At 43.4% G+C, this 137,326-nt stretch overlaps 13 protein-coding genes across 41 annotated transcripts; 3 read left to right on the top strand and 10 right to left on the bottom strand.

The window, feature by feature from the left end:
• Positions 1 to 1,452: 1,452 nt before the first annotated feature.
• Positions 1,453 to 4,632, bottom strand: LOC114861689 (C-type lectin domain family 4 member M-like). The gene is made up of 7 exons (XM_055511011.1): positions 4,477 to 4,632; positions 4,242 to 4,376; positions 3,625 to 3,723; positions 2,767 to 3,537; positions 2,459 to 2,601; positions 2,201 to 2,310; positions 1,453 to 2,107 (listed from the first exon to the last, which is right to left on the bottom strand). Exons 2-7 carry the CDS (start codon positions 4,345 to 4,347, stop codon positions 1,957 to 1,959), a joined length of 1,380 nt encoding a protein of 459 aa, XP_055366986.1. The 5' UTR covers positions 4,348 to 4,376; positions 4,477 to 4,632; the 3' UTR covers positions 1,453 to 1,956.
• Positions 4,633 to 16,004: 11,372 nt separating this feature from the next.
• On the bottom strand, positions 16,005 to 20,685 carry rtn4rl2a (reticulon 4 receptor-like 2 a). Its single transcript, XM_029158602.3, has 4 exons — positions 20,460 to 20,685; positions 19,680 to 19,906; positions 19,324 to 19,557; positions 16,005 to 19,203 (listed from the first exon to the last, which is right to left on the bottom strand). The coding sequence occupies exons 1-4, from the start codon at positions 20,515 to 20,517 to the stop codon at positions 18,343 to 18,345; spliced, it is 1,380 nt and encodes a 459-aa protein (XP_029014435.1). The 5' UTR covers positions 20,518 to 20,685; the 3' UTR covers positions 16,005 to 18,342.
• A 13,223-nt stretch (positions 20,686 to 33,908) lies between these two features.
• On the bottom strand, positions 33,909 to 37,279 carry crybb1l2 (crystallin, beta B1, like 2). The gene is made up of 6 exons (XM_041072331.2): positions 37,169 to 37,279; positions 36,520 to 36,620; positions 36,028 to 36,146; positions 35,552 to 35,684; positions 35,320 to 35,462; positions 33,909 to 34,602 (listed from the first exon to the last, which is right to left on the bottom strand). Exons 2-6 carry the CDS (start codon positions 36,613 to 36,615, stop codon positions 34,431 to 34,433), a joined length of 663 nt encoding a protein of 220 aa, XP_040928265.1. The 5' UTR covers positions 36,616 to 36,620; positions 37,169 to 37,279; the 3' UTR covers positions 33,909 to 34,430.
• A 3,037-nt stretch (positions 37,280 to 40,316) lies between these two features.
• Positions 40,317 to 44,877, top strand: cryba1l2 (crystallin, beta A1, like 2). The gene is made up of 6 exons (XM_029163836.3): positions 40,317 to 40,397; positions 40,574 to 40,650; positions 40,734 to 40,852; positions 42,995 to 43,136; positions 43,322 to 43,464; positions 44,504 to 44,877. The coding sequence occupies exons 2-6, from the start codon at positions 40,576 to 40,578 to the stop codon at positions 44,649 to 44,651; spliced, it is 627 nt and encodes a 208-aa protein (XP_029019669.1). The 5' UTR covers positions 40,317 to 40,397; positions 40,574 to 40,575; the 3' UTR covers positions 44,652 to 44,877.
• Positions 44,878 to 45,001: 124 nt separating this feature from the next.
• Positions 45,002 to 51,547, bottom strand: unc93b1 (unc-93 homolog B1, TLR signaling regulator). Of its 2 annotated transcripts, XM_029162918.3 has the most exons (13): positions 51,390 to 51,546; positions 50,384 to 50,470; positions 50,127 to 50,268; positions 49,897 to 50,050; positions 49,599 to 49,760; positions 48,985 to 49,114; positions 48,786 to 48,879; positions 48,483 to 48,607; positions 47,699 to 47,881; positions 47,327 to 47,600; positions 47,129 to 47,250; positions 46,927 to 47,049; positions 45,002 to 46,402 (listed from the first exon to the last, which is right to left on the bottom strand). In XM_029162918.3, exons 2-13 carry the CDS (start codon positions 50,468 to 50,470, stop codon positions 46,181 to 46,183), a joined length of 1,818 nt encoding a protein of 605 aa, XP_029018751.1. In that variant the 5' UTR covers positions 51,390 to 51,546; the 3' UTR covers positions 45,002 to 46,180. The 2 variants fall into 2 exon arrangements, with proteins under 2 accessions (XP_029018751.1, XP_029018760.1); XM_029162927.3 differs by lacking the exon at positions 47,129 to 47,250 and having other exon boundaries at positions 46,216 to 46,402; positions 51,390 to 51,547.
• Positions 51,548 to 51,655: 108 nt separating this feature from the next.
• timm10 (translocase of inner mitochondrial membrane 10 homolog (yeast)) lies at positions 51,656 to 55,617 on the bottom strand. Of its 2 annotated transcripts, XM_041072546.2 has the most exons (3): positions 55,220 to 55,611; positions 53,950 to 54,717; positions 51,656 to 52,571 (listed from the first exon to the last, which is right to left on the bottom strand). In XM_041072546.2, the coding sequence occupies exons 2-3, from the start codon at positions 54,018 to 54,020 to the stop codon at positions 52,376 to 52,378; spliced, it is 267 nt and encodes an 88-aa protein (XP_040928480.1). In that variant the 5' UTR covers positions 54,021 to 54,717; positions 55,220 to 55,611; the 3' UTR covers positions 51,656 to 52,375. The 2 variants fall into 2 exon arrangements, with proteins under 2 accessions (XP_040928480.1, XP_055370375.1); XM_055514400.1 differs by lacking the exon at positions 51,656 to 52,571 and having other exon boundaries at positions 54,016 to 54,717; positions 55,220 to 55,617.
• Positions 55,618 to 55,804: 187 nt separating this feature from the next.
• LOC114862494 (translocase of inner mitochondrial membrane 10 homolog (yeast)) lies at positions 55,805 to 59,472 on the bottom strand. 2 transcript variants are annotated; one of them, XM_029162885.3, is made up of 7 exons: positions 59,279 to 59,472; positions 58,566 to 58,681; positions 57,563 to 58,482; positions 57,397 to 57,492; positions 56,662 to 57,109; positions 56,138 to 56,340; positions 55,805 to 56,049 (listed from the first exon to the last, which is right to left on the bottom strand). In XM_029162885.3, exons 1-7 carry the CDS (start codon positions 59,326 to 59,328, stop codon positions 55,954 to 55,956), a joined length of 1,929 nt encoding a protein of 642 aa, XP_029018718.1. In that variant the 5' UTR covers positions 59,329 to 59,472; the 3' UTR covers positions 55,805 to 55,953. The 2 variants fall into 2 exon arrangements, with proteins under 2 accessions (XP_029018718.1, XP_029018728.1); XM_029162895.3 differs by having other exon boundaries at positions 56,147 to 56,340.
• A 58-nt stretch (positions 59,473 to 59,530) lies between these two features.
• Positions 59,531 to 79,361, bottom strand: ctnnd1 (catenin (cadherin-associated protein), delta 1). 10 transcript variants are annotated; one of them, XM_029162776.3, is made up of 23 exons: positions 79,235 to 79,361; positions 73,340 to 73,487; positions 71,277 to 71,351; positions 71,045 to 71,170; positions 70,636 to 70,928; positions 70,450 to 70,540; positions 70,134 to 70,321; positions 69,714 to 69,969; positions 68,909 to 68,980; positions 68,200 to 68,350; positions 67,746 to 67,941; positions 65,943 to 66,060; positions 65,646 to 65,802; positions 64,850 to 64,867; positions 64,604 to 64,669; positions 64,297 to 64,424; positions 63,760 to 63,910; positions 63,428 to 63,620; positions 63,128 to 63,321; positions 62,865 to 62,912; positions 62,695 to 62,777; positions 61,805 to 61,859; positions 59,531 to 61,421 (listed from the first exon to the last, which is right to left on the bottom strand). In XM_029162776.3, the coding sequence occupies exons 2-23, from the start codon at positions 73,478 to 73,480 to the stop codon at positions 61,363 to 61,365; spliced, it is 2,859 nt and encodes a 952-aa protein (XP_029018609.1). In that variant the 5' UTR covers positions 73,481 to 73,487; positions 79,235 to 79,361; the 3' UTR covers positions 59,531 to 61,362. The 10 variants fall into 10 exon arrangements, with proteins under 10 accessions (XP_029018609.1, XP_029018625.1, XP_029018602.1 ...); XM_029162792.3 differs by having other exon boundaries at positions 61,765 to 61,859; positions 78,939 to 79,243; XM_029162769.3 differs by having other exon boundaries at positions 78,939 to 79,243.
• slc43a3a (solute carrier family 43 member 3a) lies at positions 79,277 to 93,660 on the top strand. The gene is made up of 27 exons (XM_029163011.3): positions 79,277 to 79,418; positions 80,838 to 80,891; positions 81,355 to 81,573; positions 81,671 to 81,800; positions 82,093 to 82,139; positions 83,461 to 83,537; positions 83,649 to 83,741; positions 84,471 to 84,610; positions 84,703 to 84,845; positions 85,020 to 85,163; positions 85,258 to 85,365; positions 85,442 to 85,628; positions 85,731 to 85,854; positions 87,387 to 88,567; positions 88,700 to 88,824; positions 89,536 to 89,816; positions 90,062 to 90,191; positions 90,871 to 90,917; positions 91,297 to 91,373; positions 91,489 to 91,581; positions 91,845 to 91,984; positions 92,082 to 92,218; positions 92,404 to 92,547; positions 92,626 to 92,733; positions 92,810 to 92,996; positions 93,133 to 93,256; positions 93,382 to 93,660. The coding sequence occupies exons 3-14, from the start codon at positions 81,396 to 81,398 to the stop codon at positions 87,534 to 87,536; spliced, it is 1,521 nt and encodes a 506-aa protein (XP_029018844.2). The 5' UTR covers positions 79,277 to 79,418; positions 80,838 to 80,891; positions 81,355 to 81,395; the 3' UTR covers positions 87,537 to 88,567; positions 88,700 to 88,824; positions 89,536 to 89,816; positions 90,062 to 90,191; positions 90,871 to 90,917; positions 91,297 to 91,373; positions 91,489 to 91,581; positions 91,845 to 91,984; positions 92,082 to 92,218; positions 92,404 to 92,547; positions 92,626 to 92,733; positions 92,810 to 92,996; positions 93,133 to 93,256; positions 93,382 to 93,660.
• Positions 93,661 to 93,972: 312 nt separating this feature from the next.
• On the bottom strand, positions 93,973 to 101,042 carry LOC114862522 (uncharacterized). Of its 5 annotated transcripts, none has more exons than XM_029162950.2 (6): positions 100,781 to 101,042; positions 98,074 to 98,399; positions 97,883 to 97,947; positions 97,481 to 97,712; positions 95,750 to 97,191; positions 93,973 to 95,289 (listed from the first exon to the last, which is right to left on the bottom strand). In XM_029162950.2, exons 4-5 carry the CDS (start codon positions 97,486 to 97,488, stop codon positions 96,219 to 96,221), a joined length of 981 nt encoding a protein of 326 aa, XP_029018783.1. In that variant the 5' UTR covers positions 97,489 to 97,712; positions 97,883 to 97,947; positions 98,074 to 98,399; positions 100,781 to 101,042; the 3' UTR covers positions 93,973 to 95,289; positions 95,750 to 96,218. The 5 variants fall into 3 exon arrangements, with proteins under 5 accessions (XP_029018783.1, XP_029018812.1, XP_029018774.1 ...); XM_029162941.2 differs by having other exon boundaries at positions 97,481 to 97,631; XM_041072548.1 differs by having other exon boundaries at positions 97,481 to 97,947.
• A 777-nt stretch (positions 101,043 to 101,819) lies between these two features.
• Positions 101,820 to 110,718, top strand: LOC114862797 (nocturnin-like). 3 transcript variants are annotated; one of them, XM_029163500.3, is made up of 6 exons: positions 101,820 to 101,955; positions 105,052 to 105,296; positions 108,882 to 109,024; positions 109,111 to 109,276; positions 109,458 to 109,789; positions 109,866 to 110,718. In XM_029163500.3, exons 3-6 carry the CDS (start codon positions 108,890 to 108,892, stop codon positions 110,385 to 110,387), a joined length of 1,155 nt encoding a protein of 384 aa, XP_029019333.1. In that variant the 5' UTR covers positions 101,820 to 101,955; positions 105,052 to 105,296; positions 108,882 to 108,889; the 3' UTR covers positions 110,388 to 110,718. The 3 variants fall into 3 exon arrangements, 2 of the variants coding, with proteins under 2 accessions (XP_029019333.1, XP_029019324.1); XM_029163491.3 differs by lacking the exons at positions 101,820 to 101,955; positions 105,052 to 105,296 and adding an exon at positions 105,350 to 107,309; XR_003787062.3 differs by lacking the exons at positions 101,820 to 101,955; positions 108,882 to 109,024; positions 109,111 to 109,276; positions 109,458 to 109,789; positions 109,866 to 110,718 and adding an exon at positions 101,964 to 104,946 and having other exon boundaries at positions 105,052 to 105,295.
• Positions 110,719 to 111,319: 601 nt separating this feature from the next.
• Positions 111,320 to 125,366, bottom strand: elf2b (E74-like factor 2b (ets domain transcription factor)). Of its 9 annotated transcripts, none has more exons than XM_029163512.3 (11): positions 125,070 to 125,365; positions 120,338 to 120,445; positions 119,758 to 119,932; positions 119,374 to 119,629; positions 115,201 to 115,314; positions 114,694 to 114,885; positions 114,420 to 114,506; positions 114,117 to 114,312; positions 113,609 to 114,019; positions 113,340 to 113,517; positions 111,320 to 113,225 (listed from the first exon to the last, which is right to left on the bottom strand). In XM_029163512.3, the coding sequence occupies exons 3-11, from the start codon at positions 119,830 to 119,832 to the stop codon at positions 112,632 to 112,634; spliced, it is 2,103 nt and encodes a 700-aa protein (XP_029019345.1). In that variant the 5' UTR covers positions 119,833 to 119,932; positions 120,338 to 120,445; positions 125,070 to 125,365; the 3' UTR covers positions 111,320 to 112,631. The 9 variants fall into 9 exon arrangements, with proteins under 9 accessions (XP_029019345.1, XP_055366564.1, XP_040928479.1 ...); XM_055510589.1 differs by having other exon boundaries at positions 120,338 to 120,425; XM_041072545.1 differs by having other exon boundaries at positions 125,232 to 125,354.
• A 314-nt stretch (positions 125,367 to 125,680) lies between these two features.
• mgarpb (mitochondria localized glutamic acid rich protein b) lies at positions 125,681 to 136,968 on the bottom strand. 3 transcript variants are annotated; one of them, XM_029163580.3, is made up of 8 exons: positions 136,521 to 136,653; positions 133,332 to 133,485; positions 131,905 to 132,002; positions 131,394 to 131,466; positions 130,247 to 130,537; positions 127,612 to 128,403; positions 126,704 to 126,778; positions 125,681 to 126,390 (listed from the first exon to the last, which is right to left on the bottom strand). In XM_029163580.3, exons 2-7 carry the CDS (start codon positions 133,402 to 133,404, stop codon positions 126,732 to 126,734), a joined length of 1,374 nt encoding a protein of 457 aa, XP_029019413.1. In that variant the 5' UTR covers positions 133,405 to 133,485; positions 136,521 to 136,653; the 3' UTR covers positions 125,681 to 126,390; positions 126,704 to 126,731. The 3 variants fall into 3 exon arrangements, with proteins under 3 accessions (XP_029019413.1, XP_029019423.1, XP_055366565.1); XM_029163590.3 differs by lacking the exon at positions 126,704 to 126,778; XM_055510590.1 differs by lacking the exons at positions 125,681 to 126,390; positions 126,704 to 126,778; positions 127,612 to 128,403; ... (2 more) ...; positions 131,905 to 132,002; positions 133,332 to 133,485 and adding exons at positions 134,582 to 135,389; positions 135,463 to 135,641 and having other exon boundaries at positions 136,521 to 136,968.
• Between the last annotated feature and the right edge of the window lie 358 nt (positions 136,969 to 137,326).

Below are 137,326 nucleotides of genomic sequence, written 5' to 3'. Positions count from 1 at the left end.
AATTTAGCTATTACAGTTTCACTTACCCTAACAGCTTGAAATCCTGCAAGAGGCTGGCCTTACCATCAAAGCAAACTGGAGCTCTGTTTGTGTTACACTTGGAGTAAATATGTGGAGGAGGAGGAAGGGATCGAACCATTACTGTGAGTGCATTCATTTCAATGGAAAATGAAAAGAAGACAGGCACTAACAGACAAGTGGCTCACACATTCGTTGGCTATTTTCTAAATCTGTGTTGGACTAGCATCAGTGCTGCACAATTGGAAGTTAAAAGCCTAGTTGTTAACAAGTTATGTTTGTTTGTAGTTTACTGTATTTGTTGACATATTAATTATTTTCCAACACATTTTGTGGAACAATTCTTGAATTACATTTACTGGGCTCCAAGGCCCAAACACTTTGGTCGCATTAAAGTCTCCTTTAGACTCATACAGTAAGTTCAGAGCTTGTATCACCAAAGGCCGAGGGCCCAGTATCCTCAAGGATAAAATGTCTCGCCCTGCTTAGCTATAGCTTAATGTTATACTGTCATCCTGCAGTATAGGATGCATGTACAAACAAAGTTCATGCAGAAGTGAGCAGGTGGTTCACTGATGGTGTGGTGGAAGGAGGAAAGGATAGAAAGAATGCAAAGACTGTTCCTATCTTTCCCATCATTATAGTATCATTCCTATCAGAATGACTATAAATGGCAAACAAATTAACAGTGAAAAGCAAATGTAAATGTTTGAATGCCTCTTCAAAGGGTATTTAATTGCTTACTTGTCTCAAACAAGCAAGCTATCGTACTCTTGGTGGTTGAAGGATTGTATTTGTACAAGTTCTCGTTGTGTACTTGATGTAAACGTGTTGGTCTAACCCTGGCTAATCTGCAGCTTCCCCCCGATCCCCAGAGTGGATGCCACAAATAGAGCACAGCAGATGGGGCTCAAGCACTAGCAAACCACAGGCACGTGCTGTATGGAACGACAGACAGCTGAAAAAGAACGGCACTGAGCAACAGATCCATCTTTCACTAAACTTTCTCAAAACAAGTGATTAGATGATCACACACATACTGTAGACCTAGTTTAAGGATGTTTGGGACTCTATTAGTAGAAAAATATAAAATGTTCTTAAGCAACATGGCTTGCCTGCAAAAAGAGTGACCTGCGAAAAAAGGGAAAGTATAAGTCACAGAGAGAAAGATGAGAACAATCCCCACCATTATCAAATTCCACTCATCTCATTTACCTTGTGAGGCCAAAGAGTGCAAAGCTTTCATGACAGCAAGGCGGGTGATTACAGGTGATTACTTGTGAATATTTTAGAACTAACTGATCAGTCTAATGACATACTGTATGACCAAGCATCAATAAATTGATCAGCTGTGGGGCTGCGCTGGCTGTTGCTAACTGAACGTGAGATGGTTTGGACAAGTTCTCATGGCTCAGTAATCAACTTCAAATGAAATATATACCATCTATATTTATTAAATATACATTTCAGTGGGACAGGTAGATACAATTTCTTCAATAAACACTCAAATGTTTGATACTCAGATTGTATTCATCGCAATGGGATGCAAGTCATGCGGATGCCACTAAGCTTTAAAAAAACAATGAGCCAAAGCAAATATTGCAAATAAGTAACATGCAAAACCAAAATCACATTTGCTCCTTCATGATTTAAAAAAAATTAAAATACAAGAAAAAAGAAAAAATTATTTACTTACAATGAATGAAAGAAATGGAGTACGCAATCACATAATATTATTATTACACAACAATAATATCTATGGACATCCATGCTCATCTCAGTGACCTCTGAAACAGTCCCCCAATACTATTGCTTAGTAATAATCAACATTTACTCTATCATCATTCTCAGTAATTGAGTAGTTGAAAGGCTAGCTCTGTAGCACATGAGCCCCAACCTTAAGACTCACTCAATCACCAGCATCAAGCATAAGTAGGATTAAGACGCAGTGGGCTTCTGACAGATAAAATTCTGTTCTATATCACAATGCTCGTCGTTCCATTCACCCTTCCCATTCGAACGGTGCCAGAACTCCACACAGTCCTGCTGCCTCCCGTTGTAGCTGTTGGGTTGGTTTTTGGCCCAGTACCTGCAGGGCAAAAGAGGTGCATCCAGATTCTGCTGCTCCTGTCTCCAGTCATACAGTAAATGATTTTTTTTTATATATTAACTTGTGACTTACGCTGTGGACAGCTGTGTTCCATCCACCCATTTCCACTGCCCTTCAACTCCACCATCTGTCAGTCCAATCCAGACTTCTTTTTCACTGGTATACAAACCATTTATATAGTTCTAGAAGAGACAAAAGAGACAAAAACATCTACTGTATCAAGCTAATGAAAACATTCATCATCTGTATATAAACAGTACATTTTTGTGAGGTCATATCTGTAAACAACTCCATGCACTCTTTTTGTGCATTGCACAAAGACCAACATACCATTTCCTCTCTGGTTTTCACTATTGCCAGGTCTGCTCCATTGCCTTGACAGAATTCTCTGGCCTTGTTCCATGTCTTCTTGGTCACAGCTGTAAAGTAGCAGCTGGACTGAAACTCCTGCCAATCACGAGGGCAGTTCTTACCTACAAACGATTTATCAAACAATAATTGTGGATCATTGAGACAAAAATGTTTACAATTGCTCAGCAAAAAAAATTAGAGTGATATTTTAGAGAAGTACTGTATTTTGAAATATTCATGATGACATGTTTGCTGTTGCACTTCCATGCCCATTTCCTTCTGCTTACTTGTCAGTTTGTCAACTTCCTCTTTTTGGGATGTCAGGTTGTTCATTTGTGCCAACAGGTGGTCTCGCTCCATGGTCACATTCCTGCAAGTGCCTTCAAGGGCATGTTTTTCCTGAACCAAAGACGAGTAAGAAGCCTTCAATTTCTCTGTCGCTTCTACCAGTACGTCATAGGTGGCCTGCAGAGTCTCTTTGGCTATCGTCAGGTTTTGGTGGCTGCTCTCTAGCCTGTCTTTCTCATTGGAAGAAAAGTTGTATTTGTCCTGCAAATGCTCTACTTTATAAATGAGGTCATTGTAATTCTGTTGCAGCTGCTCTTTTGATCGGGTTGCATTGTTGAATTGGTTCAGGAGGTTATCTCTTTCTATGGTCACCGAGGCAACACTGGCCTGTAACTCATTTTTAAGTTTTAACAATGAATCACACTTACTTTGTAGCAAATCTTTGGCTTTGGACAAGGCATTGTTATTACTCTGCAGCACATCTGTACTCTCTTTTAGCTTTTTCATGTTGTTGTTTAACTCATTATTAGCGGTCTGTAACTCGTTTTCACTAGCTTTAAGTTTGTTGTTTTCCGCAGTCAGTAAGTTGTTATTGGTCTGTATTTGGTCTTTTCGCCTAGATAAGTAATTGTTATTGTCCTGTAACTGTCTGACGGTGCGTTCGTAAGAGCTTTTGGTAGTTTGTAATTTTTTCAGGTCGTCCTGTATGTCCTCCTTCTGTTTGCGCAGGGCTTTAACATTGTCCTGATGGTCTTGCTCTACTCTTTGGTCTGCCGAAGAAGAGACACAACATGCAGTGACTTTACTGTGATATCAGGCAACATGTAATTGTGAAAAAGAAAATAAAGGAGACTCACAGTGAATTTTCTGGCCTATGATACCTGCCACCAGGAGAAGACACAGGAGGCTGAGACAAATGGTGGCCATCCGGTAAGGGTTAGCTCTTATCGCACACACTAAAAAACAGCGACCAAAGAAAACGCACAAGCGTAAAACAGCCAAACTAATTTATTTGTGCTTCATCTGATTCATTTGCTACATATGAACTAAAAATTAAAAGATCATTAGTTCATTTTATAACTACATGAATTATAGCAAAGGAGACTTTTTTACTAGTATATTGTAAAAAGCTTGTTTGATTTTGTGGCTTGTTGAATAGAGGTAGAATAAAGGCTGCACTACTGCATACGTCAAACTTCTAATTGTCTCCTGTTTTTGCTGTAGATAGGTAGGTATACAAATGCTGATGCTGCTTTTCAATCTTGTCAAAGTAATAAATTTGTGATAGTACATGCAAATTCATTAACTTTTAACCCATCAAAAATGAAATACGTACATAAGTCGGGAATAAAGCAGGAATATTTGATTTCTATTCTGATCACACTAAAGTGGACTAACTGTAATAATGTTGTGGGCCATTAAATCAAAATATTTCACCAATCCTGTATAAATAACTGTTATTGTATTTAATTACCTGAATAGCTGAGCTTGCTGTTGCTTTCACAAAACTGCTTGTAGCCAATTTTACTGTCTTGCATGTCCATGTTTGTCACTTTAGATCCACTGTACTCAACAGACATCTTTGCATCTATATGTACTGAAGGTGCTCCTGCAAAAAAAAAGAAAGTCTAAATAAATGTGCAGCTCAAAGTGACATAGTGTCACACATTCCAACCAAGTATGTCTCTACAATGTACAATGAAACTTACCTGTGTTTATAGAGATGAGAACAACAGCTGTGAAATATAATAAGTGGAGACAAAACTCTGGTCTCCTGTAAAGATTTAGAGAATAAAGTTGAATTTCATGTAATCGATGCAAAGGTGCCGTGACTAAACCAGTTTCACATTTTATAGTAAATGGGCAAGAAGGAGGAAGAACAGATTTAAAAAAACACACAAATGCTGACAATGCAGATGACAAAGAAAAAGTGTCAAGAAAAGCCTGAATCAGGATGATTACGCAAGATTAGTTCCACCATCTCGTTCCAGAATGTGCAGATGTCAAAAGGATCCGGAAAATTTTGTGTTAAGCGTTAAGTGTTTTCTTGTTTAACTGTTCTTTTCTCGCCTTGCCTCCAGGGTCACGCATTTGGGTCCCTCTTTTTCCTTTTTGTCAGTCGATTTGACCTCTGTTCTCAAGTAAAGGTTCAAAATCTTAGCCATAGCAGATGCTTTTTTAGTGTGTGCTTCGATTTATGACAACTAGTTTCAGTGGAAACTGTATTTTAAAACAAACAAATCATCATTCTCCACATGATTCACCGTGATTCATTCCTTCCTAACACACAATTTCTAGGCTGTATTTTACAAGAGCAGCAGTCACTTCCTATTGCAGCTCTAAAACCCTGCAAACTCATTCATATTCAATTTATTTTCTGACAAAATTTAATAAAAATGTATATGGGAAAAAATCACCATTTTGATTTCTTTGCACACGTGTAATTCCTGGTAAAAGCAGGTGTAGTTGTGTAGTGATTGCATCCTTTACAGGAAAAGCTTGACAAGCTGGGCAGTATTACCAAGTGTTTTAAATTTACAGTACATCTCATTTAGGCCAGGAAGGCTGTGGTGATCCATATTCATTCACTTTTTATAATGATGTGTTTCTAGCTTCAGGGAAAACACCTCTCAGGAAAAAATACTATATTTAGCTGCAGCATATCATTCAATTCTAGCTCATTGACCCATAGCTACTGTACAGCGTAGTAAAACAGAAAGTGTATTATGTATGTACCATATCTTGTTTAAAACAAACTGTTTCATTTGAATGTGCCACTGGATACATAAAGAATAACAAAGGGATCCAAGGAAGACTTAGCCTCAAACCTTTCAGCACCTACACCCAGTTGTAATACTGTAGGACAAAACAGATATTCTGCACAATGCAGTGATAACTATACTATTGTTAACCAATACAGGTTCCCACCTTCACTAACATCCTACTTAGTCCTACGAACCTAAATGAATACACCTCATAATAGCATCAATAAGTCACCACAGCTCAAGAATCCCAACAGAGTCATACAGTACTTACACCCTGATACTGTATATGTTAGTCAAGCAACACTTAATTTCCAGAGCATTTAAAATCAAAAAGCTTGCGTTCACAATTAAGCTTACAGTAGGGAGGATCACAAATTTTGAGAATGAACGTCACCCACCAAAGGAGGTGTCCTTTGGTGGGTGACCAAAAGTACACTGTAGTAAGTTTCTAAACTGTGCATTGGGACCATTCCGTAAAAGACACAGATGACAAATCACACTGCTCTGTTAGATCTGCAGACCTCAGGCAGATTTCAGAAATATAATTGGATAAAAACGCTACCATAATATAAAACACTGGAAGCAGCACAACCAAGTGGGTATAATATGACATGCAGAGAACAGAATATGGAAAATTATTTTATTTACATATTTGCTAAAACAAAATTTAAATGTACTTTTCTGGCCCTGACTCTTGTTGTGGAAAAAATCATGACTCAATAAAGAGAATCAACAAACTATTTAAAACGTTTGACAGGTGCATGCAAACACCAACAACGACACCCATAGTTCGAGAGACAGGTCAATGCGCACACAAGGACTCCGAATTGCCCCAAGTATTTATACACACACTTACAGTACGCACATTCTAGCTTCTTTAACAAGCAACTCCTAATATAGTTGCATCTAGCTGAGCTGCTGACATTTCCAGTTAAGCTCAAGCTATGTTTTTAGGAGCAAACAGGAACCTAGTGGTGTACATTAAGGTACATGGTTCAACAGAAGGTCGCCCTGCTCCTCATTCCAGACTGTTAAAGTCTATGTGCGAGGACAACAGGAAACAGAAGCAGAGCTGGGCCTGAGTCTGTCAAAGTGACAATCAATCAATCATACGCATGAAGGGGTAAGGGAGCTAATATACGTAACAAAAAATACATGAACTTACTGAATTTATTGAACAAGTGGGTTCCCAGTGCCAAACTTGTGCAGAATGGCTTAAAGGAGTTTTCAGTGGACTCTGTCGAAAGCTTATTCTGCATCTAAAGAGACGATGATGATCGTCTCTTTAGATGACGATCAACAATAAGTTGATCAATCCGTTCATATTGTTTGTTAACTGTCTACCTATAATGAAGTGTGTTTGGTCAGAGTGAATTATAATTGGAGTAATTTTACACCAATTAGATCAACAATTAGACCATGGTTACGCTCAGGTGACACAACCTAAATCCTATCATGATTCCCCTCTATCAATCAGTAATGAGAGCCTTTAGGTGTCATGAAACTGTAGAGTAGACAATATGTTTCAATTTGATGTGACTTTGAAATCTGTACAATGACTTTTCATGAAGTTAAAGGTTTCCAGATTCATCACATTCCTTGTTGCCTTGCTTAAAAGGTTGAAATAAAGTTGTTGTGTTTTCCTGTTAATTCTGTATGCCATGCATGTATTCTCATGTTTTCAGGTAAAGATCCGTAAACCTTCCTTATTCCTTTTGATTAATTAGAAAGTCAATTCAAGCGACGCAAACTAAACTGAGATTTTAATCTCTCTTAATTTCATTGAGAACACTGGTGTTTCCTCATAGAGTTGTGGTTTGTTCTTCCTTTAACCTTGGCAGTTCTAGTTTATTTAGAAACATTTAGATGGATCTATTTGTGACATACATAACTTGGTAAAAGGTTCCCCTTCTTATTAATTATTCACTCTGTGATATTAAGCCATGTTTGTAATTGCCCAGCACTGATGCTGAGCTGCCTCTAGGAAATCTGAACTTGATCACCAATGGTTTGGGTACATCTCAATCCACCAGTTAGCTCAAGAATTACACAGAGCAATGACAGCATGAGTAATTAAGAGTACACACAAACAACAACTGTTTCCTTATTGGTTCAAGGCTTAGATTGATCCACAAAAGATACAGTTCATTCACGAGCACAGCAGTACAAGGGATGCAGCTAAATACAGTGCAGTCATTTTATCATAATGTCCACAGAATGAAAATAGACCAGTGTGGTGACGGCAGAAGGCGAGGGGCAGGGGGGAGGCAGGGGGGAGGCAGGAGGGAAACTGGCGAGGGGTGACTCACTTGTAGTCTCTGTAGAACTCTCTAGAGGTTCTGTTGAGATCAAAAGCAATCCATGTACATCACACAAGACCAAGCATGCCAAATATGACATGAGGGTGGGATCAGTCAAATTCTATATTTAACTGCAATGACGCTTTTCAGTTGTGATGCATTGGAGATGATACTGATACAAATGTTGGGGAGGAGGAAAGCATGAATGGAAGGAAAACTTCTCACACCAGGTTGATAACAGGAGCATTTCTCATTATGTCTCTTTTTGTCTTACAGCACATTTGTGATTACTTAGTGCATGTGAAGAAACTCTGCCTACTGTGATTAGCTGGAAACTCTCAACAATACAAGCAGAATTAATAAACATGAGGCACCATTTCTCAGTAATGAAAAACTGGAGCGGACTAATGGGGAGAAACCTTGATTAGTTTTTAAAACGTTTGTTCAACAATACAGAACCACCCACACACACTCTCCCTTTATTTTCTCTCTCATTACTGTTTTCCAGTATACGTACTATGAGCACATCTTGCCTCCCACTCACTAATGCTCACTTTCTTGTGATATGATAAGATGAGCAACATCTCAGTTATTTTGACACATATAAACCTTGTATGCTGCACTCTCCATCATGCTAACGCTACAGTGTGATGAAAATAACCTGCAATACAAGGAACTACATATGTTACAGTACATTGTGAAACATATTAATTATCCTGTGATTTAGTCCTTTATTGTAATATGTTCTGCTAACACTTTAAGTGCCTGAAAATGCTTTGAGAGCTAGCAAAGTATTTTAGGATAGCTTGTCATTTTGGGAAAATCATGCATTTGCCACCTTGTTGACAGATACAGTATGTGAAAGTGAATGAAAAACAGAGTGTAGAATGAGAGGAGAAAATCAGCCAGGATGCACGAACAGACAGCATGGCCACGATCTGTGGTGGGGTAGCAGACAACCTGACATTGAAGTGGTGGAAACATGTCCTTAAATACCTGGCTGAGGCCCAGAGGAAACAGGTGGACGTGATGCAACGGAAATCCATATGAGTTGTGTGGTTGTGGGATTATAGTGAAGGGAATGAAACATGTTGGCTTTGAGGATATAAACATAAGAGGTGTTCTGGTGATTGGTGGCAAGGGGAGGCTATGGTGCTTTATTTTCATTCTACTGCGTTAGCTAGCAGGATTTGAGGAGGGTTGGGTTTGGGACAGCTAGTGACCGGACCATTATCCATCATGCACGTTGCAGTATGATCTCATCATGAGTCCATGAGGCCGGGCTGTTACAATAGACATCCTGCAGCTTCTGATGACCTTGGTTTCTTTAAAATAGTAGTGATCCAGTTTAAAACTGTCTTAATAAAATTCTACCGCCTGGTTCTAGAGTACATGTATCTCCGGGTTAGTGGCACAGCTATAGAAATGCATTTATTTTTAATTTATTATTATAGAATGTTCTATAATAACCCTACATTTTTAAACTTCACTGAAAGCGGATGGCATTCAAACACAGTGCTGCTTCTTGATGCAGCCTGTGTCTCAATCTAAATTTAACCTGACACAAGCTGTCGCACCTGAGATTCTCAGAGAGTTGTCTGTCAGTTAGTCGTTGCGTCATCTTTTAGTCCTTGTCAGAGAAAATATTTGGTGTTTTTCATCATCTGCGTCTGCCGTTCCAAGGTCATGGCTGCCTAAAGACTTCTGAGAGTCAGGAGAGTTCCTGTCAGCCTGTGATGTCATTTAAGCCTCCGACTGATTGGTTACACCTTGATCCTCCACACTTAGCGATCCCCCAGACGCTGAGATATTTTTTCTAATTTGTTTATCCTGGTGTTGCAGTGGCAGAGTGATTGCTCGTTTTTTCAACCTAATTTAGACGGTGACTCAGTGAACTCAAAAGACACCCACAGCTAGAGCCACTATAGGAGACACATTTCCTTTGTGCAGTAAAATCTGAACCATGCAAACCGTGTGTGGCCATCCATAAAATCCCTCCCCACAGTGGACGTAAATACACTGTGGACAGAATCTGACAGGCCCACGCCTTTGAAAGACACCATGAAATGGTTTGAGGACTGTTTGCTAAATGTCAATTAGTTCATTTTTATATATTTGTAACTGAAAGTGGTCCACACATGTATTAAAGCAATTCACCCAATATTGTTAAAACCAGATTTCACAACAAATACATCTTGTACTTCACTAAGCTTTTTTTAATTCTCTAATTTCTTTCAAATTGAGTCAAAGCCAGGAACAAAGATTGTTCAGAGCTGCAGCAGTTCTTCTATTTTCACTGTAGTGAAACAAGGGTCCATTTGTCCTTGTTACCATATGTCTGATAGCGAACGCTTGACTGAGTCAAATCCCCATGTGGCCATGAGTGTTTGTGGTGAGTGGGCTACTGTGTGGAGGTCTCTCTCCTGGTCCAAGCCTCTGGTAAAGTTGCTTCTGCGAACTAGTGGACATTTTTAACTATTTGCAATGCCATTATGTGATATTTTTATATCTCCAGTTAGAATAATAATAAGTTAACAGTTCATATACAATATACTGTACTGTGACCATAACCGAGCTTCTTGAGGCAACAGATGACATTTTGCAAAATTTGAGTGGAGGTTAAATATGTTTTATGATTTTCTTAAATATTAGGGGCCATAAAGCATATTTATTAAGAAATCAATCAATTAGTTTCATTTCTAGGGCAAATACTCACCACTAACTTAAGCTCACTGGTTTGTTTGATGTTCATATGGGACATTGTAGAGGTTCACACATGGAGCTGAACATGCACTGAAAGGTTCATGATTCCAGTGCATCAGAAATCTAATGATTCATCATCATCATCACTAAAAGATGCCTGATATTTATTATAATTTAAGGACGGCTCATGCTTCAGAAGCTGTGCAGCAAAGCTCCACCAGTTATTTAAAGCTGTTCATATACACAACTCAGAAGCCTGAAGATGTGTGGAAAACGTGATGGAACAGCAGTGAAGGATGAGCAGAAATGACTGTTGACTGAGGCGACACCGTTGACACGGCCAGTCATCGGCGGTGGAACAGAACAGAGCGTTCCAGTAGCTGATGCACAAGAAAAGAGGAGGGAGACTGGTGTGCGATGAGGGCCTGAAGAGAGAGAGAGAGGGAGACAAAGAGAGAAACAAAGGTAGGAAGGTGCTGGGAGGAAGTTTCATTCTGTGCAGGACGCAGGGATGTGACTGTGGACACGCAGGCGCCATGTGAGCCAGAGAAAACGTGGACCGAAGGCTGAAAGGAAGAAGGCGGCAGTGATTTAAAGAGAGCTGACTTTATGGTTTTGCTTGAAGCCTGTGATGTAGTTAGTCTGTGACAGTTTTAATCGTTGAAGCACAGGGAAATAGGACACACAGGAGTGGGAAGGAGTGGGAGGGCAAATTTATTGGTAGAGAGATAGAGAGATCAGACATGCCCACCCCCCAGTTTCCGGAAATATTTTCTCTGAGATTTTTAGCCCCTGGCAGTTATAAACACGGATGTCACCGTGGGACAAACACGTGAATCGACACGATCACTATAAAATGTTTAGCTCCAAGGATATGTTTTTTCTTTACATTCACAGAGAAAGCCTTTAAGTTAAAACCTTCTTGTAACACTTACACCTGTTACACTTACAGTAATATTGTTTTAAAGCCCTTCTATTTAACTCTTTTCAACAGCAATCATCTGCAGTGGTTTGATTTACTTACAAGTAAAGTCAATCAATTTAGTAGTTTTACAAATTTCTTGTAATTACTGGGATCTGCACAATTACTGCAGATCTTCTGTTACCAGGTAGATTAGCGTTGATGTCAGACTTGTAGGCGCTGAATCACATCTACGTGACCACACCACGCTCTCCGCAGGGGTTCTCTGACTCCGAGCTCAGCGTGAGGCCATGAAAAGGATTCTGTGTGGTGTGAAGCGAGTTTTCCAATGAGAAGTGAAGAAAGGTCACGCTCATCAGGTGATAACTACCTCTTTGGTAGTGGTACAAACCACCACTCATGGCTGTGGCTGCTGCAGCTTGACCCATAATAACAGTTGAGGGATTCAGTCCACGTTGGTCCCTTTAATTCTGCCGTGGGACCCTCACACACCTACAGCAGCTGCCCACCAGTCTTTGTTCTCCTCTTGGGCTCTTCTCTACATGTACCTCCTCCTCTATTGTTGCTCTCTTTCTCTCTCCCTCATCCTGTTGCTTTGTTCTCAATTCTCTGACTTCAAATGACAGTGAGAGTCACCCCTGTATGGATTTAAATAAACAATCAATATATATATACACAGTATATATATTTTAATTGGGCTTAATTTGTATTTGCAAGACAGCATGGTTCATGACGTAATCACCATTAAACAGAAACAAAGGATACACTTTGCTTATGCTTTGAAAACATGAGATATTTCGGGGCCACCTGCTTAGAGGAGTGTGGCAAGACATGTAGTTTGGGCACGTAAGTGTGTGTGTGTGCATGTGTGTGTGTGCTTGTGTGTGTGGGCTTGCATGTGTGTGTGCGTGCGTGTGTGTGTGGGCTTGCATGTGTGTGTGCGTGCGTGTGTGTGTGGGCTTGCATGTGCGTGGATCCCACTTAAGTGATGCTATGAGGAACGTCTGTCTCCCAGTGGGCCTCTCTCAAGCCGTACCAACGCGGAGCGCTGCCAGCGAGGGTGCGTTCGCACGTGTTTGTGCGTGCACACTTAAGCCTTCCAAATGTTCTCGGCGGTGAAGAGCTCCAAGTACATGACTCAAACGTCACACCTCTTCTGCTGCTATCTTTCGGTCTCCCTCTCTTTCACGCGATTTCTCATTTTCGTCTCTGTCAATAGCAAGTTTCCTGCCCCATATTGGCGTCAGAGACTTTTCACCTTTTCAAGTCTTTTTTGGCAACACGCACACACACACACGCACACACACACACACACACACACACACACTGAATGTCAGCCTCATGGGCTCATCCATGTTTTTCTGATTTGGCCATGCATATGTATTAGTTGCATAATAACATTAAAACCTCAGTTATTACCATAAATTATACTAAACTGAACATTGTTACCTGAATTATAATCTTTTTGCATGCATATATTCATATCCATTGCGCAAATGTTGCTTCAAATGTCCGTTTATTGACATTTTCTTAGCATGACATCACTTTATGTTGTTCATGCTATACACTGGACCAGCAACTGCAGCAGCGCCTAATGGCTGCACACCAGTGCACAGGTCTTCCCATAATTGCATGTCGCAGCAGCTGGCTCCTGTTCCCGTCTCTTTGATGTGGAATTCTCAAGCTGTGACAAAAAGCAATAAGAACTTTCACATACCGGGGACTGGCAACACAATAATGTAAAGCGAGATTAAGAAGGTGGATGGAAACAGATTCCAGCAGAGCATATGTGGCATATTTCTTGAATCTGTGAGTCTGTGGCGTTCATGTTGAATGAAACGAGAAAGACAAAAGTGAAGAGATGACGTCAGGGACAAAAGGAGGAATGTGTGAAGGCAAGATTTAAAGACGGATGAGTGTAAGATATGTTATAAAGCAGTCCGAGATGTTGCCTGAACTCATCTGAGCTCACGGAAAAGGTGTAAAACATGCAAATTGCGTCTGTGCACGGAAAAGTGAGAAACTACTTCTCTGCTTCTGAATATGTCTGTGTGTGTGTGTGTGCGTGTGAGGGAGGAGAGCGAGTGATAAGGGCTCAGCAGGTGGAAGCAAGTTGTGACAAAGTAGTGACGCACTTAAACAAGCGCGCACTAACCAGCCTCCTCTCCGTGCCTGCGTTGCTCTCTCTCCTTCACATGTATAAACTGGGAGTCATTAATATTCATCTATTCACCATACTGTAGCATCCACAGGCACGTTCACATCCTGCCTTCCCACCTCGCTCACACTGGGTCCAATTATTTCTGGGGTTTGATTGACACGGACGGCGTCCAATCGAACCCACACAGTCTTTATGCAGTCATGCGTCAGGACATTTTTCCGCCACACAAAAGCACTGGGACCAATGGGAACATGAAGGATGCGCTGTCTGATGTGTTTGTTTCATCCTTATATAGACATGGAAAGCAGCTCTTCCACCGAGCGAGCTTCCTGCCACGGTGTGTGTGTGTGTGTGTGTGTGTGTGTGTGTGTGTGTGTGTGTGTGTGTGTGTGTGTGTGTGTGTGTGTGTGTGTGTGTGTGTGTGTGTGAGCATCTGTCTTTAACATACGCACACGTTAAGTATAGTTCCCATTAGACTATTTTATTATCAAACTGTGAGGCTGAGCAGACAGTTGGTTTGAAAGTCATTTTTTCATTAATAATCATAAATAAAATAAATTAGTGAATAGAATTTCAGTGACACTACTTTGTGCTGCATAAATGCTGTAACCTTGAACATCCACCTGCTGAGTCACCCGGCGTGTTTGTGTGTGTTTGAACATTAACCAGACTTACAGCAGAAAATAGTTTTATACAGAGACAGGTCAGCACCATTCACAGAAAAGGAGACGATGCTCTATACAACTGGAAAGAGATAGAAGTGTCATCAAGACGCTAGGGATCGTGAATGCTGAACGCTTGTACGGCTAAATGTTTCCACCTTTTGTGTTGCAGATCCTCTCTCCTGCTCATGAGGCCCGGACAGCCCTTCGGCCACGCATTCAACTCTCCTCAAATCATTCATTATCTACAGATATCTACCACTGCCCTGTTAGTGATCAACGTTTTAGAAAGTGAAGAGTCAAACTCAGTGTGAAGAATTCCAATATGAGTCAACCCCCTTTGATTCTTCAGCCGTTTTGTCTGACCTGCTGATCCTGACAATTTCTGCATTCATCTTAAAAAAAACAAAATTCCTCATATGTTTCTTGACATTTTCACTACTGTAGCGCTGCATATCACCAAGCAGTTAAGGCCGGTGGTGTGGTGGTCAGCACTGTTGCCTGAACACAATTCAGAAATCAGAGAATCCCAATTCTGGGCTGGTCTGATGTTCATTATGGTGTTTGCATGTTGTCACTGTGTCTGCGGGGGTTAGTTTGTTTCATCCTGTCACTCAGGTGTTTCTTTGTTACAGGGTTAGCTAGTTTACCTACGTGTGCACTGATCCTTCTAACATTTTGTGTTCACAGCTACAGTGCGATTTCTAGATGGTTGGTGTTTTTTTTTTGCTCCCTGTTCAGTTCCTGCTTGTTTTGTCTCGTTTGTATCCTTGTTTAGCCTTATTAAGTCACTTATTTTGTAGATGTTTAGTGGGTCGTGCGTTTGAGGTCCTCCCCTCGTTAAAACAGTCTCAGAGGACGACTAGAAAGTATGCATTAAGTCTTGGTCAACAAAAATGTATCTTCAACAATTTACTGAAAGAAACATGTATTTGTTGCCATCTTGGCTAAGAGCTTAGAGTGTATAAAAACACCACCACCTGCTTCATTTCACTAATTCTCACTCCAAAAGACTCATATTAGGTTAACTGAAAACAAAAAGTGCAATGAAGAGGAACTTGAATAGACACGACATTGAAAGGAGCTCTCTGAGCGCTCATTCTACAAAGGTGTTTATTAAAAGCCCTTTATTGTACATTGTGGTCACTGCATATTGAGTTTAAGGTGATGCATCTGTGAATTATGTTATTACCCTCGTGTTCATGGTCAGTACCACATGCGGTGCTTTGATGTATCCACAGCATTGCTGAGCCTCTGATATAATGCATTTTCTCACTATAATCAGATTGCTGCAGGTGATTCACATCATTGTCTGTTAGACAGACACTTCTATCTTGTTTATTTTGTTCTTGAATCATATTGAAAGAGCAAGTGTTGGAGTCAGTCTTGCTGGAGATGTCTGTAAGGATTCTGCTGCCTTTGCTTGTTTTCATCTTCACTCTTCCTGTTCTCTGTCTTTCTCAGTCGAATAGTTGCACAATTGAGAAAGCTGGACATCTGCCTGGAATACTTACACAATGGCAACTGTGTGTCCACGTGTGTGTGTGTGTGTGTGTGTGTGTGTGTGTGTGTGTGTGTGTGTGTGTGTGTGTGTGTGTGTGTGTGTGTGTGTGTGTGTGTGTGTGTGTGTGTGTGTGTGTGTGCGCACGCTCTGATTTGCTTCGGGTGTTTGACTGGGCAGTAGCCAAGACATACAATGAAACGCCCCCACACAAAGAAAAACCTTTTGTTAAAACAAGTATGAATTTATTATTAATTTATGCTGCATCTTTCAAGAACATCTTTTGTCTCTTACAGTAAAAATAAATGACAATTAAGCCCGTCTGTCAAGTAGAATTCATGATTCTTTCTCTGATACAAAACACAGAACATGCACACTGAGGGACTAAACAGTGAATCAGAGGGGAATGGTGTAACTGGCACTTTGGTCGTCTGACAGTGACCTCACAGTCATGGCCACTGAAGAGCACCCCGGCTCAGTCTGACCTCAGAGAGAAAAGATGATACTGAATATTTCCCAAGATCGTGTAGTAAATGCTCATTGACAGCATCGGCCTCTAGGACTCTCAAGAAAAAAAAAGGCCGTGTGAGATTGTTCCTGCTGAATCAAGGCTAACCGCCTTTGCTATTGCACCTCACCAACATCACCTCCCACTCTCTCACTCCTACTATAGGTCGGCCTTGCCCCCCGTCACCTCTGCTGGAGCTGTACCTTCTCCTACTATCATTCCTCTGCCCATGTGCACACCTACAGTGTCTCGCTTCCAATAAGGCATTGCTTTAAAGAAGGAGGGATAAAAACACTACAACGTGTATATGCCCATATTTGGCCATTTCCTCCCCCTCCATTTTTTGGACTTCCGCTGCTCACATTTCTTCGTCCTTTTGCAGCCTCAGCATTAATGATAATTTCGACTTTGCTGCAACCCAGACTATCCCACCCCAGCACGCTACATCTTGTCCAATAATCTGTCCGCATGTGAGTGTTCAGTCCCACTTTGTCTCCAGCTCCAGACTCTCTCATTGCTCTCTTGGCGTATTTACTAATCAGCCAGTTTGCACCTCGTTTGTCCATCTGGCTTCGTCCAATGATGAATCAGTGAAGTGACAAACCTACTGACGTATTTGCCTTTTGTAGCGCCGCCAGCCTGACGAGCCATTCATGCTCTTTCATCCACACACATAGACAGATGTCCACCAAAGCCAGAGCCATTCTGGGAGGCCTCCAGTGACATCACGTTTATGCGACATCAGATCATCACAGCTCAGTCTGCTTCTCTTTGATTCCTTCTAGTTTGTACCCCGCCTTCCTCACAGCGCCTCAAATTTAACTCTGATTCAGTTCCAGAAATGTTGTCGCAAAGAAAAGCCGTGTGATTCAGGAAATATTCAGTGTATCTTTTATATCAAGAGCTTCTGCATTCAAAGTCAACAATCTTCACATGTAATATCAATATGTCACAGAAAGACATTCAAAAACCAAAATCTCTGGCTTCCTGACAGGAAGCATTCGACCCCTGTGGTTGTCGCAGGTGACACCATATTTACAGCAAATGGTGAATGGCATAATGGATAGAACGACTACTGATCAGTGGATGTATTACTCGTCTCCCGCAGGTTGCTGCTTCTACTGCCAGCACTGTCCTTGGTAGCGTCTCACTGCTTCTTTTCTTATTGCTGCGTGAACACTGTCCCTCTCTGACGATACCTTCAGACGTACCCTCCTCGTCTTCTCCTCCCTCTTATTTAGCTTCCCTGTATTCTCATCTCCTTCTCTCTTTCTATTCCCTCCCTCACAGCTTCACAGTATATCTCCTCTCTCTCTCTCTCTCTCTCTCTCTCTCTCTCTCTCTCTCTCTCTCTCTCTCTCTCTCTCTCTCTCTCTCTCTCTCTCGCTCTCGCTCGCCCTCTCAGATAGCTCCCTGCGTCCCTGCGCATTGTGCTCTGTCCTGTAGAAGCACAAGCCTTCACAGTTTTCCTGGATCAAGATGAAGGTGACTTTGCTGGACCACAGATATCAGTTTGAACACTCACAGAACACACCCCTATTTACATGACACTTTAAGTGGTTACAGTATTGTCATTACTGTGCACTGACTATAACAGTAATCGTAGCATTTGTAGCAACCAGTCAACTGGATGCACTAATAGCACTAGTAGTCCTAACTTGAGTCGAGGTGACAAAATTGGCAACGTTATTCACAACTGCTATCAAATCAAATAGACTTCTGAGATGGACTCAGCCCTCGTAGCCCTGATTGCAGGGAATCCTAACATAACATCATACAGGTGAGACACAGAAAGCCACACCTATAGAATACTGGTAATATATAATAATATATATATATATTAGCTGAATGACTCTTAGCAGCCCTGAAATGTGTTAAGCCCTGTGGATGGTAGATTTAGAATCTAACCGTCCCCCTATCTCCCTGGCTGTGCCTTGAGGTTTGGCTTACAGCAAAGCGGGCAAAGGGGGTATAGAAAGTCTAACAGGGATTCTCACAGCCTTTAAAACAGGCTGTAAGGAGCGGGGGTGCGGTGCTACTGTGAGAGTCCAATTCAGCTGGATAGCAGGCGGCGGTTGGCAAAGTGGGCTAAAAGAGAGAGGGCTAGTAGTGAGAGAAACGAGGGCGAGCGGGATGAAGGAGAGGAAGAAGATGGAGGCAAGTCGAACTCAGGTGGACATTCGAGCTCGAAGCACCGCAGGGTGACACCTGAGTCCTCGTTGCCGTAGTTTGCCCAGTATTCTTCTGGGTCAAGCTTGGGCAGCGCCAGCTCATCCTCCCCCAGCTCGTACTTGACGACCGAGGTGGTTGTGGATGGGCCTTTCCCATACAAACCGGCCTTGACAGTCTCTGAGGACTTTTCAAAGATGCCTTTTGTGGACGACTGGGGCTTGTTCTTGTGGAACCACCAGCGGGTTTTGGTGCTGAAGGTGGTGGTGGTGGAGCCGGCGATGGAGCCGGGGTCGGGCAGGGGGCAGAGGGCGAAGTCCATCTCGCGGAGGAAGCGAAGGTCCTGGCCACGGCGGTTGGAGGGGGAGGCGCACATCACCTCGGACGAAGAGACGCGGGCCTCGCGGAACCACTCCCACAGGGCGCGGGCCTCGCAGCCACAGGACCAGGGGTTGGCATTGAGCCGCAGGAACTCGATGCCCTGCGTGTCCCTCAGGGTCTGACTGGGCAGCTCAGCCAGGGAGTTGTTGAAGAGAAAGAGCATGGTGAGGCGGCCGAGGTCGCGGAAGGCGCGGCGGTTCACCTGTCGGATGCGGTTGTCGTGAAGCAGGAGGCGGTCGAGGTTGACCAGACCACGGAACACGTTCTCCGACAAGGTGCGGATGCGGTTGCCATGCAGGAAAAGCTGGCTCAGGTTGATGAGATCAGAAAAGATGTCGTCCTGCAGGAAGTGGAGGTTATTCTCCTGAAGAAGAAAAAAAACAAACATCACATTTAATATGTTAGGAGAAAAACTCAAGGCTTTGCCATCTGTATAACTGCGTGCCGGTGTTCATTGAGTGCATTTGTGGGCTTGCGCCCCTACCTGCAGATAGAGGAACTGCAGGCTGTACAGCTTGTGGAAGATGTCGTGGGGCAGGGCAGTGAGTCGGCAGCGGTGCATGTGGAGGCTCTGGAGTTTCTCAAGTCCGCGGAAAGCGCCCCCCTCCAGCCTGTGGAGGTTCGGGTTGTCCCCAAGGTCCAACTCCTCCAAGTCCCTCATCTCACTGAAGGCCCCTGCCTCGATCCACGTGATGTTGTTCGAGAACAGCCACAGAACCTGAGAACGAGGAGAACAGTGAGAAAGAGCTGTTAGTTACAATGTGGAAATATGTTTAGAAATTTGCTAAAATATTTTTGTATTATATTATTCCGCCCGCTTCTCTTCGCACTGTTTCTCACCTGAGTTCCGAAGCCAAACGAGCCAACTCTGAGCTCCACGATCCGGTTGTTCTGGAGGAACACACGCTGCGACTCATAGGGCACTCCGACGGGCACGGCGGTGAAGTTCTGCGCCTGGCAGCTCACGGTCATCGGCGTCGGGTAGCACACGCAGTGATGCGGGCACGCCGAAGCCGGACCTGGCTTGCCTAGGACCAGCCACACCACCAACCAGAGGGAGAGACCGCCTGGAGGACAGCGGAGAGAGGGAGAGGTGGCGCGGTGAGCGGGAGCTGTCCGTGGTGATGAAATCCTCCGTCCCGAACACAGCGACGGCGCACGGAGCCCAAACGGGTCAATACATATGTCTTGTCACGTCATAAATGTTTGATGCTACATAAACAAACAGCCATTCTGGTTCAAACTGAATCTTAGAGCGTTATCAGCGGCTCAGCCCCGCTTTCGCACGAGGCATTACGCACAGCATTACCACAGCAATGTCCCTTCAAATCCTAACAACAACTTCTCAGAGTAAACGCAAAGTCCTTATTATGATCCATGCACGTCCTGCACACGCAAGATGCGCGCACAAAGTCGTAAAACAAGCGTAGATCCGTTAAATTTCGAGGTTCCAATCATGAATCCATTTTTGTAAATGTTATTCGTGTGTCCTTTTAAATAATGAAGGTCTATAGTTCTCATTTAGCGTTTGTTTCACAACTAAAACGCGGAGTTACGGTCGTTTTATCTGCAGAATCCATCCAGAGCTTTCAAAAGCAAAGGAGACAGAGAGAAACTTACTTTTGCAGGTGCGCATGATGGAGCATCGCCGGCTCCGAGAAGTAGTCGAGGTTTCCATCCTGAACCAAAGCCCAAAGCGAGTTAGCCTAAAAGGGCGAAGTAAAGCCTGCTATCTCCGCTGATGCCCTGGTTCCCGAGTCGGAGCGACTGAGAGTGTGACGGCTGATGGCTACCAGGGCCCCATATATACTCAAGCGTGCCGTTATTGCCTACGGCAGTGGGTACCGTGGATTCTCCTACGTCATCAATCAGGGGTCATGAATGAGTGAGGGCGGTAAGAAACGGAAAGGGGAGGGACGGGCCATTGGGGATTCTCTTGGAGAGCTCGTACGCGCGTAAAGGCTGGTTGGAGACGTGCGCTCATACACGGAGAGGCGGAGACTTTCTCGACGCACATAGGAAAGAGTGGAAGGGAGGGTGAGAGTAAACGCAGGGAGGGGAGGAGGGAAGGGGGAGGGCGAGCGAGCCAAGGCACGGTGCCTGGTAATGATGACTGGGCTCTGGAGAAGAGGAGGACGGGTAGGAGAGGCGCGCGCAGCCCGTTTCCTGGCCGGCTACGGCAGAGACCGTTATGGTCCGCTTCCGGCGCGCGGCAACCAGACAGATAGACGGAGAAAAGCGCCTAGATGCTTCTGTATTAGGAAGAGAGAGGATGCCCCCGAATTATGATTCAGCTTCAGAGCTTGGTGCCAGAGGAGAGTCACTCAAAACAACTGTGATTGAGTAGTTTTTGTGGAGGTTAATTACGACATGCTCCAGTCATACTGTTTCTACATTAATTATAGCTTCTGGCAATTATTCTGATGATGTAGATATGAAATGGCTTTAGCTGGCACAACAAGCAAGCGTGGTCAGAGAGAAATGCTATTTACGGAGATTAAAATGTTTTTTTCCACTCGTTTATCTTAATAAACCAATATCAATTAAACCAATATGGCTGATTTCTGTGTTTTCACTGCACTTCTTCCCACATCCCCCATTAGTTTGATTAATGGAGTCGCTAATAAATCCATAAAACAGAAGACACCAAAAACGCAACAGATGTCTTACTATGCGTGTGTGCGTGCGTGCGTGCGTGCATGTGTGTGTGCGTGTGTGCGTGCATGTGTGTGCGTGTGTGTGTGTGTGTGTGAGTGTGTGTGTGTTTGTGTGTGTGTGTGTGTGTGTGTGTGTGTGTGTGTGTGTGTGTGTGTGTGCTTGTGCGTGCTTGTGCGTGGTTGTACTCGCACGTCAAGCTGTCGCTGCCTGTGCTTGACCACCATTTTTAAAGGAGTAACAGCATCCGTTGACACAGACAAAGCCAACACATCGATAGCGACATCAAGTCTCAAAACACATAATTCGCATCATTTGCCAGCTGCTGATTGACTGAACACCTGATAAAGGGGATCAGCAGGACGGTGGACCATTATTGCCCAACCCCTGCATCAGACATCATGCTCTGTGTAGTGAATAGGAAAGGAAGGAGAGAATAAGCTCTGAGACATGAGACGCCGGGTGACATGGGGTTTTCAAACTCTTTGTTTTCTGGTTGTTCTCTTGCTTCTTTCTCTTTGCTTAGTAAATGACTCAGCATGACGGGTTGGTGAGCGCTGCTGAAAGCTCACTAAAAGCTTGTACTGTACAACAACAACAGGCGCTTAAAAAGTGTTTTATTTATTTAACACCAGATAATAAAACATTTGTAAATATGAAAATCACCTTCGCAACTTTATTGACAAGGTTCGAGCTGTGTTAAGAGCACAAGTCAGAACCAACCTTGGAGCATAATGTCAGCTTTTTTTTTATTAGTGTATATGACATTAAGATTGATAGAGTGACGAGGAGGCTGACAACAGAAGCCAACTCATTCATAGAAACACACAGGCGGCTCAACAGATGAATGTATGAGGGAAGAAATAGTCACACGTAAGGGCGTATGCATGGACACGCGCATACAATACAGTGCACACACACATACACACACACACACACACACACACACACACACACACACACACACACACACACACACACACAGCCAACTGAGCTGATAAACAAATGAGTAATGGAGGGGATCCATTACACGGTGTGTGTTGTTATCGCTTCACACCTCCTTTCTTGTCCTTATCTGGACTTGTGAACACGTATAGGTTCTGGAGCCCACTGTCCATCCGGGACCAACACCTCGCAGGCTTCCCCTTCGCACACCCCCACTATTCTAGCTGAGCCGCTGTGTCTGTGTGTGTCATTGTTGTGCGTGCGCGCGTTCCTTTCCGCTCAGCTTTGTCCAAATGCCACCGCGGAGTGTCAGTCAAGCCGTGTTGTGCCAGTCACCCCCACAACGAGTTCGCAGCGTCGCGTAGGCGCCGTCTACTCCATGAGCGTGGCGATCGCATGCACTGCGTTTGTGTGAGCTCCACACAGAGAGGAAGCGAGGCGCTTCCAGCACATCTGCCGGCCCGTGTCTCTGTCCCGTCCCTCTGTCTGCGAGTTTTCTTCTTCTGTGGTGTGAGACAGCCTGAAAATAAAGGGAGTTGATGTTTTCAGGCAGCTGGACTCTGTTCAGCTTTGTCCTCTGCGACATCACCTCTGTCAAACTGGTCTGAATGGAGATGGGTTCTAGGTTTTGGGATACTGTGGTAGAGGTGTGTCTGTTGCCAAGGTAACAACACATGTTCCCACATCTCTATTTTTCAGGAATGTTATGCATATCTAATACAGGTAACATTTACCTGCTATTGACCCACAGTTTCCGTCTGCAAAATCCATTCTTGGTTAGACAGACTTAATTTTCCTCAGTCTGCAGAGGTATTGATGAAATGAGGGCCCTCAGAGAAGCGTGGACGACTTCTACTTCATCTTATTAGTGGATTTACTTAATAATCATTGCATGCACAACTTGTCCGGGTTGTCGTTGTGTCCCAGCGGGATGCTAATGAGGAGGCACACACACACACACACACACACACACACACACACACACGCACACACACACACACACACACACACACACACACACGTCCTCCGTCGGCCATGACAGACGCCGCAGACGCTGACGTCTCAGACAGTCACGCCACACGAACGGCGTGGTGGTGCACGAACATAAACAGCCACACAAAGAAAGGCGGCACATGTGCTTCTGGAAGGTGACTCAACGCCTCCGATTGTTCTCTAGCTAACTATCTAACGCCTTGCTCACTGGCACGTCCGCCCGGCACACACACACACACACACACACACACACACACACGGGCGCGCTCACAGAGGCAGCAGCGTCTACTGTCCTCGTGCTCCGCATGCTGCACACCTCCCGTCTCCCACAGCGCTTTGTGGCTTGTCTTTTGCGCGTCCAGTGCTCCCTCCCTCTTCTCGCTGTTGTCTCCCATTTGTTCTGTCCCCCGGCGTCACCGCTTCCGCTTCACCATATACTGCCGCGTTCTTTTCACTGAGGCACACACTCTGCAGCACAATGGATCCAGTAGCGTGTAATTACTTTCTTCTTCTTATAAGGCAACTAGTTTTGAGTTTATTAAATGCTGGACTCACATTTAGGGAAAACGTCATCACCATTGTGTTGATTTTCAGCATTTAGGTTCAGAATGTTTGACCTAATGACTTCACCACATTTCCTCAAATTGAGCAAACATATACTGTAATACTGCTGGTGACTTTGTAAGTGCAGTATGTTTTATTGTAACTGGTGTCAGACATGAACTGTGAACATTGTACAGTAGAGCAATAACCTGCTGTGGAGCTGGAGGCAGGAAGGATCTTCACCTGTTATAGAGAAAAGCTCCAAATAGCAACGTTTCAAAACGTCTTGCACCTTCACTTCGTCGGAATGCATGAGTGAAGAAAAGCCTGCTGCCTCCCATCAATGGCTTCTACACATGCATTCAGCTACATGAGAGTACTAATACTGTGTCTGCATTTGCTCTACACTATATATTGTGATAATGTATAGTCTCATAAATATTGACTGAAACAATATATATACTGTATAAGTTAACAGTCTGAGCCAGGATCCATTTACAAGGCATGACTCTAAGACTAGTGTTAGATTCAGCCGTAGTTAGTCATTGCAGTCGTTTATTTAGCAAAACGCCATATGTGCATCTGTGTGTGTTTGAAAATGTGATCACTGCTGCTGTTTTCATGAGGTGACGTTTAAATATTTTCATTTGAACACTGTGGGAGGCAAAAGGGCTCATTTATTTTCATGCAGTGCATTGTTGTTGCGGGTTAGTGTTAGTGTAAAGCTGTTTTATCATACAAATAGAACTCTAACTGATTTTGATTTGGTTTTATTTTCCCTGATGTTACAGACAGTTTTGTAACCAAAGCATTTATGTTAAGACTCACACATGCAAAACAACCATAATTAATAATTACTGGTCTCGTTCCCAATTTGTGCAGATGACTCAGAGATTAATGTGTGTGGACTCTTTCTTTTAGTCAGTCCAACTTCCTGTCTCCTTCTTTGTATCTTCAGCAAAGCAATTGTATAACACTCAGCCATATGTTTGCATGTGTTCTGATCAATATTGGCCTGCATTCCTCCACCTCCATCCCTCACTCACTCACTCGCTCGCTCACTCGCTCGCTCACTCGTGCTACATTTGTCTTTGGAGCTATCCATCCATCCATCCATCCATCCATCCATCCATCCATCCATCCATCCATCCATCCATCCATCCATCCATCCATCCATCCATCCATCCATCCATCCATCCATCCATCCATCCATCCATCCATCCATTCCTTCCATCCATCCCTGAATTTAGTTATATAATTTAATACTGAGTGGGAAAAATGATCTCCATCTTTGCAAGTTTGCACAAAATGGCTGCAAAGCACAATCTCACAGTTCCCACTCTTATTGTCTCCTTTGAAATAGCAGCAGATGCACCTGTTAGACCGTTGCTGATGTTGTGTGAACACTTGGTGACGTTCTTCTCACTGGTAATTGCACACTGTATAGGATGTGCTGTAGCGCTGATGAGATGTCTCCTTTAACAGTGCTATAAAAGGGCAACACCGCATCGCCTTAAGGTCTGAAATGCAATTTCAGTCAGTAACTGCGTCTCATACCTGTCTTTGCACATGACGTCTGTTTTTACTTTTCTTTCTCTCTGACCATGAAGTACATGTATACATTTATAAACATGCTATTCATATGAATCATATTTAAACAGCAATGAATAAACTATCAACTATAGTAGACTGACATTTTTACGCCTGTAAATTCACATCTAACTAAATGCATCAAGTTGGCTTTAGTACTGTACATTAGGATGTCGAATTCCAAAACATTTAAAAACAAAAACATTCAGAAACTGTGACTTTTTTGACAAATAAAAGGCGTAGCTGTGGATTTTGTAATCAACCCACTCAAGAAAAAGTGAAACTACTAAAAGCTATATTCAGTAAAGTGAATGGAGAATTTTCATGGTTGGCTTCCAAAAAAACCTGCTTGTCTCAGTCTGATGTGATATAAAGACTATTCCCAAAAAACAACTTTTTCCATGTTACAATTTTGGTTCAGCTGATATTATATTAAGATATTAAGTCAAATTAAGCCTTTTAGCTCAACTGTAAATGTCTCTTGCACAGTTGTTTGCTAAAAGCTGTACTTTTGTCTTTGCTGCTACATTATTTTGTATCGTGGTTCCCATTACCTCCCATTATCTAATCACATATTTGAAACGTGGGAACTCGTTAATGGTCTTAATAAGAAGTTAGGAAACGTGGCTGAGCACTATTGAGGATGGCTCATCTCATCTGATCGCACACTGCTGCTGTTCCCTGAGAAATCCTTCCTTTCTTTTTAACAACCACCAGCTTGATGGGAAGAGTCTGATACCATTAGCAGGAAGGAGTCTCTTATTATAGTTCAGTGCCTGATATGGCAGACGTGTTATTGTAATGCAAACAGTCTGTCCACACGATCAATACGAGCTCAGTTGTCCCAGTGTTTGTTTTGACCGAACCCTTCACAGAGTTTCAGTCCATCTCCCCGCTCGCCAGGAATCATTTTAATACAGTCACTACGTAACAGATGACGTAGCGTATGAAACAGCAAGTAAAAAACATGAAACAGAATGTCTAACTCATGGTGAGTTAGTTACAGCGCAGCAGTTGACCCCTCAGTCAATATGCTCTCAAACAATCATTCCGACCACTCAGAGGAAATTCACACATTGCTCTTTGAATTTTCATCTGAGTCGTTTCAGCAGGGAGACATATTGTTGCACAGTGGTAGATCTATTCCCTGTCTGGCAGTGGCCATATACACACTTCCTTCACAGAGATTTGTAAATAGTTTCTGTCTGAGAGTTTTTTTTTATCTTACTACATGATTGAATTAGTTTACTTTGGTGATGATAGATGATCCCCTCATTGGGAAGCAGCACATACAGTACATGATGCTGCTTCTACAGATATTTGCTCTGTTCATTTGCTGTAAATGCTAATATACAAGTTCACAGATTCATTCTATTTTTCACACCAACTTTCTGTATCTTCGCCCGAAAGCTCATCTGTTCTTACACCTGTGCGTCTGCGTCCGTAAGCACACTTTCCTTCCAACGCTCCTCGTCGTGTGTGATGTCTTTTCCAGGGCTTTGTTAAGATTTTTCCTCTACTTCTCTATGAAGGTTTTTTCGTTACACGTCTTTCAGGCGCATTTAATTAAACCAGCCTGACAGTTCCATGATGATATTGATAAATCAATTCACAACTGCTCGTCGTGTGTAAAAGCACAGGCAAGGCTACAAAGGGGAGGAAAGGAAATCATCAGTTGGAGCAGAATGAGCAAGTGTGAATGAAAGAATGAATAAATGCACAAGTAGTGAGGTGTGGCCTTCAAATGCTTCACACCAAAGGACAAACTAAAGCGAGCAGAGCAGTGCACAAAAGCACAAAATAAGGTCTAGGACTGTGAAAAGAATGAAAACACATGGTCATGCAATTTTCCTAAAAACATCCTTTCTAATAATACAGATCCTAAGGCTTTAATAGGGGCAGTGCGAAATCAGAACAGCAGTGCAAAACGCAAAGAAAAGGCCGGAAGACAACAGGCAGACACACACACAAACAGACAGCAAAAGCTCAGTCCAAATGTGGAGAGCATGTAGTGGGTATCAAGCTAGATGCAGGCAGACGTCAGTGAAGTGATGCTCAGAGAGCAACATGCGCCTCAGCTGGGTTGAATTTCATATTTGTGGAGTGTGTGAGGTGAATCTCTGCAGAAGCTCCTTCAGAAGTTTTGCAGATAGTTCGTCCTATTAACCATTTTTCAGCCCAGTAATGGACTGGTGACCTGTGCAGGATGAACCTGGCCTCTAACACACCCACAACCCTCACACAGCTAGGGAGATGAGTCAGTAATTATATTGCTCTTACATGTATAATAGTCTTGATGCCTTTATTTGAAGGTTCAACCACATGGGCACAAGCTTACATACATGTGGTATTAGAAGCTTTAGCTTATTTACTCACAGTAATGTTTCAAAAGAAATACTTTAATACAAAAATCCTAAATGTTCTGGTTTAAGCAGCCGACCTCCAGCTGGAGATACTGATAAATGACGCAAACATTATTTGTTGTGGCTGTGTGCAGCTGCAGACAAATTTTAATATAACTAATATGATACTCACTGTTAAAAAGGAAACATTGGATTTGTTTTGTTTGGGTTTGGATGAAAAAATTATGTTGCATGAGAAGAGTCAAGATGAGAAGAGAACATCAGATCTGTGTCGTCTTAAAGGACAATGCTGTGACTTTCACTAATTTGCATATATCAGTTTATCTCAATCCTTCTATTCATCCACTGTAACAAGTAGAAATGTGTGCTTATGAAACACACCTGCCATGTACCTGCCAAACCAGAGGCCGCTATTTGTAATGTTAACCTGAAAACATCAACATGAAACCATGTTTCTACAGTCTAAGAGCTGGATCCAGAGCTCGTTGCAGAGCTTGTTTATAGTCCTGTAGCGTTGCCTTAAAGGAATCTGTGTGTCAACACATGCAGTATTTACTTCGATTTGTCCTCACATGTTGCACATGATTTAATTTGATGTTAACGTGAGGGGCATTGCAAAGACAGTGATATCAATAATGATGAAAAGAGTGCATCTGTTGCCTCTTTGCTCAAAAAAGGGAAAATAAAATACAAAGCTCCTGAGTTGCACAACTTGCGTAACTTTTTCATCATCTCCAGACATGATGGTCTTAACTCTAATGTTGACCTATAATCTCAAGGAACATCTCCAGGTTTATACCTGATTCTCAGACTAAGCTCAACATCCACCAACAGCGATTTAATGAAGCTTAAGAACGTTTTTGATTAATGAACTGCAACTCGCATTTACCATTAAAACATCCGTTTGAATTGAATTTGACACAGCTGAAGATTGAAAAGCAGTCTACGTTTACAGGATGTGCACCTCACATTTTGTTTTTCTGGCTATTGTGGGTACTCTACAGTATCTCCGATCCCTAACACTTTTATAAAAACCTGCCTGACACAAAGCATTCAGCCCCTGTGACGCCTCCGTGCCACTGCATTTGGCACAGGTAATGAACCCAACTATTAATGGGTGGATTTTATACATTGCTTCTGCCGGCTAATGTTTGTTAGACTAGTTTTCCCTCCTCCTTTTCCTCCTCTATCCTCCACATCTTCGCCCCTCTCCTCGCATCCGTCTGTTTCCCTTTCATCTTTTATTTTTAACCCTCAGGCATGCCTCATGCGTGACGCAGATGGGCACGTAATGCAGTAAACTAAAGAGGGAGAAGGCCTGGGCTGCAGACAGAGAGACAGAGAGCGCGAGATGGAGGCTAGGGAGGAAAACAGGCACACACAGGGGGTCTTATTAGCGATTGTGGAAGAAAGACTCGGTTAAAGGTGCCGGAGACAGACACGCTGTGGTTTGTCAGATTACACGTGGCTCACAGTGAAACAGGTAGCTGTCCCATAACTTGTCGCCTGTCGCGCATGCCTTAAACACCTGCCACAAAAGCACTTCAGCCCCCGCGTGAGAGGTGAAAATACGAGTTCTCCCAACTCCTTGCCCTTCCCTCTCGCTCCCATCTATCTGGCTGAAGTCTTAGCACGCCCACTCGTTTGTCTGAGCTGGAGAGGGAGGAGCTACATATCAATCTTACATCACTCAACAGTCAGCGCAAGACTTTTCATAGAGGCCCTGAATGAGCAGCAACACTCCGTGACGCACACCAGCTGTCAGGGTAAAGTATGTATGCGCTTGTGTGCGTTTGCGTGCACGCGTGCGTGCGCGAGTGCAAATATGTGCAAATATATTTATGCTTGGTTAATTTGTCTGGCTGGAGAGCAAACCTAGAAAAAGAGCAGCTTCTTGAAGCCGTGCATCATAGTGGAGGGAGAAAGTTTTCCTCCATATGGCTTGACACTTTACCCCCTTCCTCCAACTTACAGTGGAATAATGAGTTAACATTACTCAGATTTGGACAATGAGTCCACTCCTACTCAACATACGTGTGCAAGCTGCTTCCAAACTTATACATCACAGCCCCTGCGTGTAACAAAGGCAGCGCTCAAGTTGCAGTGATTAATAAAGCCGCATGTAGGACTGTATTATTCAAATATCACATTTTCAAAATTAGTTCAGATGACACATTCGATTGATGCCAAAAATATTTGACTCTGGTAGCAATAAACAATACAAAAAATCATCTGCTGTGGTTTCATTTCATCTGCCTGTAACTCTGACTAAACTCGTTAAGCCTCTGCTGAGAAACCGTTACAGTGCACTCAGAGAGAACCAAGATGATGACTTCACTCTGTATGGAGGCCCAGACATGACTTACACGCAGTTACCAATGAAATATGTAAATGGATAAATGAATACATGGATAAAAAAAGATAATATTATCATAACCACCCATCCAGCCTTTTTTTATTATTTATGTAGAAGCTTAGGACTTTGATTGTCTATCAAAGCGCCCACTGAAACAGTAAAATTTAAAAGAATAATAACCTTCTAACCAGTGGCCAATTAGGAATTATTAGTTCAGTCCTGCAAAACGTCTAAAGTCATCAGGAAAATGTCATATTTACAGCTTTGATTTGTAGTAGGAGTGAAACCAACAGTAGGCAGAGCCAGTTAAGCAGCTGAATCTATTTTATTGGTATAGGTTGTTAAAGTTGTGGGTATTTTCTTTTAAAATGCAAATAATAAGTGAAAAATAATCTTGGGAGAAAATTGATTGTTTAGTGTTGTGTGTGTTTTAAAGTAGGGAGCGTACAGTTGTTCTGGGGAAGTAATTCATTCTCATTTGCAAAATGCAACAGTGACAGTTGTGCTCCATAAAGCAGCTGTCTGCAATCTGCAGAGATTGTAGTTCTGTTAATCCTGTTAAATCTCACTTGCCAAACCTACAAACTGCAGAAATGCTCCTCACATTACTTCTAATTACGTTAACATCCCTGCAGGCTGCCACTCAATGAGCTGTTGTGCGTCTTCTTTTCCAGAGACGTGGAAAATTACATTCCTGTAAAACCAATTTCATCCGTATCCGCCCAGATAAGTACCTAATGGACCTCACGGCTTTGACAGAAGGAATGTCGCCGTGAACATACGTTCACAAACAGGATGCGAGCTGATTGGCTGCTCAGATGGCTAAATCTCCAGGTGGAGTGAGAAAGCAGGTGCAGGAAGTGCAGAGGACGGGTGGGCGTGTACCAAAGTTGTGTAAGCGTGTGTGTTCATCCCTCGCTACCGTTCTCCAGCTTTTGATATCACCACTCATTATTTACCACTATTGTACCGCGAGGAGTCATTACGCTCTTATAAGGTATCCCACAATGCTCTGCTGCTGAGACGGTCCCAATTCACAGAGTGACATCAGAAGCAGAGCTTGAAATAGGAGAAGCTGTATGTATGTGTGTCTCTGTGCTCCTCTGTACAGTGTGTGTGTGTGTGTGTGTGTGTGTGTGTGTGTGTGTGTGTGTGTGTGTGTGTGTGTGTGTGTGTGTGTGTGTGTGTGTGTGTGTGTGTGCTGAGGTCTCCTCACATGTGAACCTCCGTGTGTGTTATTTGCATGTGTGTGTGTGTGTGTGTCAGTCTGACGTCAATACTCCTCCAATCCATATTTAACTCTATAGTGAGGAAGGCTCACAGCACCTTGTAGGTGTCTTATCTGAATGTATTTATAGACTGAGCTAAACTGGGTGCGTGTGACAGGTGAAGGGTGCCTATCCCTCTATAGTTCCATCAAAAAGGCGAGAGAGGGAATTGAGGGAGAGTTTATTTTTGGTTTTCCAAATGCTTGGGATTTCATTCTGTTTATGACATATGTTTTATTTATTTCAGACATGAATGGGATTTAAAACAGTTTGAAAAGCAAGTCTGGGGGAAGATGGTTGAAAAAGGAAAGTGCTAAAATAATGCATGTAGAGTAAAAATAAGCTTTGCTAAAGTTGCATAAACTTAGGTTTTTGGCTTGATAAGTAGCTAAAAATATGAAGAGATGCCATCAACGGATTCTTTGTGTGCTAAATATAAATGAGGAAGAAGCCTAAAGGCACAAAAACTAAAATGACTGAAACAAAGAAGACCATGTCCTGTTGTTTTTATTTCAGATTCCTTTCCCCACCTACACGTTTGTGTGGAGACAAGTGTGCTGCAGCTGTTTCTACTATGTCTATTGTGGAATATTTATTCATTCACTTGTAATAACAGACAGCTTCCTCCACTTGCTGTCAATCAATTACATGCAAATATTTAAAGCTTGCATCCTTGTTATGGAGCATCAGTTACCTGTTATTAAATGATAAAAGGTTTCATTAAGTTTCATAAGCAGGAATTTGCATTCATTTCTTAGAGGAACTGCACATATTCTATTGTCTATTGGCTTCGTCAGTGTCTGTGTCAGAACTTTTGTTGCTGGTTCTAGGGCAGAACACCGCATGCTGGCAAGTTCTTCAAACACTGACCCAGAAAGAGATCGAACGGATTTAAAATGCAAAATCTATTACTTATTAATGGAGTCTCAGGATCTGAACTCAAACCTCTGCTTTAAGGAGTCCGCCCCTCAGCCAGGCTGCATGGAGTGCATTTAAATCAGCTGGAATTCACCAGTCAGGCTCAGTGTTTGCAAGATGACAATGGGCCGTTTTCACTGAACACTGAAGCCTGGAGTTTTATGTTGAATTGCGATAGATTGTGCTGGAGTTCTCCTCTATTTTTCTTTTTCGTTAGAACTTCAGTTCAGTTAAATGAGGCTCTTTCAATATTCTTCAAACAAGACAAAGTCATTCAAGAACAAACAAAGTTGTTTTATAACCTCTGTGATGATTTAAGTGATTCACTGGATATTGTGAGGCCGTGTAATGATGAATCTCCCTGATTGCATCCCTGATTACAGACCTGAAACGGATTTAAAACAATGGGAATAAGCATGTTCTGTTTTGTTGACCTCATCCCAATAATCCTTTGCTGTGCTTCAGAGTAGAGTGTGTGGATTGGAGAGGCTAAAGAGAAAATAGTGAATGATATTTATCTGGGCGGCTGTATCCAGCCTTTGTAGGCTAACAATGATTGAAATGCTCTAATGCAGTGTCCTAAAACTTGCCTCATTATTTTTGCAACGCATTTGTAACTCTGTCCTATAAAAGTAATCCTCAATGACGTCGATGGTGTATAAATGTGCAGATTACATTATGAATGATGTAGTTTGGTGTTTTTGCATATTTGATCAGCCTTAGGGGAGCAGGTAAGCTTTTTATAACCGTGTTTTATAAAAAGCAAAGCAGAAATGCTAAAAGGTGGTCAAATCCATTTGGGTTCTGACGTTCATAGACCACACCGAGCATCAATATTCTCTTTGGTGAAAAGGATAAATAATAAATGAAATCATTAAAACTAGAAAGCTTGAGTACGTAATGTGCTGTTTGAGGGAGCGCTTTAGCAGAGGGATGGACGCTTTCTTCTTTCATAGATTAACACTGTTGGGCCAAATTGTCCTGCAGCAGGCATTAATCTGACTGATTACGCTGTGAGTGGACTGGGCGTAGAAATTGCAAATTACCCAACGATGTGCTCCAACAATAACAGAGTCTGCAAAGAAATCAATTCTCCAAGTCATATGAAGCGTGTGTGAAGGAGCCAAGAAAACAGAATGCTGTTGTGTGAAGTTCCACGGCCAAATATCGTCCTCAAGTGACACAATTTCAATTTTGGGAAATCTGGGATATGCACCACTGTTTGTAACACATTTTAGTAACATATTATACTAATATTAGTAATTTAAATGAATTTGAACTTCACCAAGCTAGTTAATATTGGATGAGTCACTGAGAGTTTGGTTCCTCCTCTCTATTGAGAGGACTGGTTGTGTGATGATAATTATGTTCACGTTGACTGACTGTAAACCAGATAAGAGCAGATCTGCTAAATAAGAGGCCAGTTGTTCGAGCAGAGCAGGATGTGAGATGCTTTATTTGGTTCAAGGTCAAAGCAGCTTCAGGATCTGAGGGGACAGACCGTCGTCCCGCTTTGGCTCGCCACAGAAACACACACAAACCCATAGTGGTGCCCCCCTCGGTGGAGCTCTGGGTCGGGTGGGATGTGAAAAAGAGGTGTGTGAGGGTGAGAGGGGGAGGCAGGGGAGGGGAGAGGAAAGTGGCGGGCAGGGAGCTGACAAACTGAGATGCTAAGAGAGAGAATTAAAGTAGAGAAAGCATTTATTATGGGATATGGTCCCGGGGTAATTCCTCTTTGAATAACCTTTCATTGGTCACTAGATCACCATGTTCCAACAGCTATAAATAGCCCTTCACTTCCCCTCCATCCCATCATCCTGGTGATTTGGGGAAACCATTACACCCTCTCCCTCCTCCTCTCCTTCTTTGCCCTCTCTCCTCCGCTGCTCTCTCCATCTCCTCGCCCACACCTGGCCTCCGGCTCCCCTCCGAAGCCTCTCTTCCTCGCCCTCGCCGCGCTTCACTTGGACGACGTGGTGTAGCAGCCGTGCGGGTGCCACTGCATGTCGCGGATGCGCCTGATGGACTGCATCTGGGGACAGCGGGCGCCGAACTCGTTGAAGTGCCTGTAGTCGCCCTTCTCCAGCAGGTACTGGCTGCCGCGGTAGCCGGGGAACTGGTAGCCCACCCAGCTGGGGAGGACACGGACCAGGAAGTACAGTTTGAAAGTGTTTCGGGAGAAATCACAGTAGAGAAAATAACCGATTGGAAAGAAGCACGTCTGAACCTTCAGAAAATCGAATAGTAATTTCTCTAATGGAAAGAAAACACACGGCTCTTTTACAGCGTGTAAAAGATGAGGGAACGGAATATGTGGACAAGTCGCAGAGAACACATGTTTTTTATATTCGTCTCTCTGCTCAACCAGAGGTCGGTCGGCTCTGGTCCGTTTGTTTCAGGCAACGGAGCCTGACAGCACCTCTGACAGCGCAGACACAGAGAGAGAGACGCGGCGCTGCTGACGTTCATCACACCCCTGGTTGATGAAAACACTGCTCCCCAACCCCTCCCTTAGAGGTCTGAGAGCCGGTTGGAGAATGACGTCACGGATACGGAGACTGTCTGACACGAGCGAAATTACGCGGAGCCGGTCTCTACTTGACGCAGAGTGCAGTGTTTGCGGCCAACGCTGTTGAAATATGCATGCCGGAAAGCTGCAGGAAGAGAAAAGGTTTCAGACAGCCGGGTTTCTGATCTGTGGCCAGAGAGAAAACAGGAGCGGTACATCTGTTTAAAGGAGCCGTCCCGGGAAGCTTTTACTTTGCTGATTAGAGGTATTAGAGGTTGTGACTAAGTGAAGATGGGAGACTTTTATCTCCTAGCCTGGCGCTCATGTGCTTGTAACTCACGTTCCACAGCTGACACAGATGCTGCCCACTCTGTCCGTGAACCCGTAAGAAAACAGGCTGGGGACGTCGTCGTCCATGATCTCCATCTTGCGACCCTTGTACTCTCCGACCTCATACAGGCAGATCTTGTGCTTCTCAGGGTCCTGGATGGAGAAAGACGAGGCAGAGCGATTAGTGAGTGATACGGCGGGATGCGGTGTTCAGCGCGGGTGGGTTTCACCTCAGGCCTTACCATGCGGACGGGCCTGAAGGACAGCAGGTAGTCGTTTCTCTGGCAGTTGCTCCAGGAGTCCCAGCGCGGGTACTCGCCCTTCTCCAGGATGAACATCTCCCCACAGAAGTTCATCTGCTCAAAACCCACAAAGCTGGGGAAGAAAGGGAAGACGATGAGCTCCACGTCCATTATTCATTATTGGTCATTATTAAATGTCTTAATGTTAACCAATGCGACATGTTCCTTTGTTGTTACTGGAGTTGTTACGCTGCTGCACTTTGGGTAAAAGCCTCAGATGTGAAGAGTGAAAATGTCGCGTAATGGTGAACTACAGCAGTAAAAGTACCTCCTCTGCGCTGTGAGAAGTGTGTGTGTGTGTGTGTGTGTGTGTGTGTGTGTGTGTGTGTGTGTGTGTGTGTGTGTGTGTGTGTGTGTGTGTGTGTGTGTGTGTGTGTGTGTGTGCGTGTGTGTGTGTGTGTGCGTGGGCTACTTACGGTCCACACTCAACGCGCAGGGAGCGCACCTTATCCATCCCCATGTCGCACACGTTCACGCACTCGCTGGTGATCTCGATGCAGCGGCCCTGGAAGTTCTCCTGGTTGAACACCCACATCTGGGTCGAGAGTGGGCGCGAGAACAGGGCTGGTTAATCACCGTTTTTTGCTTCCCCACCCCAACATGAAGAGAACTGAACTAGGATCAGCACGCGGCCGGAAGGGGAGCGGTCCGAGCAGCAGGCGGGAGAGGGCAGCGTGCTGATATCACAGCCACCTCAGCAGACATACGGCATGTTTCTGTCAGCTTTAGTTGTCGACCAGCCCCCTCACAGCTACAGGGACCAGCGGGTCGTGATAATAGACGTCAACCCAGAAGCTCGACTGCTGCTGCGAAGCCAGCCGCTTCACACTGTTAAAAATACTGGATGTGTAGATGTTTGGGCATCTGTGTGTGTGATGTGTGACACACTGCGTCTGTTTATACTGTACCCTGTAGGACATCATGCCGATGTCAGACATCTTGGTCTGAGCCGCCTTCCCGTCAGTCTGGGAAGCAGACTTGGATTTCTCTCCTCCGGCCGACATGACGACTGAGGAGAAACACAGAAAGTTGCATAAAACCAGATTGGAAGTCATTTTTTAGTCTCAGTTCGGGTTAAACCTTTTAGTTGTGATTAAAACTTTATCACACCCCTTAAATTATTAGTAATGGTTGTATATTTAACAGATCATAACTCTTAAATAGAAAATGTTTCCCACAGGCACCAAGTCACACACTAAGCAATAGCAAAAAACAAAGGCATCCTGTTGATCATAAAATAATGTTTCCATAGCGTTAAACCATAAGACACGCCATGAAACTAATGCAAATTAGTCTCAAACATTTTAATCAATCCCTAATATTAATTACTTTTCCTTAAGTAATATTAAAGCAACAGAGCCATAATAAATCCAGAACCGACCTTGAGAATAAACCATATTGTGTATTCTAAGGAGGAAATTCACCTTCCACCATCAAAGCCTGACTTTCTTTACCCGGGTCTGTAACTGTCAGTGTTCTTGTCATTACCCGGCATTACATCAGGCCGCTCCTACGCTCTCAGCTCCGTTTCTTTATGATGTTTGTCCACTGTCTTACCTGTGGCAGTGTGTGCGTGAAGGAGTAGCCTCTGGGCTGCGACTGGCGCTCTGTGTGAGCGTGCACTGGGCCCCCCGCTGCTTTTATATGCTGGCACTCAGCGAGAGGGGATTATAGGCACAGAAACAAACTCGCTGAGCTCACAGCCCCCACAGAATAGAAATCCCCCCATCATCAAAGAGAGAGAGTGACACAGAGAGACGGTGGGGCAGAGCAGGAGGCGGTGGAAAAGAGGAAAATGTGACAGTTGGAAAATTAATATGTGTTTGACCATAGTGGAAAATTAACTTTATAAAAAAGTTACTTGTTAATGACTTGTATCTAATATTAATTCTTTACTGCTATGTACTGTACAAAGGCTTTTCTAAGGCCTAGCCCCAAAAAGCAGTGTGAATAGTCCTGCTGACCATTTATGACCTGGTCCCAAAATTATTCACTTATACTCCTTTCAGTATTGTAATCAAGAGGTACTGGGACAAACAATAACAGCAAAAGCAATAAGCTGTGAGAAGCAATAACCTTGTAGTTCTACCTCTGGGCAAGCGAAGAGGTTCCGAGTGTGCACGGACAATAATCTGACTGTCTACCTTCATCGCAGGGGAGGAAGGCAATTAAATGAAAGCCTTCTGCTGTTTCTCCGTGCGTGGGGGGTGAAATACTGCAGTGGGCGTCGGGTGCAAAAGGGAAAGTTCATAAGATACTTAGTCCAAATTGTACACGAGGGGGTCGATAAAGCCAGTCAGCTCCATGTGCCCAGGTGAGGGCACGAGCGGGTGAGAGGGTGAGAGCAGGAAGTAAACACGGTCTGCGGAGCAAGACCGGATCCCCCCGATGCTGCGAAGTAACACTCGTCACCTCGAGAATCTACACATGCAACTCATATACAAACGGAACACATCACGCACAAGTGAACATCAGGCGAAGCGCTGTGGAGGATGGAGTGAAGGGGTGAATCACCCGCATCCCACTCAGTGGCTGTTTGACTTCCTCAGAGTCACACACGCACACACACACACACACACACACACACACACACACACACACACACACACACACACACACACGCAAAGCGGAATGAATGCAAGAGGAAGCTAAGTGTGCGTCTGGGGCACAGATCGCATGTGCACATCCTAATATGACGTCCTCCAGTTAAGGACCAATGTGCCAAACAGCGTTCAAGATGGAAAAGCGAAGCAGAGCAAAGGGAGCAAGAACACACAAGTGCCCCCTTTATTAGCAGGCGTTTTTTAGTATTTTGACTATTGCATAAAATTGTTAGCATGAGAACACAGTTAATATACTTTGTCTTGAAAACTTTTAAAAAAGTTTAAATCAATTCTTTAATTATTTAAGAATTTAAAGAAGTTAATTTAAAATGATTTTATTTGTAAATATATTAGTGTTTTTCTTTAGTGTTTTGTTTAGCATTTGTTTTGCTATTTTACGGGTTAAAGATTAGGAACTAGTTTGCATAAGTATTACTGGTACATGGGGTGTAGAGCAAAGAGGCAAGAAAACACCTTCACAATAAAGTAGAGAAGCTTTGTGCTTTTGATACAACTTACACATTCACACACTCGCTGTTAATCTCAATGCAGAAGCTGTGAATGTTCGCCCACATCTGGATAGTCAGGGGACAAAAAGGCACAGTGGGAAGTGAGGACAGAGGTGGTTTTCAGAGTTATCACATAACTACTGGAACTAAACTGGGTTTAAAGGGGAGCGTCCGAGCAGCAGGCGGGAGAGGGCAGCGTGTTGATATCACAGCCACCTCAGCAGACATACGGCATGTTTCTGTCAGCTTTAGTTGTCGACCAGCCCCCTCACAGCTACAGGAACCAGCGGGTCGTGATAATAGACGTCAACCCAGAAGCTCGACTGCTGCCGCGAAGCCAGCTGCTTCACACTGTTAAAAATACTGGATGTGTAGATGTTTGGGCATCGGTGTGTGTGTGTGTGACACACTGTTTACACTGTACCCTGTAGGCTTCATGGGAGTCCTACAGTCAAACTGCTGTATTGGAAGTCGTTAGCGTTTACTGAATGAATGTGATTCGGATGTGACGACACCCGATGTTCAGGATAAATCGGTGTCACGTTAAAGCAGCCGAACAGCAAAAACAAAGCGATCTGTATCAGGAGGATGAAGCCTTGGTGGCTGATTGGTTTGAACAGGAGAACTTAAACCAAAGGCTCAGAAGAGGTTGGATGGGTTCCGATTGTGTTGTCATGGCAACCATGACACAAGTAGTCATCTCTTGATTTGAGGTTTTGGTTTATTTGCTTGTTTTACTAACAAACATTATTATATTGCGATTCTTAATAATTTAAGGCTATTACTTGCCTAACTGACTTGCTTCACTCCTTTTTTGGAGCAGTGCTCAAACGTCCTGCCCTGATGGCTCTTCAAATCCTTTTCATTCTGTGCCTATAGCCCCGGCCATTGTTGCTCTATACGATGGCACTGCTGACCTATACGAATAGAGCAACAACAGCGGCGCATTCACCGCCCGCACCTCTGCGGCCGCTGTATATGATCTGCTGAGTCGACAGGCCGCGCGTGCTCACAAAGAGAGGGAGGGAGCGGAGAGCAGCCGCGCGGTGCGCCAGGTCGCGTGCGCGCACAAGGGGCCTGGCCCAGGTTTGAGCGCAAAGGGGCGCACGAGCCTTTGATACATCCGCATCAAAGCAGCGACAGCGGGGCGAAAACAGGAAACGGTCCTTTCTTCCTTTCACAATTAAAGAGGTATTTAAGTTTGTTAAGCAAACCCTCCTGTTTGCGAAGATGTAACCAAAGCATTTGATAGTATGAAAATTAATTTTACTAAGAAAATAGAAGTGAGTTTACTTACTTTAGTTTACTTTACTTTACTTTACAAGAGATATAAGAATAATCAATGATAAATATCCCATTTCAATACATGCTCACAGGTTATGTTTGTTTTCCTGTAACACTATCAGATCAATATTAAGTAAGATGGATATATAATTGACACACTTTAAATAAGGTACAGGTCACTAGACCTTAAGTTTGAAGAACCTCACCGGAAGTACCATGAATGCAGATCAGCTTCACACTCACCCGTTTGGAAAACCAACGGGCACCACGCGCCCTCGCGCGAGCACGGAAGGCGCGCGTGGACAGTGGTATAAAACAGATGCGCCAGATGCATCAAAAAGTCTATGTAAGAAGGATTTGGAGCGTGAGGAGTGCGAGGACACCGTACAGGTAAGAGAACCTTAGTAACACTGGACTTTCTTACGGGATTAAGCGGTGAAGTGTGAGTTAAATTAACATATATTAGACGTATTAAATCCTATAAGTTGACGTGTTTGCAATGAACTTAAATTTGAACCTAAATGTAAAATTTTGCTGTTATTCATGGTTTTTTATTTATTTTCTAGACATGAATAGAGTCACGAAAACCCATATGAACTCAGCTATGTACTTCCCTAACATGGGCATAGCTCCTTTCTTCAAGGTAAACGCAAATAAACACACATTGTGTGTTTGCTGCAGTAGGCTGGACCCCCTCACGGCTCCCCTGTGCTCCTCTGCGTGCAGGTCACGGTGTTTGAACAGGAACATTTCCAGGGCAAGTTCCTGGAGTTCACCTGCGAGTGCTGCAACATCCACGACTGCGGCCTGGACAACATCCGCTCCATCCGAGTGGAGAGTGGAGCGTGAGTCACAGCCTGTACGCCTGCGTGTCTCTGTGGACAGCTGACTGATGTGTGTGTGCGTGTGTCTGTTTATGTAAGTGTGTGTGTGTGTGTGTGTGTGTGTGTGTGTGTGTGTGTGTGTGTGTGTGTGTGTGTGTGTGTGTCTGTGAATGGAGGTTGATATAGAAAGAGGAAATAGTGTCCAGGCTCCCACTACAAAGCTGTCACCTCTGAGGTCACACCATCCTACATGCAGGGTGCCGCTGGATCGCATGTAATAGTGAGAACTGTTTAGTAGTCATGACGAGCTCGCTGCGTTTTTGTGCCGCTCTTAAAGCCGTTTGAACTGCAGAATGGTCCGCGTGAGCCTCATTCAGAGCCTCACCTGTGGTCAGCGCTTAGTGTTGGTCAGCACCAGCATGTGAGTGAGCTCATGTCTTTTTGACAAGCTGGTGTGTGTCACGTTTTCTTCCTCTTCCGCTGCACCGAAATATAGAAAGACCATAATAATTAGAAACAGATCTTTAAGGTTTTTCAATAACACTTTATTTATTTAATAATTTGATCCTGAGTTCACACTAGCAGCTAATTATATGATTTCAAAGCCTCTGAAGGTCTCATTAAATGCTGTCGTCTTCTCAATGATATTAATGTTTAGCACTAAAATTGGACAGAAACACCATAATAACCACATATTGGTGGTGATAAGAAAAGGTCCATTTCATTCATTCTCTACAGGAATAAATACACTCGCTCGCTCCACTGCCTTGTCCCCGTAAGGGGAATGCTGGAGTTGATCCCAGCTGTCAATGGAGTGAGAGCTGGAGGTTCACCCTGGACAGGAGCACCAGTCCATCACAGGGCCATCATCAACCATTCACTCTCACATTCACATTCAAAATTTAGAACGTCCAGTCAAGCCGACGGTGGAAGGGAACCAGAGAATATAGAGGAAACCTACATAGACACAGGGAGAGCAAGCTAACTTAAGTCAGAAAGGGGGCAAAAGTATGAACAACCCCACCAGAGTGTGTATTTTATTCTATTGGCTTTATTTTATTCTATTGGAGTAGCTACTTCTCCAAATTAGAGCATGTGTAGAACAAGTCTATGCCTTTTTATGAGCATAATGCATATACTGGTGTTATTTAGATTACCATAAAAGCCTTTAATTAGGTATTAATGCTACTTTGATTAAATGACATCACTGGCTGTTACTGTATTTATATCAGTTTGGCCTCTAAAAGCTCAGCTACTGTGCTTCACCAGGTCTGCGTCTGATCAGATGTGATTCACAGTAAGTTTTCCTCAGCTACGCGAGGACAGCTGCCACCTCGTTTCCAAGCTCGCCGTCATTACATACTTCTCCTCTCTGTCTCGTAAAGCCTTCAAATGATGTAGGAGCCGAGGACACGTTCCACCACTCGGAGGTGTTTACGCGCAGCGTTTATTCTTAACTCCGGCTCTAAGCGCTAACTTGTGTCACCGCCTTTATTTTGACGCACTTAGAGGCAAACTTTACTCTGAGCAGATTCATACGTAACAGCCCAGGCCTTAGTCATGTGGAGCAGAGCCTGCCAAAGCCGGGCGAGTGATTCTCTGAGCACCTGCTGAATTCAGCGGCGGGATACGGATTTAGCTCCGGCCCATCGCTGATTCTAAGGAGGAAAATGCACTTGCAGAATACCAACTCAGGCATTTTATAGAAACCGAATGGATGGAAATAAAGCTCCAAGGTTATATTAATGAATAACGTTTACTCCACGAGAACCACTGTGGACGCATTCAGTGCTCCTTCGCTTTTCTATCAGACCCGTGAGAAGGAACATAAAAGGTTTCACGCTGTTTCATGGCTGCCCTGGAGAGAACTCCATGTTTTTACTCAGGTGTAGGAAAATCAGAGATTAATCTAACTAGAAAATGACCATGTTTGGTTGCTGTAAACAGCCACATTGCTAGCATATTTTCAATACATATTATTTATACTTTTAATGTCAGTCAGGCAGTTCTATGAGGTGAACAGTCACCAGTTCATCAGGAGAAAGTAGTATATGTGAAATCCCTCTCCACTCTCATGTTCTTGTCCATTGTGTCTTTACCCTTTACAGACAGTGCTAATAAATGTTTTATCGCCATCTCACCACCTCCCCCTTCTTCCTGCAGCTGGGTTGGTTTCGAGCACCATGACTTCCAGGGCCAGCAGTTCATCCTGGAGCGAGGCGAGTACCCCAACTGGGAGTCCTTCAGCGGCTCCCTGTCGTACCACACAGAGCGCTTCATGTCCTTGCGCCCCATCTACTGTGCCGTGAGTACCTGCGTTGCATAAGGGGGGCAGGGGTTGTCTGACGGGACGGAGGAAAGGATCAGAAATAGAGAGAGGCTCAGAAATAGAGATGACACGGCTCGGTGTGTAGCGTGTGCTCACTGTACGTGCCTGTCTGACAGGGTTAATGCAGTCTTTGCTAACGGTCCGTTCCACCCACACCACAGTCTCACCACAGCAGCCGGATGACGATCTTTGAGAAGGAGAACTTCCTGGGTCGTAGCACCGAGCTCTGCGACGACTACCCGTCGCTGCAGGCCATGGGCTGGTTCAGGCCTGAGGTGGAATCCATGCACGTGCAGTGTGGAGCGTAAGTCTTTATCGTAGACGTACATTTATATATTTCTGCCTTATCAGTACCCGAAGCACTTTGACACTAAGTCTAATTCATACAATCAGGCATTAGTGGCAGAGCTGCAATGCAGCTCAAGCTGAACCAATGATCCTAAGATCATTGTGACTGGGTGACTGCTCTACCTCCTGAGCCACTGCCGCCCACAAAGTGTGTAAATCATTTGTGTGTTTGCATGTATTCATTCAAACACACAAGGATGAAGGAGACATATTTGGTTTAGAAAATATTATTTGTCTGATTCAAGCATTTGCAGTTTCCTGGTGTGTGTGTGTGTGTGTGTGTGTGTGTGTGTGTGTGTGTGTGTGTGTGTGTGTGTGTGTGTGTGTGTGTGTGTGTGTGTGTGTGTGTGTGTGTGTGTGTGTGTGTGTGTGTGTGTACTATTGCATGGCTTTTTGACTTGATTTCTTTTCCCAGCTGTACTACTTTGTTCATTTGTCTCTTCCTCCTCTCCAAACAACAGCCTCTAGAGGTAACTTTGTTCACTCCTGAGCAGCTTAAGTGTCGAAAACGAGTCTCTAAGCAGCATCACAGTCACACTTATTTTACCACTTTGTCTGTAAATTACATAAACCATGTTGCTTTGTGTAAGCAGGTCAGGCTGTCACTGTGGTGGGAAACAAACATTCGATGGATGCCATTCACTACTGGTTTCCAGTTCCCTACTGTATCTGATTCATTCAGATACAGTCATCATTAACTTTTGCAGAAAGTCTGTTGCCAATTATCACTATACTTTTTCTACCAGCAGTGCCAGATAGGGTTTGATACGTTCATATTACTTCACTTTCTCTGTTGCATTTACTTCATCAACCATAGATCTAACTTTCCTCATACAGCTTAGCCTCATGTTTTTTTTAAATATTTCTTTAGTTTGAATCATGAACTCTCAATGACTTACTTTATATTTCTTAGGAATCACTTTCTTCAAAGCAACGCATAAATATAGCTCTTCTTACGCACTTAATCGCCTCCGACTGCATCTGTGTCTGTACAGCTTTGTGTGCTATGAGTACCCGGGATACAGAGGCCAGCAGTACATCATGGAGTGTGAGAGACACAGTGGAGACTACCAGCACTGGAGAACCTGGGGCTCCCACTGCCAGACCCCCAAGATCCAGTCCATCAGACGCATCAGGCACTGAGAGACACCAGGTCGGGGACGGCAGCGTCAGCAGAGCCTGGAGCAGAGGACTCCAGTTGAAAGGCTGAAGTCTGACTGAGCTCGGGACGGCATCAGTCAGGACCACAACTACAACACAGACGATCAGTGACGTAGCAGCTACCTCTTCCTCCAGCTCATGATCCCATATCTGTTAATACTTGATCTTTTTTGTTAAGTACAAGTCAAATAAAGTTCAGTATTCAGACCATGAGAAGTATATTTCTGATGACTGACAAGTAAAACTATGATTTCGTTTACTTTTGATTTTCTTTTCATTTGTTCTTTGTGACTTTGTGAAAGTTTCCATAGCGATAAGCACGAGTGGTCGAGTTGGTGACTTTACAACACATTTATGTTTAAATGTTCTAGCCCGTATGCAATGCAAAATGTTTTCCTGTGAATACAGCTGATTACAATCAAACCATTAAATAACTCAAAAATGTAGTTATTGAATGGTTTAAAATCAAAAACACAGATAGAAATGCAACATCAAATACCTTTAGCATTTTAAATACATTTAACCTTTAGTTAGTTAGTTCATCTGTCATATTATATATATATATATATATATATATAATATATATATATATATATATATATATATATATATATATATACACACACACACACACATACATACATACACACACACACACACACACACACACACACACACATATATGTGTAGTTCCCAATTCTACTGTTATTACTCTGCATGGTGCCATTAAAATCCTGAGATACAGAATTGCAGTAGAGTGATAACATAATCACAGTAATAGAGACAGTATGAACCAATATATAGCTGCTGAGACTAAAGTACAATGAAATGCACACATTTACATTTCTATTCAACTCTAATAAGATAAGGTAGCTTGCTTTCTCAGATTTGTTGGCTGATTGTAAACAAAGCCAGACGACCAAATATTTACAACCATTACATTCAGCAGGCCCATAAAACGGCTCAGTCGAAACACAATTCACCCTGAAATGAAATTTGAAGAACAATTACTCCCATCAGACAATCAATTCCTTTTCTTGTCACCTTCAGGTTTTTCTTTGTAGACTTGTGTTTCTTGTTGATAAAAGAACAAAAGTAACTATAACGTCCTCTATAATTATGGAGCATTGGGAAAACACGTGCCACAAACCACGCAGCAGCATCAAAGCAATCATATTCTTATTGTTTCGAGGCTTCAGTCTCGTCTTCTCCAGCATTTTCTGCACCAGACTGTCATACCCATCATTATATAGCGGCCTCAATCTTAGTTCTACAGCTTCTGTACCTTTTTGTCAAGAAGATCGACTGAAGTCAAACATGCAATTACAGATATTACACACAAATGGAGAGAGAATATAGATGTTCCGTATAAATATGTGAAAAAAATACCAATGCAGTCGCAAACCTAACAGCACCCAGCAAATCTCTGCCTCCTTCCCTTCCTGTCTGCTATCTGCCATCTGACCGCTGCATCCCTTCCTCCCTCAGCCTCCCTCACGCTCCTCCCTCTCTCACTTCTTCACATGGTCGTCCTGCTGTCCGTGCCTGTGACCCGGGTCCGCTCTCCTCCTGGCCGTGGGTGATTTAGCTCTCTGGGCCCCGGCGTCTCGGCCGTCCTCCTCCCTGTCCTCTTCCTCCATCTCCTCCGCCAAATGGTCTTCGTCATCGGCCTCACTTTTCTCGGAGTCTGACTCATCCGAGTTGTCCTCTTCCAGGTACCGGTAGCCTTTGACCTGCAGACAAATGATATCGTCTGTCAACTTTTAGAAGCCCATTTAATGTTTAACAACTATACTGACAATTTGCTCTGCCCTGTACAAATGAAAGAAAGGTTTGTTTGTTAGGCTGCCTTAATTTTTACTTCATCAACCGGAGTAAAAACCTATACATGCAGTATAGTCCCTGGTTCTTTCACCATGGAAACAAGGATTTAATTTTTTAAAATGCAATTTTTCAAAAGTAGTTAAAACTATCAATCACATTCCTACAAGGTGATGCCATCAGCCGCCCTTTCTATCCAACATATACTCTCATATACGACAGAGAGAAACTGGACATCATTAAAATATCAAAGCTCTATGCAGGTAACTTTACATTTAAATGCCACATAAAACGTATGTGAAGACAATTATTGACTGAACTCCTGTCTAAGTAATTCCCACATCCTCTACTTCTCCTTCATAAATAACATTCTGAGCTTTGGCCGACAAAATTAAACTTGCTATGTTGACATTTAAGACACACAGCGAGTGGCTACCTTGTGCCTCGGCCGTGGGATGCGAGGCAGCCTGGGGCGCATATCGCTGGCCATGCGACGCTCCATCACCCAATAGCAGTAGCATGCTAGCAGCAGCGTGGCCAAAAGGATGGAGAGTTTGGCCTGAGGGTTGAAAAGCACAACAACTTTTAAATGGGGCTCCAGTGGCTGCTGGCTTCCTGCTCCCTCCACCCTCACACACCCTCATGGGCAAGTTGGACCACAGGTAGACGATGAAGATGGCGATGGCCTGCCACCAGTGATAGATGGTGTAGACGAAGTCCAGGCGCTCCTTCTCCTCAGCATACAACATGCCAATCAGAGCTGACACACACACACACACACACACACATGAGTTGGAAACAAGGCTGTAAGGAAACACCCCGCGGCTGACACTTACTACTGACGCCTGTCTTGTTCAGCGCCGTGCCGAGGCCCCAAAGCACGGAGATGGTCAGCAGGGCGCCCAGGTACTCTGGCTTTTTACTGGGGAAGGACCACGCCATGAGGACCACCAGCAGCACCGTGTGCACGGCGGCGCCGCTCGCCAGGCACGCCCAGCGCGGGAGGCGCAGCAGGCACAGCGACAGCGAGGAGAAGACGGAGCAGGACAGGCCGTAGACGACGATGAGCAGCCACAGCTTCTTCAGGCCCAAATTGCACACGCCATAGGACTGTGGAGGGAGGAAACACGTTCACTGTCCTTGTTAAGCACTGCGAGTGAAGCCTCCTACTACCGCTAGCGCTTTAAGCTCCAGGGACAGTGTCGTACCAGGGAGAACCCGCTGACGGCAAACAGCATCTCGAAGCCGCTGTAGACGAAGAAGGGGCAGAGCAGTCGCAGGCGGTAGTCTCTCAGGTGCTTGAAAGGCAGCTGGAAGATGTTTCCCCAACCGATACTGCGGAGGTCGATCTCCTCCGTAGGCCGGTACGCGGCGCCGCACAACACGAGGAACTGCGGGAAGGTCGAGCCGAATCAGTGAATGGCGGCGCGGACCTGACTGAAAGTACTGTCACTTAGAAAGAAGCTTCCTGCTGCAATCAACACCTCTGTGCTACCGTCTGATGATGATGTCACACCTTTCTGCGATTCTCCAGGTGCCGTCGCTCTTCACAGTGAACATGCACAGTTAAACACAGAGCTATAAACTGTGAACTAAATGACCAGAGCACAGATCGTAACAAACGCTAGTGTTGACGAGACACAGTGTTGCTCATAAGGTCCTGTCTGTGCTTTGGAGTTTTCTGTGCTGCCCCCACGTGGCTGAAACCTAGTCTGACTTCTTATCTACAGAGCATTGCACTCCTGGCAGTAGTAGTTTCCCGTGCATGCATTTTAATGTACAGCCATAGATACAAGTCTTCAAAGTGTTCAGAAGCCTGCATCTTTGATAGGATCGGTGGAGCTGTGTGAGAGCCTATGGAGTTACTCGTCTTCAGTACAGGCTTTGCATATACAGCGATAACAACAGTGCAGCTTGACTGTTTGCAATTATTATATATAGATTTCTGCGAGGATCTTTGGAAATATGGAGAAGTAAACAGAGGGACCGCACCGTGATCATGGAGAGGAAGGCGAAGCCCATGAGGACGCTCTCCACCTGGATGAGCAGCATGGAGCGAGGCAGATTGGTCAGCACAGTGGTGTTGAATCCAGGGATCATTCCACTGATGTTTGCACCTGGAAGTGGATGGTTTAATATGGAAAAGTCAAAAAGCAGTGAGTGGCTAAAATACAGACTAAAAACAGTAACAGTGAATCAAGCAAGGAGTAGGTGTTATGTCAAGGCTGTAATTGCTGTAGTTGTGTCCCTAGTAGTAGTAGTAGTAGTAGTAGTAGTAGTAGTAGTAGTCTTTACCGCAGTACTCGACATTGCACAGAATGTGGTCCTTTTCATGCAGGTACTCATTGAGGACGAGGCTCATGGGGAACTCGGCAAAGACAAAGCTCAGCTGGTGAGAAAGACGAACGAGACAGGAGTTGTGTGTTGTTCCGTCTCACAGTGTAGAATGATCTGAGGCGCCATGCAGGGACCAGAACAACGTCTGAGGGCTCACGTGGAAGATGATGAAGAAGACCGAGTGGAAGATGATGATGTAGCTGTGGCACGCTCCCTTGGGAGGCTTCTTCTGCTCCTGAACGTGCTCCTCTTTGTAGTTTGCGTACTCGTAGTACTGCTGGGCCATCCTGCAGCGCACATCAATGACAAAACACACACAACTGGACTTGACCTTGGTGAAGTCATGAGAACCGTCACAGGCTAAATTTTTATAGTATTAAAGATGAACCCCACAGCGCTGCCAGTCACATTTTTACTACATTCTTCCAGTGTCAGATTGTTAGACCGCCCAAAAAATGAGCAGCAGACTCAGGCCCTTGTTTATGTTTATGAGGTAAACGCCTTGAATCCAGCAACATAACCAAACTCAAAAAGTCTGATTTTGCACTACCTTCAATGACAATGTAAAGATAAAAGTAGCTAGTGCTTTTTCAACATGTGCCTTTTTTTTGTCAGACCTTAAAGGTTTATTGAAAGGAGTCATCAGGATGAAATTCAGCTATACTTTTAGAGCATCAACCTGAGCCCATCCATGATCAGTCCCACTCAGTGACCTCTGAGCTGTGACCTCATGAGGGTCAAGCTGCGACGACCCCCCGCTGCTTCTCTCACCTAGTGATGTAGTTTCCTAAGGACGCCCAGAGCGGCACAATGGCCACGCCGATAGCTACGGCTGAGGGAACCAAGGTGTAGTAACGCTCCCAGTAATTGGTTGAGACGAAGAGCGCGTAGATTCCTGAAGCCAGGAACATCATCCACTTAGTGCCCAGAAACCTGAGGGAGAGATGCAAACAGAATAAATACACAACCTAAGCTTTTCAAAAGCCTCTTGTATAACGTGTGTGTGTGTGTGTGTGTGTGTGTGTGTGTGTGTGTGTGTGTGTGTGTGTGTGTGTGTGTGTGTGTGTACCTGATGAGAACGGGGGTGTACAACAGGCCAATGATGGGGGTGACGTTGATGCCCATCAGCATCTTGTGGTCGATGTCCTCCAGGCCAAGGTTGCTGTACTTCACCTCGCGGTAGGTCATGTCATAATGGAGGATCAGCTGCATCTGCAGAAGGCCTGCGTCGACGCAAGCAGAGATGTAACGCCTGCGTGTCCGTTACGCCGCCTCCGCGCTCCCTCCTTACAAACGTACCCATGTAAACACTGTACACAATCATGGCTCCAACGCTGGCGGCAACAACGTTCTTGATCACTCCCAGCCTCTTCCTCCTGTAGTACTTCCTCTCCTCCTCCTCCTCATTGTACTCCGCCTGCGGGCCCAAAAACTCCTCCATCTTCAAAAGACAAGGAGTCACACGAGTATTTGATAAGAGGAGCGGTGATGATTAATCTCACTCATAGAGGACTGTCATCGGCCGAGACAGGAGAATCCCTGAAGGGAGGGCTCACCTGCTCTTCTTGCCCCACATTCAGCATCTCATTTTCGTTGTCATTAGGTCCAGCATCAGCATCTCTAACCATCTCTTCTGCTTCCATCTGGTGACCACAAGGAGAAGTACACTGCATTAACGCTGCATGGTGTGAAGTAAATACTTCCTGACTTGTAAAATATTATTAATATTGATATGATTATTATATTATTAGTGGTAGGAGTAATAATTAATAATAATAATAACGTTCTCCTGAGATAATCCATATACACCTAATAGATAATATTACAGGAGAAGTCATCGCTGGTTGTTAGTCAAGGTTAGAGAATGTGTAAAACCTTTCACTTTGTGTGAAAGGGTTATTTTAAAAAGCCAGTTCATAGTCAGTCTCATTTGTGTGGAAATTCTCCTTTAATTCAAAGACAAACGAGAGCGACCTCCATCAATGTCTGAAAAATAATAACATCTGAGCTAAAATATTAGCTTTCGGTGATTTTTATTTCAAAAGCCTAAAACGTGACAACTTCCATATCATTGATGTGCTCAAACGGCAATGACACGTGGGCTAATTAGCGCTGACGGACTCGTTTGTTCTGTACTGGCTCGTTTCTGTAGTTGATGGTGTTTACTGATCGCTTGAACAGTCACGGTCCACATCGTCAGAAAAAGAGGATGTAGGCTTCAAGTTCTCTAAAGCTTCAAGTTCTCTAAAGCCCACTGTCGTGGCCAGATAAACTACTTCTAAAAAGATGAATGTCAAACTGAAAATTAAATCAACTTTTCTGTCGCCTGAGCAGAATCGGCTGCTCGGCACAAGCGACCAACGCCATTATAAATAAATCTAGTCACGCCTCTCGTCACTGCTGCGATCTTAAACAGTTTTCATGGTCTTAGGTGTGATGCTGTTAAGTGTAGACCCCCAAAACACGCGGACTGCGCGGCTTGTCCCCAACACGTGACGGAGAGGTCGGTCTGAGGCTACGGTGATCGCACCAACAACCCATCACACCCTTTATATCACTCACCGTGCGCTTCAGCTCGTATTCAGCACAACTAGTAGGTCGCTTCACCGGACAGGCAGAAAACACACAGCAGCTCCGTGTGTGCAGTACTTACTTCCCATTTCTGACGCACCAGAGCCAAGATTAAATACAAGTTTCGCGAGAGAAACGAAAGTTTACCGTCTTCACTTCCCCACCTCGCCGCCCGTCTTAAAGGGACAGGCGCACCCAGAAAACCCGGCCCCCGTTTACTAAAATGTTTAAAAAAAATACATAAAATAAACCAATGCTCATGATGGTAAGATGTTTATTTCTAGAAATTAATAAAAACAAACAGCGCGGCATGTGTCAGTACGCAGAAACAAGTCTGCGACAGCGTTAACACAGGGGCCGTGACGGGAACAAAAGTGGGTTCAATGACATCCACCATAACACTCAACACTGACAAACGAGCAAAGTTCACGCGACCAACACACGTCCATTCAATCAGAATCATTTTAATACTTCCTGAAAATGAGGAACATGTTTGTGTGAGCCAAATGATGACTCACACTATGCTAGTGTACATAACTCAGTGCATGGCATCTATTATTGTAATAATAAACAAAATGGATCTATTTCAACATCACATATTGTCACCTTAGAATCAAAGTTTCATCTGCTGCCAGGTCTCTGATTACTACAAAGACGTAATGCAGCATTTGAGATTATGTACTCCAACAACTAAGTGACCTGGAGATAATGTTGCCCCAGATCTTAGTGGGGGTTCAAGACACCAAGTTCACTCAGAGCTCCGCTTCTTTGTCCATTTCCAAGCTTTGGATCATCCTCTGTTGCAGCAGAAACGGCAGAAGTCATTGGACCCTCAACAGCATCCACTCTGTGTATTATTTACCTAAGCATAAGTTTAAAAATAAAAAAAACTGTCTTGCATCTTAGAGAAACCATGTATGCTGACCCCCACACCACAACTTTGCAGTTCCCTCATTAGGTTTCAGTTTTCAGTTTCTCTACCCGCTGCCGACAGCCGCTTTCCTCATCATTTCCTCGTCCTGGACCGACAGCTCTGTTAGTTTACGTCCCAGCCTCTCGTGAAGGTCCAGGTATTTGGCTACACAGCGGTCCAGGCAAACACTCTCGCCTTTCGTCAGCTCTGCCTCCTTGTAATGTGGCGGTACGCACTTCCTGTGGCAAGCGTTGGTCATTCTGGGGATGGGAGAATATTCATTGAATGCATAAGAAATGTAAAAGAAGGTCCAAAAATCAGTATGATCAAAGCATCTGTTCTAAACACATCATCACTTCTTTAGATAATAAAGACATTCATATGTCAGAGTCACCTGGTCACCACCTGCACAGAGCTGCTTCTGAAGAACTCACTGGGTGATAATGATTGACCAAGTATATCACTTTGTCAGTTACACTCCACATCATATTTTATGGATATACTGATGAAAGTGACACACCTGCAGATCTATTTATATTTTTTTATTAATTGTAGGCCCTAAAAAAGCTGCTAAAGGTATTGTAACGTTCTAGAAGGTCCTGGGCCAAATAATTAGGCTTTAATTTTGATTAACATAAATCTATATTTTTTTGACAAACAATAAATAATAAAAAGAAGGAAATTGACTAGGTTTGGTAGTTCTATAGTACTAGGGACCTATAGCAACTTTCTGAATTTCAGTTTTGTTTAGTGGTTTTGTAACTCAAATCCTAATGCAAGGAAAGGCTGCATGTCAGCAAGCACTGACCACTAATCACTATATTATTTAGTCCATAGACTTGTCAATTTATTTTCATTCATTTATTAAAATTTTTGTTACTGTTGATACTAAGCTGAACAAGGAAGTGACAATAAAAAATGTGTACTCACATTTAACCTTGGGGCACAAGGTTTCTTTGTGTGGCATTAATGGCAAATATCATGTACATTAATATTTCTGTGAAATATACACTATACACTATAACTTGTTGTAAAGGACCAATTACTGTAAACATACATCAATTTGACTAAACCTACAACCCACAATGTAATTTTGTTATATAATATTTGTTTTAGTCTTCATTTATAGCTCATCTCAAATGTTGTAATTACGATGAGAGCATTGTATATAGTATCAGAATTTCATTTCACGGGGGTGTTATGGTCGTCGTATTTTTTTATTGATTTTATTGAACTCAGTAATAGGAAGAATTTCTTTACAGGATACAAGTGTGTGCGGATGTGTTATAACAAGCTGTTTAATAAGACTAATAGAGAAAGACTAGGTTCCTACTGCTTTGTATCATAGTAGACAAAGATTGTATAGTAATATACATTTACTCGTTACTCCACTGAAACTAAAGACTGTAGGAACTGCGGCGACATAGCATGAATGGACCTACACATGTACATACTACAGCTATGAACAGTAGCCAACGTTAGCTAGCAGGAGGGTGATCTCTGTCAGAACGTACAGGTAACATCAAAATATATTTAAAAGTACCCTCTCACTAACGCAAAGTCTAAGGCAATCTCAGACAGTAGCCTACTGGAAACACACAGACGTCTATTCACGCTGTTAGCTTGAGTTGGCTTTACCGGTTGTACATATCAGCCATCATCTCCACCTCCAGCTCCGCTGCCAGCTGCTGCGCCTTCATGGGATCCATATCTGCTGTTGGGCGACTTCCACACAACCTATAACCTCAACCACTCCGTTCTGGTGGAGCTCTATAACGTACCGAGGATTCAGAACGTATCACCGCTTCAGTAACCTTCAAATCTACAAGTAAACACGTGTGTACCGTTTTCTCCCGAACTTCCGCTGTCAATAAAGTTGGATTCAAGCAGGAGACAGACGCAGCGCGCCCCCTAGAGGCCGCCGCCTGAATCTATGCAGTTATTGCAGTCAAAACGGAACACTGGCATGAAAACACACTGTTCTTTATAAACCAAAAATTTGGAACTTACATAATAAATTGCATTAAGGGCGTAAAAAAAATAATTTCTTTTGACTCATTGCAATTTAAGTGCTTCAACGTATTCAAAAGTTAAACATTAACAACTTTTTTTTCCCAACTTGTAAACACTGTGGATTGGATATTAGTACAAAAGGTTACTCTAACTCATCTCCAGTCACATCAATCTCAATCATTTCCTCCTCCTCCTCCTCCTCCTCCTCCTCTTCATCCGGAGGTATCACCATGGTCAGTGCAGTCACCGGAGGTGTTCTGTGTGGAGAGGAGAGCAGAACATCCACCTCCACTTCCTCCTCTTCTTTATCGCTGCCTGTGGTCCTGCTCTGTCCCCCAGCATCTACCAATTCAGCAAGTATTGCACTTGATCCTGCTGCATCGCAGGATTTTACTAGTAAAAACAAAAAAAAAAAAGAAAGTACATCAGATTATCCAGTGTAACAGGGAACTGAACCACTAGTCACAAGCTTAATTCTTTTTGATATTATTGTGCTGTACTTGCAAATATCTAAAAACCACATTAAAAAAGCATTTTAAATATTACACAACTGGATTTACTTGACAGCTTTTCTAAGCTTTTTTTTAATTATTTCTGTGACACTAAATTTTGAGGCATGATTTTGCAGACACTTGACTAACACTAAGTAAAACTGGTATGAACGATCTGCAGATTATTATTTGTTAGATTGAGTAGAGTTAAAAAAGTAAAAGTACCGTATTTGAAGCAAGTAAAAAAAGTACTGAAAAATGGATTGAAACTCAATTAATCACTCACCCATTAAACTCAATTCTTTAAGGTTTCTGAATTGCGTTTTTTTCTAATTCATTGTAAAATGCACATTAATTCTTCAGAATGCATCAATCAGCCTTGATGCTAAAAACAGACACATTACCTTCATCTTGATTCTTCAGTGGCTGTTCCTGATCCCGCAGTGAAGCCATTTCTTGGCTTACATTACTCAGAAACACTGGGCTGTTGTGATTTTGACCACTATTGTTCTTCTCATGAACAAGAGCAGCATTGTTGCTTGTAGGAGGAAGGTCTACCACCTTAACTTTTGGTGGTCTTCCACGTTTTCGTTTGATAAGTGGGGAATTATTTACAGTTGAAGCTCTGCAGGCTACAGGCACCAGAGGTGCAGGCTGTGCGTCACATACTGATCCCTTCTTCATCAAAGCCCTGGTCCTGGACTGAGTTCGGTCTGTGTTCCTTGTGGGCTCCTTTGTCTTCTCTTTCAGCCTTTCTGCTGTGTGCGACAGTGGATGTGCCTTCCTTTTCAATCTAGATGGAATATTCAGAGAGCTGATCGCCCTCTCTCTCTTCTTTTGGCCAATATATTGTTGGTTGACAAGCTGACAGAGCAACTGCTCATTTTGACATATTTTGTTCCATCACTGACAGGCACACCTTTGTACGCTAAAGGAGGAGCAGTGTCCTGCAGACGGCTTGTGTACTTTCTCTTCCTCCTTTTCGACGCTACAGGTTCTCCTGATGTGCCGGCCTGTTTACACCTTAAACTCTCCACTATCTTCCTGGGCTCTGAGTTTGGTTCTGCTCCATCTTGTTGCCATCCAGATATTGTTCCTCTCTTTTCCAAGTGCTTCATAGTGCAAGGCTCTCGCTTTTTCATGCGAGTGATGGCACCAGGAGGAAGCCGTAGGCATCCAGGGTTTTCTGTGAGCCACGGTCGCTCATGTAGAGAGGCCTGTTGCTGGCATGGGCCTAGAGGAGAAAGACATGGAGGAATCTGCATCTCATTCATCCAAGATAAGACGACACTATACTCAGACTGCGTCTCAGTCGTAGGTACATGATCTACATGTTGGATGTGCTCAGTGTCTTGTCCAGGTGCTTCCTGATGTGTGACTGATTTTGTTCTGGATTCTTCATGAAGACATTCTTGACTCTTGGACAGTGACGCGCTCTCACAACATGTCCCGTCTGCAATGCACTGCAGCTGCTGTACGCTGTCCAGCTGTATCACTGATAGGCTGCTGTCAGGCGGCTTCGGAGCTGTCGAACAACAACAGATAGATGCACAGTGGGTGAAAGATGGTGCACATCAGTGCATCATAATCAAATAATGCAGAGGTGCTAGGTTTTAGCACAAAGGTAGCAGGAAACGGACGTGTAGATTGTGGGCAGACGGGTGATGCTCCAGTTAGGGAGCTGGTAAGACAAAATACGAATTGAGTATAGAATGAAGAGAAATAAACATTTAACTACCTGCTTACATCTGCACCAATTCTTAAAAAAGCTTCTTTTAGACACATATTCTTACAACAATATGTGAATCCTACTGGATGTGTTGAATGTGCGACGAAAACACCTTACTTTCCAAAGATGGTTTCGTACCCGTTGCTGATACTGAATGGCAACTGCTTGTCCCCAGATCCTGGCAAAAGGTGCAGCCTGGCACACTGACAGCAGGACGCACTTGGCCGCATTCTGGCATGTTCAGTGTCGCAGGGACCTGACCCGAGGTCAGCGCTCCGACAAGGCCCTGTTCAGGGTCGTGAGACTTCCTGACCTCCTTCTCCACGTTGGGCAGGATGTTGAGGCCCATCATTATGTCCTCCAGTAGTTTTTCTATCTGCTCATCAGACTCCTGATGCTGGGCACATGACGTTGAAGCAAGATCATCTTTTTGATTTAGGTTGAAGTCACAAGAAGGTGTCTGGCAGCCACAACAAGTGTTTGGGTGAGGGGGTAGATTCAGAATATCTGGCTCCACAATGCAGGGCGGCAGGTTCTTCTGCAGCCTTTTGCGGTTGAACCCATCCTACACAAGATTAATTACATCTTTGTAGTGAAATGAATTGAGCCAAATTAAACTTAAGTCAGTAAACATGACAGATTTGTCATTATGTTGTATTTGGAACACTTGGAAAAGCAGTGTGAGGGAAATAAAGTTACTTAAAGTAAATTAGATTAAATTTAAGTAATTAAGTATTAAACAGTCGGCAGTTTTAGGTTAAAAAAAGAACCGTAACTCCTACAACTCCACAACACTTAATCTAATCTAATTAAACTGCTTGAATGAGTTAGTTCATGGCTAAGATCATCTACCTTTTTGTGGGAGGCCAGAACTGTCAAGGTCTCCTCTGCATCCTGCTGGCTTACCACCTCCCAGACTTCTCCTTTAGTCCTCCTCCTAAGCTTCACCTACAGAGGGGAGAGAGTTCCACCTCAAACCAACACATTTACTTGAAGTGATCTCAGAGTACGTCCATACCTTAATGGAAATCTGGGTGGTCTCTAACATCTGCATTTGTTTCATATTGGCCAGGTTCTTTCCTACATTCGAACGTGGATTCCTCTTTTCTGTAGAATTTCCACTTTCCACGTTCTTGGCTCGACGTGGCCCGTCTGTAGCTTCTCTGCTGTCAAGCGTTGGTCCAATTCTTTTTCCTTCCAGTCCTGTGTTCTCCTCCTTTTCTTGCAGGCTTTCACAATGCTCCTCGGAGCGTTGCTGTGTTTGTTCTTCAGTGGGGTTTGTGTCGTCACCGCGGGAATGTGCGAAGGTCATTGTGTTGCTGGGCGAAGCTGAAGTTGTGGGTCGGCCTGATGTGGCCGTCGCATCATTCAGTGCTCGGTAGGTCACGATAGGAGCGATTGGACCAGAACTGAAGCCAAACTCCTCATCCGTCGTGATGCTTTGGGGTCGCGACACGCTCGGAACCTCCACGCGGTGAAATACAGATGGAGCACAGCCTGAAGTGAAACAATGGCCTGTCGCCATACAATTTGGAGAATCCACATCTCCACTTCCTGCCATCTCAACCTGAACCTCTGCGTCCTGCATCTTCCTGCTTTCGCCTCCTGCGCGACTGCTGTTCTCTCTGAAGCTCCCGAGGAGCCGCATCTTCTCCCGGAACTCTTCCTCCATCGTCCCACCTTCGCCTCCTCCCGCGAGCTCTTTGATGCCGAAGACGTGGGCCACAGCCAGCACATCCCTTTGCTCCTCGTCCCCGTCCACCTGCAGGCTCCCAGAGTACAGCAGACCAACCAGCTTCAGCAGCGTCCCGGCCTTCACAGGCTGCAGCTGCAGCAGACGTTTCTGTCCCGGCGCGGGCGACGGCGAGGCGGACAGTTTCCGGGACAGGTACGGGCTGAGAGCCGCGAGGACGCAACTATGGGCCGGAACGGAGATACCTTCACAAAACAGAGGACACCATCATTACTTTTTGTTTTTTAAGTAGAGCTACGCTAGCATTAGCCACGCGGCTAATACTTGCCCTCCGTTTGTAAGAGCGTGTCACAGAACTGGGTGGCGTTCTGTTGTCTCTGCAGTTCTTTAAGGAGCTGCGTCTCGTATCCTGGCCACCGGTACCTCCGCATGTCCACGTGGGAACTGGGATAAAAAAGAACAAAACGTAAAAGAATAGGATTTTTAAAAATTACGTCAACTTAACTGTTGCCTGTCAAACTTTTAGCTCTCACTTACAAAAATACCTTACGGCTCCATTAGCACCTGCAGATCAAATTGCCTGTAATGTTTTTTTTTTTTGTAATTTAGCACTTTAACCAGCGTTAGAACGCGTTTTCTACAGAAAACGCTCGTAATATGTGTAGAGTTGCTCTCGGCGACATAATCATAGATCGGGAACAGCTTAGCACGAAATTAGCTACAGTGAAAGTGCAGCTGGTAGCTACGCAGCACGTGGAGAAACTGGCACGCGCTCGTGCAACGTTGAGCAGGAGCTTCATTTTATTACAGTGGGTGCAACTTTAGCCTGTTTGACGCCTTTTAGCAATACGGACAAAGGCAGCGACCTTATCCGTAGTCCACTGGTGGGAAACGTTTCTACTGAAAGCCGTCGTCCGCTTGACATGACTGAACTTTAGTCATGTCAAGACCTCATTTAGATGACAGAATCTTCACCGACGCCAGCTACACTTACGTTTGGACAAGACGGTTAAAATTGCCTAGCTTGAAAATCATACTTGCCGATGATCCTCCTTTGCAGACGTAGAATTTTTTTCACAACTACACTTCATTTTAAAGCACAGCAAAGGCTTTTAACTCCAAATATCAAGGTACTACATGTTGGACAACTCTACTCTTGTGTAGGCGCTGACAGCGCCACCTGCAGGATGAAATATGAAACGACACAGGACACGACTAACAGCCAGGTTAACACGACAAATGCTTTTCTACATCATAAAACAATGTCATCATGGTCCAAAAAGCAAACAAATGCTGTGACCAAATAATTTTATTAAAAACAGTATTGCTAGTTACATAATTCTTTTATAAGATGATAAATGTGCAACTTTTAGCCAAGGCAAAAGATTATGGTGTTTTTCAAAATCTAATATTCTTTTCCATTAGTGTTCCAGTATATGAGGACTGTGTTGGGAGGATTTTGTTTAGCTAACTTAAGTAGCATTTTCAATCCAAACATAAAACAATGATTGCATATGCATTCACCCCAAGCACCCAAAAGCAATGTAACCCAAATCAATATAAAAAAATACATAAAACCATTGTAATTAACAAATATCCTCGTCTCTGTGTGTGTATATATATATAGTTTAAATGTGCTGTTTCTCTCCACTATCCAATAGCAAATTCTGCTCTATGCCTCCTCACAGATTTCTAACAAATCCTTGCTTTTCTCTATTTGCCTCTTTTAGTGAGTCCATTCTTGAAGGCAACGTGTCACTACGAAAATTAAGATTTCTCTTTTAAGTTCCAATTGCTATGGAAATCAAAAGAAAGGTTATAAAAAAGTAAGAAAAATACACATTATAACCCCTAGTGCTTCTTTTAATCATCATCATATCTACATCTCACTCTGCACTAAGAATATCCATTTTTCTACAGAACAAGCAGCGTACTAAAGAAACAGGTAATATCCAACAGTAGTGTTATCTCCTTTGTACTAGTCTGTACCAGGTTTGTATTGCAAAAATTATGCAGAACTCAAAATGTTTATACCTCATAGGAACCAATACTAAAAAGTAAAATCAACTCTTACAAAGTCCACACATTGAGTTATCTTTCAGAGGTGAGCACTGCTGACTTCTTTATACTAGCCACCTCATGCTGGATACATCCATCAAACAGATTCTGAAAGAGTGAGGCACTCCAGTTAGCCCACTGGTAAAGACAATCTAAGCATGTATGTACACATTCATAAGATAATAGACCTGCAGATAAAAGGAAATGCATTCACTGAATCCCATGACATATATTTAACAAAAAGAAACACAGCACAATTTATACTGTCCAATTGATTGAGGTGAGGAAGAACTGATGTGTCTGTCACCTTTCCATTTATGGATCACCATCAAATACAGAAATGCAGAATCCCCATGCATCTCAGCGAGGATCTTTCGACACGGATTTCATAGAAAATTAAGCTAGATATAATCATTTTTAATGTAGTTGTTGTAAAACAGTTGAGTGTGTAGAGTCAGTTTTGGCAGTCGTGGCAGTAGCAGTGCCATTTGGCACGTACATTACTGTGGTACAGAGCAAAGCAAATAAAAAAAGCCACTACCATAACAGAAGCAAGTATCTGATCAGCTCAAGCGTTGTTCTCACTGGCAGGAGATTACATATTATTCTTGTAACATCAACAATCAGAGTATGGGGGGGGAAAATAGACCCCTTCAGTTTCTATAAGCAGAAGCAGAGTGTACTGTAATAGTAGTGTTCTGATACCAACAGTTACTTTTCATTTGTTTAATTAAACTCAGAACTTTACAACATGATGAGAACTACAGTCTTTAAATTAAAACCCACAGTCCCTGCTTTTTGACAGCATTAGTGTTGTGCAGGCATGTCATTGTTCTTGCATGATGATTTAATGTTGTCACCACAGTATTTAAGTGTTTTTAGGTCATTAAGTTATAGTGTCACATCTAGTTGTCCACAGGTATTGTAGATCCATATTAGGTTTCCATTTGGCTTCATTGTAATGTAAGCTGTTCTAGAGGAATGCAAAGAGAAAGAAGAAAAGCTGCAAATGAAGTGAAGAGGGGCAAAAGAGTCATCGGTAGTGTAGTGGCCCCCACATAGTCAGTTCAGCAAGGACAGTAGGTGGGAGGAGGCTGTCGTCTTGTGATGCACACAATCAATTTTTCTGCAGAAGGAAGAAGAGGTACAGGTATGGGAATTTGTGATATAAACCAGCTACTGTAAGGCGTTCATGCCTAGGACAAAAGAATCACATTTTGATTCACAGCAGAGGGATTGGAACAAAAAATACAATAAAGACATGTAGCTGCGGGCAACATAGTCACCACAAATTTGACAAAAAACTGTGCAGAAGAAATCAACAAATCATAATCAGTGACATTTCATCAGCCTTAAAAGGCAAAACAAGGTCTGAACACAATAAAACTGAGGCACATTGACAACACTGTCAATCTACGATGTTAGGCCATGCAGTGAGCTGAGAGGAGCAGCTGGTGGGACACACATACCATGCTCTGACATGCAGTGTGACAATGGGTGTAGCCTAACCATCGTAAGAATCCATTAGAGGCAAAGAGGCCTGCCTCTCCCCATACATCCCACCCTGAGAGACAGAGATAGAGAGACATAGAGAGAGAGAGAAAACCAGAAGAAAAACACAGCACGGAAACCATTTAAGTAAAAAAATAAATGTGAGAAGGAAGAGAAACAGAAATATAGGGTAGAGGTGGAGGAAAATTAGGCATCAGTTAAGAGAGGAAAAAAAGGTTTACAAAATGTTAGTTTAATGTTAGGTCATTTTGGGAGGAAAAACACTGGTGAGAAATTATGTGCAAGACACAACCAGAGTGCGTCAACAAGACATGCGTCAACATGCTGCCTGTGGGTGTGTGTGAGAGCAAGTCTCCTCACACAGTTACCATATTTGCTAGAAATTAGATCTGAATGATCTAAGTATCCCTGTGAAATATAAAGGCTCAGAACGAAAGCGCTTTCTCTATAAATATAATGGGCGTGTACTGTAAAACAACATCCAATTCAATTTAGTTTAATGATGATAAAGACACTCCCCACTGGTGTCCTCTGCTGTGACTTTCACATAGGAGGGAAAGATTTATTATGTTTTAGAAAGAACTGCTCTACAGTAAATGGTTGTCTTAGCTAAGTATGTAGAGTTTATACTAATCAGCCATGGCAGTAGCACCAGCTGATGGTTTTAATGTTGTGGTAGACAGAGCCTGGTATGGCAACAATTTAATGCAGGTTATGGCATTACACCCCGCTGTGAGAAGTCAGGAGTGATATGCTGTCTTATGTCTGCCACAATACTAACATCACCAGGTGGTGGTATGGTAGGCATATTCATTTTAAAGAATGGTTATTAAGTTGCAATCATGCAAGGTTGTGGGGCGTGTGTGTATGTGTGCACCAGTGTTCACCTGTATTGGATCTTTGTCAGCAGGTTCGAGTGTGTTATCCAGAGTGTTCCTTCTCCCTCTCTCGTCCAGTGTGGAGTAGGTGTCTGTACAGATATTCAAGATAATTTCAAAGAGTTGCTTCAGTAAAAATCTGTGATGCTCTTCGTGCATTCTTCTGCTGTCACACGTACCTGGTCCCATGTCATTCATTGGAATCAATTCCCGGTCCCTATTGCCACCTGTTAATAAAAAGAAAAGAATATGCATCAACATTTTTAACTGTTTGTATGTTAAGTCTTTTTCCTTATTGTGTTTTAATTGTCAAACAAATACTGAATAATTAATTCCCTTATGCTGACGTAAAAACAAAACAACAACACAGATGACACTGCCTTCACTACCGAAATGACGGAGTCGTTTAATCTTGCAGTGCTCCACACTTTAGCTTCCTGACCTTTGTCTAGCAGTGGCAGGGTGCTGTCCTCATATCCTCCATTGGTTCTGGGATGGTTGGTGGGGGGGTTTAGGTTGACAACAAAGTCTGTCTTCTTCCAGCCGTCCTTCTCCAAAGTACGCCGCAGCTCCTTGTAACCCCACACTGTCTGCAGCACCAGGCCTGCTCCACGGACCTCCCGTTCGGAACGATTACTGCACCAAGGAGATTAGAGAAACAGTTCAGGCTTCAAATGATCAGCGCGCATAATTCTAGACTCATCCCACAAAAAGCAAATAACACAAATCTACCATTTCTTACCCATCTTTGTTTATAAGCACAAGTCTCTCAATTCCCTGTGAGGTCCTAAGGATCTTGGCTGATTCTAAACTGGAACCCAGCACCTCATGCAGCGTGCTCAATACTGAGACCACTGTCTCTTCTGACATTGCTCGTGTTGGCTGATGCTGACCACCAGGAAGGTTCGCCACCAGGTTAGGCACTGTGTGTTTACCTGTCAACATATTGGCAAAAGAAAAGGGGTCAAACACTGAAGTACATTTGAATATTGAGATTATTCTCTTGAACTAAACAGCCTTTTGGACTTGCATTTTACTGTAATAATATGATTTGGGGACAAAGCTAAGTTTCACCTAGTAGATCTCTGTTGCGTGGATCAATGGCCAGGTTGCGGAGGGCTCCAGACATGGCTCGAACCACTCGGTCATTGCCATGGCCCAGCAGCTCAGTTATCATTTGTAGACCTTTTTCCTGGCGCACCAAGGCACGGATGTATCGCCCGTACTAAGCAAAGACAGACACACACAAGTTATTAAATGCAGGAATTTAATTTATATTGTGATTAATGTGTGTCACATACTGTATAAAGGATACTGAGCTGAGGACAATTTTAAACTAGGTTACAGGGAGTATAAATGTGTTAGATGGTAAATAAAATAATGTGGTTAATTATTTAACATGTATCATTTGTGTTTTCAATTTAAAACAATTGATTGTAGAACCCTGACAAAAATTATTATTAAAGTACAGAACTTCTCCTGGACCCTGCTCAAAATGTTTGACCACATTCCCACAATCTGTCATCACAGTTGCTCAACTGTTTTTTTTCTAAACACAAGAGGTGATTCTGGGTAATGGAAAAGGATCATAATAGATAGGTGGTCACTTACAATCCAGCGGCCGGCACAGAGGTTCTGAATGGCTCCAGCTGAGGCTTCCAGCACAGTGGGATTCTTAGACTCCTTGAGCAGAGCGATGTAAATGTGAACAACCTCCGGCTGGTACAATAGCTCATAGCCTGCATGGGAGAGGGAAAGGACAGGGAGTTGGGGGCGGAGGAAGGGGGGATTGTGGAGAAGTAAGTTAAGGCAGCAGGACAGAATTATGGCAAATAAATAAATATATAGATATATTATGCACATACAACCTATAAATATTGTGCATGAAATACAGCGACAGCGATTAGCCAGTGATTACCTTTAGCTGGTGTGGTCCTCTTTGGAATGTCTATTGTGTCTGCAGTTGCATCTGATTCTTTTTTACCTGGAAACAAACATCAACATCAAAACCACAAAATATTACTATATACCTGAGAGTATTAAAAATGAGACATGCACATTAGTACAGCAATAATACTTCAGTTAGTTCAACTAAAGGGTCTTGAGTGTGAACATTAAGTCAACTGGCAGTAGTAGCAAAGTGCTGTTATTCTAGAGAACTTACCTTTAGAAAACCACTCATCTGTAGCCCAGTGCAAAAAAGGGGAGGAAGAAAGGGAAGGGAGGAGAGAAAAACAAGGGGCGAAGAGGGAGGGAAATGCAGAACCGGAGGAAGAGAAAGCATTTTAAATGAGGGAAGCAGCCACAATTGAGTCACTCAGTAAACACACGATCACAGCCACCACACGGAATCAGAAAAGTGATATGAAGCAAATCAAAGGCTACAACAGCTCAAAGAACTTTAGATTTATAATGTTTTGTTCAGTGATTGTTTCTGGTAAACTTTGTGTTGACCTGCAGTTATCAAAGATATTTATCTGCTCTGTTAAGGACACTGACAGAGCAGTTGGTTTTCAAAAGAAAATAAATATTTCATCAGTACAAAATCACTTCTTTGACTTGTTTGTCAAGAGTATGCTGTCAAAACATACTCGGGTCAAATGTATTACTTCCTCAAAGCCCATATAGAGAAAAGCATTAAGGAGGGAGAATATTTGTCTCATTGAGAAAAATGTGGAAGCAAGACGGTTTCATAATACCATTGGCAAATCTGTAGTAGATGTAGGAGGGAGGCGTGGCGAGAAAAATCAATACTCTCAGTGAAACACAAACAGAGCAGCTGGACAGAGGCTGAACATCTCAGTTGGGGAAATAGTTAACATTCTGGCTTAAGCGAGTGGTTTTCTTGGTTCTAGTGTGTTTTGGTCTTAGTATCAGTAACTGCACTAACCTAGTTAGACATCTTAATCAATCTGAATAGTGTAATTTTCACATAGCTCTTCGCACTTTCTGGCACAGACCTTTGCTCTTGCGGGAGCTGAAGCAGCTACCCTTCTGACTGGAGGAGCCGGGGGCCTGGCTCATGGGACTGTTCTCCACAAACCGCTCAAAACCAGGAATTTCACGGTGCACCTGGTAGGACAAGTTCCTCAGCAGACACACACTGTTCTCTATCAACTGGGGGATGAAGAAATAAAATATGGGAAACAAAACATTAGATACAGTATATTAGGTCACCTACTGACAGCACACATTTTGCTCTCCTGTCACAATTCTCTTAATAAATCTTGTGATAAGCCTCACACTTTTATACAAACCTTATTATCTACATCTTTGCAATCAATCTGGGACTGGACGATGTACATGAGTGAATCGACCAATCCTGTGCACTCTCTCAGTTTTCTTCGAGCTTCACTCCGCTCTGAACTCACATTTCTTTAGTTAAAAAGAAGAGGGACAAGAATTAGGGGTGTGAATGAAGCATTTTAAAAGGTGAAAAGGCTCATTGCTGAAGGATTTTGGCACACAACACCCTTAAAGAACTGTATGAATAGACCAGTACACTTTGTGAAGATTGAGTTACTGGTCTCTGAACTAATTTCATCAATAGCTCTGTCACTCCATATTGAAGTAAGTGAACTGGATGGATAGAAAATTGACACCAAGTCAGCTACTCATTCACTAACGCACATGAGCAAGAGAAGGAAAAGGAAGGAGCATGAAGGTGAAAACACTGGAATGATTTTCAGCCTTGGTCTTTTGCACTGGCCTGTTTGTCCAAGTGACAGACACGCCCTCTGACACAATAACAGGACACATTCCACTGCACAGCAGGGGGCACCGATTTCACTTCAGTGAAAAGCTCAGGAAGTTCATTTACATGCTGCAGCTGGCCAAGATTTTTTATGTATTAAAAAAACTAACTAAATGAAATCAGAGCTGCAGCACAGAGTTCAAGTTGTTTCTTAACATTTTAAAAAAGAACATTTACTGAAATTGATCTTTAAAGTACCAACTATTCTCCACAAGAGGCCACTGTGGGGTGAATCAGTACCATGAATAACAGTCAGTTCATTTTTGTAACAAGGTGAATTATGTGAAAAAAGGGGTTGGGTAATGCAGGTTAAACAGAGTTTATGAGGCAGTATACTGTGATGTTGTTATTGTTAACAAACATACAGAAGTTCTGACCAACATTTCTATCATTACTTTAGTTAGCTACTGAGCTGTGCATCACAGTCAACATCTGTAAGGAGAGGGAGCAGTCTCAGTCATTTGCCCCAAATCAGATTAGTGACAATAAACTGCCCCCAAACTGCTGTTGGCTAAAAGGCTTACGTCATTGCTAAGGAACTCAGTTTCCCCACCGCTCACAAATGGAACACAAAAAAAATTTAATTGTGTATGAAGACCTGAAATACAAAAGGTTTTTTGCAGCATGGAGAAGATTAAGACCGATATGCATCTTATACGCATGTATAAAAGATGTAGTGATTCAAATAGCCTGTATAATAATCTAATGAGAAAAATGTACAAAACTCAGTGAACCTTGCAATTAATCCCGCGGTCAGAAGGAATGCATAGATAACAAACCAAAGGCTAAAACACAGTTTACACTGTCCAAGTCAATGTTTCACTGAACTCTGGTCAACCGTGGTCTGGAAACCTTCACATTTGTTTCATCAACATGATTTGATCCTACTGTGAGGATGCCGATCTCTGCAACAAACCCTGACCTTAAACCCTGACAAACATTTAATGAGCTCTCTTTAAAAATAATGATATCCTGTTTACATGTGATTTGAGAGTTCTTTGTGCGATTTATGAAGGTTTTTCTACTCTGATGATGTGTCCTCTGGATTTTTTGTCCGATTGAGAAAGACACTTCTTTGTAGAGTGAACTATATATAGTGTACTCTTTTTTAAGTATTTTCTGCTTATCTGCTCTGTCCACTTATCTATACTCCAATCCTCCCACAGCTTAACTAGTCTGATCAATCACCATCACCTCTAGCTACATCAACATACCATACCCCCTTTACATAACGCCAAAATAATAATAATGGCAGTGAAAGAGCCCTGATCCGTTCTCTGATCCTGTCTATTTTTTTGCTCCGTACCTGAGGCAGCCTGTTGTGTTGGTGAGGGCCGTCTCCCACTCAAGATGCCTTGGCTTGCAGTTCTCCTCTCCTCCTCTGTTGTTCCCTTGCTCCCAGCCTGAATGGGGCACCATGACCTCGTCAGAGAGAGCATGCAGCGCATGATCCACAATCTCCATTTTGACAAAGTCATGGGATGAGAGGTTCCAAAGTGTTGCTAGGAAAAAGGAGGAAAAGTAATAGTTATGCATTTATGAGGAGTACACAAACATAGTCAGATCCTCAACTGGATAATCAACAGAAATTAACACAGGGATACTTAATATTAAACCTCAAAACAGCTATGACAACTAGCTAAACAAATGTTTAGCAAACTAATCTTGTTAATAATTTAGTAAAAAAAGTAAAAAAAAAAAAGGTGAGGTTGTGGTCATTATTCTATTTACAGAGTTTTGGCATAGGGATCACAAAGAACCTGTAATAGTGTCTGTGAGTTCCTGCTCATGGGTCTTCCTCAGCAGCCTGATCAGAGCAGGCACTCCATCACAGTTCTTAATGGCAATCTTGTTGTCTTTATCGCTGCCATATGAGATGTTTTTAAGTGCTCCACAAGCTGCATTTTGAACCTATAACACAAGTTAAAAGTAATTGATTTCACACACATTTAAGACAGTATAACAATTAGTAATTCAATTCAAGTCAGTAATTGTTTACGATAGCTTTACATACAGATGCACACTGGGAGTGTATGGAGCATTTAGAATCCCCATGAAAGTGGCTGCAGCCAACCTTTTCACTAGAAGGCATGTAACCTCGACCTGCACTCCTTTATCAACTTGTAACTGATTGTAGAACACATACAAACTAAAATCTACCACATGTTCTAAAAGAAAGGCAATCATACACGATTAAACAAACACAAAATATTGACCAGATGTATATACTTAGCACAAGTGTTGAGATCTAAGATTTAACCAAAGCCAATCTAAGTGTGTAATGCTTATTTCTACCTCGCCTTCAGTATTAGTGTTTGTTCGGTTCACCTCACACCAATAAACTCTCTCAGTATTATGTAAAGAATACACTACATCCCTTAAGCTTCACTTTTACCCCCTCCTAGTCCAATTATAACAAACCTCTGTAAAAGTAAAATCTAGAAAGTACTCCATGGGCAGAAAACTAACCTCTTTGTTTGGAATGTCTAGCATAGAAACCAGTGCTGGAATGCCTTTCAGACGACGCACATCAGACTTTACCTGGAAAACAAAAGGGTCACACAAGTGCAGTTTACTATTTTTATCAGCACTGAGTATTAGAGAACAACCTACTAGCAGTTCAGAAATAATCTTACACATCATTAAACAAAGACAGTTTTCAACAAATACTAAGACCCTGAAGGGTTTGTCTGAAGGCAGTGATATTCCATAAACTGTATAGGTATACCTAATAAAATTATTAGTTGATGTACTACTGCTTCGAACCCTGTAGCTTAAACAATGATGCGGCTAATTTATGTATTTTTATGGGCTAACGGGATTCACGGCACCAATATGTTTAGCCTCATCATATTAGACCAATGCATCTACACAACAGGTCACAATGAACCAATGAAACAGTTTAAATTAAAACACATGCAATCGCGCTAAATCCTTCAAATCAATCATTGCTCCTCATGCGCACAGCCTCATCAAGGAAAAGACACAAAGAAATGCATATTTTAAGTTAAAGGCTGTCTGCCGAAGAAAAGATGCTGCTGTGTGTCATCTTAGCATCATATGACGACATCATAAATATGAATTAAGTATTTGAGAGTGAAAGCAAAAGTGAGACCGAGAAAGTTTGTAACAAAGTAATTCTGAGGCTGTTCAATTCTTTCACTGAAGAATACGACGTCAGTCATACAGTACGTGACTATATCAGATGTTGAAACATTTAACTCCTACTCCTCAGTCTAGTGTAAGTCACTGATTTCATTCATTCATCACTTACTTTATCATTTTTATAGGTGAGATGCTGCAGGTATGCAGCTGCATTGCTCCTGACAGGGTCTAGCCTGTAGTTGAGCATGGCAATGACCTCTGGCAGCTCTGGTTTACGCCACCCTGTTGAGCCAGAGCCTTTCTTCAGAGTGCTGTCCAATGAAGCCATGCTTCCTCTTTCTCCCTGGGCCAGAGGTGCGCCTCCTCCCCAGTAGTACATGTCCCCCGCACCACTCATGTCACCATCTAAGGTGCCCTCGTAACTCCTGAGAATAGTGGCAAAAAGCCTAATGAATACACCTTATGACACACTGGCATTTATCAATAGACACACTTAAACATAACCAGAGAGTGAAACCTACATATGCACAAATGCACAAATGCTAAACATGTTAAATAAATGTTACTAATCATGATTCACAGAACTTACCCAGTCCTGCGTGGCAGCCCAGGAAAGGCGTGGTGATTCCGGGGCACAGTGCTGTAGTGCATTGGATGTCCCATGCCATAGTCAGACTCATCGTAGCCAATGCTACGCTGATCGTCCTCCAAACCATACGGCTCTGGCACAAACCGTGGGATGGAGGACAGCTCCATGGCACTTCCCATGCGGCCAACCTATGAACAGACAGGTTAAGCAAGAAATGGTTGAACTCCCTGTTTGTACATGTCCTTTAAATGTCAGCAATTGTAAAATAAATATGCTGAAAGGAAATTAATGACTGGATGCAATGAATGTCAAACACCTGTGGCTGAGCCGCATAGGGGTCTAGCTGGTTTCTGCTGGGGGCTCTGTAGCTTGGATCCAGAGTTCTGTAGGCATCTGGATGGACTGGTCTTGAGGAGAGTTATATAAAGATTTTGCAAGATTAGATTGTGAGGTTGCGAAGGTAATGCCTTTCCCAGTATGAGTCACTGTATTTTTATTTTACCTGTAGCGATCATCCATGCGAGCACCTCGGCTAAGGCTTGCGTAAGTCTCAACTGGGACTTGAACACGGTAGTCATCGTAACCCCCTGGAGGTCCATATTGGTAGTTGCGAGGGACAGTGTGTGTAGGGTAATCCATTGGCATGCCTCCTCCAGGCCCCTGTCTGCCAACACGATCCATAGGTGCTGTGTAACCCCCCATACCGCTCACTGAACCCCCCAAATCGAGGGAAAGCGAATCTGACACAGAGGGAATGACTGTGCGAGTGGTGGTGGTCTTCACTACTTTTTTCACCTTAAGGAGCAGAAGCAGGAAACAAGATCTCAAACAAAAACTAAATATTCTTATTTTTACAGTAGTATTGTAATTTGTGCATCTACTGGGTTTCCTGTATTTCTATCTTATGTTACCGTGGTTTCAGTTCGCCTTGTGGTCCCATCATCACTTGTCTCCACAGAGATGACAGGTAGCGACTCCTGGGGTTGCTCCTCCACCGTGTACGTCTCCTGCATCAGCTGACCAGGCTCCATCCTAAACTACATTCAAACACACATACCAAACTCTAAGCACACATTTCCCATAGAGATGACCTATGAGGAAAAAAAAACAGCTGACACAGAGAGGTCTGAGAAACATTCTTACGTGATGTGTCCCGTTGATGTAACCCTCGTTCAGTGTGAGCCTTTCTATGTCTGCATCACAGGGAAGACGGCCGTTCTGTACAGAAAAGGGCATTTTGTCAGTATATAGTGCACATCATACCATTAACTCAGCACGCTTGACAACTCACCGAGCTGGTTAAAAAGTGAAAGCAGCAGCTGCCATCAACTTTCAATTTAATGCAACTGGCAGATAAAATTTAATCGTCACAAGTATAAAAAGACAGACCTTTTCTTCAGACATGCATTGCTTTACCAAGATTGCTTAAAAGGCCACAGACAAAAACATAACTCCTATTGCTCTTTTTCTAAATCAAGTAAAAATCAGTAACTATTGACCACTATAGTTTGTGGGGTTTTCCCCTAAGAAAGTCTGCACAGACCGTTAGAAAGACACTATGAACCCCAAGGTATGTAAGCAAGACTATGAACACAGAGGATTATATGCATGCACTCCTCACGCTCAACAATACAAACAATGAAGACACACTTGTTCAACAGCCATGTGCATGAATTCTGATGATGAAATCAACGCATGAAATGGATAACACAGAAAAACATAAGAGACAAATGTCTTTCTCTCATGCATCAGCACCACCAGCTTGTGTGATGATGGGTGTGGTGCACTTTTCATTCCAGCCACAGGGGATGCTGTGCATTTACTGCCACTTCTTTTCAGCTCCAACACTTAAGGAGGCAGAGCCAGAGGGAATAAAAGGAGGCAGAGCCAGAGGGGATATTGCTTAACAGTGCAAATACAATATGTTCAAATCCAAATATTACTTGCAGGTGATGCAAGGACAACCTTTTTTGTAAGGTACTACTCAGCCTCCTCAACCACATAAGAAAGACACCAATTTAGAAAACGAATCCACTTTTTAGTGCAAGTCTCAGCCAGAGCGAACAGTAGAAAGTGCAGGGCAGATGCGAGCATGTGGGAACCTGCCAGTACAGACTAAAGGTTGTGTTGGTTGCCTGTGAGAGTGGCAGAGGCATGCTGAAGCCTTTGGGCTATGTAAACACATATAGCAGAGATAAGAACCAGAACAAGTAACATTTTCTTAGTCTCACATTAACACAACATATACAGTACACCTGTTGTTTATCAGTACTCTTGCAATCAAATGTGAATATTAGTGAATCTGAGCAACGGTCAGACAGAAAGAAAGTGAATGAGTGGAAGAGCCCCAACTGTTTATTAGTCAGAAGTGGCCTCAAGGTCATGAGAATGTGAGCATGTCCATGCTAGTTTATTCATATACACTAATGACCAAGCTTGTCAAAGTGGAAGCAAAAGAATGCGAGTGTGGGTGTGTGCAAGCATGAAGCTCTCGTCAATCTCTGAACCAGGTACCTGATTCATGGCTGCTAAACAAGGTGTGGCAAAAAAAAACAGCAGAACTGACTTCAGCCATGAAACAAACTTGAAAACCAAGAAATAAACACTGATCAGACATGTCTGACTGCATCTTTACTGCTTTACAAACTTTGTTCTCAGTGACAGAGATATTCATTTTTCCTGATATGAATCAAAGTAATTAGAGGTGGTGGAAACACTTTAGCAGAACAAAAATATTTACATTTGCTTAATCCACGTTCAGAAAAAGCAAATATGCCAACAAAGACATTTCTTTGCATGCAAATGCTATTAGACAGCCACGACAAACAGGATGGGTTGCACTGTGTTATTTGTAGAGCAATGTGATGAAGATGGGAAGACTTCTTTTTAATGAGACATGTACCGTTTGAAACAAACGATGGAAGAAAAAGTGTGATTAAAAGCTGTAAGTCGCAACAGGGGGTGTAAATTACATCTTCGAGGAGGCTTCACTGGAATAAATTTAGACTTTCAAAGTTTTAGATAAATTAAATTCTTTTGTCAAAGTCCAACTTGATCAACTAAAACCCACAGGAGGTATTTTTGGCCCCAGGTATGGTTTAGTTTCTCCTGACATCCAGCAAATACAGACAGGTGACGTTTTAAAAGTCTCCATGGATGGAATAATGTGAGTTAGGGTAGGTAAAAGGTGGTTTAATCCATGTTACCTGCATGTTGGGGAGGGGGCGGGGCAGGGTGCCGGCACACGACCTCCGCTCCTCCTCTAGAGCTCGGCTCAGCATCTCAAACTGCCTCTCCTGCTCCCGCACCGAGGCCAGCAGGGAGGCCGTACTCGCACACTGCTCCATTCACACGCTGAGAGCAGAGGATAGGACAGGACAGGACAGGGTCAACACCAGCAGGGATTCAACCAACACCGGGACTTTATTAAAAGGACAGACAGAATCCCCCAAAAGAGCACAAATAAAAAGAGGAGTCTTGGCACACTGCACATCTCGAAATTAACACAGTGGCAAAGCACTAAGGAAGCTGCTATGGAGTTTACAAAGCAGGAGATGACAGAGAAGATTAATGAGGGCACATAGAGAAATACCAAAATAATAAAGCAAGAGCAGAGAAATGTAGAACACAGAAATGAGGCATGAAGCAGATCTCTGCCTTGAAGAAAGGTGACTATACGTTTTAATTTCAAGGTGGGACAAGCAATCGGCAGAACAGGGGTTGAAGCAAACTGCTGCCACTTTGTAAGTGTGTCTCTTCACCTTCTGCTGCGCAGGTTAAAAATAGAAAGAAAGTGAGATAAATGACGACAAACAGCTGCAGATCGCAGTGCTTGTTAGCACACTAGAAAGCGTGAGGAAGGGAAGAGGGAGACGGGTGCAAGCGCATTAAGAAGAGTCATCAGCAAAGCCTGAGGTGTTTTGAATTGAGAGGTTGAGAGGTTGTTCTCGCCACCGCAGGGAAGGGTGCCGGCAGGAATGGGTTTTTTTCAGCATGTTCAACGCAGAATAATCCTAAAATTCGTTATTAAACGTAGTCTCAAAAAAACTTTTAGTAGTGTGGTCTGTTAGTTATATGTGCGACATTTAATCTGTACATCCTCTATAACTGTAACACAAAATTATACCCCTTCATACCCCTGGATGTCATAATCACTAATAAAATATTAGACATGACTGAAAGGTCATGAAAACAAGAAGTGGATTATTACCTTTACTTTATGCTCTGAACTTTCAATAACCTAGAGCAAATGACTACATTACATGCATTTAAAACAGACATCCTAATCTTCAGTCTCAGAATGACATCATTTGGAGGCATGTTCTAATTCAGATGATGCCATCTAGGAGGAGTAGGTTAACCCAGGTTACAATCCTAAACTTAAACAGCTGACATCACTGAATAAAAGGTACTTACATTTAAGAATATACTATCATACATACATACTTAGTGTTAACTATGACAGCAACAAATCATGATAGCCAAATACTAAAGGAAACAGTGTGCAACCATTTGAAAAAGCCACTGCATAAAAAAGGAAAGACACAGCGATAACGCCAAAGCAGAAAAAGTTTCACTTTTATCATCAAAGTAGAGCCTGGAAAAAAAATGCAAGCTCAACAGAAGCCACAGATGACCTAAGCCTAAATTACAGAGGAATGATAACTCCAACCCAATTTAAGACTATGACAAAGTCTTCACTGACTTCCAGGAACAGGGCAAAGAAAGGGATCTTGTGAAGATTACTTCAGCAGAAAATGCCTAATAACTTCATGACATGCAAGTGGCTCATCTCCAATGCAGGGCAAAAACCATTTTCTACTTCAAAGTTCACTGACTCATGTAGATCAAATCTCCCATCCACACCCGCACACAGGCACACCGCCTGGCTGAGGGAACAAAGACTCCTGTATTACGTCCGAGTGTGCGCTAGCACTTGCACAAGGACCAGTGATTGTGTATGTGGCATTATAAGACTAAATGAAGTTGGCAAGTGCATGTGGGTGATGTCGGCTTTATCCTTGAATACTCAAACAGAGCCGTCTGTGGTGAAGTTATCTCGGGCGACTCGTTTCGCTCCAAAAGAAAGAAAAAAAAAAAAAAACCACCTTTTACAAATCCATTGTCATACATTCCAGAGAGATTTAACATGTCATATCCTGTCTCATGTGTTGGAAACTGTCCTAATATGGGAACCCTTCACTCCGTCGTCGTGCTGTTCTCATTTGTCTCTCACACCAAAGTTTCAAATTTTCAATCCCGGACAGATCAGGCGGGGACTGCTACTTTATCTGACCTGGTCGAGGCCATTGGGCCACAAACACACAGAGTAAATAAAAGTGTAATTAGAGCCCTAATATACCAATAGGTCTAAGTTACAATCCTAAACACAAAGTGAAGCCAAGGCGCCTTAACGTAGCAGCAGACTAGAACTGAATGCATCTTGTGTCATGAAGGTTAGCTCAACCAGAGCCGTGAAATTCAACCAGGGGATGAAGCGCCGACTGCACACATCAGATACATCAGCATAACAAAGCGGCTCTTTGCAACTCTGTCAAAACGTTGACACTGCGCTGGAGAGCACGGAGCAAGACAGTCCAAGTCTCTCTGCCACAGGCAGTCAGAACCACACAGCCCCTATAGCTATGTGTATCCCACCACTAACATTCTTGTGGCTGTAGTTGCTTGTGAGAGTGTTTCAAATGACTATAGCAACTGAAAGCCTGAGCATTAACCATTAATCCACTGTAAGGCCATTAGCAGCAACACTAAATCGTATCTACTAATGGGACAGTCCTGGAATTACACTGCTAAGCCACTTACCGTCATGAGCAACACACACACAGTTACTGTTGACTACTCACTGAAACTGTGCACATTGACTTTGTCTCGTTGCCATTGAATATTGAGACCAAAATTATTTATTCAAATGCATATAATGAGGCCACTATAGTGACTTAGCCAGTGGTGAATGTGGCAGGCCTGCATACTTATGTCTGCACATGCGCGTTTGTCTTTGCATAGCTGTAATAACACTCGTCATGATGCATTCACATACCATTATAATCACAACTAAATGCTTAATCCCAAACCTAACCTGGTTCCAAAATTGACTTAACCTTTAAACTTCTTTCCAAAGTGTAAAAGCTGACAGAAATATGATCACAGAGAGAGACAAACAAACACACAGACACAGCTGAGGTAAAGCTACGGTAAAATGCTGTTGTGGCTTGGCCAAGTTCTCTGCTGACTCAGCCTCATTTGAATGGTCACACAGAGATTTGGGCCCAGTGTATGTGTGTGTGTTAGCCTTGGCCTGCTTCCAAATGGTCTTTACCATCCTGACTTGAAACCATGAAACTCCACCAACGCCACTCCTGTCCCGTGTGGTGTGCAGTGTGGGCACAGTGCAATAGCTGCAGAGAGAGTGCACATGCACACATGCCCACCCACACTCACACTTCACGCAGACATTGCATGGACCTGCAGGGCCAGCTGTCTAATCTGCAGGACACCGGCATACTATTCTTAGTGAGGAAGGAAACGGGCAGGCAACCGGCAAATAATGTGACTAACCAGTGATTTCAAGTACATGAAAGCACGGTGGAGGTAGTAAACCTAGAAACAATGGTAGGTTTCAGGTCATGCTTACGTAACAGCAGAGCTTTAACAATTTCTTTTCCAAATCGAATTTCTCTTAGATTACAAATTCATTCTATACATGAACGTTTTTAAGTTTAGACAAATTATTATACCCAATAAGTAAGGCTAAGTTTTTTTTTCAGTTTGTGAGACGTATCATTTGCCAAACCAACAATTACAGAACATTAAAACATACAATGAAGCTTCCAATGTTTTGTTACAGAAAACCCCATAGACTAGTCTAATGATTCAGTATCAGTATGAGAGCATATGTAAGTTACCACAATTAACATTATTTATTAAATGAAGGTTTTGACTTCAGTCAAAAAGGAGGAGCTGAGCCTCTTCATCACAAATAAAAAGAACATCCATTTACATTATTGTAAAAAAATATTTCCAAGAACTCAACGGCAACAGTCTTTTAGCGAAATGAATGCCCGTCTTCGGTTTGTGTTCAATCAATAATGAGATTTACTACTGGTGTAGTGCAAACACAGTGTGACCCTTGCTTAACAAGGAAGTTGGTTGAATTGCTGTAATGAGGACCATAAAAATACAAGCTGACACTCGGCACACAGTTAAGTTACTGTACAGCTAGCTTCAGCTTCAGAATATCACGTGCACTCTCATTCCAGTCCGTCCATGATCTCACAGGTCTCACATGTCCGGCGTGTACAGCGTCCCGACGCGTTCACACTGTTCAAACAAAAACACTGCAGGTGTAGCCGTTAAAAGGCGGAGAGAGGAGACAACTGGAGGAAGAATGAGAGGACAGGCAGACAGGGAGGAGGAGCGAATACGAGAAAATCCCAGCTCCTGTGTGTCAGAGGGACACACCCGTGGTGTGCCCTGAAAGCCCGTCATTACGCAGAATCACAAATGATAGCCCTGCTTAAAACAACTGGCTGAGCAGCCAAACTCCAGCCCCCACAGACTCCAGGGTTAGGAACAAATTCTGGGCAGCAAAAGTCGCGTCCAACTCCTTTTTTTTTTTTTAAATGTCTTGCATAAAAGAACACTTCTAAACAAACAGCCTGTCCCGACACGCTCCGAGCCGTCCCGCATCTCCCTCCCAGCGGGTCAAGGCAGACATTCCCAACGGGAATCTGGAGGAATAATACGAATATGCCCAATCAGCGGACTGCATCGAGCGAAAGCACCTACTGTTACTGTGGACCGGCTGTCAAACAGCACACGAGGCTATGGTGCAGCCACGTCCGTGGCTGTAAACGAACAGCAGCACGCTTACGTCAGCGGTCCACTAGAGCAGGTCCAGCCAGGTAACGCAGCGTCCATTAGCTATGAGGAGCAGGTAAGCTGAGAAGGTGACCGTGCTGTAAATCTGTGGACGAGGTACTGAATAATGAAGCAACAAACACGCCCGCCACTTCACCACACCCAGAACTCCCAGACCCACACAACAGGTTCTTGCTTTTGTTCTGGGTTCTTTCCACCAACACCCCCCTCTTCCCAGTACACTACATCAAACGCCAGCTGCTGAAACCCACCGTCTCGCACATTTGCAGAAACAACCAAAGCCCAGTGTGTTAAAAACGAAAGCGCAGTCACCTAGAAATCGCCGTGGAAGCGCCCGGTGTCGCGGAGGGAACAGGAGGGGCGGTTCAGGTGCAACGCACATTAGGACACCGATAAGCGGGCGGAGTGTGGACTTTGACTCCTGCGACGCTCCGGGCTGACCAGTCACTTCCGCGTGGGCTCACCTGCCCCGAAATCCCCGCCAGGTTCGGAGAAAAGGCTTCGGGAAAACTGCTGTTCAATTATCAAGGCAGCAAAGCAGACGAGCCGACGTATAAATAAACGTTATAGCCTCGAAAACTTCCCAACCATTACAAAGTCGTAGAATAAATAGGTTAACTACACGCCATCGCATTAACTGAATAATTTATAGCTTTAAACGTCCTAATATGAACTATTTTCACTCGCAGATAAAAGTTCTGCTAACTTTTTCCACCTCCAACTCCACATACGTCAACGTATCCACCGGGCTAGCGAGCGCGACCCAGCAGTGTTAGCTAGGTTAGCCCGGGCTACCGCAGCTAGCTTCCAACCGCCGAGTTAAAAGTCAGCGCTCCGCTCTCCGCCGCGTACAACACTTCCCGAGCAGACGCGCGGAGCTCCGAACGCCCGGCGGGGCAACATTACCGATTGTGGAGCGTGTTAGGCCTGTTTTTCAAAGTCCATAAGTGTTTGGGAGGTGCAGTCAGGCCTAGCCCAGCGCTGCTGCTGCTGCTGCTGCTGCTGCTGGTGGTGGTGGTGCTGGTGGTGCGGCTGTCGCTGCCGATGCTGCTGCTGCTGCTGCGCTGACACAATCCAAACCGCGACCCGAGAAGTGAGTTGGGATGAGACGACGGAGGGGGGGGGGGGAAGCCCCGTGGTCGAACAACGGAACCAACGGCGTCCACGGCGGGAGACGGCACTCGCGCGGAGAAAACACCCACCTATGCAATTCCCTATCTTCCTTGTGTCGGGCTTGTTGTTCACTTGTCTCTGCGCTTCCTCTCCGCTGGGGGGAGGAGGTGGGAGGACGAGGACGCGAGGGCAGAGAAGAATGGAAGACAACTGGTGTTCGCAGGGAAAGCTGCGTGTTTGCAATATTACAAAATGCGTTGCGCCACATAAGAAGTGAGTATATAGTATATAAAGACCACGCGTGGCCTCTAATTGATTTTACAAATTAGCTATTGATAAAAACATATATAAGATTCCTACCAAATCAGTCTGTAGATGATGATGAATATTTTTTGTCACCTTCCTTCCAGTAAACCGCTTGAACACTTCATAGCTATTATTACTTTCCAAAAATGCTTGAATTTATAGAAGCTACTTTTAAAGGTGTGATAACGCCCTCGTGTGGCGGTAACATGAAAGCACTGCAAGTGTTCACTGCAATACTAAGATAAAAAACAGTTTGATATTTTTATGCAGTTATTTACTGAATGTATGTTGTTGTTTATTTATTATTTATTTATTTAACAGTATTTTCAAAATACATTAAATGAATTTTCATATCTTCATCAGATGCGATTGTGCAAGTGGTTACAGTATACTATCTTGACACTATTTTTTGTGAAATATCAATATGTAGTGCTGTATACATTTTGTGACCAAAAGTAAACTGCTTAAGTTTAATGATCGACAAACCAAAGAAAACATATGGCCACAGTTCAGCCTTCCCCGTGTGGCTCACCCACAGCATCATTTGCCTCTGTCCTGTGTGTAAGTCACTTTATTGCCTTACGTGGAGCTTAAGCCTCCATTGTACAAAGAGGAGTCAATGCAGTCATACGTAATTGTTGTAGTAGTATTAGTAAGTAAAATAGTATTCCGTGCATTTTATGCCCTCGTTGACAGGTCAAAGGTTCATTATATTTAACTAGAGATCACTCTCTTTCTCTGTACTCACTCGTGCTTCATTCATTCAGGATCAGGATAGAGCTGGAGACTAATAGTTGTCATTCAGGGGAATGCATGGTGTACGCTGAACAGGCCTCCAGTCCACGACACGGCTGAGACGGACACTTCCTAAGGCTTTTCTAACATTCACCAGAGTAACACAAAGTCTGATTTGGTTTTAGTTGCTTTCTTTTGTTTTGCTGATGTATATATGTATGTAACATCACCTACATCTATGATAATAAAGGACAAAAAATGGTTTCTACTGTATTAGTGGAGAGGAAGGCTTCAAACGACTCTAGCCAAACCTTTTGTCCCCTGTATTATAAAAACACTAAACTTTATAACTAAGTATAATTAGTGAAGCAAACGGTTCAGTCTGATGCACTTTGTTACCCCAGGCAGTAAGTCATTTTTGATTACTCATTCACTCACACAGACACTGACTAAATCATTGAGTCATTTACTTGGTCACATATTTCCATGTTAAGTCATTTGCTTTATTGCTCATTTACTCACATACTGCACAGTGATGCTTAGACTCCAGACTGAGTAACACAGACATAACGGAAAGCTATTTGTATTTTTGGAATCACTGTTTATTCTTCGGAAAAAGGTTCAGGCTTTGTTTTACAAAAATCATTTCAGACTGGACGCCAGACTCTGCAAGGAAGCGTCAGATTACAAAGTAATTCACATACTGTAAGTTTCATGTTATATCTTTTTTAATGTGGCATAGATTAAATGCTGTGAGGTGAAATCATGGTCAGAATTCAAATCACCAACAGTAGAAACTTTCGAGCACATTTTAAAACTGACAAGCTGAGAAACTGATAAATGTGCTCAACTGTGAGAATAAGATCTGAACATGTGACAACTGCTGTTTTAAAAATATCTTTTGAAACCTACTTTGCAGATATTCGATGTGATTCAGATTTTGTTATTCAAACACTATTAAGTATTTAAAGTATTTTGAATATGCACCCAATGACCTTTTTTTAACAACCAAAATTGATCTAAGAGTGAAAAAAATGAACTGAAAACATGTTTAAACAGTGTTTTAAATCTGCGTTTTATCACTGAAAAAACACTGGCTAGAGACAAATGCAAAGTAGGTTTGAAAACTTTGCAGAGGCCCATTTTTAATGTGCATGTGTGCGTACAGGAGCGATCCCTTTAAGGAAGCTGGGGCTGAAGTAGAGCGGCATGCAGGGAACCAAGCTGCTCTACACACTGACTCTGGTCTCTGGGATGCTGGAGTGCCTGTGCTTTGCCGGAGCAGTGTTTGGTTATGCCTCTCTGGTGTTTGTGCTGAAGGAGGACGGCTACTTCAGCCAGGGCTGTGTCAGCATCCCAGGAACCAACAGCACCCTGAACAGCACAGGTGAGGCTCTTTGGGGCTCAGGGTCGTGCTGCTGGGATGCAGAGATCAGACGTTCATACTCTAATAGATGGTACTGGTTTTTTTTGCACTCTTTCAGATTGTACTAAACAAGATGTGAACTTCTCTCTGGTCTTCACTTTGGCTGCATTCCTCAACAGCTTCTCGACTTCAGTGAACGGCTATATTTTTGATCGATTTGGCACCATGGCAACTAGATTGCTGGGAATGTGAGTTCACGTATTTGTCCAAAATTACGTTTTCAATCATTCACTGCCTCACAGCAACAAGGTCCTGGGTTTGGGGCCTGGTGTCTTTTTGAGTTTGTACAATCTCCTCGTGTCTATGTGGGTTTTCTCCAGGTTTAGTCCAAAAGACATGCAGCCATGATAAAACAAACTCAGCTGAGCTAAAATGATTAACTGTAGTGATTTTGTAATGCATGCAGTCTTATAGAAAATGTAATTAAAACACCTCTCAGGTTTCAGGCATTTTCCTCTTCTTGTCTGTTTCTTGCTCCAGATCTTTGTACACTATTGGAACCCTCCTTGTGGCCTTTTCTAGTCCAGGTAATAGCAAAAGCACAAGTGAAACATATTCAAAATTTCTCCACACTCATCCTGGATGTGTGATGTGAGAGGTGAAACCATAACCTTTCTGACCTGTGTGGTGAAAATTTCCCGTAAACAAGCAGATGAGAGAGTTGTCTGTTGTGTGATTTATTATAAAAATAAAGGAAAATAAAAATAATGGGGAAAGCAAATCCAAAACATGGATGTTGATCGTGCACATCAACAAACCAAAAACCAACTGGGGAGATCAGTGCACACACCACGAAAGTGTGATGCGAAGAGCCCCAAATCTTCAGGTTGTCGCTGCCTTTTAACCCCTTTCTCCTGCTCCGGTGGAATGTCTCTCTGGACCAATAGAATTGTTTGTGCCACCTTATCTCGCCGTGAGTGAGAATGTTTACATTTGCAGCATCTGTGACTTGTTATCAGAAAGGAAGGAACACCAAGCTCCGATGATGAGATGCATTCGGTTTTACAGCCTTGGGTCTGGTGAGGAATCAGATAGGATGGAGCCAGAGACCGGGTGTAAAAGACAAACACATATCATAAACTACTGGTCAGTCAAAGGAAACATCAGATGTTTTAACCTTAACGTATGAAAGGGCACAAGAGATTAGTTGTTTGTGTGAGAATGTTCAGTATTGCTCCTTACCAGCACACGATGACTGTGTTGGATAAGAAAGTTTCTTTTTCCCTGATCCGTTTGAGGTTAGACAGATGTTAACGACACCCTTGGATTTGAATCCTCCCTCAGTCCACAGACATGCATTCAGGTTAATGTGAGAATGAAAAGTGCCCGAAGGCACAAGAGTGAATGCTTGTCTGTCTATTTGTGTCAAGCACAGTCACCAGACCTCCAACTGAGAAGTTGGAGATCTAATGGTATGATGGACACAGTAACATGAGACTATTCTAATGTATGCGAGATGTTTCACAAAATAGTTTCACATTACATCAACAACCTAGAAGCTCTACGAGATTAGAACTACTGCAAACGGGGGATTCTGTGATGAATGCAAAGTTTACAGCTATTCATTCACATAAAAATGATCATTGCATACTTTAAAGAAATACGAAAAGTATTTAAAACTCTAATATAAAAATATCTAATATAAAAAACTCTTCTATAACTGTTTAAAAGGTCTAATATGCATTTGTTACAGCTTAAGGTGAACTCAGACAAAAGCTTTTATAGTGATTTCTTTCCAAATTAATTCTCTGCGAATCTTAAACATAAGTCACATCACAATAATGTCACCAGAACTGCACAATGATTGTGTAGGAGTGTGGTTAGTTGTGCATCTTCTACTGTCTACAGCTTATTCAGAGCTGCTCTTTCCTGCTTTGTCCTGCATCTCCGTGGGGGGGATTCAGCTCCTTCTAACCAACATGCAGGTGAATTGTGTTTCTGTATATTAACTGCATTATAGTTTATATATTTCGCACATTTCTAACATTTGTAACAATATAGAAATGTATTTATGAACATGTCTGTGTGGGGGGGAGGTGGGGAATCTATTTGCTGCTCACCGCTCGACCGTCATCACTGTCTACAACGGCGCCTTTGACTCCTCTGCAGCTGTGTTCTTCATCATCAAGGTACAGTCCATTCATGTCAAGTGAAGCAGTGAGTGCTGTATGATGCTAGGCCTCTTATATATGCGGATAGTGATGTTGATATTCTAGCCAGTGAACTCTCCACGTGAACTAATAGAGTACAAATTTCAAGATGCTCTTCATTTGACTGTGAACCTGCGATGTTTATTAATGTCCTGTTGAGATGAAAGCAATCAACATGTTACAAAGTTCAGACCTTCAGAGATGTAACAATCATATTTAATTTATTGCACATGAATTACAGCTTTGGCTCATGTCCAGATGCTTTCTTCTTCCAACTAGTGGCCTTTTTATGACTTTAGTACAGATTACTTTGGTCTCATCACTTTTGTGGCTCTGTGATTTTTTCCTCTTCCCACTGCTGAGGTGTGTGTGTCTTGTCTCTTATGTCTGTGCTTGTTGGTGACTCTTTTTCCTGACCTGTTCAGTGTATGTTGTTGTGCACCAGTGTAACACACAGTGGTTTGTATCTTCAATCCTTTGTCATCCTTTGAGTGTTTCCTCTCTCCTCTCCAGATTCAAACTGATTTGATTTTCATGGTGATTTGAACTTTTAAACAACAAACGCAGACTTCAGAGGTAAAGCCGATAAAAATTATTTAGAGCGGTGGTCAAAAAACAAAGATTGGATTTGTATAATTTGAAAAGATTCTTTATTGCTGTAATCCTGTCTCTTGAAGTTTAACATTCAGTTTTCTTCTTCTTCTCCAGGTTTTGTTTGAGCAGGGAATCTCTCTCTTCTCCTCTTTCATTTTTATGTCACTCTGCAGCATCATTCACCTCATAAGGACCTTCCTGCTGTTGCCAAGAAGCCACATCCCGTACCCTCTGACCCCGCGCTACACCTATGGGTGAGGCTGTCACACGGACCCAGTCGGCAGCAGCTACTGTGGATTGTTTCGTGAATGAAACGTGATGTATACAAATGTTTCTCGATGATCAGACTCAGTTGTGAAAAGGTCAGCATCTGCAATGTGAAGCAGTTTATTAAGAGGAGGGGCCGTGAGATGACAGCTCCACAGGAATCCACCGCACCACCAGCACCTGAGGCAAAGGCAGAAAACCAAGAAGGTGCAGTGAATAACAGTAAGTTGTCTGTCATTCTGCAGGTGCATGCACAATCAGAGGCTTTGAGTTAACCCTGTTTTACTACAGTTTAACAGACATAAGCATAGACTCCAACCATTATTTGACTTAAGAAGCAGTATTCAATAATACAACGTGTGAATTTAAGGTGGTGTTTGTGGTGTTTGTGCCCAGTGAGGAGCTTCCGGAGCTGTGTGCTGTCCAGGTTCTTCCTGTGCCAGCTGGTGTGGTTGGCTGTAATGGAGCTGCGACACTACCTCTTCATTGCCACACTAAACCCTACACTGAACCGACTGGCCAACAGTGACCAAGAGCTGGGTAGCTTATTCTGAACCTAGTATCAGCCGAGTCCTTCCTCCAGCCTTAGCGCTGCCCCTGACTCGTTCTGTTTTGGTCCCTCTTCCTCCCCCAGTGAGTCAGTACACCAACGCCTTCGCGCTGACCCAGCTGTGTGGAGTGCTGTGTGCGCCCTGGAACGGACTCATCATGGACAGACACAAGGGGAAGCCTCTGGCTCCTGGTAGTTCCATTAACCAGTTTTTATAGCGCCGTGTGAACACAGCACTTGGCTGTTGTTAACCCTTTGCGTCCTGTAGGGGTGAGTGACCGTGAGGCGGACCTGCGCTCCTCCATCCTCTCTCTGCTCCTGACGTCCCTCATGTGCCTGATGTTCTCTGTCTGCGCCTCCATCCCTGTGCTCCCTCTGCAGTATTTCACCTTTGTCCTGCAAGTCCTCAATCGCTCTTTCCTCTATGGTGGAAATGCAGCCTTCATTAGCATTGCGTGAGTATCTTGTATCTGGAATAAATAAAAACCAATTGATGCAACGCAAACCAGGACGTTATATATATTGGACCTCTTTATCTGTCTCTGTCTCGCTCTCAGGTTTCCAACCTACCACTTTGGGAAGCTGTATGGTCTGATGATTACCATGTCTTCTATCATCTGTTTGGTGCAATACCCCTACTTCGCCCTGGTCAATGGACCTCTAAAGGGAGACCCTTTACTTGTAAGTGATTCAGAGACACCCTTTACCCACCACAGGACACCCATACTTTGCATAGACAATATGAAGGAATATGAGTGTCCCAGCATTTTTAAATACTAATCAACATCGTTTTGGTCAACCCCCACTGAAAAGTCTCACCTTAAGTGAAAATAGGACAAAATGTGTCATCTTTTGCATTGTGTCCTCCTGACTAAACAGCTGTCAAGGCATGTATTAAACAAGACCCCTGAAGACGTGCTGTAGTATCTGACATCATGATGTTTGCAGTGCATCCTGCAATAGAAATCCTGCTGAAAGGAGACACAGCCATCAAGAAATAACTATCTATCAAAGGATGGCCGTCAACAATACTTGACGAGAGCTTGTGGATGTCACGATCCGGTTCCTGTTCTACTTTTATTTTGTAAGGACTCAGTTTGTCATCCATGTCATCATGTTTTGGTTCCAGTTTTCATTTCCTGTTTTATTTTGGTAGCACCCCCGGTTTCGGTTTCTGTTCTAGCTTTACTTCCGGTTTACGTCTTGTCACAGCTGTTCCCTGATTCACCCGGTCATTATCCACACCTCCACTTCATTAGCAATCAGTTCACCATGTATTTAAGCATCACCTCTCACCCCAGTACCTCGACAGATTGTTTACTTCGTGTTCGCGTGCATTCACCGTCATCCTGCGTTTTTGTTCTTGTCCCGACCCGTGGTTCCGATCTTGTTTTGCCTACCGTTACCGAGCCTTGCCTGATCCCTGCCTGCATCGTCTGCTGAACTTGTCTGGTAATTACCCTGCCTGTCTTATTATTACGATTCTGCCTGATCCTGATCGGTACTGCTGTCTCTGCCAACACGATAAACGAACCCTGTCTGTCCACGGAACTGAGCCCGAACCCTTGCATTGATCCTGTCTGCTTACCTGTGCATGGCCCTGCCTGATCCTGACTCTGAGTTTTGAAATAAAATCCTTTTGTTATTCGTATCCCTGCCTGTCCGTGCCGTGCATGTGGGTCCGCCGCCTTTGATGTTCTGACAGTAGAGATGTTCTGATCCAGTCAACAAACCATCACATTACACTGTAACCCTTGTCAAATCCTTACGCTTGGTCAGTGTTTCTACCACACCAAAAACTCTCTGGAAACACATTATGTTTATTTTATGTTTATTATTATACTTATTTGCTGTCTGATATATCCACTAACAGTTGAAGAGTTATCATTGTTTACCTGCCATAGTTCATAGTCTTATGCCTGATTGCTTTCTTTGATTGAGTCTTATAAAAGGAGGCTTAAAGTTAGTTTAGATTTTAGAAGGCCATATGACGTATGACTTTGAATGTATACCATAGTATACAACGGGTACACATCTAAAAGTAATTTGATGTAGTATTGTATATAATGTAACTGCTTCCAGATAAATATGTTGACTGTTCTGAAAAAGGTTTACAGCCGAATAAAATGCCCCTGTGAAGGACACGTTTTGACAGAGAACTGCAACAATGTAACTGATGTCAGATAAATGAATCATATGTTGGTCTATTTCAGGTGAACATTGTGCTGAGTCTCTTCACTCTGCTGGTCTTTATCCATCCCATCTACATCTTCATCCACTGCAGGAAACTTGCACGCACCAGGCTAGAGAGCTCCCAGTCTGAGGCCACTGGAGGTTCCATACTGGCTGAAGCCAAGTTGTAAAAAAATTATAAAAAGGTTTCAGTCTTTGTTAAACTCTCCATAATTATTTAAGTCAGCTGAAATGTCTTTCCATTTAAAACAGATTAAAGTTGTAGATCAATCTGTGGGATTTAGAATGTTGTCACAGGTTTAAGTCTTCAGTCTTAATGTACAATATTGAAAATAAAACACTGAATAAGAAGGTGTGTCCATTATTTGGACTGGTGGTGCAAAAGCTGAATTGTTTAGTTTACACCTACATTACAAAGCTCTGTTGTGTAACGTTAATGTTGGTTAACGTTTTAAAATTTGGAAAATGAAGATAGATTATGATAATTTATCATAGCTGTGAATTATGCACTTTTACTATATATCAAAAACTCCAAAGGAAACACGTGGGATGAAGGTAACAGTTTAGAATATTAAGATGAATTACAAATGTAAGATATGACATTTACTGCTCATTTTTATTTCTTCCTGTGGGGACAACTGCCATCAGAAGTGTCATGTTTAGAGATTGTATGACTCCATGTGTCCTATTCTTTTGACCACGATGCAAGATGGAGACTTACTTTAATGTGGCTACAATAAAAATGGTATTCAGGGGGAAATTAATGAAAACTACATCTTTGCTGATTGTTTGAGATAAATCTAGTAATTTATTAATTCTCTCACTTTTTATTAATGTCTGTTTTATTAATGGCTGTATTTAGACCATAGTGCCAACTCAATCACAACTTGATGTTGCCATACATCCTACTCCTTCAGTCGGGATATTGAGATAACCTCCAGAGGACAGCAATGAGCTACACTCTGACCACACAAACAGAAACTAAGAAGCAGCTTGCATAAGTTACACCAGAACCAAACCTCTTAACAGGCATTTTTCACGGACAAACCTACAGTAGATGACGAGTCCGAGGCAGCTGTGAGGGACACATTATGATTAGGTCAAGATGGCATCACTGTGCAGTCCGTGCACAGGCCGGAGATGTGTGGTTCATCAGGAGATTATAGACTAAACATTATTTCATGAAGAATGAGGGACAGAGGTGAGTTCTTTAAATGTCACCATCAAATGTCACTAATGCTGTATTTAAAGATACATGAAGCTAGAGCTAAAAACATTTGTCTAATTTTAGGTGGAGCTGTGTTCACACTGTGCTGTGTGTCATTACGTATAGATTAGGCGAGCTAATCTGGATTAGGAGCAGCACCACTTGGCGATAACTACCGGACGGCGCTCATGCTATAGTATACAGTAGTGTCACTTCAGCATGAGGCACATGGGACAGCAGACTTTTTAAATGTATGTATATTAATTTTTAATTATTAATAATAATACACATGCAATGATTTGAGCAGTTTGGAATTTAGCTAATTATTTAATTAAATCTGATTTAGCAAAATTATATTTCATCATAAATGTAGAAAGAATAATTTTAAATATTTTGCATACTGGGTGTTTTAATATAAAACTAAGAATTATTATGAAATATAAAGAAACAAATAAATGTACTTTACTTTCTACCACTGGATCCAATGTTCATCAGAGAACATTCATATGTTTTTGAGGACTTGACCTTTGTATTTCTGGAAATAACTGATCACAAATGAATCATTGTGAAGCTCAGTTTGTGAATTATATTTTTGAAATATTGTGGCAATGCATGTGGAACAAACTTAGCCGCGCCAGGAAGCAGCAGAGAGCAAAGTAGCATGCTTATCGTGAACTGTTGCAATTTTTGTGCTTATCTGTGTGCGGCCTGGGCTAGAAATGTCAAACGCTTGCTCCAGAACTGCAAGAGTTGACCCCAGTGTCTTCAATACTTCATTTACTTCTCATAAAACCCAACAATGATACAAACACAAAGAAAGGGGTGGTCTAAACTGCTTGTCATTGCTAATTGTAGAGTGTCAGTGTAATCTCTGTAAACCGTTACACCATCAACCGCATCCTCTATTGCGCAGGCGTGGGACTTGACAATTTCCTCACACCTGTTCGGTTTTTCTTGTGTAGAAACTTGAGTCCAGCAGAGACGCGTCTACGCAGCAGGCTGCACTGCTTGCCAAGGAACTGTGCAGCAAGCAACAACGCTCTGGAAAGGAAGCTGGGGCTGAAGTAGAGCGGCATGCAGGGAACCAAGCTGCTCTACACACTGACTCTGGTCTCTGGGATGCTGGAGTGCCTGTGCTTTGCCGGAGCAGTGTTTGGTTATGCCTCTTTGGTGTTTGTGCTGAAGGAGGACGGCTACTTCAGCCGGGGCTGTGTCAGCACCAACAGCACCCTGAACAGCACAGGTGAGGCTCTTTGGGGCTCCGGGTCAAGAGGTGATCAGGTTGCCGGTTATAATGCTGTCATCAAAAGCTGGTATATTGATGGAACGGAAGGTTTCAGAACAGCTACTGAATGGCTTGTGTGGTTTGTTTTCTGTCTAAGGGAAACTAAAGTACAGTCATCACCCAGACACATTCACTATCTGCTTTGGCTACTGACATCGCTGCTTATGCACTTGCCGTATGTCTCTGCTTGTTTTTCACGACAGAGTGCAGCGGACAGGATGAGAGCTTTTCTCTGGTCTTCACCATTGCCTCGTTTCTTAACAACTTTATGAGTCTATTCAACGGCTACCTCTTTGATCGGTTTGGCACTCTGGTGACCAGGCTTCTGGGAATGTGAGTTCACGTTTACACTGCTTATCCATCTTTGGTGTCAACATACTGTTTAATGAAAAACGTAATCAGTACTTTACTACATATTGGTCCAGCCTAAGACTGTGGAATGAGACCAATGTGCGTCAGCTAAAAGTCAAGTACGTTTTCCTCAAAATAGTGTCAGTATTGAGCAAAAAACAAACATTCAAGTGTAAAGGTGTGTTTCAGTTTGCACTTGTTGTTTCTGCAGTGTAGCGTTCGGATAAGAGGGGCCAATAAGGGTCCAGAGATAAAAGCAGGGAGCGTCTCACAGAGGCACAGAGATTACAAGGCAGACCCCACCTGTACTGGCCCCAGGCCTCGAGTTAGCCGGAACTTTACAATTATTACACTAATTCTAATATTTACAAATATTTTAAAAATATTGTTTAATTTTATTTATTTAAAGCAAAATGGCACACAGAATAAAGAATGTAGATTTCTAGCGCTGTTATGCTTTTAGGTTTCTTATTCATATCACATATCACATTCATATCACAAACCAGAGCACATAGATACGTAATTATTTACAGTAGCCACAAGCAAATCGTTGGTGTTTAATTTTTAGACAGTTACAGCTAAAATACATATAATACCATATATATTATACAGGTTATATGATTTTGTCCATAGTTATATGTGGTTGGATTTCTCTCTGTAGATCTTTGTACACGGGTGGAACTCTTCTTGTGGCCTTCTCTAGTGCAGGTAAGGGCAAAAGCACAGAGGAGCCATTTCTATTCTATTCTATTCTATTCTATTCTATTCTATTCTATTCTATTCTATTCTATTATAGCTTCTGTCTTTGTGTTTTCTCATCAACCCATGTTTTATAAATTCTTTTCTACAAACATGTTTAGTGTAACTGTATTTTTATTCATTGATTCATTGATTCATTCAGAACAGATGTGTTCTTGTTCTAGTGTTTCACACAACCAGCTCCTGTGTTTTCACAATTTTGTGAATTTCTTTTGAATTTGGCACAAGCGTCTCAGTTGCATCATAACTACATAACCAAGCAGTAACTGAATGTTGATGTGATGTGCGCATGTGACATATTGTGATATTTTCTTTCATTATATTGTAGCTTATTCAGAGCTGCTCTTTCCTGCCTTGTCCTCCGTCTCTGTGGGGGGGATTCTGCTCCTTCTAACTAACATACAGGTGAATGATATATATTTGACCCCAGAAACATACTTCAGTCCTTATAAATAAATACTAGGACTATTAAAGGACTATTAATACTATACTATTCTTTTTACTTTTGTGTGTGGGGGAGGTGGGGAATCTATTTGCTGCTCACCGCTCGACCGTCATCACTGTCTACAACGGCGCCTTTGACTCCTCTGCAGCTGTGTTCTTCATCATCAAGGTGCAATTCATTTGTGTCAGGTCAACTATTACAACACTATAACTCTGTATCATCACCTGTCAGCACTTAAAAGTTAGGATAGTTGTTGAAAAGCAATATGACTTACATTGCATGGTGATTCAGTACTAGTAACAGCACATGAATGATTCTAGCTACTATAATTTCATGCATGTTTAATTAAAAAAACATAATTATATATAAAATGATTTTCTCTGTGCTGCTGTTATTAAGGTTTCACATTCAGTTTTCCCTCTGTCCTACAGGTTCTGTATGAACAGGGAATCTCTCTCCAGTCCTCCTTTGTTTTTCTGTCAATATGTAGCGTCATTCACATCGTTAGGACCTTCCTGCTGATGCCACGAAGACACATCCCCTACCCACTTCCTCAACAATTCACCTATGGGTAAGACTGCTGCTTGAACCTTGTTTCCCCTTAGATGATTATTAGATCATCTTCATGAGTGAATTGTGATGTGTGCAATACCTTTGGTAAAATGCAGAGTGAGTTGTGGAAAGGCCAACACTTACAATGTGGAGACTTTTGAGAAGATGAGGGATGGAGAGACGACCTGCTCACAGGACGTCAGTCGGATAGACAACACACCACCAGTGCCTGAACAACCCATAGAGACCCAAGGTATAATAACTGTCCAATGTGGATCTATGTATGAGCCACCTGTTGCCTTTGTAATTGACTGTTCATCGCACGTCAGAGCAGAGGAGGCAAACATGAACCGTAATATATTAAACATCACACATTTTAGAAAGAGGCGTATTTGACTGTAACGCACTCAGGCCAGGTCTGGCTTTTCGTGTGTCCAGAGATGAGCTTCCAGAGCTGTGTGCTGTCCTGGTTCTTCTTGTGGCACCTGCTCTGGTTGTCCATAATGCAGCTGCGACACTACCTCTTCATTGGCACACTGAACCCTACGCTCAACCGACTGGCCAACAGTGACCCAGACCAGGGTAACTCTCACGCATCCCCACTGCATAGGTGCTCTTTTCTTCTGTTCATCATCCAACCGTAACCTCTTCCTCCCCCAGTGAGTCAGTACACCAACGCCTTCGCGCTGACCCAGCTGTGTGGAGTGCTGTGTGCGCCCTGGAACGGACTCATCATGGACAGACACAAGGGGAAGCCTCTGGCTCCTGGTAGTTCCATTAACCAGTTTTTATAGCGCCGTGTGAACACAGCACTTGGCTGTTGTTAACCCTTTGCGTCCTGTAGGGGTGAGTGACCGTGAGGCGGACCTGCGCTCCTCCATCCTCTCTCTGCTCCTGACGTCCCTCATGTGCCTGATGTTCTCTGTCTGCGCCTCCATCCCTGTGCTCCCTCTGCAGTATTTCACCTTTGTCCTGCAAGTCCTCAATCGCTCTTTCCTCTATGGTGGAAATGCAGCCTTCATTAGCATTGCGTGAGTTTCAGAGACAGCTGGAACACTCCACCAGACTGCATTACATTCTTGAACAGTTAATTTGTAATATAAAGTACACATTTAATAAAAATGTCAGTAAATTTGACAGACGTTCGGTCTCTCTTTCCTTGCGTAGGTTTCCAGCCTGTCACTTTGGGAAGCTTTACGGCCTGGTGATGTCTGTGTCTGCTGTCATCTCTTTGCTGCAGTACCCCTGCTTTGCCCTGGTCAACGGACCCTTAGGGGGAGACCCCTTACTTGTATGATCCTAAAAATAATTATAATGCACAGATGAATAAAATGTCCTTGTGAAGGACACAGAACTGAAGTCATCTAACAGTGTAACTGATGTCAGACCAACTAATGATGTGTTCATCTGTTCCAGGTGGACATTGCACTGACTCTCCTCACTCTGCTGGTCTTTATCCATCCCATCTACGTCTTCATCTACTGCAGGAAACTTGAACGCACCAGGCTAGACAGCTCCCAGTGTGAGGCCACTGGAGGTTACATACTGGCTGAAGCCAAGTTATGAAATGCTTTTATCTGTTGCTGTTCATTTTTAAATGACCAAATTTTGTATCATTCACCTATTGTCTCGTTTTGTAAGTGCACTGGTATTTCTATTGTTTTTTGTAAAGCCTAATAAAATATTAAAATGTTATTGGGCAAACTCAGTTGTCATAAAAGCCATCCACCAATCTTGGAGGGGGCAGCAGTTGAATCCCTGGCTCCTGCTATTCAAATATGCAAGGTACGGAGCTCCACATAATCCTTACACAAGTACAGAGTATTTATTTAAACAAATCAAAAAGTCTATTTATAGATTATCGATTGATAAGGTGTCATTTGAGGCAGAATCTATCTCCTGTGAAGTACTGGAAGGCTCCATATCTCTTAAGGTTGTTACGCAAATTTTTGTAAAAACAATGTAAACTCGTTGGAATAGTGGTGATAATGATAAGGAATATAAAAATAAAAGTATACTTCCTTTATTACAAAGTATAAAAAATACAGAACAATGAAAAAAAAGCTGTAAAAAAGGGTATATTGTGGTGCTGAAAAAAATTCTGTAAGTAGCTGGACACATTCAATTACAGCAGTGTGCGTGAAAAATTAACATTCCTTGTCTAAAATTGTGTGTTTATTCTAAGCAAGTATTTTTTGAGCTTCCAGAGATTCTTCTTCTATGACAACCAAAACCAACAATGAGCTAATCAGATCCTTATATTTATTCTAAAATTCAGATTTTTCTCTCTGCAAAAGCAAGGCCACAGATGGTGTTTTTTACATACTACCAATATGGGGTACGGTTTTCAGGCTTCAGTTCAGTTCTATACATATCATTCTTAAAAATTCAAATTGAAAATAAAAATAAAATAAAATATATAATTACTTAAAGGCTGAAATATTTAGAAAATTTGATTCAATAAATTCAATTCAATCGTCAATAAACTTTTCAGTCAAATATGTTTTAGAGACATTTTACTCTGCAAAGTACTACACTTCAACTACAAATGGAGTGGTTCATTTTAAACCCATTGTCGTTCATAAATGCAAAACCATACAAAGCTCCATACATTTGTACTGATTGCAGTAAAAGGTAATCTATTTTGCTGTTGAGCCCTTGTTTTATGCTTTAAATGTGAAGCGGATTGTTGTGCTTATGGGACCTTATCAACCCCACCGTTCCTGTCATCTGTCCTAACAGCCGTAGGAAGGCTCTTGGTAGTTGCCATGCTGTTGTGGTATAAAAACAGGAGTGCATCCAAACTTTCTGAGGGGATGTTATCTCTTTGCCGGTACACAGTGTCCATTCTATCCTGAGCGTAGTCCTGTGCTACATGACCTGCCACGGCAGGGGCAGCCAGGTGGGCACGTGCCACGTCGGCCAATAGCAGAAACTGTACTGCTTTTGTCCTCCACCACTGCAGGGGATTCACTCCCAGTCAAGCCCCTTTGTCAGCTCTAAAGACAGTCATCTCCACGTCTACAGAGTCCTCTATGGAGCTTTGTGTACTCTGGGGGCAGAGCAGAACAGATCTCCCAGCAGGAACTCCATACCCTTGGCCTCTCCTACATCGCCCTCGACTTCATCTGCGATCTTTCTGAAGTTGATTGGGCCTGATTCTTTGATGCGTTTGCTCCTCCGCAGATGGTTGCCCTCTGATTCTGGTGACCCAGGGGAGGGGCTCCTCTTAATCGGCTAATGCTTTTTGCTTTGCCTCCTCCTATCTTCCTTGACAATTCTGATGGCTTCTTTCTTAAGCCAATCAAAAGTGGCTACCTGTTCCTAGAAAACACATAAATAAACAGTTCTATTAGTACAGGAAAGGGAGCACCCAGGTGGGTCCCTGGGTCACTGCACACTCGCTCCCCGAGCGCCGCTCATGGGATGGGCCCATTGTGGGGCTAAAAGGGGAATTTCCTTGATTCCTAAACAACAGTCCAGTGCTTGCATGTTAGCACACTTAAACCACTTGCTAATGCCTGTCCAAAAACTTGTACAGCTTGTACAACAACTGATAATTTTCTTCATAAAAACCCAAGAACTGCAAAAATAATAACTTGGGCTAATTGCAATTTAAAAAGTTTCAAGTAATCACAATTCATCTTGAAGGAAATATTAGCATCTAAAGAGGATAGGTACAAATCTTCAGCATCTTTTAAAGTAAAAACATCTGTTTTACCTTATTGTTAGTTTCTTTCTGTCTTATGTTGTTTGTTGTTTCAGACATTTTAACTTCACCCACCTTCTCCTCCATGAATCCCAGGCCGTGGAACTGGGGGTCGAGGGAGCACGCCACACAGAGAGCTCTGTTGACCGCGGGGTTGTCGTAGCAGTTGGCCAAGCTCCGCCTCACCATCCTTTTTACCTCCTTCAGAACTGATGATGAATCTTCTGGTCGGGTGATGAGATGGCGAGACAGCAGTCCAGTGGAATAGGTTTAATTAGAGACAGACGGAGAAAGGCTTCTTTGGCAAGAGTTTGACAGGCGACATGCAGAGGTTTGAGGACCAAACACAGCTCCTCCAGAACCTTCCATTCAGAATGTAAGGAGAAGATGCTTGTTGAGATGGTGGAGTTTGTTTGAGAGCACAAAGACAAACTTGAGTCTGAAGGACTGCTGTCTTCGGACAAATCCTCCTCCTTGATCTCTTTTATTATATCACAGAAAAGGCTTTTATGTTTGATGAGTATGCTAAGGGGTACAGCTTATTTCAGGTTGGTCGACTATGAGCCCATGAACTCAGGTCCGTCTGTTCTTCTCTCGTCAAAGTCTGCAAGCGGCTCTGGGCGAGATGCTGATATGAGCTTTTGCTTTGAGCTGGTGGATGGAGCAGGCTTGAGAGAAAACTGTGGAACTGGTTAAGCGTTTTGGAAATTACATTATGTGACATAACTTCTTCAATGCAGCTCTGCAAAGCGCTGAAGAAACACGGCACTGTCTGCAGTTCTTCGTTAGAATGGACATGCTCCCAGCAAGATGGTTCATCAGGGGAGTCCTCCGTCTCCAGAAACGTTGTTGAGTTTGGAGGAGAGACGCATCCTGCCTCGGCATCTTTCTCTGTTGGCACCAGCCTGATCTTTTTCCTTCCTTCCCCTCCAAACAAGAGCAGATTAGGCTGAGAAATTCCCCATTCCTGTGCCATGGCTTTCACTTGGGCCTCCACCAACCGAAGGCTGCAATGTCTCACTCCACTCCATCTCAGCCTTTGTGTTCCTCGGGCAAGATTATGAAAGCTAAAATTGCGGTCTATGTAGTGTGCCCATAGTGTGAGGTACCGTTGAGTGTTGCCCTGCCCACTGTGAAACCAAATGTCCACACTTAAAGTGACAAAGTGAGGAACTTCCCTGCCGTGACTGGAAGGTTGCCCGCGTACCCTGGGCTCAAACTCGAGGGGAGCAGCGTGGTCATATACTTTCTCTTTGTTTCCCGTTTTCATCCTCAGCAGTTGAGCCAAGTTCATTTTGCCTTTGCTGTGTTGTTCTTTCAGGAGGTCCTCCAGCAGGAAGGGTGATGGCAGCTCCTTGCAGGAGGGCTTGAGTGTATGGATCAGTTGTTTGAAGCCCCCCCCCCCCCTCCAACTATAGCAGGGGGCTGGAGATCTGTGATCAAAAAGCTTGTGATGGCATCTGTCATTTAAGCAGACAGACCGCTTGTAACCATCGGTGGCCGAGAGCGTCCCTGACCTGTTGAGAAATTGACAATTCTTTCATTTCTGAGGGAGAGTCAACACATTTAAGCTTTTAACACATTTATTAAATACAGTGTAGACATTTTGTCATGCCAGATGGTTAAACCTCGGTTAAATAAGGTAAATCCTTGAGTTTCACCACTTTATAATAAGTGTTATTTCACAAACTTCCAATTGAAAACATCCATCACAATGAATAGCCTTCTTGGTAGCTAAATTTATTTGCAGAGAACAGAGCAGAACAATTTGTACATTAGTATGAAGCAGTGGCCAGACGTACTCACCTACACATTGATCCTTGTTGCTGTCACGTGGTCTGATGTGATGTTTGTTCGCCAAGTGCTTTTGGAGGTCTGCTGCTTCCCCAGCACAGTTCACCTCTTTCACCTCACCTCTTGTTCTGGTCAAGCGGTCGACCAGTTGGGTCGGGCTCACCTGAGTCGTAAGAGGCATTCGTGTGGGAAATTGTTGACACGTCAGTGATGACAGGCATGGGGCTCTGCGACTGGCTGTGGTCTGACCAGAGAAAGGTGCTGTTGGGCTCTGGGAGTGTGACTCACAAATGTGAGTGTTAATCCAAATTAACTAATTAAATCAACTTGACTAAAAGTCAGGTAGCATTAAAACACACAAAGTGAAAAAAATGTAATTTGAAGGGACACGTTACTAAAATTTGAACTACCCACCTCATCCAGGTGGATTTATTTTCATCAGAAGCATCAACATAGATGAAAGCAGCATCTTCTCTAATCTAGAGATAGAAGTGTGTCAGCGATATTTTGATCTGCTCTTCTATCAGTTCAATATTAATATTTTGCAGTTCATACTGATTACTTGTAAAAAAAAAACCTGAGTTTACACAAAGTGGTCTACTTACAGCCCAGGAATATTTGAGATTGGTTGGCATCTGTCCCCTGCACAGTTCTCCTACAAAGGGTCCAAAAGTGACGCCTTGCTGGAGGTGACAATTGGCGTATAGTTTCATCTCCCCCATTGACTCTCCACTGGATGGTTCGGACATTCCAGAGTCGATGTTTCCACACAGGCGCAGGCACAAAGGCAGTGACAGGACAGCTCGGGATGGTCCACCTTGCAGCCACGGATCCCCTGGTGGCTGCGCCGCATCTGGGATGTAATTCTGATTGGAAGAATCCTGGAGAAGCGGAACTTTGTCCAAGAATTCTTCATGATTCAAACAGAAAGCTAGGAAATAAAATTAGATAATGTTGGATGTTTTATTATCAGTACTGCCTTCCTTAAGACATTTTTACCATGTTTGTTGTTTTAGGAATTTGAGTATTATTATATTAGTATTATACAACACGATAGTGAATCCACAACTACATGCTTGTTATGCAAGCATTATTTGTAGCAAATGCAGAAGCGTTGGTTTCATTGAAATTTGTTCAATACCAGAAAAAAAAACAATCACCAGCTGCAGACACAGCACCCACAGCCCCTCTTCCTTATTTCTGGGGACTTCAACCATGCACCTCCTTTAGCTGCTCTGCCAAGATACACCCAGTATGCGACCTGCCCCACCAGAGACAATAAAACACTAGACTTATTCTACGCCAACACCAAGGAGGTCTAGAGTGCATAATCCCTCCCACCACTGGGCAGAGCTGACCTGCATCCTGCATCTCCTGCCTGTGTATAAACCTGTAGTACACAGGCAGCCGGTGGTGCCCGTACAGTGAAGAGGCTGAGAGCGAGGAGGCTCTCAGGGACTGCTTTAACACGGAGCTCTGTGACCCACATGGGGAGGACATTAATGCAATCACAGACTGTGTAACAGGCTACATCATTTTTGGCTGGGAAAACACGGTTCCCTCCAGGTTTGTACGGTGTTTCACCAACACCAAGCCGTGGGTCACCCCTGATATTAAAGCTCTGTTAAAGGAGAAGAGGAGAGCGTTTGAATCAGGGGACAGGGAGGAGCTGAGGAGGAAAATCCGTGAGGGGAAGTCCAGCTACAGGAGGAAGATGGAGGAGCAGCTGCAGCAGAACAATGTGAGTGAGGTGTGGAGGAGCCTGAAAACTATCTCTGGCTTCAAAACACCACACCCACAGGCTGAGGGGGACCTGAGCTGGGTCAATGAGCTGAACTCATACTTTAATAGGTTTGACCAAGCAGACCCCCCTCCACCTAGCAGCTGCTTCCACACTGTCTGACACCTGGACCACCCCCCACAGTCCCTCACACCTTTACACAAAGCCCGGCTCCATCAGCCCTGCAGTACCAGCAACACTCCTCCACTTCACACCACCCTGATACTGAGACACTCCTTCAACCCCTGTCCTTCTCCAGCACCCAGGTGAGAAAAGAGCTCAGGAAGATCAAGGCCAGGAAATCAGCTGGACCAGACGGCATCAGCTCCAGACTCCTGAAGTCCTCAGCAGGTGATCTGTGTGGCGTTATGGAGCATGTCCTCAACCTGAGCCTCAAGCTGAGGGTGGTACCACGGCTCTGGATGCCTGGTACCAGTACCCAAGACACCGTACGCCAAAGACCTCAGCAGCTTCAGACCAGTGGCTCTGACATCACACCCGATGAAGACACTGGAGAGACTGGTTCTGGTTCACCCGCTGCAGTTCCCCCACCGACACGGCATAGGAGTAGAGGATGCTGTCCTCCTCCTCCTCCTCATACATCAAGCTCTTTCTCACCTGGACGTGATCTGTGAGGATCATCTTCTTTGATTTCTCCAGTGCCTTCAGCATCATCCAGTGTTCCATTCTTAAACACAAACTGGAGGGGGCTGGTGTGGACCTCCCTCTTACAGAGTGGATGATGGACAACCTCACAAGCAGGCCACTATTTGTGAGAGCTAAGGACTGTTGTGAGATGAAATTTCCCCATCGTGGGACTATTAAAGGCCTTCTCATTCTTTACCGTTGTACGTCCCTCAGGCATTTTTGCACTTAAACAACTTTAGACGTGCCCAGAACTACCAAGCATGTAATTACTTCCACGATATTAACCCTTTAAATGTCAGTTTAACTATTAGAAGTACACTATTTATATTTTTTTACTATTGTAACTATTTTTTCCACATAATAAGTAAAAGGAGAAAAGGATTTTTGGTGGTAATTAGTGTTGGATATATAAAACATCAACACCAAAATTGGTCTGACTGCATAGTATTTTTATGCAGAGCCAGATACTCCCTCAATGTTTTTTTAATCTCCCTGCAATTAAACTATAAAACTATTTATTCTGTAATATCAGGATTTCATCTTGAAGAAAAGTAGTGAAATTTTACATTTTGCCTGTATTCCACCAGATTCAACCACTTTCCCATTGTAGGCTGATCATACAACGGTAAAGATCCCGAAAAACTAATACAACCAATGTGTTAAGCTGACATATCCAAGACTCTAATCACCACCAAACCCCAACCTCCCACTATTTAGTTTTGGGGACAAAAAACATTTGTTAAAAAAACGGTACTTCTAATAGTAAAACTATTGTGCGTGGCAAAAAAGCCACGAGGATAATTTATTTTCGGAGGGATAATGCCGTAAACCTTTGCACATTTTGCATATACTCTTCTTGAAGCGTGACTTTGTGAGGAACTCACCTTGAGTCTCATACAAGGATTCGGGGGTCGTGGACGAAGAAGCTTCAAGTAAATCTACGCGATGCCGAACTTTCAGGTGATTTCTCAAATTCGTGGTGCTTCCACCTTTTGACAATATGGTTTTTCGACACAGACGACAAACGGCTTGTCCAGGGTTCAAAGGCTGTCCGTTCTCATCAGCTTTAAAACCGAAGGACACCCACACGATGGATTTGCCTCCTGGTTTAGAGACGAGGTCCATGCCTTTGCTCCGCCTCTGCTCTTCTGCAGGTTCGCGCTGGCTGCAGCGCTGCAAGGAGACTTGGGAGAAGTCTCGCGAGTTCTCCTCGCGACAAACGAGACAATATTTTTATGAAATCGCTCGGATTTGTTTTGACATTTGGCTTCACCGCCACAACAAAATGTCTCTTAAAAATCATTTGATTTTATGTCAACCCAATATGTATTACAACCCCACTCTATGTACTCAATTTCTATGCTTTACGTGTTTCTAAATGGACAAACGAAAAAACACTGCGACGGCTCAAGGTTGCCAGGTTGTTTTGGTTATAGACGCGCATAAACGTATACTTTATGATCTGCATACTCCAAGTAGTAGAACATAAAAATATAAAAATAAATAAAATATTGTTATATATTACATATGTTTTGTGGCTTTTCTTTTTATATTCCATTTATAGCAGGCATTTCTTTTTTCATTAAATACAATTAGTGCTGTGTAACGATTACACATGTCTTTTCAAATATATTAGAATTGCATTAATTTTTTTTGTTGAAATCTAGGTTTATTATTCTGATTTGTTAAATCGCCCTTACATTTGCTATATAATTTTTAAAAATCAAATTACCATGAATTGTAACAAATAATCAGCCTTCTTATTTTGAACAGTCATTTTTATACAACATAAAATGTCATCTGTGAATGCTATTCAAGGGTGCATTTAATAAAAAAAAATTATATTATGGTGCATTCGATCTCTGCTGCTGATTTCGTCTTTTATTACATTTCAACAGACGTGAAGCCTTCAGGTCTGGCAACTCGCGGATGACGGACTGACACCCACAGTTTGGTGTTTGGCTGTGATGTCAGGCACGTATGACTTCAGCTCTTACACACATCTCAGTAAGCAGATGCCAATCCCACACGTCGGCTCTGGAGCTGCTTTAGAATTCAGGTAGGAAATCGTCACAACGTGTATCTGCATCGTGGTAGTGTTGAAGTCGCATTGGCTCGTTTTTATCACACTTTAGTAGCAGGCTCAGTTTCAGGGTTAGCGGTTAGCTCGGTGCTAGCCTTCGCCAAAAACATTGTGACCTCAACGGGCTTCCGTAGCATGCTGCCTCCTTCGTGGGGAGGTAGCTGTTGTCATAGAGACCCCACTCACTCAAGTCATCGATGGCAGAAACAAACGCTTTAAGCAGCTATATAAAGAGCAAAGGAAACACGCAGACTTAAAAGAAAACGCACAGAAAATGGCTTCTTGTTTGGTGCCCGACTTCCCGGCCGTCGTGGTGGCTCTGGAGCATTTAAGAGAGCTGGATAAGGAACTGAAAGAGGAGGCGCTGCCGTTCGGACCTGACACCTGCCTCCATCTCACTACAATAGCTGCAGCCATCACTAAGCTGGAGACAGACCGCCGCGCTGCCCATGAACATTTAGAGGTGAAGACAATAGAGAACAGCAAGCTGAGGCACCAGATCAATAATTTCCGTGAACGACTGAGAGAGGAAATCGAGGCTGACGTCGCAGCAGCCCGAGCGTCTAATGCTGAAGAGATAGAGAAGCTGCAGACAGAGCTCAGCTCTGTCTCCCAGTTACAAGAAGCTGCTGTGAAAAAGCAGGAAGCTTTCCTATACAGAAATGAAGCATTGTATCCTGAACGTGAACAGGTGAAGGCTGACCACCAGGAGGTCATTTCTGTTCTGAACGATCAAATCACCTTAAAATATAGCTTGCAAACGCGGCTGGATGAGACACTGGCGCGGATAGAGGAGCTGAAGTCACGCATCGCTTCTGCAGAGCAGCACACAACAACACTACAGCAGGAAACTGCGCTGCAGAGAGAGGAGTTCACAATGAAGAAACGCAACTTGTCCGAAGAAGCGCGTGAGACTGACGTTAAAATTCAGCAGCAGAAGCAGGCGATCGATTTTATCCGAAAAGAGCTCGAAGGGGTCGCTGACCAGAAGCAAGAAGTGTGTAATCATCTGGGGAAGCTCATGGTCGAGGTGGCCAGACAGGAGAGCAGTGTGAAAAGACTGACGGCATGTCGGTGGCAGTTAGAGAAAAAGCTAAAAGGCGAGGCTCAAAGGCACCGAGACTTGAGGCAGCAGAGTGAAGCAGTGAGGAGACGCTTGTGTGAGATGGAAGAAGCCTTTAACTCTGCCTTCCAGCAGCTTGAGGAAGACATTGCCACAGAGGAACGCAAAATAGACAAGGGCCGAGCGACGGGTCTGCCCCTGATGGAGTCCCAGGCTCAGATCAGCGAGATCTTCAAGCGGCAGCATGATAAGGAAAACAAGGTGAAGGCGAAGCATTTCTACACGTCACAGAAGCTGCTGCAGTCCAAGCAGCAGCTGGAGCAGTGCATTTCCTCTGTAGTCGAACACAGCCATGAGATCAAAGAGATGGAAAAGCAGATTAGAGAACTGCTGGAAGCTGGATTGATCCACAAGCGAGTGTTTGACAGCAGCCGGGAAGCGTTGTGCAGCGACATAGATGCAGAGAAGAAGAACGTCAGTTATGTAGAGGAGGAGAGGAGGCGGCTAAGTAGACTTCTGGAGGAGGCCAACATAAAGCATGAAGAGTATGTGACGTCGATGACCTTTGACCTCGCCGGCATCAGGAGAAGATACATGGAGCTGCAGCAGGAGGAGGCCGCACTCCTGCAGTGTCGCCCCGAGAGTGCGGATGCTAAACTGCTGATGAGCCAAGTCACCCAGTCTGAGGTGAAGTACAGGCGCGTGGAGTCGGAGCAGCACCAGGAGATAGAACAGTGCGCTGCCAAGATAGAGGTCCTGGTGTCAAGCAACGAGGAGAACCAAAAGGATGTGGAGCAGCAAGAGGAGCTGCTGAAGGAGGTGGAGGCCAGAATGAGCGAGAGGCAGAGCAGGTACCGCAGGCTCGAAGCGCTGCACTCCGAGCTGGGCTCCAAGAGGTCCCAGGTGGACCTGTCGATCCAGCGGCTCAAAGCGGAAACCAGCACGTTGCTTCAGCCCAGAGAACAGATGAAGGCTGAACTGGAAGACCTCCAGGCGAGTCACATGGACGTGCTCAAAAGACAGGCCACCGAGCTGAGAGCTGTGGAGATCAGCGTCTACGACGACAGAGTGAAACTGGAGCAGGTGAGCGTGGAGAACAGCCGGCTGCACCTCTGTGTGCGGCGGATGACGGAGGACGTCGGCAGAGCCAGGCTGGACAGGGACCGGTACCGGCAGGAGGTCCACGAGTGCGACCGGGACACAGCGGCCTCGCGTGAGCGTCTACGGGAAGCCTGGGAGGAGGATTTACTGCTGACTCAGCGCTATCAGAGGAGCAGTGGCGCGGCGTTGACCTCCGCGAGCGCTTTGCTGAGTCATCTGAAGACCAGAAGACAACAGCTGGGAGACGTCAGCTCGCTCCTCCACCAACAGATGTTGGAGTTCAGCAAGCGGCTGGGAGACAAAACAAATGTAGTCCAGCACAGCTGAGCTGATAACAATGACTCAGCATCACATAGACAGGAATGTTTGCGGACGTGTGACCACTTTCAAAAAGCTCAAATCAAGAGCATCAAGAGAAGAGGACATTTAAATGCGCAAATATTAGACACTGATGAGATTCAATTTTGAGGTTTGATGAGTTAAAAAGCACTGACCTACTGACACAGTAACAGTATAATATACATAATAGTAGTTTTAGTACACTTTATTTTTACATGCATGGTTTTGGTTCTTACATATTTTACAACTCAATAAAATCACCTTTTGACGGAAGATACCAGTAGAAGTAATGGATGTAATACATCTCTGTAGGTGGCTCCATTTGACTGGTCTGTGGTTTATGTTTAGAGGTGCGCACTTTCTTGAGCTCTTTTATATGTCATACAGTTTAATGTAATTCAATTATTGTTGAGCAAACAATAAACTCCAGCGTGACAGAGCCCTGGCTGTCAAACTGGTCCAAGGTAAGTCAATGCTTTGAGCTGGTGTTTCATTCTTTCATTGTTGTATTAATAATCAATACTTTTGTCTGAAGTGAGTGAGTGTGTGTTTGTTTTTTCTCCCTCCAGACTTGCTGCATTGCTTTGCCTGAAGCCCACTTGTTTCCGGCTGGGTTCCGACCAGCAGATGGCAGAGGGGGCAAGGCTTCTCCCTGCTGTGACCTTGCCCTTCAGTTGCAGGGTCAGACAAGCAGCTGCTGCTACTTCACTCTGAGCAGAAGCACACACACACGCATTCCTGGCGTCTGAGTATAAACAGAAGCGCTGCCCATGTGGATCTGCAGATAAATCCTCAGTTGAGTCCACTGAAGAAGGTAAGTGCCATGAACATGAAGTAGACCTTGCTCTGGGGCTTTAGTCAGTAGATTTGTGGTCATGGTTTTTTATGAGTGTTCTGTTTTGTGCTGATTTCAAAACACTGTGTTCTTTTGTGAGGTGTTATATCACAAACACAGTTGCTCATCAGTACATGTTGTTGTTGACATGTGAAGATATTCTTTATGATTATCATTTATTGTCAGACATTCAGCCGTTTGTTGCTGATCTGTCATTGTTATAAAGGATTGACATTAGTTTCTAATGATTTTAGCCCTAAGGCGGGTCTTCTGAAGAAATGTGCTTAACTTTACAACCAGTACAAAACCACATCTCTCAACTTTACAACACACTGATGTTTAGTTGACACACAGCTTTTGTGAAACGCGATATTTTTAGTACTTACACTTCAAAGTTCAGACAGTGTTAACTGCTCAGCCAAAAACCTATGTTGTTTTCTCCAGTGTAGGTACAAAGAAACTAAAGAGAAACTAAATAGGTGTATGATCATCTGTATCTGTAATCTCTAACTGATTGTGATAGGCATTTACTGTGATTTAACAGTATGACAGTGGCCAAATATCCTCTTATGTAATGTCTATATGTAGGAAACACTGCTGCCCTTTGATCCATCTTGAAGAAAATCAAGATCGTAGCCACATCCAGACACCCAGTTGGAAAGTATGATCTAACATAACATGGCAGTAGTAGTAGTGATAGCAGGTTCCTATGCTGTGTTTTGATTGTTAGTGGTGGCACATGTGGGACATTAAGATCGGGGACTGGATTGAATCTTAAGTCTACTACATATTAAGACACAGTGTACAAGAGATTTAGTTGATGGAAAAAAAATTACCAGACGATTCAGCTGTTACAAGTTTAAAAGTTCAACAACAAACGCACACATACAGAATCGTCCCACGCCCATTGTAATGCACCAAGGCAGCTGCTCCTCCATGTGGAAATGTCAGAAGGGCTCTGAAGGACGGAGTGACACAACTCCCACTCATACCGCACAGGATCTCTCCTCTGTTGTAATCTGTTCAGCCTGGAACCACAAGTGGTTGATCACAGGCTCACACCACCTTCAGAGCCACCTACACAGGTTCTCTGCCTTCATACATTTGCGCTGAAGACATCCTGCACTTTAGTCCCTTGCTGGACTGGTGCTATAACAATTAAAATTAAATTTGCTGAGACCTGCACAATCTGACTTCTGTGTCTGTCACCTTGCGAGAGTGGAAAATTCAACCACTTCCTGTGCTGTGTGTGTATAGACCTCATCGTATCATCTTGAGACTTTTTAATATAAACTACAGTCTGACAATCAGAAGTCACTGTATCATATCATAACAGTCTGATGAATAGCTTTATTTAAATGTATCCGTTATCCCTTCAGATAAGTACAGCGTGCTGTGTTGAAAGCAATAGTGGGCACAGTTACAAAGTGTACTCACAGTGACCTAGGTGTTGTTACACTTGAGAAAGAAATAATTGCAACATACACCCACTCACCGTCAGTACATTGGGTCAGTCATGCCGTCATTGTGCTGTTGTGTTCTGCAGATGTTAGAAATCATTAACGTCTCTCTGAGGTTCACATAGAGATTGCTTTCAACCCTTTTTTTTGTATTTTGTCCATGAGATTATGAATCAGTCGGATGTGACCCTGTGCACACTGTACAGTATCTCCCTCTCGCTCTCTCTCACCGGCACATGACTTGTAATACTCTATTTGGCCTGATGACGTATGTGCTCCCCCCACCCCCCTCCGGGTCTGAGCTTTATTCAGAAGCAGCGAGCGGTGAGAAATCAGATGTCTGTGTTTACAAGGAGACACATTTGTCAGTCTCCTGTTGCAGTGACATTTTAGCCTAGCCAGGAAGCAGAAATACGCTGAGTAACGTACAGTCCAGTGTTTGTTAGTGGCAGTGGTGTCTGAAAGGAGGAGTTGAAGAGATTTTATTGCAGTGCAGGTGGGGCATAGTTGTGGACGGAGATGGAGACTATAGGTAAGAAACATATTCTGTGTGTGTGTGTGTGTGTGTGTGTGTGTGTGTGTGTGTGTGTGTGTGTGTGTGTGTGTGTGTGTGTGTGTGTGTGTGTGTGTGTGTGTGTGTGTGTGTGTGTGTGTGTGTGTGTGTGTGTGGATGATTGGTTGGTTTTGGTTGGTTCTAGATCAGTGATGGAAGCTGTGACAGTGGGCCAGTCTATGCTATGTAAGAATGTGTATGAATATGGACACCTATAGTGTTTATAGTGATCTCCATGTGTAACCTGCTTCCCGTTTTTTTTCACACGCGCACTGAAGTGGTTTTAATAGTAAAGAGGCAAATGTCCATTTATAGTCATATAGTTCTGGTCTAGAGGAAACCAGGAGAAATTGCTTATTAATATTCACAGCAGCAATAAGTAAACAAGAGTAAATAAATAACACAAAAACTGAGGTTTTAGTCTTTTAAATAACTTGTGTTTTGTGTGTTACCATAACTGTTTGTAACATTTTGGAAGGCCTGTCTTGCTCAAGCCTTCTGAGCAGAGTCAACTTGACCCACTTTGGTTTGGCCTGCTGCAGTTCATAGAGCTCTCATAAACAAACAGGCAGCACATTAAATACTTATGGAGTCACTGAGTGGAGCACCAGATGGTGAGTGTGTGCATTTAAATGTGACACCACTAATTAACAACAGAGTGACCTCTACAGAGTTAATCCTGTCATTTAAAATGGAAAGTTGACCTCCTCTCAAGCTTCATGAGAAAGCAGGATAATGCCTGATAGTACCTGATCATGCAGCAGCATGAAACTTTAATTATGTCGTTTAAAGCTGCAGCTACATGAATGTTTTATTTTAATCAGGGATCGTGTTACTGATTTTACACTGTGCATCTTTAATTCTTTTATTTCCAAATGCTGCTTCTCGAGCATCCACACAGCAGAGCTGTGATCAAAGAACATGCTAAACAGGTGCCAGCACATTCAAAATCCACTTTTTAGACATTTTGGTACATTTATATGACTCTGTGGTTCATGATTACACACCACGCAGAGCTAAACTAAGCAGCCACTGCCGTGTTACAGGGTGCTGTGTGGGCTCAGGTCCTCTAAGGTGTCACACTCTCCAGCTACAACCATGAGGTCCATTCATTGCCAGCCGTTAATGGGCCATTAGCGCATCATTAGCTGCTAGCTTTGGCCATACAACAACAAGCTGGATGCTGTGACCTGTGACCCCTATGATGTCATGCTTGCTTCCAGAAACAGGTGTGGAGATCAACCTTAGGTGCGTCGGTCTCCTAAAACAGCATTTTCCACCAGGGGCTGGAAATACACACTTTGAGAAGGGCAGTGTGGACAATGTACAGGGCTTGTTGGCATGAAAACATACAGACCCCTTATTGAGATACCGAAGTCCAATATTCATTAGTATGAAATAAGTATAAGCACCCTCCCCCAACAAATCATTGTGAGCTGAGACACACCGTTCAAAACGTGAAACTGCTCCATTTTAGTCGGCTGCTGAGTAGAAGGTCAGCAAACACCATTAAGGCATCTGTGAAAAACAACCCTTTCGCCTTTTCATCAGTGTGTCCGATGGGTGGAGGGGCCACCAGGCTGTACAGCGCTCTGGCACAGACCCTCAACGGCAGCTCTCCCCTCCCCCTTTCTCCGTCTACCCTGGAGTGTCATCAGCCTGCAGACACAATTCTGGATCCAGACTTCTGCCAGGTGATACACACTCTTATAGCGTGGCAGATACGCATCTGCCTCCCAAGTGGAATAAATGTCAGGTGTGTTATCTGTGTGGTCCACAGGCACTGAAGGGCTCCCCTGTGTGTCCTCCCGATCCAGCACAGCTGCTTCGACAGTGTGATGAGGCCCTCAAGGAGAGGCCGCCCCGCTTCCCCAGGAAATTCATTCACCTGAGCGACGGCGACCGCAACCCCATCAGAGTGATGCAGTGGAATATACTGGCCCAAGGTACGGCACCCACACACCAGCCACAGTTTAGTGGTGCTCATCATCAGTAGAAAAGTTCAGCCTGTTACGTATGTGAACATTACAATTGTAGCAACACAGTAGTTTGATCAAAGACTTGACACAGACTGTGGAGTGTTGTTGAGTGCTGATGAATTTAAAATGTGTTTCTCCCGTCTCACAGCTCTGGGTGAGGGACTTGACAGTTTTGTCCATTGTCCCCTGGAGGCTCTCAGCTGGTCCCGCAGGAAGTACCTCATTCTAGAGGAGATCCTCACCTACCGACCTCATATCCTGTGTCTGCAGGAGGTCGATCACTATTACGACACCCTCCACCCGGTCCTCGTAAACCTGGGCTACAGCAGCAACTTCTTCCCTAAACCGTGGTCCCCGTGTTTGGATGTGGAGGGCAACAACGGGCCCGACGGCTGCGCACTTTTCTTCGATCAGTCGCGCTTCGAGCTCCTGGACAGCGCGAACATACAACTCTCCGCCATGAGGGTTCCAACCAATCAGGTGGGGTAAATTTCACTCCCCCCAGACGAAGCCACACGAACACAAGCACCCGTAACACACCGCTGTCTCGCCGCAGGTTGCTGTGGTGATGGTGCTCCGCTGCTGCAGCACGGAGCGGTTCCTGTGCGTGGCCGTGACCCACCTGAAGGCTCGGTCCGGCTGGGAGTGGCTCCGCAGTGCCCAGGGCTCTGACCTGCTGCGACACCTGCAGACTCTGGTCCAGAAACACTGCGGTGGATCCACGGGGGAGACCAGCTCTGACATTCCTCTGCTAATATGTGGCGATTTCAACGCTGTCCCGGCTGAGGAGGTCCACCGCCGATTTATGACGTCGCCTCTCGGTTTGGACTCAGCCTATAAGAAGCTGAGCCAAGACGGTCTGACTGAACCAGAGTACACAACATGGAAGATCCGTCCCACAGGGGAATGCTGTACTACTCTTGACTACATTTGGTACAGCAAGGACACACTGAGAGTGGACGCGGTGCTGGAAATGCCCACAGAGGAACAGATTGGACCCAATAGGCTTCCGTCCTTCAGCTATCCTTCTGACCATCTCTCTCTGGTTTGTGATTTTAGCTTTAAGGCAAAGGAGTGAAAAGGAAGTAATGTGAGGACACGGAAAGAAACAGTGGTGTGAGGAGCCAAGTGTTACAGACGGCTCCCGACGGGCTTCACTTCAGAAGCAGGTGTGTGGATGCCACGAGTGAGTTGAAACGTTCGTCAGGAGGCAGTGGAACAGCAGAAATGTGTAATTATTAACTGATGATGTAGAAGTTGCAGCGTTGCACACTGCAACAGTGTGGTCCACTTCCATGAACCTAAACCTCAAGGTTTCCCTGAACTCAATGTATAAAATTGCAACTGCACTAAATGTACCACAAAGCCAACAAATTGCAGTGAGAATAAAGTATTTGATGTTTATGTGACTCTTGAGGCTCTAGTAAAGTTAATGTATATTAAAGTAACATTTCACCTCAATCATACTTGCCCTACAAAGGAGCTATACAGAATGCTTTTGGATTTCTAGTTCAGGTCAATCGAGAACACTTTGCATTTTATGTTATTCAGAGTAACTCATTTCAGAGTTCAGTTCAGTTCAGAGCACAAGAAATGTTTATTCTTGTAATCTAAGGAAACAGACTCCTAAAAAAGGCAGTGGTGAACCACTGAGTCATTGTAGATCCCTTCCCCCCTCTGCAGGATGGAGGGAGTGAATGCAGTGCTTGCCCTGCTGCATTACTGTGGGGCCTGTTATCCCAGCTGTTTCTGCAAAGGCTAAAATAAGACGCTAGGTTGAGTAATGTATTAGCATAAGGGCTGGTAGTGCACTGAATGGATGTAATGGGATGAAAGTTACAAGCATTCCATTAACATCGGATTCTGTCTGAGTGTATTGCGAATTTCTTCAAATTTAAAAAAAGGCCTAAATATACAAGTTAACAGGAATGAGCTGGAGACACTCATCGTGATGCAGGGACAATGTAAAAGGTAGTACACTTAAGGAGAATAGCTCACACCACAAAAAAGTCAGGTTTCTTGTTTTTTTTTAATAATCAGTAAAATCTACTTTAATACACTTTGAAACAAGAGTACAACAAAATAGAATATACTTCAAATGTTGAATATACAAACAGTTCAGTCTGAACACAAACTTCTTTATCTTCCCACTTTGCAGATAAAAAAACCTATGAAATGTAGGGGGAGGGCCAAATCTGCAGAACCTATTCTGGCAAACTGAGCCTTTGCTTTTCCATGAAATAAAGTGACCTGGATCCAGTGGTTAAACATCTTTTGCAACTATTTTGCATAAATTCATAAACTTCTGTCCTTATAATTAGGTCACTGCATTTTTGATTAGTAATTACAAACATCTGCTTGGATTCTTTTGGCAGCACATGTTGACTCAAGTCACATTTCACTACAATTCCTTGCGGCCCGATTGTGTAGGGCTGTAAAGAATGGTCAAAAAATTAAAAGAATTGAGAAAATAATTGATTATTTCACTTTTTTTTCTGGTTTGTGGAGATGCTGGAAGGAATCTGATATTTCCATTTCCCTCTATGAGCATTATCAGCCTGATAGAAACAAACAACAATAATACAAATGTTAAACCCTCTCCTTCCGATAATACTGTCCTTGGTAGAAGGTATCAAAACACAAAAATTACAAGTCAGACAATGCATGAAAAAAAATCTAAGGCTGTTTTGTTAACATTGCCTTCAGAACTGTATAGTATACATGACCATATTTAGTCTGACAGCATTCCTTGAAGCATATTTCAGCTCCGCTTGCTTATAGCACCACCCACACTTGTTCTGCACAGTGATATAAGTAATAAAAAACAAGCATCTGGGTTTTAACCTTCACAGAGGGCAAACTGTCAATTGTGTTCTGCGTAGGCCTCACCAGACCCCTGCTGTGCTTTTCAGATCTCACTTTTGGGTTGGTTGGAATTGTTTGCCTCTATTTTTGTAGTGTTTCATCTTTTTTTTTATACTTCCCCAGGTTAGGTCTTTCATCCACAGAGAATGTATAAAATGTAGTGATCATCATTGGTCCCTTCACCGTTTCCAATGAGTCCCCCTAAAAGTGTGTGTCCTGTGCTGAAGGGGCTCTGTACACAACTGGGGTTGAGAGGGAGGCCAGCTTGATAACAAGAAAATAAGACAGGATGAGGACTTAAAAAAACAAAAAAATTAAAAACAACCAAAAAAAAACAGGCCTTTGCAAGTCTTTAAAGTCTCACAGACTGCTGCTGGTTATTATGAGAATAAAAATCATTTTAGAACAGTACAAACTAGCGCTTTGTGGCAGACGAAAAATGTTAAATGTGTGTCTTTCAGCACTCGGGCTCTTCCCCCTTTATCGTCACCTCAGGTGCGTCCAGTTTAGCAACTATCTCGCCCTCCACACACTGCGAGTGAACATTTTTGGGGTTCACTTGGTTCTGCTGGACTGCTACGGGCACCTGCACAGCCTGGATCTGGACTCCAGCAGACTTCAGCTTCTCCAGTGTGACTCCTCCACTCGCTGGCACGCCTATGACCAGCTCTGAACCGTTAACAACACCGCTAATGATGTGAGGCTGTGCCGTCGCTGTCTGAGTGGCCGCAGATACTGTGACGACCCCCGCCCCATTGGTGAGGCTGCCTGACTGTGACACTACCAGGGTCTGTGGTTGTGTCGGTGTGGGCACATTGAGCCTCATCACTTGCGCACCTGGGGCAACACCGACGGGTGCAAGTGCCCGGACTGCCAGGGGGCTCCCAAGAAGGCTTATGCCGCTAGGCTTGTTTGTGCCTGTGGACGTCTGGAGCTGACACTGAGCTAACTGATGAGCGGGGATGGTAATGATCTTAGCCAGCTGGACAGTGATCTTGTCTCCATTCTCTGCTGTGGCCGGGACCATGGTAGGGATGGTCTGGATCACAACCTGTAGAAAGGTGCATGTTTATAACCAAAACTGATAACTGATGTGCTACCATGTAAGAGTTACATTCAATTTTTAACTAATACTCAGATTCTTGTCACGAGTGTGTTTTCAAACCTTCTGTTGTGAATTGGGGTTTCCTGCAGCACCACCAATAGCAGAAGTATTAGTGAGGAGGGTGGTGTGACCAGCTGCTCCTGTTGTTCCTGCCGGCTGCTGCACAGCAAGTGTCGAGATTTTCTGACCCAGTGATGTTGTCATGACGACAGGCACCTGCATAGCCACCCGCACTGTCCTGTACATAAAGGGTAAGACAGCAGAGTTAGAGGTCTATACTATATGAGGAAGACAGGCTACAGTACTCTGCCCAACTGAAGGAGTGTAACCTGGGCACAGTTGGATTAGAGATGACAGCTGTGTGAGACTGCTGGGCCTGGTTTGCATCTGGGGGTGCTGAAACTGTCACTATCCGTGGAACACCTGCTGACACTGCTGCACCGGCTCCGGCTGTCTTGCTTCCAGTGGTGACAGATGTATGCACCATGTTGGCTCTGTTAGCGACCCGCAGGATGTTGGGCTTCTTGGACGATGACAGCTCGGTCGACTGGAGCAGCATGTCTGAATGTGGGGGAACACGCTCATAGGATGCTGCAGTGTCTGAGCCAATCAGATGCTCGGGGGAAGACATGTCTGCCTTGTCATCGTCGATGATCACAATATTTTTGGGCATCTCTTTAAACTGGTAAACCAGCCGCTGTCCCTCTACTTTAGCAAGAATGCCGCGCTGGTAGTAATATCTGCAAAGACATGATCGTAAGTCGCTGTGCTCCAAAAGCACATATCCAAACAATGATAATGTCCACAAACATTTAAGAACAACACAGACTACTTCACCTTAGTGCTCGTCCCATCGTCTCATAGTTCATATCTGGCTTGTTCTTGTGTTTACCCCACAGCTTGGACACCGCTTTCGAGTCAACCAGTTTAAAGATGCCCTTCTCTCTCTGGGTCCACTTGATGTACCTTGGACAGGTGTTCTTGTCCTGGAGAAGGTCCAATAAGAACTCCCACAGGTAGGTAGTGCTCCCTGCTGGAAAACAAAGAGGAGTTGTTACAGTGCTAAATTGTGTGTGTATAAAGGTTTGATGAAGGTAGATCAGAGTTTTATATTTAGCTAAGTAAATGTTAGCCAGATACCTTTCCCTTCTCTTGGTTTCTTCTTAATCCCAAGATCTGGTGAGCCGTTAGAAATAGTTGACTGATGTATCTTTGGCTTCCTTCCAGCTGTGAAATCAAATATTTTAAAAAGGGGGTTACCAGTTTTATTTAGTCGTTCTGTTCTGCTAAAATTCTCAGTGGTAGTTTTGAGTTAAATTACCTAAATTAAGACTACTTAGCATTTAATGCATGGGTGAATTTTGTAATGGGACGAACAAATGGAAATTGCTGGTTTTTTTATGTTCAAATGTACCTCTTCTTTTCCGTACAGGCTCGTGCTCCGGTTCTGGTTCTGGTTCTGGTTCTTCCAACAAGGTTCCTATTTCATCTTCCTCCTCGCAGCAGTCCTCTGTTGATATCTCCACCTCTGTCTCTGCCATAATGTCAGGACGCATGGCAGCATGGAGGAAGTCTGGTGTCGCTACACATGTCGGAATAAAAGCTTCTAGATGAAGCAAGAGAAACACAAAACTGTAATTTTGTGCTTCGAGCTGCATTATAAAGAAAATTAATATGAAAATTTATTTATTACTATCAATGCTAGCCAGTCAGTTTGGATAGTACGTTGAACAACCATAAACTTTTGTACTTTACTATGAAACAAAAAAATCCATAGCACAATATAACAAAGAAACAAAACTGTTAATGCAACATATGTTTTACAAGTGATGGTTAGTAATTTAACTATGAAACAATAATACCAACATTTTTTGTATGGTGTCTTCGTTTACCACTACGCTACACTTTGTGTGTGATGTACCTGGGCTTCGACCCTCTCTGAGGCTGGAAGGTGAATCCATTCGTAGCAGGGCTTCTGCTGCCTCAATGGTTTTGTCAGAGCAGTGGAGACTGGTGCCGTGAACAGACGCCTCCACTGAATGAAAAACAACACAAGAAATAATTAAAATTAAACAACGATAACTAAATAAAACACACACACACACACACACACACCATTATTCAAAGCACAAAACTTGCCATAGGACAGTTCTGCACCTGTTCTTGTTGCAACCCCACTTGCATAATCATGTGCACATCTTGTGAAGTGCACTTGTATGCACTTTTATTTAAAACTAATTATAATTACCTGTCAATCCTCTCATTTTTAACATTACTATCTAAATCAATGAATTAACTATTTGTCGCCCCCTAGTGACATGTTACATTACTTTTGGGTATCTATTTCTGTAATTTCAGTGGGAAATATCACAAACCAGACAAATAAGTTGACTTTATATATTACATAAGCACAAGATTAGAGTCTGTTAACATTTGCTGAACTGCATGTCATGACAATGTGTACACTACACTTTTGCTGGAGGACCGCAAAAGTACCTGTACTAAACCTACAGCTGCTCACCAATGTAACTTAAGGTTAGTTATCCTGCATGGAAGACACGGCACATAACCACACAAACATTTATTTCACATAAAGGAACCCAGCCTGCAGTAAAAGAAATGATACATGTCCCATCTGGGACCACAGGGAAAAAAACAGGCCACCTGCTGCTGTCAATCACTGATGGGAAACATGAGATCCCGATATACCCTGCCCTTTCCATGTTTGGCTATCTTACTGATGCAACAGGCACTGCCGAGGGAAGAGAAGAGAACTATGTTTAGACTGCCCCACTCCTTTAGCACCTCTCACAAGCAAACAGGACATGATGGTGGTCATCACAGCACAGATCCTATTGGCATGCAGAGCTGCTCCTGAAACCAGGCAGTTGTGCTATATAATGAACAGATAAAGCTGTGGGGTCAGAAATCTCTTGCTAGGTCTGACCTGCATCCATAATTTGATGATTCAAGGCTGTGGTTTTTTTTAGACACAAGAAATTGAAGAGGACTTTTGTAAAAAAAAAAAAAAGATGTATTATGTTGAAATATATGGACTAAGTGATAATACTAGGAAAAGGATTTCTATTTAACAACTATATTACAATGGAACAGCGCCGAGAGGAGCAGCAAGTCCGACAAAAAGTAGTGCTGCCACTAATGACTTCCGTGTTTACACTCCTTATCCTTTCCCTCCAGTTCTCTTCGAAGACGTTCACAAATCCTCTTGTCACTCAACACCCAACCCACATTCTATTTGCTCAAGCTCGGCTTTAAAGTCCGCCCCTAGTTAAATCTGATTGGAAGGCTGCTGATGTTTAAAACCACTGCCAACGCTAATGGACAAACGGTGAAGTCAATCACAGACACGCCCCGCCCCTCGCATAAACAATGCTTCCGCCATCGGTATGGGTCAAAAATACTTTGAAATCAATATAAAATAAAAGTGAAAACGAGGCGGTGTGTTCAAAGCTCAGTATTCAAGAACATACGCATTAAGCAGGGGAAAAAAACTCAAAATCAATCTTTGGACGCGGATGTAGTCGACGGCTAAAGCCGCACTTGAAACAAGAGTGAGTGAGCCAGGCCATCAAGGAGAACACAAACCACTGAACACAAATTTAGCACTGTACTTCATATGCGAAGTGAACACATTTTGTATATTACTAGTGTCACGATTAAAATATTACATTCATTATTTAGCCGTTAATTGGCTTTTAGTTTGTGTAATTGTGAAAAATACATTATTTATACATTATTTCAAAAATCTGCTAACTAAGCCACTCGCGTATAAATGTAAAAACACGCTTGAACTCTAAGTCTAAGAAGCTGAAATATAACAGTGCGAATCATATCTGAGCAAATAAAAATAAACCCACATGTCCTTCCGACTCAGACAGCGTGGCAAAGACGTAGGAAACACAACATCTTTGCACTTCCTGGTTATGCAGAGCCGATCTACAAACCGTTATTCTAAAACAAATCAGGGCGAGAACAATCTATCCCAATATGCACAAAATGCTTCGTGCAATTAACATAGTATTCATGCAGACTGCCAGACCCTAAGAACATTTTGTAGTTCTTTAACAGGGTCTAACAAACAGTGTAGCAACGCCATGCAGGTTGCTACCAAGGTGATCACTTCCTGATTGCCGTCCATTACTTCACTACACCACTCAGCGTACTAGACGCAGAACTCGAAGTTAAAAACATGAACTGCGCGTTCACGTAAGCTCCCGGACCGAGGCTGTGAGTACAAAAACATACGTTACCGGCTCTGATGAGAAGATCGAGCTGGTTTGCGTGTCCCTCATGCTGTGAAGTCGCCATGTTTCCCCTTGCTGCAGATTCACATTGACTTCTCACTGAATTGTATGGGAAGCTACTAGCTCGTATCACTCCGCGGCTAATAGGAAATGTCCTCGAATTCAACGATGCCGTACAGCGGTAGAAATGTATCCCTCCGCCACCGACACAGGAAATCCTTCCTTTGCCCTCCCTCCCTACGTAGCTACTACGTCAAATAAAGAAGCAGTAATTACTGTATTATTATCATTACAGAATAAAAGTATAGATTGAAGAACGATTTGAGTGTTAAATATAAAATAAAAGAATGTGCTTGTAGCAAGAATATCTTCTAGAAAGAGGATAATTCATTACAAGCGTAATATCTTTTAAAGATAGGTTTACAAATTATAATATGGCCAGTTGTCTACATTTTACAGATGATTTTGCAACAGTTAACAGCAGCTCTGACGGAAATACAACTGGAAGGTAAAGTTTAACTGTTACTTGAAACATTATTGAAAATGCAAAACTAGTGGAAAATATACACCAAAGTACAGATAGATCGTGAATATTTTCATAATTTGCAATTAAACGTGAAATAATACTATTTTTTTTACAGAAATATATCTAATAATTTTATTCATTTTGTCATAAATATTGCATTACATATATTGCAACAGCTTTTATACAAATCAAAGCTCAAATTTTAGTGCATCTCAACTATTTGGGCAGTCAACAGTCATAAATAAAACTGGTTCCCTATCTGGTTGCTAATTCTTGCAGTCAACGATTGTCTGAAATTCCTATGGTCGAGCTCCTGCCCATTTTCGAGGTGTTTCTCACCAAGCAAAACAACACTCACTAGAAATAAGGTCAGGAAACAGACTTGACCACTACAAAACTCTGATTTCCCCTCAAAGTGCCCCGTGTTGTTGTGGCTGCTTCCAAAACCATGCGTTAATATAATCAATAGATAAAAGGAAACAATGTCCTTTAGCACTAATACGCCATGTCATTCTTTTTGGCCTTTCAGTTTTACTTCTTACATTAGTGCAAGCTTTCTGTTTGACTGTACATTTAAATTGACTACAAGATGATGAGATGTTTGTTAACATGCTGATGTATTTATTTTTGTTTTCAGTCCAACTGTATATTTTTCAGTTAGGAACCAAGCTTTAAAAATAAATAAATACAAATATATAAGCAATACATATTTTAAAGTTTTGTATTTAGAGAAAAAACACTAAAAACTATGCACCATGAATGACACTGATCCAAGACTGACTACTAATGATACTAATAATGATAATACTATGCATCCAATTGCAGCTAGTAATGCAGATTGGCTTACTTATGTAATTAAAAACAACTTTTCAATTGCATACAGTTAAAATGTATGTTGCTGTAACTATGCAGTATGTTAACAAACATCTATTTAGTGATCACTAATAAATAAAAATTAATAATAAGTACATTGAAGAAGCCCTTTCACCGTTTATGAAAGACCAGCTGTGAAATGATCCACTAGGTGGCAGTGTGGAGTTACCTGAGAACTATGTCCCTGATTTAGTGTAACCCGTGGACAGTGATACTATCATCAACATGTGCAAACAGTGAGAGCTCACTGGATTTATACAAAATTATTATTATTATTGGCTTTGTTTCTGAATATGCAGCCCATACATCTTAACAGAATGTCCCCAATATGTCCCCATAAACATGTTGGGAAGGTGTGCTAACCAACAGCATAGAAAAGACTGAGAAGTAATATACAACCAAATATCATACATGAATACAAGTAGCTCACCTTCTTCCTCTTTGGTCTCCATCTCCTGTTCATCGCTCACTTCCTGCATCAGGTACATTTCGTCATCATAGAACAGCACCTGTGCCGCGTAACTCTGCTCCTCAATCAGACTGGCCCCAGGGACCTCCTCTACTATAACTGCTGGATAGTGCTCCACCTCGTCTGTTTCTTCAGATTCGTCATAAGCCTCCTCAGCTTCACACTCTCCTTCCACCTCTGCCTCCAGCTCCACATCTACCTCACAATTACCCTCCAACTGAGGAAAAGAAAAGAACTACACAGTCAAACCCAAGATACAGTATTTGCTATAGTCACAAAATAGAATGAAATAAGTCAGAAATAAAAAAGAAAGGCAATATTTTGTTGATATTTTATTTAAATCACCTGCTGGGGGTCCTCTTCAGCTGTGACATACTCCACCACTGTCCCACCAGTGTCAACTAACACTACCGAGGTCATAACTCATGCTCCTCGGGGATCAGCCAGTCACATGCAGGGGTCGGCCACAATGCTTCAGCTTAGGCGATCATGACTCCACCAATATAGCATAGAATGGCACCTGGGAAGAGAAATAACAATAATATAATAATAATAAATGGCAAACCCTGCAGAGTTTCATCCAACTGATACTTGTAACTGGTTAACAGTTTCTGCTGCTTCATATTGATTGTGCAGATGTGAGAGGAGTCTCCTGATTCCGCTTTTAGGAAAAGGGCAAATATCCACATTTTATATGACTTTTGACTATTCCTTGGTAGTACAATGACATTCAATTGCAGCAGTAAGGGTAATCTGACTAAAACATAATTACACTGTCCCAATACCAGGTCTCATCAAAGCCTGAGATCTCTTGCATCCCTTTCTTTCATTCCATTCTGGCTTCAGACTGCAGGAAGGGCCTGTCTGCTATTACAGGAAGAAATGCACTGACAGGAAGCCAAGTCATTCCCTCAAACACACGTACTGTCCAGTGGAAGAGGCAGGGTGGACAGGGAGCCATGGTAACAGTTGCTAAGAACTGTAGGGCCCGCAGGTTCCCGTTCTGTAGTGCTCTGCAGGGTGACAACAGGATCTAAGACAAAGGGAAAGCCGAAGCTGGGAGAGGTACACACAAACTTTACAGCACCACTTAAACTGATGCTTTGACTACTTGTGCAACTAACACATGTGAGAAGAGTCTTCCTTTGTTCATTTTTAAATATTTCATACCATACAGAATTATGAGGTTGAATAGAATTAAAAGCTGGTCTTTAAGGCCTGTCAGCATATAAGAGATTGTCCAAGTACCCAAGACAGTAAAATAATGTTAAATTACTAACAAACGTCTGCTTCACATGTGTATGGAAAACACACTAGTTCATCTGAAGGATAATATGACACACAATATTGCCAGATTGCTGATTTCCAAACTCTCCCTTTGAACTAAAGCTCAAAAAGTCCCCTGAAACAGGTAAGGACATCTTTGTGCTGCTAACATAAACAATTCATCTCAGATTATAGGTAAATCTGACTTTCAATTTCACAACATTACTTCAATATGACAGGCAATGCATTAAAATGTGTGAAATTAGATAAGCTGTGTAGTGTATGATGGTGTTTATTGGGATATTCGGTTACTCCTAGAGCTGTGGGTTGTATGAACCACGCTGTGCTGGTGATCCCTCAACTGTAGAGGCCAACAGAAATCCACTGTTTAATTATTTAGCAGCAGACACTAATCTACAGTGTTGCACATACAGTAAAGTAAATGGAAAATCCAGGAAATCAGGACAGAACAGTCGAACAGTTTATATCAGACTAATTTTTCTCATGTTAAGTTGGGAATACATCTTCTAATTTGGACTTCTTCCTTTCTGTTCACCTGCCTATTTAATCTGTTTGCTCTCCAGTACCGAATTAAAGTCACCAAAGTGCCATGTGTCGTTGCTGTTAATGACACAACAAGCAAAATGCTGTTAAACTGACAAAATGTATAATGCAATATGCGTATATCGTAACACATCTTGCCCATGTGGTCCCTAGGAAGTGAAAGAGACTGTCGTGGTGAAGAGTCCTGTGTGCACATAACAAAATGACCTTTGCACTAAAATGAATATACGAATACAGTCTACACAAAAACTATAAACGACACATTAAGCAGTGAAGCATGACATGCAAACTGCAGGTTGAGTTCTTCAATGCGTTAAGCACATGCTCGCACGCACGCACACACACACAAACAAACACCCACAGTGTCATGGTATCTATGCATGGGAGTTGAGTCTCCGGAACTGGACTTGCAAGTTGTGCTAACTGAAACAAGAATTACGGGACCTGCTGAACGACTGCTAACACGTGGCTGCTTTACTGCTTTTCAGCTCAAACATAAATGGATCAAAAGACTGAATTGTTACTTTTTCAGATAATCTATTAATTTATACTTTGATCAGTCACACTATTGAAAAAAACGTTGTAAAAAAAAAAGGATTCATTCATTTTGCTATTTTTACTCCAAACTGCTAGCTTACTAGTCATGTTGGTATTCCTGGAATCAAAAATATTTCTGCTGCAAAGAAACTCAAGGCCTTATAAAATGCTGTACAGATACCATTATCCTGACAGAAAAACCTAAATAACATTACTACGAACTCAAGTGGTAAAAACTTGCCTGGTCACAGAAAATTCAGAGGGAGTCATAAGAGCGTCTTGGATCTTTGCTTGTCTTTTATTTAAAAATCCAGCAAGAGTAGCAGAGGATAAAAGCCAGGTTTTCTTGCTAAGAAAGTGCCTTCTCCTCCTCTCCTTGCCTGCTTCGGAGACATCCACCCATCCATCAGGGCGTCCATCTATCCTGCCAGCCTGCATGCTCCCTGTGTGTGCTGTGTGGAAGGAACTTCTCACAGCGACTCAGCACTTCTCAGACTCTGCCCTGAGCTCAGATCACATGACATGGGTGGAGAGCGTGTGCGTGTGTGCGCACGCGCACACACACACACACACACACACACACACACACACACACACACACACACACACACACACACACACACACACACACACACACACACACACACAGTCACATGATTCTCCGACAACAGAGCTTTTGTTCCATGTAACTGGGGCTGCTGTTAAAAAATACAACGCCTTGCCTTGTGCCCTGCCCTGCCCTTAACCAACACACATGATGACACAACAAGCATATACATAAGTATGACCTCAGGGTTTAGCTCACATTCATGTAAAAACATTTAACACTACGACAATTATGCGGTTTTCCTTGTAACACTGTAGATTAAAGTAATTAGTTTATTGGATCTGATTCCCAGTGTTTTAGAGGTGTGTATGCATGTATGTACTGCCAATATTAGCCTCAAAGCTCTGGGTTTTGTTTTTTTTTTGCTTATCATATCGTGAATGGCATTGTTGGGTATCTCAGTAGCTCTATATTAAACAGAAATTAGAACCATAAATGACACTGTCTGAAAGAGCAAACTGTGTACTGCATAACACAGTACACACTACAAACTTTCGACACCTCTTTTCATTGTAAAGGTTTTCTTATTTGCATTAATCCAGATAGTGTGAAAAATTCCATCTAAAATATAAAACATATTTTGACTTTTTCTTCACTATAATGCTGTGTTCATTCATAGTTTTGATGCCTCCAATAAAAATCTACAATGTAAATAGTCATAAAAATAAAGACAAGAGATGTGTCAAAACCTTTGACTGGTGAAGTATATCAAGTAATTCAAAAGCTAAACCATCCCCTAAGACATTGTGTCTATGACTGCTCCCTTTGCCTTCATATGCCTAAGTGGCAAAATGGTCTTTTATAGGTTTACAACTCCTATTTAAAAAAAAAGCATTGTAAAATCTATATAATAAACCTAAATTCATAAACCTATATTGCACAATTAAAAAGAGATAACATAACATTTATTTAAACCTATGAAAGAAACGTCAGGTTATTGATGGCAGCATACAAAAAAGGTTTTGAAATGGTTTAGGAACCGCTTTGTGTATCAATTCTGGATCATTATATTCTATGAATAAATAATACATTTGAATTTTTGGATGACACAACCTTTCCAGTGGTAAACCTGAGCCCAATACATTGGGTCCAGACCGTATTCAAGAATCCAGGATATACTGGATGAGCAATAGACAGACTGGTCAATCATTTATCAGCTTAAAGAACAAGTCACTTAAAATCCCTTTAAAAAGTTTACACTGAAGATAACAGGTCCAGGCAACTGGCCTCTAGACGCAGACTAAAGACCAGACACAATCAAATGGTCACATTCCAGTATTTACTAAAGCATACTGCAGACTAGTGACTAAAAGTAAAATACTGGACTAAGCCACCACACATCAAGACTCAATTCATTGTCTTTAAACATAGTATATATTATACAGAGGTGTAGCAAGTGGTGGTTGTACAAACTTTTAGAACATTTTTTTTCTACATTACCCCTTTCTAAACTCATGACAAGGAATTTAAATGACTCAAAGGCTCACCTATTTGTGTCTTGACTTTGTACAATTTATATCTATTTTTTAAGCAATACACCAAATTTCAATATATTTTAACTTTCTAGATATTCATAAGATTACATTACTTTAACCTACTTTGCCTATTAAAACGTACACTTGTTTGTTTCCTTCCCTGCTACAATGACAAAATGGAAAGGTCTACTAAACAATGTCCACAGTATCGATAGTCTACTTATCACAACTTAACGCAACATATTGCAGGGTCAGTATCAGGCAATCTTACACAAAGCCAATATAGGTGTTCTGTCTTTACAGTATAAAAAAATCACAAGGGACAAAATGTAAAAAAATAAGTTAAAAAAAACTTTGTCAAGCACACAAAAACAAGGTTACTCGGCTCCCAACCCATAAAAACAACAGTTGCAATGACACATTTGCTCTTTGGCACAGCAGGTCACCTTAAAATGAATTATCAGCCACACACAAGCTACGCCTAAATAGGAACTAACTGTTTGCTTATTCAGTTAACTAACGTGAGTGAGCTATGTGCCAAAAACAAACTATCAAGAAAAAAAAACAACAAACCACGTAAGCTTGTGTTTGTAATTTGAGCAACTTCCAGCAATTCTTCAGGCACAAATTCAGCATTTTAGCATCCAAGGTGCATTTTCTTCAGGAAATCATTTTGCAAATCTAAAATACCATGCACTGCTAAACCGAGCCATTGTGAATTATGTGTTTACACTAGTCTTATTTGTTCTAAATAAAAAATCTGATGTACAGAAACAATGTATAACCTAAAATCAAAGTCGATCAAAATTTCTACCCCCTCCTCTTCCAGTCCACGAAGACAACAGTTGTGATGGCTAGTTTGACCAACCTCAACCTTAATGAATTACCAGCCAGCTATGTCTCTATTAGCTTGCTATTAGGCTAGCTTCTGTTAGCTAAGTGAGCTAGCAATGTGACAAAAACAAACTGCCCAGAAGAGAAACAAGAAGCCATGTGGCTAACGTTGGCTAACGTCAGGGGAGCGTCACCGTCGTAGGTAACGCTGCACAACTTTTAATATGGATGTTAACGTTAGCTTCTTGGCTAATGGGAGTTTATTGTGTGTGTGTGTGTGTGTGTGTGTGTGTGTGTGTGTGTGTGTGTGTGTGTGTGTGTGTGTGTGTGTGTGTGTGTGTGTGTGTGTGTGTGTGTGTGTGTCATTCAGTAACCTCGCTCCTTCTCCCCGGACCGCTCCGTTCTCCTTCTCGCCGCTGCAGTCGACTGTCGCGGCTGAGGTGTCCCGCCGCCGCCGCTACCGCTAGCTAGCCCAGCATTCACGCTAGCTCGCTAAGCCGTCTGTAGCCACGACGGTAACATACCGAGCTACTTACAGTCAGGCGAACGGAAAACCATCGGCGCTTCAGGTGAGCCAGCAAAAGACTGGAGCAGCAGCCGTGTGGCCGGGACACACCGCTATGGAGACGCGCCCGCTTGTCAGTTTACAACGCTTGTTCAGGCAAACTACACTGGTGACGTCACGACGCACAATAAACAATCAGACAACACTAAAATTAACTACACACAAGATTCATAGGGTCGAGTATATCTTTCATTTCTTGCACTGCTGCATAGATGTCATTGTATTTGACGTGTAATATTAAACTTTTTTGCCTCAAGGAAACAGTAATCACGAGTCATTGTCTACATTTTCAGAACTTTAAACAAGTGATCCTATATTACCATAGATACGTCCACTAAGTAGTGAATTGCTCATTAGTCAGTTACTTACAAATATGCGTTAATTAGGGTTAGCACACAAATTCAAATTATGTTGTTTACACATCACTTTATTTGTTTACATGAACACATTATCATAATAGCAAAGACACATTCACATCACAATAAACAAAATAAAAGCTGATATATCTATTGTTTGATACAGTGTATTGATTATAGTGATCATTTCCACATTGTAATTACTATTCAGCATTATTATCTGTATTAATATGCAATAAGACTCAAAACTGAAAATGTATTATGCAAAATTAAAGTTTGTGCAATCTACAGAAACACATGTGTGCAATATTTTTACTGTTTGTTATCTTTTGTGCTAGTAATACATTATATGACTTTTGAATAAGTATCACCTTATGTCAGGCCTGCTAATACACTATACTGTAGCACAAACATCAAAAATATCCCTTTATATGATGTCATATATGCTAATGTATGTAGGTAAATAGAGTACAATGCTTGAGAAAGTGTACAATAAGATTTTGCAGATATTACTTGGCTACCGGTACATTTAAACATGAACTGGTTTTGCGACTGTTGCACCTACAGGACAAAGGAGATTTAGTTTACAAAACCTAAACCAGATTCACAAGGAGAATGTTTACAAATGTCTATTTCAAGAAAGCCACATTACATCATTTGACCTGTGACTTGTGCTGATGTTTTCACTGGTTATATTGACAGAGAAGCAAGTGTTGTGGAAGGCACACTGTCTGTCATGTCAGGACTCGGATGTCACCATCATATTCTCTGAAGCTGCAACAGAAAGAAGCTCAGCATCAGTTTTGTACAGTATAAAAGTTTTAGTTTAGTTGGCACAGCATTGCGATTTTGCAACTTGTTTGTCATAGCTTAAATAAGTAGAATAGGCATTCATAACATATCTCAGGGTTTCTACAATTTCTATTTTTAACTATTCAGTGCATTTACAGGCAGCAGGAGTTACATGGCCTCATTAGCAGCAAAAACTCAGCTATTATATAATATGTTGCAGCATGATGCCCATTCTACTATGTTTAGTTCTACTCAGACCATCTGTTTGCAGCTGTGCTGCTTTTAATTTACTTACTTCTAACTTTATCTTCTTAATTGTACTATTACATCACTGAGCAGCTTTTTACAGTCCAGATAGACACAGTTGGCTCTGTGGATATAGGCAGAAATACATCTGGTCAGAGCCTCAATCACATTGTGTGGCTTTTTGGTGGGCAATGTCTGACAGAACTAAAGCAATAATAAGTTTAGCCAAGCTTTGTCTTTTTATATGAGTTCAACTGGTGGTTGTTTTCCAAAAATGTTTGAAATTACTGGCAATTGTATAAAATAACCCTAAGAACAAATATTCTACCTTTTTTAGTGTCTATCTTATATAAACCATTTAAGATCTTCACACAAAAGCACAGACAAAACAAGGGAAACGCAAGTAAACATTAAAGTTTCTACTGTATTTTAAGAAAAAAGTGATGTACGATACTGAACCTAATCTAGTTCAAAGTTGGACTTCCGCCACTCAAGACTTTTATTTTATTCCTTTTTAGGTCTTGAGCATGACATCATTGTTTTGCTGTAAGTTAAGTCTATAGGGTTTAAACGCATCCCCACAATATTACACTGATACCTCTGAAGGTCAATTCACAAATGAGTACCTGTGGCTTAAAGATCATTTGGGCTCAAGATGTTTTTAGCTGATGACCCTTGTAAATAATTAATGTGCTATAACACATCAATACTATAGTTACATGTAAATAGCAAGTGTAACTGAGGCGGGCTGTTGTACTGTGCTGCCATCTAGTGGCAGACATTGGCAAAAAGCACATCACAAGACAAAAAGTACAACACAAACACACACTACTAACAAAATAACTAAATGAGTTTGGTTAAAAAAAACATGGTCACTCATGTGTTTGTACCATTCTCTATATTTATCAGTGTTTGTTGTGTAAATGCTAATTACTGTATTACTGTGTGTTTACTTACTTTTCGTCACCGGGGACGCCACCTCCTTGACTTCATGTGTCGTATCCACACCTCCCTCACTGATGGGCTCCTGTCCTGCATCAGTAGGTGGCGCTGCCTCCTCTGCTGATGGAGCAGAGTGGCAGGAGTGGCAGTGCTCGGCCCGGTGGCCTGGAGCGTCTGACTCTGGCTCGGCAGCTGAAAGGACGTGCGGCTCTGACGCGGTGGAGGCTGCTGCCAGCTGAGTCACGTGCGCCTGTGTGGAGGCAGCTTCAGGCGCCTCCTCTCCCAAAGCTTCCTCTGACGACTGGGCTCCCGAGGCGCCATCCGCTGGAGGGGCTTCGGCTGCGATGGTGACTTGCTCGGCTGGTGAAGCGTCTTCAGGCGAGGCCTCAATAACAAAAAAGGCTTCTTTAGGAGGTGCGTCGGGGTTCAGAACTGGATCCTCAACCGCCTCCTCCACCACCTCATCTACTGCCTGAGGGGAAGCTGTGAATGCCTCCTCTGCTGGAGCAGGAGCAGGGGCCTCCTCTGCGACCACTTCCTCATCGTCAGAGAGTTCATCATCAGCAGCAGCCTCTGCAGACTCTGCCTCCTCCTCGTCCACAGCCGCTGCTGTCTCAGCGAAGGACTCTGCGGGCGCTTCTAGGATCTCTGGTTTTACCACCTCCTCTGAGGAGTTCAGTGCTTCCCTGTCTTCCTGTATTTGTTGGACAGCATTCACCAGACTTTTCTCGCCAACAGAAGCCGCTGCAATCTCAACTGTAGAGCCAGACAAGACCTTCACAGCCGTAAGCAGATCGACCACAGGCGCTGTGAGAAATAAGAAAGATATTACGACAATAAATAAAAAGACACGTTTACATTCACTTTATTAATTATTCCCACAGGTGCCAAAAATGTGTTTTAATACATTATGTGATCAAATTGACTTTATTGATTTTTTTTCCATTGCTCTGAAGAGTCATTTTCTGCTGTTCAAATTTAACCAAACCATGAAATAAAAAGCACAGTAGGCAGTGTAATTTCCACTTACCAAGACCACATATCTGTCACTGGATGGTGACCACAGGAGGAGGAGATACTCTACAGGTGACTGACTACCCGCCCCGTTCATGCTCCTCTGATCAAACCTATTTAACAGCATGTGACACACCTGGGTCTGTAACAAAGGGCCTTCCCTCTTCAAACAGCACATGCAGTGTCTGTGGTGAGTGCTAGTGAGCAGTGCCATGGGGGTCAAAGGTGCAGCTGAACGCCCACAGTGTCTGTCGCCCCATGCTAGCGATCCACAAGGGCGCCCTAAAGTGAGCCTCGTAATCTAGGATTAGTCTGAAGCTTTCTGTGAGGCGGCTTTGAGCTCAGCTTCACTCCCTGCAAATAAAAAAAGCTAATACGAATCTGCTGCCTGTCAAATATCTGTGTTTTCAGGGGCAACAAAAAAATGCCCCCTTGAGGTGACTGCATTGTTAAGTGTGATGGAGTATTTGTAGTGTTGTGCAAACATTTACTCAACACATTGAACGTGACCCGTCGCACCTCACTTTGGCTGCAGCGCTCACCTGCGCCAGGTATTTATACTGATAACTGCAATGCAGTGTATTTCAGAGGACGTGGAGGAGTTTTCATAAAGCTTGAAGGCACAGGAGCATGAACGTGACAGACAGACTGGAGCAAAGGAGCATTTCTACAGGAAGAAAATCTGTCTACAGACACATTTCATTTCAAAGTACAAACAATGTAGTTATTACAACAACATTCTCTGACCCCACCCAAAACCATCCTACTTCAACGACCTTAAAACTCTTCTTTAGTGAAACACATCAAAGTTTTTTCATCCAGTGATGTTTTATTCTTTAAAACAGTAAAATTCCCTCAGAGGTGAAGATGACTTTTTTGTTGTGTTACCTAAAAAATTAAAGTGAAAAAGCAGAAGTATTCACACACTAACAACTAAAAACTAATGGCTGAAAAAGAATAATCTGATTAAAGTTGTCAAATACATAATTAAACAGTGAATTCAAAGAAAAAGACCAAGAACAAACAAGCCAATATGAGAGGAGATGTGCAGGAGATTTTAGAACTGAAATAGACCTAATTGGGTTTTGGTCTCTTGTTAGTGTAAGCAAACACTGTCATCACACTGTCTCTCCACTGTTTGCACCATAACTGGAACCAAAGTAAAGATCTGTGGTCTACAGCTGGAAGCAAATCAACCAGTTCACTCTTCTGCTGCAGCTCATGTAGATTTGGTTACACATTTTCTATGACAAAAGACTCACTCAGTCGGGTTGGTTGTCAAGGCTCAATTACGGGAGGGAAAGAAGGCACCTAAAACCCGGACCTGCACTGATGAACCCTGATTTCTATGGAAGCGTATTTCTCCCACCAAATAGTTACTACTCTTTCAATTACTAGCTCATATTATGAAAATATCTCAGTGTCTCTTTATCTCAGTATCTCTCAGTGTGTGGCTGTGAAAACGGCTTCCATAGATTCACGGGTCCTCACATGGGACACAGAACTAAAGTTCATGGATCCACTACACTATTGCAGGTTTAAGCAGCTACGTCTGCATAAGGAGCAGCCTCGGCCTCAGCGGCTGCAGGCGCAGTCTCTACCTCAGCGGGAAGGGATTTGTCTACTGCTGCCGTACCGGTGCTCTCTGCCGCGTGGGCCTCAGCCGGCGTCTCCATGGCGACGGGCGCAGCTTCCGCCGCAGCTACCTCCAAGGCTCCCTCTACGGGGGGCGCAGCTTCTTCAGCTGCAGCCTCCAGAACCTGCACCTCAGAAGCCACATCGGCCGCTTCTTTGGGTGCGCTCTCAAGCACGAGTTCTGCAGCGGCCACTGGAACCGGTTCCGCGGGGACGAAGACAGGCTCACTGATGACCTCCGCGGCCGGCGCCGCCTCCTCCGCTGGCGTGGCTTCTGTTGCCGGAGCTGCAGCTGAAGAATCGGGGGCGGAAATGTGTGAATGCCACCAACATTGGAGCTAAAGTGCTGTAACTTAAACACAGAGCTTGACCTAAAAGCTTCAGTGCAGCGTTACAGAGCATCTCATCTTCGCTGAGAGTGAAATCTACTCAAAATCATGCACGTGTGCTAAGAAGGTGCTAGGAGTCCGACAAGACTTTGGACTGTGTCAAAATCTAAGCAATATGTTCAATACTGTGTCTTCTTCTGAAGAGTTTTCTGCTGTGGAGCGAGTTAAGTCTTTATCCTTACAGACAATAAAAATAGTGCTGTTGGATTATGCATATTATACTTTGTAGTCTGTATTATCACAAAATCTACTAAAAATATCAAGGTAGAAAACAAAAGCACCTTACACACTCATCCATATGATGGATGGCCAGTTAAAGGAAGTAGGAAACTCTGCAAGACTAAAGACATGAAGTCTCTTTCTGACTTCCAGGCCTCGAGCACAGAACGGAACCAAGCCCAGCACAGGCTCCGGAGCCGCTCTGGGCACGGAGCCACAGACTGTCTGGGCTGAATAGACACATAATTTGCAGAGAGAAATCAAAACAGACAGGCATGATGGAGCCATTGACGGTGATCATTGTACCGTGTTTGATATTTGGGTGGAGTCGCACACACCAGCTCAGAAAAGCTGCACGATCTGCTGCTTTAGTTGTTCAGAGTGACATTTACAGCAGCAGGTCTAAAACCTGAGTCCTGGTAAAATAAATTGAAGCTCTATGAAACACCCTGAAAAATCTGAGTCATCAAACTATGTTTTTTATGTTGACATTTTGTGTGTTGTGTCTGTGCCGTGTGTGTGGATTTGCCAGCGACTGACTTTTTGCTGAGGCGTCCGTGTCGGGCAGCCTGTCCTCATAGCGCCCCGTGTCCCCATTCACTGACTTGTAGGCCTGAGAGCACACAGATCGGTGGTTAGTACATTCGATCGAGCACCCAGCATAAAATGACCTAACGCAGATACTCAGACTGTGGCGAGTCCACACAGCTGACGCACACCTCGCGCTTTTTGCCAAGAGTCTGATTGTAAACAGGGAACGAGTCAGTGCAGACAATGTGTGTGTAGAGACAGACTCGGCTCTGTGACATCCAGTGGCTGGAATGTGGTGACGGCTGCTACACACAGTCCAGTCTGACCTGAAGCTGCATGTTTACCACACTGTTCAGAAGACTCTATACACTATATATAGAAGGGCCCATACAGCGAGTTAGTGATGATTCTATAGTATGATAAACAAATGTGGTAGAGATTACTCCATATGGATACGTTGAGCATCTAGCAAAAATAAACATTATATCAAATATCAGGGATGAGGAGGTTATTTGCCCACATAAATGACAGCAGCAGTGAGGCCTCCTCCACACAGGATGAAGTACGTCATGTTGCTGGAGCCCCCAGGAACCCCAGAGGACATGTGTCGCACTGGAGCTGCACACGCACAGGAGAGGGACGAGATACAGAGTTAGTACGTGCATGAAACAACATCAGCTAATTATAGAAATAAGGTTAATTTATCAATAGAACTGGGTTATGTGCACATTTAAACAACCGGCTTGAACTATAGCAGGACCTTTACACAGCAGATCACATGAATACTCTGATGTGCTACATACAATACTATGACATCACTGTGACACCTTGCGTCATTTTTATGGCGTCAACTTGTCTCCGTCCCTTTAATCCAGTTACACAATGCAGCTCTGGTCATTTGCAGCAGAGGGGATGAAAAGACTTACTAGCAGCCAAGCTAAACACCAAAACTGTCCCTTAAATTAAATCCCCATCAGTGTAGGCACACACACACACACACACGCACAAACATACACACACACACACACACACACACACACACACACACACACACACACACACACACACACACACACACACACACACACACACACACACACACACACAATGCCGTGCTCTGGACACTACGGATGCTCAGCTCTTCCTCTACCTCCTGTGACACAGCAGCTCTGAGCAGGGTTTAAAGCCAAGTGCAAGTTATTTATACAGGTAATCAGTTAATCCCCGCAACCAAGTTTTAGTCTGCAAAAATGGACACACAGGTGATGCAGCAACTGTAATCTTACACTTACGCTGTCAATGAACCTGCCTTGGTGAGGTGTCCTCTGCTCCGTGTGTGTTATATAGTGCTGGGACACACTGTGATGTAGTTTTGACTAAACTAGAGTTCAGTGGAAGTCTTGCAGGTTACATTTTGTTTTGCAGTCAGGACAACAATCCGTCAAGACTCTGCCACAGGTTTTTAGACAGGAAATGAAAGCAGCGGTTTGCCCTCCGGCCTGAATTCCACATGCTCAGAGCCCACATTAAAGGATGATATGTGCAAGGAGCCGGAAAAGAGAGAAAGCATCTTAAAAACACACTGCGACCAGGTCTAACATTCTGCTGATCATGCAAACACACCAGTGTCAAACATGAACAAAGCAGAGTCTGAAGTAGCGGCTACAAAGGTGGTGTTCGTCAGAAATATTACGTAAATGCATTTTTTTATGATTCCCACAACCAGGAGGGTTAATCTCAATAGTTTAGAAACAAATGACAGGCAGATAACTGTTTGAAAGCATGATTGCTTCTTTTGTTTGATTAAGTTTGAAATAATTAAATAGTACACGAATGCAGCTTTTATTAATAAGTGAACCCACTAAACGCTCGAGGCAGCGGTCATTTAACTGGTTCCATGAATAACGTGACAACTCATCAGAGGTCGCAGGTGATAACGTCACTCACCACTTCTGCAGGGGAGGTTGAGAGACCTCCACGCCAGCGGCCCGACCCTCTGCCATGCCCGTCTGCAGAACATCCTCGCTCCGTGTGCGTCCAGAAGCTTTTAGGGTGAGAGAAGAGGCGCTCAGCTGCGGTTTGACGCCGATGGTGAAGGGGACTAAACAAAACAGAAGAGTTGATAGAACCCCCCTAGTGGCGACACGGCGTAATGACACCGTCAATACAACAGGTGGTGAAATAACTTGTTTAGCGAGGATATTTTAATATAATGTTGTACATTTATATGTACATTGATTATTTGCAGATATATGCACGTGCATCCACTGTATAATCCACTTCATTCATGGAAAACACAATAAGATGAAGTCATGCTGGCTCTGAGGGAGGATCAGACACCCCTCATGCTGGTTGCAAGCGGATTACAGTCCCAGGAAAGAAACTGTGCGCACTGTAGTTACATAATACACTCAGAGACTGAGTGCTGTGATGCCTGGCTGAGTCAACGCCAGGTGAACAATGTTCTCTGGACGTCTAATGTTATAGTTTACCCTGCAGGTAGCTGTCTGAACCAGCACCCAGAGAAACCAGAGGGACGCTGTAATTTCGCTCACGGGACTTGCCTCATAAACGGTTCCAGCTAAAATCATGCAATACTAGAAAAGTTCACAAGCTGACTGGATCCGAATAGAAGATTTATTAGCATTATCAGCAGCTTCTGCGGTCACTCTGCCGCCCTCCAGTGGTTAAACGGGGATCTGCAGGGTAACGACATAACCCTCTGTTGTAAAAGATAAAACTCTTGTGTCTTATTAAGAAAACAGAGCTGAATGTGAAATCATCGGTCTGCCTCATGAAGCACTGAATAGAAACAAAACAAATCATAATCTGACAGTCAATAATCAATAGCCTTTGTGGCCGACAGCAGCTCCCAGCCAGGTCTGTGAGGGACTTTAGCCTGCGATGTCAGACCCCCACCCCCTCCTGCGCAGCCGTCATCTGGCCGGTGAATGTTGCACCGATGTGACACGTGCACGAGCACCAACACCGTGTCCGAACCGCCGATGCCGCGGCAGGAACCGCTTCGACGGTCGAGCGGAGAAGTTCGTGATCATGTGATGACCTCTGAATCATAGATTGCACACAGCGTTTCGACACATGTGATGCTGTTTACCAACGCCCCCACGCACTTCATGCGCACACAAGACCAATGTGTGACTGTGTTTCAGCCCGGAGTGGCACGACCATTGCATTGACCAAACATTACACGCAGCCAGTCAGAGCATTTCACCAGATAATGTAATTATCACCAGCCAAGTCTTAACAGTGTAAAAATGTTTGTTTCAAGGATTAATTAAGGAAATGACAGTGAGTGTACTTTTTCATCCAGTCAGTAGAGCAGCAGCTTCTTTGGATGGACGTCTTTAGTGTATGATCAGACAATAAGAGTCACAGAATGCTACAGACAGGACTGAGTTTCCAGCAGTGCTGGAAATTAACGTAATCACTGCAGTAAAACACCCTTTGGATCAGGGCCTCCTCTTAGATATCTACATTCACAGTCTTTTATTTTGAAACTCTTTCAACCCATAAGATTTAAACAGGCGCCACACATTTATGCAACTGCAAACATCAAAGTCCCATTTGATCAAAAATTTCCATTTTTATATATTTTTTTCAAGTACACAAGGACACGCAGACGAGCATAAAGCACTAAAAAGTCACATTCCTCTCTCTGAAGGACGGTCGTCCACTCAGCAGCACGTCCACAGCTCTTTCTCCGCTTTTTTCCTGTTGCCCACTTTAAATGAGCCGTTGTGCGCCGGGGCGTCGCCTCCCGACGGCCTCCCCTGTCTCTTCAGCTTCGCGGCGACAGCAAACACGATGTCCTCCGCGCTGTCCGGCTGGAACTCCCCGCCCGCGCGCTTCACCGGCGGCTTCTTGGCGGACGTCTCGAACAGCGTCATGCCGTGGGCCTTGGCGAAGCTCGCGGCCTGCTCCCGGCTCACCTGCTGCGCCTTCCTGCCGGGCTCGCGCAGGTCGCTCTTGTTGCCCACCACGAACCTGGAAGCACAGGCAGCGTGAGGCGCCCGCGGGCCGAGCGGCGGCGGACGCGCGGGGGGCCGCGGGCCGTTACCTGGGCACGTCCTGCCCGACGCGGTTCTGCCGGCACTCCTCCACCCAGGACGCGAGGCCCGCGAAGCTGGCAGGGCAGGTGACGTCGTATATGAAGAGCACGGCGTGGACGTTGCGGTAGTAGTGCTGCACGAGTGACTTCCGGAAACGCTCCTGTCCCGCCGTGTCCCACAGCTGGAGCTGAGGTGAGGGTGGAGGTGGAAGGCAGAGGGAGATCGCATGCAGAAAAACAAAAAAAAAGCTGGTTTTTAATGGTGGGTGCCAGTAAAAGGGAGGAGATGTGAGGACATTAAAAAAAAGGAAAAAGAGGAAACCCACGAGAAGGAAAGTGTGGACAGGAAGGGAAATCATGTGTTAACATACCCCGAAACTGACAGAGACACGCAAACAGACAGAGAGACAAACAGTGAGTCATCGCGACGGGGGAACAATGGATGGAATTAAAGACAAGGAGGAAATCTGCTCTGGGAGCTTCTAAAGTGTCTAAAATGAGATTTAATGTGATGAAAACATCAGGACGCTTGTTTTGCCTTCAGCGGGTGAAACACGTGTTCAATAAGCATCAATAATCAACTGTGTATTTGGCTCCACTCTGTGTGCCGTTAACGCGTTCCACGCTGCGCGGCTCAAATGACTTAATTCAATATGGGACCGACGGCGAGGCCGCAGATGCTGCGTGACTGCGAGCGAGTCACGCAAATCGAGCAGCTCCGCTGATTTTCGAGTACGAGCGTTGTGTGAGTGCACGCAGGGCATCACTGAGAGGAAAACACGGCGGCTTGACGCGTTTAAAGGGTCATTCAGCCACGTGAACTCTGCCGCTGCGGCGCGAAACGTCCCTCCCGGTGTTTACATCAAATATCTGAAAGGATCCGCGTTCAGGTGACGTGACAGCATCGAGTCGTAGTCTTCATCACACGAAACACTCCTCAAACTCATCAAATAGGTGGAGTTTTTCAGCTGCAACAACCGGACAATCGGAACGTCGCCGTGCGTAAAAGCCTCAGTTTCGCATTTTACGCACCGTTTTCCTGTTGGTTTCGTCGCGTGAGCGCGTACCTTGACTTTCTCCTCGTCGACGTCCAGCTGCCTCTCGCGGAAGTCCACGCCGATGGTGGCCTCCACCCTGCTGGGGAAGCGTCCGTCGCTGAGCCGGTGAGTCAGGCACGTCTTCCCCACGCCGGAGTCTCCGATCAGCAGCACTTTGAAGGTGCGACAGCGGGTCATCAGCGAAGAAACGCTGCCCAGAGAGTTGGAGAACTCCAGCGACGACTCCATTGGGCGCCGCAACACCAGCGCCGACGCTCCCGAACGCCGCGTCCGCGAATCCCGCGGGTCCGACGACTTGGGCCAAGGCACCTTTTCCTTGAAAGTCTCCTGCAGGTTCTGCTTTTCGGCGCAGACGCTCCTCGCAAAGCTTCGGCCGGCGTCACGGACAGAAGAGGGAGCTCCCGGGTGTGCGCTTCATTTAACAACGGGGTGACGACGGAGGGTGGAGAGTCTCGTGCGTTATGTGATGCACTCGGCTGCATTCTGCCTGGACGATTGTTAAGACGGATCCACGGAGTCCCAGTTAACTGAAAGTCTCGTCTGTTCATTTAAACAGGACAAAGCAGAATTTGCCTCTGGCGCCATTGACTGAGAGCTCGGCCTGTTTTTTTGCCACCTAAGTAAGTCTAAAAACTACAAACGGACAGTTTCAGGGACCTAATTTGTTCAGTCTCTCAGAAACATCCCTGGACATCACACGTCAATGCAGCATTAAAAATCAGTGCAAAGGCTTCAAATTAGTCCTTAAATATATGAAGGGAACTGAGGTGCTTTGATCGGCACATTTCTTTACAAGGTACAAGGTTTTATTATTG

The sequence above is a fragment of the Betta splendens genome, chromosome 1 (assembly GCF_900634795.4).
Source record: "Betta splendens chromosome 1, fBetSpl5.4, whole genome shotgun sequence".
NCBI lineage: Eukaryota > Metazoa > Chordata > Actinopteri > Anabantiformes > Osphronemidae > Betta > Betta splendens.
This window is presented reverse-complemented; position numbering and strand designations above follow the sequence as displayed.

Bases quoted from the DNA above. Each gene is read 5' to 3' on its own strand.
- unc93b1 (XM_029162918.3), bottom strand. From the start codon at position 50,470: ATGGAAGCAGAAGAGATGGTTAGAGATGCTGATGCTGGACCTAATGAC. The intron at 47,882-48,482 runs GTGCGGTCCCTC...ACCTTCCCGCAG, and splicing joins CCTTCCTCTCCATGATCACG to TTCCTCGTGTTGTGCGGCGC. The intron at 47,050-47,128 runs GTGTGTGAGGGT...TTCAACCCTCAG, and splicing joins GGTCCAACTTGCCCATGAGG to GCCAAACTCTCCATCCTTTT.
- ctnnd1 (XM_029162776.3), bottom strand. From the start codon at position 73,480: ATGGAGCAGTGTGCGAGTACGGCCTCCCTGCTGGCCTCGGTGCGGGAG. The intron at 69,970-70,133 runs GTAAGTTCTGTG...CACTATTCTCAG, and splicing joins GGGCTGCCACGCAGGACTGG to GAGTTACGAGGGCACCTTAG. The intron at 65,803-65,942 runs GTTTGTATAAAA...TTCATCCCCCAG, and splicing joins GCAAAGATGTAGATAATAAG to TTGATAGAGAACAGTGTGTG.
- crybb1l2 (XM_041072331.2), bottom strand. From the start codon at position 36,615: ATGTCGGCCGGAGGAGAGAAATCCAAGTCTGCTTCCCAGACTGACGGG. The intron at 36,147-36,519 runs GTACAGTATAAA...CTCTCGACCCAG, and splicing joins TCGGCATGATGTCCTACAGG to ATGTGGGTGTTCAACCAGGA. The intron at 35,685-36,027 runs GTAAGTAGCCCA...TTTCTTCCCCAG, and splicing joins CTGCGCGTTGAGTGTGGACC to CTTTGTGGGTTTTGAGCAGA.
- rtn4rl2a (XM_029158602.3), bottom strand. From the start codon at position 20,517: ATGGAAACCTCGACTACTTCTCGGAGCCGGCGATGCTCCATCATGCGC. The intron at 19,907-20,459 runs GTAAGTTTCTCT...GCTGTCCTCCAG, and splicing joins CATCATGCGCACCTGCAAAA to GCGGTCTCTCCCTCTGGTTG. The intron at 19,204-19,323 runs GTAGGGGCGCAA...TTTCTTCTTCAG, and splicing joins TGCAGTTCCTCTATCTGCAG to GAGAATAACCTCCACTTCCT.
- LOC114861689 (XM_055511011.1), bottom strand. From the start codon at position 4,347: ATGTCTGTTGAGTACAGTGGATCTAAAGTGACAAACATGGACATGCAA. The intron at 3,724-4,241 runs GTAATTAAATAC...GCTGTTTTTTAG, and splicing joins CAGCAAGCTCAGCTATTCAG to TGTGTGCGATAAGAGCTAAC. The intron at 2,602-2,766 runs GTAAGCAGAAGG...AATCGTTTGTAG, and splicing joins GGAAGTTGACAAACTGACAA to GTAAGAACTGCCCTCGTGAT.
- cryba1l2 (XM_029163836.3), top strand. From the start codon at position 40,576: ATGAATAGAGTCACGAAAACCCATATGAACTCAGCTATGTACTTCCCT. The intron at 40,651-40,733 runs GTAAACGCAAAT...CTCTGCGTGCAG, and splicing joins GCATAGCTCCTTTCTTCAAG to GTCACGGTGTTTGAACAGGA. The intron at 43,465-44,503 runs GTAAGTCTTTAT...GTGTCTGTACAG, and splicing joins ATGCACGTGCAGTGTGGAGC to CTTTGTGTGCTATGAGTACC.
- mgarpb (XM_029163580.3), bottom strand. From the start codon at position 133,404: ATGTTCTGCAGACGGGCATGGCAGAGGGTCGGGCCGCTGGCGTGGAGG. The intron at 128,404-130,246 runs GTACGGCAGCAG...TATTTCTCACAG, and splicing joins CCACGCGGCAGAGAGCACCG to CGCCTGTGGTCGATCTGCTT. The intron at 126,779-127,611 runs GTAAGTAAACAC...CTATATCCACAG, and splicing joins GGCGTCCCCGGTGACGAAAA to AGCCAACTGTGTCTATCTGG.
- elf2b (XM_029163536.3), bottom strand. From the start codon at position 119,832: ATGACCTCGGTAGTGTTAGTTGACACTGGTGGGACAGTGGTGGAGTAT. The intron at 119,630-119,757 runs GTGATTTAAATA...TCTTTTCCTCAG, and splicing joins CTGAAGAGGACCCCCAGCAG to TTGGAGGGTAATTGTGAGGT. The intron at 114,886-115,200 runs GTACATCACACA...TGCTTCATCTAG, and splicing joins CAGAGAGGGTCGAAGCCCAG to AAGCTTTTATTCCGACATGT.
- timm10 (XM_055514400.1), bottom strand. From the start codon at position 55,499: ATGAAGAAGGGATCAGTATGTGACGCACAGCCTGCACCTCTGGTGCCT. The intron at 54,718-55,219 runs GTAATGTGTCTG...TGTTTTTACTAG, and splicing joins ACTGAAGAATCAAGATGAAG to TAAAATCCTGCGATGCAGCA.
- LOC114862494 (XM_029162885.3), bottom strand. From the start codon at position 59,328: ATGAAGTGTAGTTGTGAAAAAAATTCTACGTCTGCAAAGGAGGATCAT. The intron at 56,341-56,661 runs GTAAGGTGTTTT...GTTGTTCGACAG, and splicing joins TACGAAACCATCTTTGGAAA to CTCCGAAGCCGCCTGACAGC. The intron at 56,050-56,137 runs GTACCTACGACT...TTTCTCCTCTAG, and splicing joins ACATCCAACATGTAGATCAT to GCCCATGCCAGCAACAGGCC.
- LOC114862797 (XM_029163491.3), top strand. The intron at 109,025-109,110 runs GTGATACACACT...TGTGGTCCACAG, and splicing joins TGGATCCAGACTTCTGCCAG to GCACTGAAGGGCTCCCCTGT. The intron at 109,790-109,865 runs GTGGGGTAAATT...GTCTCGCCGCAG, and splicing joins TGAGGGTTCCAACCAATCAG to GTTGCTGTGGTGATGGTGCT.
- slc43a3a (XM_029163011.3), top strand. From the start codon at position 81,396: ATGCAGGGAACCAAGCTGCTCTACACACTGACTCTGGTCTCTGGGATG. The intron at 81,801-82,092 runs GTGAGTTCACGT...TTCTTGCTCCAG, and splicing joins GCAACTAGATTGCTGGGAAT to ATCTTTGTACACTATTGGAA. The intron at 85,629-85,730 runs GTGAGTATCTTG...TCTCGCTCTCAG, and splicing joins GCAGCCTTCATTAGCATTGC to GTTTCCAACCTACCACTTTG.